Raw genomic sequence first — 144,179 nt, 5'->3', positions numbered from 1 at the left:
CACTCAGCATATATAGTGTGCTCGGCTCCAATGTAGAAAATGGTTAAGTGTGATGACACTCAAATGTCAAAACCATTTTGAGACTAACAGGATGAAGCTTTCAAAACTGAGTTTTTGTATCAAAAGTTGTCAATAACTCTACAAATACACTTTCTCTTGTAATGCAACTTTACTAGTAGGCTGATATGTCTAAATGAACCTCCATGGATGAAATTAGAATATCCTAATCTTGGATAACCAACTTATTAAAAATAATATGTTTCTAGAAAGAGCAACTCTACATTAAAACAACCCATATTGAAAAGAGGAAACATAAATATTTTTGGGTGATGCAAGATTTCCCTTACACCCAAGATGCTTATGCATAAGACACTTGGGGTATTTTGAGAAGTGACCCTAATGTCTCAAGTGTTCAAAGGGAAACCAAGTAGTTAACCTCCTCCTTTGCTAGCCATGATGAATCTTCTACAAGTCTTCCTTTCCATTTGACCATGTATTCTTCATATGGACTATTCCTTGTGCTTTTGCAAACATGATTGTCCAGTATATCTTCAATCTCCTTTGTAGATGACGTGGTTGTTGGAGTAATCCATTGTGCTTATATGACCTCATCTTCAACACTTTCTTCATGATATTTTATTAGATATGAAATATTAAATACTGGGGAAATATTCAATTCACTTGGCAATTCTACTTCATAAGTATTTCTTGAATCATTCTTTTTAGTATTCTGCGTGGTCCAAACTTCTCCATCTTCAACTTATTATATGTTCCTACTAGAAATTGTTCCTTTCTCAAATGAACCTTGACTTCATTTCAAAATTGGAATTATTTATGCCTCATTTTCTCATCTACCTTAACCTTGTACTATATATTAATTTTAGTAATGTGCTTCTTCACCTCCTTATGAATGTTCTTCAAGTGCTCTACAAAATCTTCGGCTTCAACACTACTTGTCCTCTTTTTATCCAACTTCCTTAATTTAGAAGAATTTCTAGACTACTTCCATATACTATCTAGAATGGTGATTTATTAGTGCTCCTATTGACATAATTATTGTATGCAAATTTTGCACGTGGTAATATCAAATCCCATCCCTTTGGTTTATCTCCAACCATACATCGCAACAAAATTCCTAAAATCCTATTCACCACTTCCATATATCCATCAATTTATGAATGATGCGATGAGTTGAATTTCAAATCTATCTTTAACTTCTTCCACAATTTCTACCAAAAGTATCCAACCAACTTGGTATCTCACTCTAAAACTATGCTCTTTGGTAGACCATGTAGTCTCACCACTTCTCTAAAAAATAATTCTGCCACATAAATAACATCATTAGTCTTCTTGCAGGGAATGAAATGTGCTATATTTGAAAACCTATATACCAACACAAAATAATGAGTCAAGCCCTCATTAAGTCCTTTGTAATCTAAGAAGTATTGCTAGTCATGTCTATTGCATCCCTTGATTTCAAAACTTTCCTTCTCACCCATCGAAGTCACCCAACCACTCCTTTGTATAACCTATAGTGGCATTTGGTCAACACTTGTGATAACTTTATTAGTCGTGACCTCACTTTGATTCTCCTGCATCCTTGTGATCCAATGACCATGTTGCCTAGTCACCCATTATCCTAAGCCAATAACTTTTAAATCATGCTTTGAAACTTTAGCAAGTAAGCATCCACCACCAATGAGCTCCCCAAGGAAAGGACATTATGGATTTTCTTTGCAATAAATGAGATGAACTGGAGGAAATCTTTAAAGGAAGATTATTTTTTGAAATTTTTAAAATTAAGTCTTTTCATGAGGTGGCATTGTACAAAAACTTAATTTCTTGTGCATTAACTGCATTAATGAGTTAATTGGGTATGTTATAAATGTAACCTTTGACCACCTTATTCTTTGAAAAAACATCTTGCAAATTCATCAACTCATAATCCCTCTCATGCTAAAATGGGAATTCTACCACCAAAAGACTACAATCATAATGATCTTTAGCCCATGCTTCAACCACACCTTTGTGAGACTGAGATAGAAGAGAAACACAATAATCTCTTCAACATGTACATTGTTGCTTAGGACTTGAGGACCACCATTGCTTGTTACCAGAGTGACATTTATGAGCTAGAACAAGAAAGAGATCACACAGAGTTTGGTTTCATTCTGGAAGATGTATATGGTGACGAAGCCCTAGACTTCTTGAAAGTGGCTAGCCACTTATTGAATGAATAGATAATTGCCCATAGCTTTAGATACAAGTAGTTGGGCGAGTGGGATAGATTTTTTAATATTTCATAGATAGATAGCTTTATTTATAGTTCATAGAACTTGGGTTATGCAATCCCAAATGACTTTTAAAGTGTGGTTAATACTTGTAGAAGATTATATATAGTTGATCTTGTGATTGACAAAAGCTTTTGATCTTTTACTTTTTGAACTTTCTAAAATACTTAGTTGATATACTGATATATTATGGTGGTGAATTTGGAGTTGAAACTTGATCTTCCAATGAAGTTAATGATATTGAAGACTTTCTTTTAGTTAGTATGTTAAGAACTAACATGATTGAATTTATGTATGAGTTTTTCCTATAAGTTAAAATATCTAGTTTCGAATATCATCCTAAAACACATTTTTTATATGTTCTTCTTTGATTAGAAAGTTGAAGTGTTTTTGTTTGTAAATCCTTTAAGAATTTGTTGGTTCTTATATGCATGCAATTATTCATCTTGTTCATATTCATGATATAGTTATATGATGAATATTGATAAATTCCTTTGTGGATTTCTAGTTAAAATCTTAAATAAGGATTAAAGTAGTTTAATAATATATTAAAAAATCATTGTGAGGGAACTGTATCTTGCCAAAATTCAAAGTGAAATTGATTGAGATTTTCCCTGTTGTTTTTTAAAGATTGATGTAATAGGATTATTTTCACTAGCCCTTGTATATGAGCAATGTTAGTATGCTAATAGAAACCAAATTTAAATAAAGCTTCTACAAACTAAACAAAATTCATAAACTTCAAGATAGACTAAGATGAGCTCTCAATTGAGAATATGAGCCATTAATGGACTCTCTCAATAAGAAGCTCTCTTGTTGAGTAGCTTTATCTAAATGGATAGGATGTATGCTCAATATGCTTCCAAAGGCTTCAATGGATGATTGTGGATTTTTGGTGTGGATAGATGGCTTTAGTATGGATTTGGCTCTCAAAATAGCATTATAACTTTACTTCATGGATTGTGTTATTTTGCAAAGGGGAAGGATCCAATTTATAGGCAAGAAGCTTGAGGGATTGAGGGCTAAGATGCAAGGATGGGAAAAAGCTCATGGAGGGCTTAGATTGCATGAGAGGAGAGCACATGGATTGTGCTTCCTTACAACCAATCAAGGAGTGACACATGTCACATGGTGAGAGGATGGAGGAAAGGGGAAGGATGAGTCAACAAAGGAGGCTCAAGGGATAAAATCTTCATAAAGACCCTTCATAAGTGCTTTGTAAGAAAATTTATGACTTTGTGGGCTTTATAAAGTTTTGTGGTTGAAGATATTTGTGAGAGATACCATGAAATTCGAATTTGAGGGTTTAGGGAGGTTTTAAGCTTGCTTAGGGTTGTAAAAATGATTAGAGGAAGGGTTAGAGATGGCTTAGGACTAGGCAAGTGGATGGCAAGTGGATTGCAATTAATGAGGGTGGGTGAAGGAGGAGATATTTGTTAACTTTGGCTTGAGTTAGCAAGTCTTAACCCATGTTTAGGGAATGTGACAAGGTTAGGAGGGGATTAGGATTAGGGTTAAAGACATCTTCTAGAAGAGTCTAGGCTTTGGATGAGGATGAAGACTTTCTAGAAGAGTCTAGAACTTCCTAGGATAAGATTTTATGAAATAAATAAAGTTTTATTTATTTCAAGGGTTTGGGTTGAGGAGATATTTATTAAAATATTTTTAATAAACATGAGGATTAATATTTAATCTTAATTAAATATTTTGAGTTGGGATTAGGGGTAGCAAATGATGGGATTAGCCTTTAATCAAAATTAAAGAAGGATTAGAAGATTTTGGAAGAGGTTAGTGGTCTCAAGAAGATTGGCCAAGTTTTGGGCAAAAAATAAATTTTTTATTTATTTTAGGATTTTTGGTCAATTTATTAATTAAATAATTAATAAATAAAGAAATAATGTTTAAATAAGATTTAAACATTTTTGGGAGGGATTCCTTAATTAAATATTTTTAATTAAGATAAAGGGATTTAATGGAATAAAAATTAATTAATTAATTAATAAATAAATGATGATGTCATTAGGAATTTTTTAGAAAATAAAAATCAGGAATTAATTAATTAATTTTTTAGGAATTTTCTAAAGGTTTTTTAGGTGTCTACAGCCCTTACCTTCACTAAGGGCCTCATAGGCTTCACTCGTAGCCTATTAGGGTTCTCTCTTGTCACCCTATTCTCAGAGGATTGCCTATTTATCCCCTACACCTCCCTATCCAATTACACCAATGAATTCTCTACTTGCATGCTCCAATGAGTCACTTCAACAAGCCTTCCAAACTCCCATTTTCACCAAAATTGATCCTTCCACCCTCTACTAGGAGTAAGGGATTCATCCTAAGGGTCTTGAACCTCACCTATACCCTTGGTCTCAAAATCCATAATCTTCTTTATCGATTTCACCAATTTAGACCAAACTGGCCTAGAAAGTCCTAATAGAATTAGGCCTCCAAAGTTAGTTTTTGGGATACAATCCCAAATTATGCTTAACAAAATGGATACCCTTTTGGAAGAGCTAAGATATTTTTTGGGTCTCAAATTCCCAATCTTTCCATACACTCCCTTATTGTTTTTGTGCCTAAAAACAAGGGTTTCTAACATTGTCAAACACCATTCACTAGGGTCGAATAAAACATGAGGAAAATATAGTCTTGTGGACTTATCCTCTTAAAAAAGGCTTCCTCACACATCCATCATCCTTCTCCAATACTTAGATTAACTACCTAATGCATCAAATCGACTCAAATCAACATGTTAGCTCTATGATCACCTAGCCATGCACTAAAGGCTTGCCTAGGGCATCACTTTAACATTGGTTGCCAAGATTTTTTAGGCCTCTCCTTTTCTATGTACATCGTACAAGGTCTCCACTCCCATTTCCCCAAAAACCATGATTATTCCATGGTGAGGATTCACGGAGGAGCCATTTTCCCAAAAACTGCCAATGCAAAAACAACAAACAATTTATGTACAAATCATTTCCTAACTATGCACAAATGAACTCTAAACATCTTGAAGTATAAAATGAAAAGTGATGTAACAACATGAGAAATAATAATCCAACACAAAAATGAGGCTTTCAATCCATTAGTTCGTAGATGCAACCGAGAAACTCAAAAATTGTCAAAACTAAATTGTATCTCATGGATCCACTTGCAAAACTTTTTTTATTACAACTTCTAACCCTTGGGATGGTCTCACTTCATGGTTTTATATGTTACTCAAGAGGTTTCAGCCAATTAGAATAATCATCAACCTCTTTCTTTCATTATGCAACTTTCCTATCAAAAAGTTCTCAAGCAACTTTTTAAAATTGCTGACAACTTTTTGCATTTTTGAGCAACTTTGATTTCCTTCATTTAGGAACTTCCAAATTTGTCCAGTATGACATATTTATGATGTGTAGGCATTATTTAACCTTTATAACATCAATTCACATGATTTAGACAATTTTTACCTATTTGGCAACTTTTCCACATTTGACATTCTTCCTCAACTTTTTCCAAATGACAAGGTATGATCTCCAACCTATGCACAAGGATGTAAAAAATCATAGAGTACAACATTACTCAAAACCAACCTTTCTCAAGTTGATAGGGTATAATACCCACAACCCCTAACTCAAAATACAAACAATCTAAAGCAAGAAAACTAAACCACCTAGAGTGGATTGAACCTAGTCAACTCCACCTAGGAACAAACTCAACCATGACCTTGAAAGGTCCAAACTCACACTCTTGACTTGGCTAGAGTCAGTACATGCCACAATCAAAACTATAAATCAAAAGAAGGAGCTTTGACTAGGTGCTCCTGCACTAAATATTAGTTCTCATATAAGGTATAAAGTTGAATCAATTAACCAATATTGAAGAGAACAAATTGTTAGCCAACACTTCTATTAAGGAATTTCTAGAGAGAAATATAAGTCACTCAAAAAAAATTTACAAGGTTATGGAAAGAAGAAATATGACAAAGATTGAACTCACTCTTTGGAGAGGGGTTTTCTCCCATATGTTCTTTCTCCCTTTCTATACTTTAAAAAATCTTGTTCATATTGGGTATCTCATTCAGACTTTTAGTTGTTAGGACACATTCTTTCATTTCATGCAATTAAAGGCTTTTACTTCTCCCCATGTTTTACCTGGTGGAGGAGGGGTGTTAGAGAATTCTATATGTACATATATTATTTTTAGCACAAGCTCACTTAGTTGAGCTTTAAATAAACTTCTTTATACTTTTTGGTTTTGTAATATTGGATTATGGCTTTTCTTGCTTTCTAAAGAGAAAGACATTATACAGTGTTTCATTAATTAAATATCTTTTCTTTTTCTATTTTTGGAGTGCAACACATCTTTCTTGGTACTCTCATTTGTGGAAGGCGTTCTTTGTTTATTATTTGATCTTCTAGGTGCTTGTGTTGTGGAATTGAACTCGGGTTCCATGTGTGATAAGTCCATGCTTAAAAAATGGTAGTGAAACTAGAATCTCCATGAACTTATAATTTAAGGCACGAATAGTGAAATAATTGACATCATTCTCCATGGTGTTAGGTCAATTCATAAGCACATGCATGTGTTTAATTATTTTTGGATAACCATTCACCTTTGAAGGTTAAAAACTTCCAATTTGAGAAGAGGTTTTCCCAATCACCGATGTTGTTCAACCCAAATTTAGAACTTTGATGAATGATTAGAGATAAGTTTCCCCACAATATAACATCCTAGAAGGGGAGATTATAACTCATTGAAGAACCTCCATGTAAGTTTTCCCAAATCTATATGAAATAAAAATCACAACTCAAGGAGCCCTATGTGTAAAGCTCAACCAACAAACCAACTTTTGCATCACACATAGGGAAAAAAAAACCACAAAAAAATAGAATATGTATGATGAATATAATAGGAAACCTAAACAAAGGTTGTCATTTTAGTGGAGTTTTAGGATGTGATCTAAAATAAGAGATTGGTGAAATGTGATTACCCTAAAGAAGAAGTCCATTGCTTGCAAATGCTTGTATAAGGATATATAATACAAACAAGGTGGGTTATGAAGGGGCATTTCCCTTTATGATAAAAGTAGTAACCTCTTGGTTAGAAATATTTATTGGTATTTAATTCTATTACAAATTTTATTTTAAAAAACCTTCCTAAATAAATATCTACCAAAAGAGGTCTATAGAGTGTATCCTTAAAGGTTTTAGATTCAAGGAAAATAATATTTGGTTTATAGGTTGCTTAAGTTTTTATATGAACTTAAGGCTCCTAGAATATGATGTATGCAGATTGAAATTGACTATCACATTTAAGATTCTAAAATGAGGAGTTGTTATGATTCAAATATCTACATAAAATCTAACATGATTCAAATATCTACATAAAATCTAACATGTCAATGTTGTGGTACTAGTTTTTTTAATGTTGGTGTAATGAATGCCCCTGCAAAGCCAATGCTACACCAACAATCTCAATAAAATGTGGAAGTCAAAGAGAGTCAAGGTCATTTGAATATTGAGTACTCAACATTAATTTCAATCATCATTAAATTTATTAAAAATAAATACATATAAATATATGCTCAAGCCTAAAAATACCCATAATTTTGTTACCATAATACCAAGATGTACCAAATATGTCAACCATTCTGACAGAGCCTATAGAACCTATCTAAGAACACAAGGGGAGAGAATATTGTAGGAGTGTTTTACCACCCTACCATGAAGCTATTAAACTTCCCTAGAATATTTCCTGACATGAAAGATACCCGGCTTGACAATGAGGAAAACTAACCAAGCAAAACTACAAGTAGTAATGGAATGTGTGTGACAAATAGTTTTAAGAATGCACATGAATCAAAAAACTTAGCTTGATGATATAACATGAATAAGTTTTCCTTAGTCATCATTCTATGTCATATTCTCATCTCCGACACTTTGAAATATAAAATGATTATTCAAATATGGAGTTAATAATGCTTCATGCATACCCCATCAATATAAAAAGGTAAAGTTCCAACAACCATTAACTTACATCAACCCAACACATAAGTAATAATTGAATACATGTTCTTTAATCCAACCTTAAATAATTCAATCAATTAAAGATGAATCATATGCACAACTTTGATCCTTATGCAATATGCTAACTATTTAAACGTAAAGTCATTATTCAATTCAATATTAAAACATCATAACACTCATTTTAGTGCAAGAAAGAGTGGTAAAATATAATAATAATTTCCACAAAAAATCCATAATTTCACACATTAAGACATACAAAAGGCTTGAAAATAATTCAATATAAAAAAATCTAGATACTATTCAATTTTTTCTATATCCATATTGATAACTTAAAATCAATATCTAATACAATGATTTTCTATCATGCATAGGACACTAAATAATTAACAACATTGCATACACTCTAGGGTATTGTCTATTGTTTCCAATTCAAGAATGAGTATTTAATTACCATGCCCATTGTTCTATGGTTAACATATTACATAAACTATTGTACATAACAAGGAAGGAAGAACTATATCAAATTTAGTTACATGGGATTCACATTTCCTTGTAAGTTAAGTGAGAAATATAATGGAAAAAGAGTAAAGGAGTTCCTCAGTATTAAAGATTTGCATCACTCTCTAATTTGGAGGACAATCTAAGATTAACTTGTGTTAGTGAACATATTGTCTTTTCCAATTAATCAATAATCTACTCTATGCCCAAAACTTGGAAAATCCAATATTATTCACAACAGTTGGGAAAAAATAATACTTATTGTTTCCCTATTCATTTATAGGTTCAACTCCCTTTACAAAGATTTATCAATAAGCTCAAAGAAAACAACGACTAAATATGCACTTTTACCAAAAAGTGCATAAGGATCACTCACTTACTCTTAGGTACTGAGGTAACAATTTACATATTCATTCACCAAACATAAATGAAAAACTCATAGTCCTTTCACCAGCAATAAGCCAACTAGAATCTAAACACCACCACAATTTTAAATAATCATGCAAGAAAATAAATGAGAATAGACCAGAAAGAAATAGCAATAGATATTATAAGCAGTTGATCATCATAGCCCACAAAGTAACCACAATCAAATTGCTTCAAACACCAAGTTTTAAAGCACAAATAAAGATGACAAATATATATTTAAAAACTTCATCACAAAGTCTTCTAAAAAGAATTGACATATATATTCTATCTGTCTATTGATATTTCTATCTATTTAACTTGAAATAGTACTAAATTTATCAAAGTGTATTTTTGGCTTCTAAAAATCTAACCCCTAACTAGTTAAATGCTCCAACATTTATAGTTTTTACATATATGAAAAGCCTCCATTAAAGCCCAACCTTTCGATTAAAAATAGTTACGAACAACAAAGACAATTTTTGAAATAGTTGCAAAAAGTATAAATAGAAAGTAATTGTTCTAACTAATCTTCTTCGCCAGTCTTCTCTCTATTAGCTATAGTTTTCTTTATCAACTTCCATCTCCTGAAGGCATTCATGAATTCTTGCATCACATGGGAGTGTGGGTTCTTTAGGCTCAACAATTTGGATCTGCAAGCATCTTTCTACCATTTGAGTTCTTTAATCTTTCGGCTTTGCCATGACATGAGGTTCTTATTTAGATACAACATTGATTTGATGTTTGCTAGTGTAGTCAAGTCACTAGGAGTAGGTGCATCATTATCTTTGATTTTTGTCACTGCATCATTGAAACTTTTTGTTAAGACCTCAGAGTCCATATTGCCATCTTCAAATTGTGGAATCCTTGTATGCTTAACAACATGCATATCTTTTAGGAGTTTTTTATGCATCCTAGCAATCTCAGTTTCCATTGGTCACATTTCCTCAATGGCTTCTCTGTATATTGACTCCTTCCAACCCATATTGCTCTTCAAGATGAATAACATACATGAGTCCACAATTTTCATGGGATTTTCACCAAGAAACTTTAGCACTTAGTATTTTTTGACCTCATTAACCTAAAATGATGGCTTGGCATCGATTCTAGTTAGCTTCCCATACTGGTATGAGGGTTTGAATCTCACCCAATAGTGTCTCTCCTTCTATGCATGTGGTAGTGAAATCCATGATGAATTTACTACCTTCTTTTATTATAGAGGTCACCCAGTCCTGTACTGTGTCTGAGAGTAGTTTTCCCTTTTGCATCAATTTGACCAACTGTTGGCTATCTAAGGAATTGGGATCAAAAGACTATGGGGTCTGAACCATTGGGAGAACACCTAAGTTCATCAATGAATCTATATAGGCGGTCATGGTAATTACCAGTGCCTTGAGCTCTTTCGTTTCTTTGCTATCTTTCTCTAATTGGTTTAGCATGTGATCTGCAAAGAATTTGAAAAAGCGGTTATCTGTGTCTCTATTAATGGTCCCTAACTCTAGAGTAGTGACTTTAAAGCCTTCAACATCAATTTCTCTAGATTCATTCTTCTATTTGTATGTGACCAATTTCGTTGTTACTTTTCCCATCACTAGATCTTTGATCAGATATGCATCACTTTTCAATTTCTTGCTCCTAGAGCTACGAGCTGCATATTTGGTAACGATATCCTTAATGGGTGTAGAAATAGGCTATAGGTTCCTTTTCTTGTTGACTGAGTTAGATAGCCAAGATGGGATAGCAGGAGTAGTGGAGACCCCTTGAGCTTCCTTGGTGGGAGTCATGAACTTGGGTTGGTCTAATTTACTAGCTTCAATTAGTTGTACATCACCATCGAGGTTATCCGAGAAATTGAGTTCTTCACCTGAACTTTGTTCTTGAGCCATCATCTTCTCCTTTTGAATTTCCTGCTGCATGAGTGCCTCAGACTTGGTCTTGGACCTAGTTCTAGGGGTCATGGTTTGTGCAAGAGACGACATTCTTTTCTACTTATTAGAAGATGGCGAACTACCTACAACATGAGATGAAACTAGAATGTCAGAAGCTAGTGGTTTAGAGAAAGAAACCACTTTCAAAGATTTTTCATTTTGATTTTCATTGATAGTTCTCATGTTTCTTCTCCTTAGCCAGTTATCCATGTGAGTGAGGATAGATTTGGTTCTTAGGTTTATATCATCCTCTTCTCCTTGGCTCCAATCTACTTTCAATTGTTTTAGCTCACTTGCCTCTTCCCATCCTAGTTTGATAATGTCTGAACCATCTTCAACCACCCCTTCTAGTTGGAATTTCAACTTGAGAGAACTAATTTGTGGAAGTGTTAACCTCGAGTGATCTCTTCTTAACACTTCTTCTTCATCATTGCAATCCTGCCATAAATCTTCCAAATGTGGAACCATAGGTGATTGACCTTTTAAACCAAGAACTTGGGTTGCAAAACCTTTGTTGTCAAAATCCCTCCTTCCTTGATAGGATCCAAGGTTAAAACTAAGTAAATTGCTTTTGATGATTGAGGCATTAATCACGCTGCTGCAAGTTAGATGGCCAAGTTTAATAGGAAAAAATGACTGCCAGTTTTCTTGAGGCAGGTTGTCCTTAATCATTGAAAACAACTGTCTACAGAGTTAAGCTAAGACAAAACAATCTAGTGCATAGAGAGGTAGTTTCACTGGTTCTTCTTCAAATCAGCCTACTCTCAAATAGGTGAATTTATGAAACTGAATAAAATAGCTCCCATAATTTTGAATCAACCTTTGGGCTTCTAAGGATAACCTCGACATTGGTGCCTTTTTAAAGCTCAAGTGTACACTCCTTTATTAGTACATCATGTGCTTTCCTAAAATCTTCTAAGATCCTATCTATTTGGAGTAGAGGGCAATACTAATAGACAGTTACATCTTCGCTCCAAATTTCATGTGGAAGAGAGGTAATATTACTGATGCAGGCAATGCAATAGATCAAATAAGAAGCCATATAAAAAAATTCCCTAGAATCCTTAGCATGTTTAAGTTGGCTTCTCAGTGAACTGGCAATTAATTCAGCCCAATCCAATAGTTGTTCCCCTTTCAGAATGATTTCTACATAGCAATACATCCAATCTTCAAAAAGAAAAACATCTACTAAACCTATAACTTGGTGTAACAAGACCATGAGGTCATGAATATGGGGTTTCATATGGTCTTTAGTGATTATCTTAGGCAACCTTGAACCACCTCTATAGTTTAAATCTGTCCATTTTTTGGCCATGGTGTTACGGTACTTGTCTAGACTTTCGTGATACTCTACTAAAGACTGGGTAGGGCTAAAGGTGGCAAAGGTACATTCAGACAAATGTAAGACTAAGGAAATGGTTTCCCTAGAAATAGATAACACAAACTCGCCATCTTTGTTCATAATGCTTTTGGTTCTTACATCATAGTGGTTGACACATAATTGAAGTAACCTAGAACTTAAAAGAGCAGGGGAAAAAGTCGCAGCTTCAACTAGGCCACTTGTCAAAATATTCATACAACCATTAACTTCATCTGCTTGCTCGAGGGAATTTGCTTGTAATTTCTAAACTTTGACACCTTCTAAATTAGTATCAGTAATAATAGGCTTCCTAGACTCCAAACTGGAAATATTTCTAAAGAAATGTAGAACAAACTTCATTATAAACAAGGAAATGAAAGCTCAACACTGACTTATTTCTTTGAAATGCAGAGGATAGGGCAAAGGGGAAGAGATTTCTTGAATTCTCACATGTAATTTACTGACAAAAATTAGATTTTTCCTTTTGTTGTCTATCGCTTGTCCTTCAATTCATCCTTTGCATGATAAATAATAAAATGGGAAACTTGCATTCTTTTAGAGGAAAAGGAGAACATACAGGTGGAAGTATGACCTCATAATGAGGCATTCATGGAAAATTAGTTGTGGCCTGATTCACACAATTGAAACCCATGACAACCTCTTTGTTTAATAATTCCCTTTTGCGACAGTCTTTGCAATGATTACCTTTTTCTGACAAATAATCTATCTTTCAGATGAAAGATTTCCTCCTGTCGAGTCATGATGACATCCAATCTCGTCTTTGAAATGAAATTAACTAAAATGCAACTTCTGATCATTATTTTTTGACACCATAATTAATGCCTTAGGAACCAGGAATCCTTTAGAGAATTGCAAGCACTTTTTGCCCAAAAACTTTCAGTAGTAGAACCACTTCGAACTACTACGAACTAGAGTTCAAAGGGGTTCAAAGCGGTTCAAAAGAATATCCTCCTAATGCTTAGCATGCGTTAGAGTAAATTATTTATTTTATTTATTTATCCTATTTACTTAAGCTTACTTAGGTTAATGCATTTATTTAATAGTTGTAGTGGTTAGTTGTTGACAACATGGGAGTTTGTTCCCTTCTAGCATGTTCCACCTTTTTGTGGAAGAGTGCTTAGTTGTCAACCTTATCTTCTACCACCTTCCAGCTTGTTCTGCAGGCTTCCATAAGGCCTTTATAAGCAGCCTCTCTCTCATTATAACTCATATCACATTCTTCATATTGTAAATACATATTTTCTTGTGTTGCAATATCTTTTTCTCTCTCATGTCCATTTAGGGTTTTTCCCTTGCTCCACGCTCTTCCTTCATTGGCTTCCCTTTGATAGGTTATTGCTTATAGGTGATCTTGGGTGTCTTTAGAGTTGGATTTCATCAACTCCAACATGGTATCAAAGCCTCCTTGTTGTTGCTTCATTGAAGGTTTTTTGAAGCCGTGATTCGGAGACACAAACTCTAGTTTATTTGTGCTTTTTTCTTTAAATCAGGGGGACAACAAATTTTTAGAGCACTTTGGACCCAAACGAATGCTGCCATTGGATTTGGAAGGTTGTTTTCAGTTAGAATCCATATAAAATTTTCCATTTTTGGAGACAGGGCTCTGGGAGGCAAAAAAAATTATTCAGAGTGCTTCCATACAGACCGTAGGGACGATTCGACGTAAAAAAAAAAAAAAAATTGCAGCATAGAGCATGCCACCACCTAGCGGCCACCATGGGGCCCCCCGTGCGCAAGCCCTGCCTCAGCCGGCTGCGCCTCCCTCCTTCACTGCTGAGCAGCCGCCACCGGCCGCCGTAGATGGGTGAAGCCCCCATCTTTCTTTGCTCCGTCGGCGGACTTTTGCAATTTTGCCGCCCCTACGGCCACTGTGCCTAATCAGAACCGCCTGTCTCATCACCAACATTTTTGCCACCCAGTCAGCAGCTGTGGGGGTGACACGTGGCACAGGTGCCACGTAGTACTTTGCCACATGGACTCTACCACATCACCTGCCACGTTCCTCTTCTTGCCACATGGCGTCCATGTGGCACTACCATGTGGCCTTTTTTTTGCGACGACAGCTGACTGGCCATCAATTTTAATGTTGTAGATTGCTGACATCATCCTGCATCAGCATCTTCTTGCACCTCTCCTAGGTCCTTTTTGACCTACCTTCAGTTTTTTGGCCATAACTTGAGCATACAAAGGTATTTTTCTGATTTGAAAGAAGTGCTAGAAAGCTAGTTCCAAGACAGAGATATTGGTGTGGGCATTTTTAGGTTTTGATGCACTTTTGTTACCCTTTTTTTAGTTGAATTCTAAAGTTCTATTTTTGACTTCGGTATGCATATCTTTTGCGTCCCATGTCAATTTTTGAAAACGTTATATTTTTGGAAAGCTGGTTCTGTCATCTTTTCATAAATGTAGTCCTTTCCCTTAGGTTTTGGCCCATGCTCTTTCTATCATATTTTTGACATTTTTTCTCTATGGTGGATATCTTGGGTGTTTTAGGTCTAAGGATCGTTTTCCTGGCATGGTTTCTTTTGTTTTAGGTTCTACTTTCTTTTGTGACAGCTTTTTTCTTATTCTGATCATTGTAGACATCATTTGTAAGCACTTTTGTATATGCACAAAGATAATATGTCACTTTTGCATTTTAGGTTCATGAACATTGTTTTTGAGTTAGTTGTACATGCATTATTTTATAAAGCACCATGGGGGGGATAGTTGTTTTCTATTTTAGGCCTTCTCCCTTTGTCAAGTGAGTGTCCCTTCCATGACATTAGCCCCATGCAACATCGTGTGATTGTGTCTTTATAGGTGTTTGTACCTCTTCCTCTCTTGTCATTCTTGGTTCGTTTGCAGGAGATCTTTGGCCCACCTTCTCAGTTGCCTGTCATCTCACCCCATTTGCATTAGGGAGGGTTATGTTGTTGTTCTAATACATTCGTGGTTTGATGGTTTGATAGTGTGAACTATGTATTCAGTGGTTGATCCTATATACGAGGTGATTGTAGTGGTTGGCTACCTATGCATTTCGGTGAGATGGATCATCTACCATATAGACACGCTCGGTTCGTGCCTTCTTCTTCCATGGAGGTTCTTCAGATCAGCAGTTTTCTTTCTGATGGCAGAATTTTGCGGCTTCGTCAAGCTTCAATGATGCTCTTCATGATCACTCCGTATTCTTGTTTTAGGGGACATTTCCCTAGTTGGAGGCTTCTTAAGTTCTTCACTAGGTTCTTACCTCTTTTTGGGGGAGGGTTTTTCCCACGTGGTTTTCTCTCTTTCCTCATTTTCAGAGGTTGCATCTCTTTGCATTGTACATGGGTACCTAACATGGCCTTGTTGCCGGGACCCATTTATGCATTTCTTAGTTTTGTGAGCTTAAGGCATTTCCCTAAGTTGCACTTAAGGGGGGGTGTTAAAGTAAATAATTAATAATTATTTATTTATTCTATTTACTTAAGCTTACTTAGGTTAATGCATTTAGTTAATAGTTGTAGTGGTTAGTTGTTGACAACACAGGAGTTTGTTCCCTTCTAGCATGTTCCACCTTTTTGTGGAAGAGTGCTTAGTTGTCAACCTTATCTTTGACCACCTTCCAGCTTGTTCTACAAGCTTCCATGAGGCCTTTATAATCAGCCTCTCTCTCATTGTAACTCATATCACATTCTTCATATTGTAAATACATATTTTCTTGTGTTGCAATATCTTTTTCTCTCTCATGTCCGTTTAGGATTTTTCCCTTGCTCCACACTCTTCCTTCCTTGGCTTCCCTTTGATAGGTTATTTCATGCAAGTGATCTTGGGTGTCTTCAGAGTTAGATTTCATCAACTCCAATAGCATGTCCCACCTGCAAGAAAAATGGTTAATATCAAATCCTTTGGTTGAACTTCTTTAAACTACTTTGAACCGAAGTTCAAAGGGGTTCAAAGAGGTTCAAGGCGTAAGAGATGTGATGGATAACACAAGGTAAATTCTCATATGCATGATTTGATGGTATTCAGGACATGGGAAACCAAAGAAGACTAGTTCAATAGTTAACTTGGGCATTTCGAAAGAAAACATAGAAAAACCAAAATAAGTGACAACTTAAAATAAGGTTAACAACATGCTATACATTTCTTTTGAGTCTCAAGGATAAAATATGTGCTCACAACACAATCATCGATTGAGAATAATGAGAAAGAATTAACTAACTATCATGGGGATATCTTAACTATAGTAGCACAACAAGAGCAATCACAAATGTACTAATTGATCATTGAAAGAGGATACTACCACAATTTCAATACCTAGTGGTGTTGACAAGGATTCAATAAAAAATGTCTACAATTGAAGCTCCAGAAACACAAGGACATATGATGCCCGTATTTGAATCATTCGATAAATTTTTCAAAAGGTTGCAAGACTGCATTCACATGAATTCTACTTAATCACACTTGTGAGAGTGAGGCTTTCAATTCTCCTAAACTACACTTGATACAAATATATATTAACATTTCCTTTATTTTCCACCTATATGTTACACACCAAGTTCATTTTATATGCAACATTGGTGGAAGATTTCAAAAAAGCAATCTACCAAACTATGGTTTCATGCCCTACATTTTTAGGAGTGGGTAATAATAAAGCATCTAAGTTTGCATGAATTTAGAACTAACGATGCCTCTGAATATAGATTTTCATTAATTACTAACAAGGATGTTGAATATAAGAAATGGGCCTTATTCAACCCAAAACATACACAATCATTTTTTAACAAGTTCAATGACAAAGGGTGTCCAAAATTCTACAGATAACTCAACTCATCATTAAATGATGCATCTTAATCTATGAAAGAACTATTTACAAACCATATTACTATATTTGAAATGGCAATTACCAACTAATCAAAGAACTAATTTGCATGCACATAATAGATTTTAGGAGAAGAGGAATTTGATCTTCTTAATATTGATCACGCAGAGAATCATTCTTTGGGACAAGATGCCAATCACAACTAATATAGCTCTAAAATTAAAGACAAGCATCTAGTAGTAGTTAAAACAACAAAAGAACTTGGGTTACATTGATTGTGTATGCTTTGTGCAACTTCCAAGCTCTGTCCTTTGCTCCTAGCTCTATGTCTTCTTTCCAGTCTTTAGTTCTCCCCCCTTTTTCATATTTCTTTTTTTATATTTTTATTAATCTTGGAATCATAACTGACCCAATCTAGTGTTCTAATCTACATGTGATCATTTTAGTTCAATTTTCTCTTTTCCTAAACCTTTCTTCTAGTCACCTCCCCAAAAAGAAAAACAACGCCTCTATGAAAATATCTCCCCTTTCCATTTAACAGTTCTCCACATTATCTACCCCTAACCCCCATTCTAAAAAAATACACAAGAAGATTCAAAATAATCGCCCATTCATCCCTATCGATAACAATTACGTCAATGATTAATTTAATTTCAATTTTTTCAACAATAAGAATTTTGAAAATAAAATCCACATGGCAATAAGACCATCGATCATTTTGTTGTGACATCCTAACCCCCTTAGAAAATGCATCATCTCGATGCAAGGATATATATAGAAATGATACATGAGAATCTCACAAAATAATATTATTCATCTAACTTCCATTTTTCAACATTCAACATGTACTCACATTGAGATGATTTCATTTGATTGACAAGATTAAAACTTCCTTTTCTTAAATGAGACCAAATTTTCATTTGAAATGCAGTCTAATAGCATTAACACACACTTTTAAAGATAGTACTAGCATAGATTTAAAAGATAGATAAACACATATCTAATATAAGCACATGCAATAATCATTTTAGAACTGTTTCTATGTGAGTGTGTGAACTCCATTAGAATTGTATAGTTTTACAAGGTTATACTACCCCTTGCTGAAAATATCCCCCCTTTCTTGTGATGTGTCGTTCCCTCTACTGCATTACATGAACAAAACCAAAATATCAGTCCATCATATATCATAAATTAAATCAAATATTCAAGGAAATGTCAAATCAAAGACTTCCTTATCTTAAGGATTCTCAAAATTAAGTAACATATTACCTTAATATCATGTGATATCATGCACATACCTTTTCTTACTTATCATACCTCGGTATCACATGGATTTGACCCAACGAGTACAAGTACTTCATATCCACTTCCTATCGTACTTATACATATACACTCACAATACTTTTAACTCATTCCTAATGTTAGTAGCTCAAGAAGATAAGTATTCAATTATAAATATAAAGATTCAATGTTTTCCCTTAAACTCAACTTTAATCACACCTTGATCACGAGTGACAAAAATAATCAACCATACGTACCATATGTACCATCTAACATGTGGTCCTCACTAAGTGAGAAAATGTCCACATTAATAGGCCAGTGTCCATAAACATAATTAGGTAATGCAATCATATTTCATTATCATTTAACTCATTATGATATATAATGACATACACATATAACATCATCAATGTACTCATTAACATTTAATCATCATTGTGCCTACAACGCTTGCAGAAATCAATATGCAATTTATTTACATTATAATGCATTATTTAGCTCACCATTAACAAAATATAGCTAACCAATATGTTAAGTAAAATGATTTCACAAATTCAAGTGTATCAAGAAACATTGACCAAAAGTCTAAGTTGAATACATAATGACTAAGCCTACATCGAACAACATATCAATTAAGAGTCCAAACAAACAACTCAAGATGACCAAATCACTAGTTGACATTTATCAACCAAGTTGACTGAGTTAGATGTATTAATGACTTTCTATCAAATAGGAGTCACACAAGGTGGATCATGACATATACATAGCACCAATACAAAAATTCTCAAAAATAGATAAAAGAAGGATCGATACATACCCTTTTGCATTCTTATTAGAATACCACATTTCCATACACTTGCCACATAGGCCAGAAACCATAAAGAGTAGAAGATTTGAGTCAAGTCAAAATGAATAGTTGACTACAGATAGTTGAATCAAGAAGTAAATAAAATATCTTCCAATTAATTATACAACTTCATTTTAGTTTTCGACCTACATGTTGAAATGATATATACAATAATAATTGCATTTCATAAGACCATTATCAAACAAACTGTCTAACACAACAAATCATCATATGAATATGCCATAAATGAATATACTCAAGAGGTTGACCTACACATCAAACTTAATTTCATCATATGTTTACATCAAGTATAATCTAAAGTTTCATACCTCAACGAGCATTATAGAAAATATTGACCGGCACGTCGAGCATGAAATAATAAGTACATCATACAAGTATAATACGATTTGTCACATGATCCACACAAATTAAGTAAATCATTTAGGTATGCTCACCAATCACGTCTAAAGATCAATTGACCCACTTTTCTCATTTCTGTGACCTAGGCCCTCAAGCCCATCTCATGACCACAATAATTGAAGCAAATTTTATGTTAGAAAATGTTACATCTTAACACTAATATGCATTCATAGTTTCCTTTATGTAAGTGTGCTTAACCAACATATAAGCACAAGTTGTGATGTATGACCTTCTTGTCATTCAATCATCACATAAAATATGGTTGAGGTACTTTCGTGCCCAACCATGAAGCCTTACACTTCCTTGGGATCCTACCTAACATGTAGAAGTCTGAACCCTGAAACATACTACTTTCCACATATGTCTAAGTAGCCTAATTAGGAGGTAGCTGGTGTATCCTTGAAACATACTACTTTCCACATATGTCTAAGTAGCCTAATCACAAAATATGCTAGGGAAATAAAGTAACAACATATCTATGCATATGCAATAAAATAAACAACTTTGGCTAAAGCACTTTGATCTAGATTTAACTGATAGAAAGAAATGAAACACACCATATCCATTTCTAATCAGAACTAGTAGATAGAAAGAAACAAAACATACTATATATATTTCTATCCTTCTTGAATAGCCACATTACACCCACACCAAAAGGTAAGCTTTCCAAAACTCATACAAAAAATGACAAAAAATTAGTCCAAGAGGAAGAATGGCATGTTCATCACAATCCACTCCCTTAAACATCCTATTAATGTTCTACACTAAACATGATAGATGACATGACTTTCAAATCACAAGACTAACATCAAAAAAATACACACACCCTAGCCACTTCAAGATCAAAGAAATCTTGAACTCAAGATTCACAATTTTAAAATCAAAGTCCAAAAAGAATGAACAAAAGCAATAAAATAAAAGTGAACAAGATTCATAGTAGATAGGTCACATATGAAATCACTGGCTAGGTGGTCACAAGGAAATTTTTTCAAGCTAGCCTTGAACATAATCAAATGAAAACCAATTCACTTAAAGGACAATGGATTTCATACGTCTTAATAATCACACCTTTCCTTTATAATCTCACATATTTCTCGATGCAAAATGCAACATGCAATACTTTTGCAACCAAAATCCATGTTCTTCCTACATATTATTCTAGGTTACTCAAAGAACCTCATCAATCTAGCATCAAATTTCTCACAACACATATGCATCACATGTCATTTACACAATAAAAGACATATTTTCATTGCTATCACAAGCAAAGTTTTGAATTTGTGGGCATTCATAGCCTAGTGCAAAAGTAAATCACCAATTAACTATCTCAACAGATAATAGAAATTCACATCCTTCTTCCATCACACATGCAAAGAAATAAGTACTTCAAGTATAATACAATAGTATGCATATTATATAATTACATAATTATAATCAAAATATAATCATAACCATCTGAGTTATGCAGATTATCAATCATTTCAATTCTCATTAATTGTGCTTGATACAAATATATATCTTAATATTTCCTCTGTTTCCCATCTACAAATTACACACCAAGTTCATTTTATATGCAACGCTAACAGAAGATTTCTGACAAGCAATCTACCAAACCATGGTTTCATGCCCTACATTTTTAGCAACAGGTCATAATAAAGCATCTAAGTTCGTATGAATTTAGAACTAATGGTGCCTCTGAATATGGTTTTTTATTAATTGCTAATAGGGACGTTGAATATAATAAATGTGCCTTGTTCGACTCAAAATGTACACAATCATTTTTTAACAACTTCAATGACAAAGGGTGTCCAAGATTATATGGGTAACTCAACTCATCATTAAGCGATGCTTCTTAATCTAGGAAAAAACTATTTACAAATTGAATTACTATATTTGAAATGGTGATTACTAGCTCATCAAAAAAATAATTGGCATGCACATAACAGATTTTAGGAGAAGAGGAAGTTTATCTTTTTAAGATTGATCATATAGAGAATCATTCTTTGAGACAAGATGCCAGTCATAACTAATATAACTCTGAAATTAAAGACAAGCATCTAGTAGTAGTTCAAACAACAAAAGAACCTAGGTTACATTGATTGCCAATGCTTTCTGCAACTTCCAAGCTTTGTTCTTTGCTCCCAACTCCATGTATTATTTCTTGTCTTAAGCTCTCCCCCACTTTTTATAATAGTTTGTCTTTTCATTAATCTTGGAATCATAACTAACCCAATTCAATGTTCCAATCTAAATGTGATTGTTTAGTTCAATTTTCTCTTTTCCCAAACCTTTCTTCCAACTGCCTCCCTAAAATGAAAAACAAAGCCTCCTTGAAAATATCTCCCCCTAGCATTTAATGGTTGTCCACATTATACCCCTAACCCCCATTCAAAAAAAATGCACAATAAGATTGAAAATAACTACCCATTCATCCCTATTGATAACAGTGACATCAATAAATAATTTAATATCAATTTTATCAATGATAATAATTTAAAAAATAAAATCCACATGACAATAATACCATCGATTATTTCGTTTAAGAGGAATGAGTTGTGACAGTTGACGACTTCACAATCATCCACAATGAAAATAAGTCAATTCAAAATTTAATTCTATATTGTTTGATGTAAAATTTTGTAAACTTGAGAATGCTATATTTATATAAAAAACTAAGTACGTTAACATTATTCTAAAAAAGTTCAAAACACATGAATACAATGTCCAAAAATGAATATAAAAAGAATTAATTTTTCACCAATTAAAAAGTTAATCATTTAATTAAATCAATGTTCTTTAAACTCATACTTGAAAGTTAATACCGTGTCACCACCATAATTATCAATATAAATATTGATCTTTATTAAAATATCTACATAAAAGATATCCATTCAACTAGCTTCTTTGATAAATAAATAAATAAATAATAATAATTATTAAATGGATAGGCTTATATGTGAGAACTTTGTTCTCAGTTTTTGCAATTTTGATCGTCAAATTGTCAGGCTCACCGGAAGCTTAAGATAATTTCCCATGCTAGTAAGAAGTGGTCAAATGGATATGCACATTTAAATAATTGGTTAAATCAAATCTGATACCAATTTTTCCATTAGGGCTGTTGTTGATGCCCTAGATGCAAGTGACAAAGTGATACAATGTCTTCTTTCAAACATTTTAATAGTGTTATTAGCCTTTTTTTTATTGTCCCAAAATTCTATTTGGGGATTTCACTTAGAGCCTTTTCCGTATGAATTTAGATTAGAAATCCTATGATCATTCCTTCAGATGTTTTTTTTTGTATGTTGGAGTGTATGGTTTTACTTTGTAGGTGTATTTCTTCTCAGGCACACAGGGGTTTTCTCTAGTTGGGTTTTTCCTTCACTCTATTTATGGTTTGTGTTACTTAGACCTTGAAATATTAGACAACTTCAATTTAATAATCATCAGCTATACATGAAGCCTAAAACACAAAGTTCCTCTTCCATAGGCATATACAGTTGCTCTATATTATGTCATTGTTGCATTCCATGAGTTTGTATATAGTTGAAAATATAGGATATAGTTGACATTTTAATTTATCACAATGTAGAGGATTCATTCCACAAAGATCGATGATTCCTCATTTCTGCTCCTTTACTCTACCATACCATATTATCTTTTTAGAGGCTTATCAATGCATCTTAGTCACTTTGTTCATACTTCAAAATGATTGTACTAAACTAACTTATCAATCAACTCTAAAATACATAAGTTGTTAGAGGTGTATAATTGAATTTCTAAATAAGAAAATAGACCTGCTCCAACTTCTTAAAACTTTTGATCTAAAAACTTTGACTTCAATCCAAGATCAAGCAAAATCTAAATTTGACCTTGGATTCAAGTATCGAATTTAAAATGAAAATGGATTGTGATTAGTGCATTAGCGCATCTCCAATTTTAAATTGGATTAGTGCATCACAATTGGATTAGTGCATCTCCAATTTTAACTTTTTTTTTTCAATTTATTTAGAAACTTAATTAGTTATTTTTTTTGATCGGTAAACGGTCAAAGCATTAATTGTTATTTACTATAATTAATTATTTTTATGTGTTAAGGGAATTCAAACCCAAGACTTCCCACATGAGAGGCTCACAAGTTACCATTGTGTCGTAGGCTCTTGCCTAAAACTAAATTAATTGTTATCTCTATTGTTAATGAGGTTTTTCTTCCTTTTATTTAACTTTTGATTTTTAAAATTGGTTGAAGTTTTAGTTTTTAAATTAATTTAATTTATTTTTAAAATTATTTTAGCTAATAATATATTATTTTTAAAATATCTTTTTTATATTTCTCATATTATTTTTCATAATAATTTTTTTGATGGAAATATATATATTTTTAAAATGATTATTTTATTTATATATTTAAGTAGACAACTTTAAATTAGTTTAATTTTTAAAGTATTTTAGTTTATTTTTTACCGTTCACTTCATAATTTTTAGATAATAATTTATTAGCTTGTTCAATAGCTGTTTATTAATATTTTTAAAACTATAATTTAATAAAATTTATTTTATTAAAATTAATTTTTAATTTAAATAAAATATGCATAAATTAAATTAAAATTAATTTTTAATTTAAATAAAATAAATTTTATTAAATTATAGTTTTAAAAATATTAATAAACAGCTATCGAACAAAAGCTTGGAACTGCTTGTTAACTGAATAGGGATGCCATAATAACTTTTAATTTTTAATTTTTTTCGGCCAATTCTTCCTTTTTCAATATCAATAATAATAAAACCCTATAAAACGATTGCTTAAAATACAAATACTAAATGGTTGGAACAAAGGGTGTTTTCTTTTTGATCTTTAATAATTCCACAAATCAGCTTTGCTTTTTCATCTAGTCCCACTAAATTGTCAGTGTGAACTGCAAAATTTTCAAGAACATCATTGTGTTCTCACTATCGTCGTCGTGTTTCTTAGGTCTTCTGAATAAAGTGCTGCGGCTCTGTGCTGCATCTCATCATATTTCTGTGCTTTTGCTTTTCTCTTAGAATTGTTGAGAAGGGAGGGCAGAAAAAAAATAGCGTGGTTCATATGATGTGATGTGATGTTGAGTTAATTAGGAAGCATCAAATGGACACAGAGGAAGCAGCTTCTTCTCTGTCGATGGGCATATCTCTCAAGGAAGGGGAGCGGATATTAGCACCAACAAGGAGGCCTGATGGCACTCTTAGAAAGCCCATCAGAATCAGAGCTGGTTATGTACCTCAGGATGAAGTGGCCATTTATCAGTCCAAAGGCGCCCTGGTATTGATCAACCATCATTTATTCTTTCCACTCGATTGCCTTAATCTCTTCTTGTGTCTTCCTTTTGCTCTGCTTGAATCTGATTTTAGTAGCTATTATAAATGCCCAGTTGAGAAAATCAATGCCTGAAGTACCACCTGGGTACGACCCAATAGCAGATACCAAACACAAGACGAAGTCTGCTAAGAGGAATGAGAGAAAGAAGGAGAAGAAGCATCAGGTACAATCTTATTTGCATCCACTTCTATTTTAGGAAAAGTTGAATTAGGGCACATAAGTTCAGCAACATCTAGTTTTATGCAACAGTTTAGGTCTGCTTTTCGTTGCATGATATTTGCCGCATATTTATATCTATGGAAAAATGGTTCTATCAACTTAATTTGAATTGCAACATTTGGACTTCGAGCTCTACCCCCCTCAATTGCCTTGTGCAGGACTACAGCAGATTCGTACTACAGTGGGGATGCATCCTATATGAAACAGATAGGGGGACCATTAAACGGACCAAATTTTTTATAATTATAGAATAGCTGGCAAATATTTTCATTTCAAAAAATCAATTATAGGTGTTAGAGGTCAATATTTCAAGAACAGCCTGGAGTCTGTCACAAATAATATAATTTGAATTGGAGTCCATTTTCAAATCCTTCTCGCTGCAGTTACGTGGCATAACTTCAACAGATTATACGGCTATACTATGGCGTAATGTGACAAGTTTACAAACTTTAAGAATGTGGGCCAAGCTTATCACACAATGTATTAAAGGGGACATTTAATATCATTGAAAATTACCTAGCCAAACAACATTAATGATTGATTCTGTGCAATTACAATCTGCTTATAGAACACAGTAGGCGTGAGTATATAGATGCCTAGAAGTCTTTGAAGAAGAGCAGATGATGCTCACTGGAGTGATAAACCTGATATCACTATGATAGCGAGGCTAGACTGGTGCAGGAAGTCATAGACAATCTACTTATGAGATTTTGTGAATGAACTACCTTGTTAATTGTAACCCATTTGAGCTACAGGACCATTGGCTGTGGTCACTTGCCCAAGGGAGGTGTATTAATGCTGAAGTTATTCAAAACCTGTAAAATATAGTTGTTAAGTATTAGCTCAAATTACATATTGAAAAGGGGAAATTCTTTCTACAATTTGAGAAATCATCTAAATTGGGGAGTGCTGAGCTTGATCCTTAGTGAGTGAGATTCTTTACCAAACTTTTTGTGCAGTCTTGTATTAGTGTACACAATATGATGTTGGGAAGTTCTCTCAGACTAGCAGACCTAAACGTATGAAAGCTAACTTATAATCTGAACTTTCTTACATTGGCAAACTACAGTACAATTGCCTATCTTCCTAGGGGTTAAATCATACGCTCAACTTTTTCTGTTTGATGATTAAACCTCATTCTTTATAGAATTTGAGAAGCCTTCTAAAATTAGGGAGTGCTAAACTTGATCCTTAGGTATTGAGATTCTCATGTTTTTTTTATAATCTACTGCTGGTTTAAACAGTGTCATGTTGGGATGTCCTCTCAGAATAGCAGATGTAAATGCATAAAAGATAACCTATAATCTGAGCCTCCATACATTACCAAACTACAGTGTAATTGACTGTCTTCTTAGGGATTGAATCTTACATTCAACCTCTTCTGTTTCATGAACAAACCTGCTTTGAATACCATGATTGTTCAGGATTATTTCTCCAGGCTTTCTTTATTCAGGAATAATGGCCATTCCGTTTGAGGATGGAAATGAACAAGATTTATTTGCAGGTAGATTTTATCCTGATTATTGTCCTGGAAATAGGCATTGTCTTCATGGGTCTATGGGGTATGGGGTTGATATGGTGCTCGTATTGAATAAATCCTATTCAAGCTACTAGATATCTTCAATGTCAGATGCAGTCTATGTGAATAGATGACATGGATCCAAGTACAATTGAACTGGATAAATCTCTTATACATCCTGATATCTTTAGTTGAACTCGGCTATATCTGGTCTCAGTCAGAAAAAAGTATGTAATATTGAGCCCACTTCCTCCAATCTGAGAAAACAGGGCTAAAGAAAATTACATATAGTATTTTGCTTTTTTGAATATTCTGGTTTTTGGTAATATTTTGGAAGACTTGTACAAAAATTGTATGAGAGATTTTAAAAAATTGCAATATCCCAACAAGTGTTATACCTGTATAGTGTGTTGCATACTACTCTGTACACATCTATGCAACTTCGATGTTCATGAATGCCCAGAATAAGCCAATGGGTTTCAGAGGCACATTTAACAAGTAGTATTTAAAAGAGCACTTACAGCATTTTCTATTTGAGACTGAAACTAAAGAGGGTTTACCAGAAAAGTGTAACTCCAAATATAGTAAAATATATAAATTCACATGACACTGACTGTAAGTAGACACAAAAGTCTGCGATGCATGTTAAAGTGAAATGAACTATTCCCATAAAAGAAAAACCAAACAATAAAAAGAAGAGGGGCTTAATATTAATTCCTTAGTAACATTTGCGGAAATATTTCTTACAATCTTGAAAATGATCACTAGGAACAAACCCAAGAAAATCATTCCGTGAAGTGGCTATTGATCAGAGTGCAACCTATGTCATCTATGAGCTACCTCTGTTAGCACCATTTGTGTGCTGGCATGCCACATATATCCACAGTACCACTGTGTACAGGAGCATTAGCGTATTGTACCTGCACATGCAATAGAAAAACAAAACAATAAAAAGATGAGGGGGATAATCCTCAGCAGCATTTCAGGAAAATAATTAAATACAATTTTTTTGGGTAGGTATGAAAAATGTCATAAAAAATGTTGTGAAATGTGATGCATGCTAACAACAAAAAGGATTAACAAACTTTACTTTCTTGCTATGAATTCCAATGGCAATATGGACCTATGTAACCCGGAATTTTATTGAAGGATTGCTTAAGTGAAGGGCAAGTCATTTGTTTGGGTGGTGGTTGATCATGCCCAAGTATGCTACTTTTGTTCAGTGGCTTATCCTTATCACACATTTATTGTTGCCCAATTCTTTCATGATAGTGTTGGTATGTTTGCCGTTGTGCTGGAAGCTCTAGCTATTAACGAACATCACAAACACCAGACTTGCCCAGATTTACGAGAGGCAGCTAAGCCATGTCGCGAATCCTGAAGGAGGTGCTGACCACCAAGTCAACAATCTCCCCCTCAACACCCACTGGGGGTTCCACACTGATGGAATGAAGGAGACCTCACATTTATTGTTACCCAATTCTTCCATGATAGAGTTGGTATGTTTGCCGTTGCACCAAAAACTCAAGCTATTGACGAACGTCACAAACACCAGACTTACCCAGATTTACGAGAGGCAGTTAAGCCATGTCGCGAATCCTAAAGGAGGTGCTGACCACCAAGTCAACAATCTCCCCCTCAGCACCGATTGGGGGTTCCACAATGACGGAATGAAGGAGACCTCTCAAGATTCGAATCCGTGACCCAAGGCTCTGATACCAATTGTTGGTATGTTTGCTATTGTGCCAAAAGCTCGAGCTATCAACGAACGTCACAAACAACAAACTTACCCAGATTTACAAGAGGCATTTAAGCCATGTCGCAAATCCTGAAGGAGGTGCTGACCACCAAGTCAACAAATAGAATCTTCAACCTCCATGGATTGCTTATTTCCATTGCCTTTGATCATGACCCTACTTTCACTGGTAACTTTTGGTCAGATCTATTCAAGTTGTAGGGAGTGCAACTAAAAATGACCTAGGTATATCACCTGCAAACCTATGTTAGTCCGAGTTTCTGGGAAGGGGGGATGGGTTCTGAGCCCCCAAAATTTTGAGTCATTTTGGGGATGGCTATATAAAAAATAGTGAAAATTTTAAATATTCATTTGATAATTTTAACATTGATATTTATTAAAGCGTGAATATAAACAATATAGAACCTTATTTGATAACATTTATGTTAACTTGAGAGTTCACATGAGAGCCATAATCAAACAAATCAGCAGAACTCAAATCTTAATTCAACTTAGCATGTGTGGAAGCTTCACTTCTAGTCCTCATTGATGATAGAATTGTAGCCACTTTGGTGTTCATGTGTTGATTTCAATTCTTGAAATCAGACCAGTTTCAATCTTGTTGTAAATCTTTGAAGGTTAGAAATCAGTTTCAATGCTCATTCATACGCTATTGAGGCTAGTTAAAGCACAATTCTTTTGAAGCATCACTAATAGCTCCTAGGAGCTAGTCACTTGTTCAAGGATCCTCTGTAACAATAAGTTGTCTGCAAATTTCTCTAGGATCAGAGCTGCAATTTTAGTCTCTGGTAATCTTTGAAATCAGAAATTTAATGCAGAAATTGAATCACATGAAAGACCATATTTCATGTTGCTGCTGTTAGGACTGGCATATGCAATTTAATGTGTATGACATTTATCAAACACTTCACACTATTGCTGAGGAGTGGGGACCCACAGAAAGAAACAAGAAAATGTTTTTTTAAAGCATTTGAGTGTTTCTTTTTAATTTTTCTGGGAAAAGCAGGACTGTGGGCAGTCCCCTTTGAGAATTGTTGTTGTCTCCGTGTTTATGGGACATGTCCTGCTGTTTACCACATTTTAGAAACTGCTAGAGGACACCGCCTGTCCTTGGGATGTCCTGGACATAGGGAAGTATCAGAAAGGGCTGGGGACACGTCCCCAGGTTTCCTTGCTCCAAACTGATGGTTAATCAAAGAAAATCAATAAATACTTATTTTTTAAAACAACAAATACAAATGGTTACCCCTTGTGGAATGACACTACAACATTTATATCATTTTACCACCAAGATGATGCCATATGATGTTGTATGACCAACTTTCACCATCTCTTGCTTCCTTCTTGCCAGGCAATTTCGAGGTGTAGGTTGTCAATTCCACTTTTTGCAGTTGAGATTATCTCCTTGGAAATGTTGTAAGAATTTGGCTTAGGCCAGAATTCACCCAAGAACTAAAGAACTCAACACAAGCACACAGTAGACCAAAATAGACAGAGTATGTTCAGAATGACGATATTCATTCAATAACTGCTTTAGAGTACACTAGGAGTGCCTGAATATAAAGGCCTCAGGAGAGCTAGAATGCATAGAAGTCAGCATCATGATATGTCATGCAACTAGGCACATGTCCACTAGATATGGGTTATCCTCCATTAAGCACGGGATTAAGTGCGATGATGTGAGGATAAGCCTACAATGGTGTAGCATGCAAATTAGTGGTATAGACAACATGTGCTAAATGAGGAGTGCGGATAACTGTGTTGTCATCATGATAACTCAGTGAATGATGCGGTATAGACAACATGTGCTAAATGAGGAGTGCGGATAACTGTGTTGTCATCATGATAACTCAGTGAATGATGCATACTCCTGTGTTGTAGACACCATGTGCATAATTAGAGTTGCGTAACTCAATGAGAGTTCACAAGCTCCTAAGTGTCTCACCTAAAATAATAATAAAATAATGCAAAATAATTAAATAATGCATTAACCTAAGTAAACTTAAGTAAGTGTAATAAGTAAATACTTATTTACACCAACAACCCCCCTTAAGTGCAACTTAGGGGAATGCCCTTAAGCTTACGAAATCTAAGATGCAATGCAGAATGGGTCCTGGCTATTAGGCCATATTAGGTACCCATGTACATAATGATATGCAATCTCCCATAAAGCGGGGAAAGAGGGAAAACCTCGTGGGAAAAACCCTCCCCCAAAAAGAGAGATAAACAGGGATGCATGGATGGATGGAGTAATCAAGACCCCCCCATTATGACATACATCCAGTATATACATAAGAGAATGATGAGAAGAGGAAGAGAGACAGGATAGGCTCCCCCCCCCAAAGAAGAATGCCGAACAGTGACTGCTCTAATGAAGAAGCGGATCCAAGACTGCAGAATGGTGTTCCTCCCCTTAGGAAGAAACAATGCCAAGGGTACAAATGAGACGCTTCCGCTGTGTGTGGAAAGAATCCCATGAATAAGTGATGTCTTTGAAACTTGCTCAACTGGCTGAAGAACTGGTCTCAAAGAACTGTCTGTCCCTGCAACTAATGAAGAACCCTGCTGCAATTGCTGATCATAAGTATTCACAATCACTTCAACCTGTGAGGATCGATCATGTAGAGAATGAACAAGAGAGTCTGATGTAACCCTCGTGACAACTGAAGAAGGTAATTCTGCATCAAGAAGAAGAGGTAGATCATGAATACTATCTCCCAAATTTGTCATTGAACCTGTATCTGGAAGACTGGATGTACCCTGCTATTCTGGACCTATCACTGTGGCTATGTATGCATGTGGACTGAACTGATGTAGTGACCTCTCATTGTAACTATCAATAGAACCCCATGTGTCTGAATCTGTTGAAGCACTATCGCTGAAATCACTATCAATATCCGCACTGTATGATGTGCAAAGAGGAGTAGAGGACAAACTGGGAGAACTTTCCTCAAAATGTACATCCTTCCCCACAAAAATCTGATGAGTCTCTGGATCTAGAAGTCTATATGCCTTCACACCGTCTTCATAACCAATGAAAGTACAAGGCCAAGATGACTGTGCCTTGCATCCCCTGGAAGATAGCTTTGCCCATGTTGGACAACCGAAGACCCTGAAGTGTGTCACAATAGGTTTTTTGCCGTACCATGCCTCAAAAGGAGTTTTGCCATCTAAGGCTGGATGAGGAGAACGATTAAGAATGTGAGTGGCACTTGAGATTGCTTCGACTTCTAATGATGGATCGAGAGACTTGGCATGAATCATGCAACTTAAGAGTTCGGATCCTCAATGCTGCAACATCTGTCTTATGCGGACTGAATGTTGGTGGAGTTTGAAGATCAATTCCCTCATGTCTGCAAAAGTACTTAAGTCTTTTGTTCACATCCATGCTTCCATTGTCCATTCTGAGTACTTTGATGGCCTTTTTGGATTTTTGTTCTACATGAGTCTTGAAGGCTAGAAATGTGTCCAACACTTCATTCTTATTATGAAGAAAGTATACCCAAGTGAACCTTGAAAAGTCATCAACTAAGGTGAGTATGTAGCGACCCTGGCTGAATGCAAAAGGACCTGCTAATACCATGTGAACCATCTGTAGAATACTTGTTGCTCTAGAAGATTTCCCTCTTTGTAACTTCCCTTCTGGATGCATATCCACTGAATCTGTTGAACATTCACCCTTAGAAAAGTTGATTTGAGGTAGACCTTTCACCATGTGGTATGTGCAAAGTTGCTAAAGATAGCAATAGTCAAGATGACCATACCGCTCATGCCATAATTGCATGTTTGAATTTAATTGAGATAACAAGGCCTTTGAAGGAGACTTGGGCACAAAATGAGAGAAAGAGTACAACCTCTTGTGATCATTCACTTTCCCCATTGCAACCAAGGAATCATCTCTGAGACTGTGCACTTTTACTGAGTTTGGAAGGAACTCAACTCTATGTCCATCTCCAAGGTGAGTGATTTGGTAGATTGATAGGAGATTTGAACTTAGGTTTGGAACATAGAGAACCTCTTGAAACTCTCCATTTTCCATCTCCACGTTTCCTTTCCCTTCAACTTCCATTTTACTATTATTCCCCATGAAGATGTGCGGTACCTTTGAGTGATTCAATGAAGAAAAAACCTCTCTTGAAGAACCCATGTGATATGAGGCACCTGAGTCAAATATCCATTCCTTTGAAGAGTTTGCATTTGCCATGAGTGCTTGCCCTTTGCCCTTTGAATCTGAAGGCGACCCTTTATCCTTGTAAGCATTAGGCAATGGAACATTATGTCTCTTCAAGATGTTAGTCAAATCATCAATCTTTTTAAGATAACACTCATGCTCTTCATGACCCAATTTCTTGCAATTTGCGCACTTCTTCTTTTCCTTATTGTTGTTGTCCCCCTTCTTGTTGGAATTTGAGGACTTGCCTTGTTGATTTGATTGTGGTGTTGTCTTTTTTGCATCCTCTGATTTATCTTTCTTCCACTTCTTCTTACCCTTTCCTTTATTTGAAGATTGTCCAGCTAAATTTCGAGAACCCTCATTGTTGGCCACCAATGGTTTGGATTGAGGTGATTTGAGAATCCCCATTGATTTCAACTTCTTTTCTTCATCATCCAACAATTTTGCATATTCATCAAAAGTGACTTTCTTGTAGGCAGACCCTAAGGTAGTCTTTGAGGTGTTAAAAAAAGATACAAATGTGGAATATTCTGATGGCAGCTTGTTATGGATGAGATAGATCAGTCTGTCATCTTTGATAAACTCCCACAATTAGTAAGCTTTGTCCTTAATTCATTTACCTTGATGATGAAATCTTGTATGGAGTCATATGACTTAGGATCTAAGGAGACAAGCTCATCTTCAATTTTGAACACATCCTCTTCAGACACTTTACCATATAGGCTTTCGAGGGTATCCCAAGCTTCCTTGGATGTAGTACATTTCTTGATTTGATACATGATCTTATCATCTACCCCCAAACATATATCACCTAGGGCTTTCCTATCCATGGCTACCCAATTTGAAATTTCACTTGTTGATACATTATCACTTGCTGGTTTAGAAAGAGTACCATCTACATATTGTGAAACTCTATTATGCATTAAGTGATACCACATTTTGATTGACCACGAAGCATAGTTATGAGGAGTTAATTTAGGAAACTCAAAGTTGCCCATAATGCAGAAAATGAAAGAAAAGTGCAGAAAAGAGAGAACACAACACCAAGAACACCCCCCCTTTTCACTAAATCAAGAAACCCCTCCAAAATAGATGCTTTGGGCACTTTATCAGTAGTGCGATTACAATGGGCCACTTGCCAATTTTGGCCTTCGTGGACTTCTGATTTTGCTTGTTACAACCTCTTAATAGAGTACAAATCTGAAACTTTACAATGTGCTACAATTCTGAAGCATTACAAAGCAAAGAAAGGCCCTATTACTGAAAGTAACAATTTGTCCACAAAATGCTACAATCTGATGCCAGATCTGGAAAGTAGACGAAAAAATACGCACTTTCAAAAAAAATAGAACCTGTTTTCGACTCTAGATGTGACCATACGGAGCATTTGAAGTTGCAAAATGCAAGATTATCCAGGTACAGTCGCCAAAAAATGCAAATTTTGAACAATCCGTGCACCAAAACCAGAAAATAGTTGGACCACTGAAAAATTTAGAAAATTCTACCCAATTCCAAAAAAAATTGCACCTGATTTGGAGTCCTGATGTTCGAGTTATGGCCTCCCGAAGTCGGACTGCAAAAACCAAAATTGATTTGGAGAGGGGTTGCATCAGTGAAATACGAGGTTAAATTTGACGGTCATACGGCCGTCGTAGGAGTTAAAAATTGCCTTGGAATGACGTCCAAACGGGCGTCAAATTTAGGATCAGAGATAGAATGACGTCAGCAGAAACAAACCCATTGGATGACGTGGTAGCACGGATGGTACACGTCATTGTCCGTATTGTACAGACATACGGAAAATTTAGATGTGGATGGCCGAGTCGGATGATGATTGTATTGTCTGAGCCTATGACATGGTCCGCAGAAGTGCGTTATCAGCTGCCGCGTGGAGTGAGGGCTATTGTGGTGGGTGCTGCGTGGCAACGTGCAGATCGCGCCGCGTGTAGATCGTGCCGCAGACCTGGATGAAGTGTGGAGGCCACGTGTCCATTGGTAGGTCTGACGAAGTGCAGGTGACCTTTTGCAGTGGCCAGACTGTTCAGAGGTCGTTGGAAGAAATTCTTTTTTTTGCCATTGTCGGAGATTGGGCGCCCTGTTGGATTTTGTTTTTGTTGCTGGAGGGACTTTTATATATGGTGGGAGTGGGAACTCCATTGAAGTTTAAAACCTGCCCTACGCACAAGCCAAACAAAGAAGCCGCCAGGATTTGTGCAGTGTGATTGCCGTGCTCTCTTTGCGGTTGCTGGAAAAATTAATACCCGCGCCCAATTATTGTATGGTACGGCTGAGCGCAGAGATGCTCACAGTGATTATGCCCGCGGATTATATACCTTGCGAATTAAATAAAATCCCACCAAAAATACAAAGCCGAGCCGGGGTGTCATTGCTCGGTTCCGCAAAATTTTTTTTTCTCTGCCTGGGAAGAATTTTGAAAAATAATTCTAAAAATACCAGATATGGAAATAAATTGCAAAGAAGAAATTGAATGCAGATCCGAAAATCTAACAATCAGATCAAATAAAATGACCATACCCAATTGCAAATCGAGGCCTTCGGGTTCCGATTTGCAAATTTTTTTTGCCTCACGATCAACTTTCACCCAATATAGGCAAATTTATAGTCGATCTTCACCGAATCGACACTCCGGACACAATGGTGAGGTTAGATCTGGTTTTAGACGCTTCCAATTTCTGCGGATCCCCCAGATTTGTGTCGAGGTGCTAAAGCATGAACGGTCTCAAACGGCTACGTGTAGAGAATCTCCCTCAGCTCTGATACCATGTAAGAATTTGGCTTAGGCCAGAATTCACCTAAGAACTAAAGAACTCAACACAAGCACACAGTAGACCAAAATAGACAGAGTATGATCAGAATGACGATATTCATTCAATAACTGCTTTAGACTACACTAGGAGTGCTTGAATATAATGCATAGAAGTCAACATCATGATATGTCATACAACCAGGCACATGTCCACCAGATATGGGTTATCCTCCATTAAGTATGGGATTAAGTGCGATGATGTGAAGATAAGCCTACAATGGTGTAGCACGCAAATCAGTGGTGTAGACAACATGTGCTAAATGAGGATTGCGGATAACTGTGTTGTCATCATGATAACTCAGTGAATGATGCATACTCTTGTGTTGTAGACACCATGTGTATAATTAGAGTTGCAGACAAACTCCTAAGTGTCTCACCTAAAATAATAATAAAATAATGCAAAATAATTAAATAATGCAATAACCTAAGTAAACTTAAGTAAGTGTAATAAGTAAATACTTATTTACACCAACAAATCTCATGGACAATTCGACCTTGACTTAGAACCCTATGAAATAGTAGGACATTTATTAAAGGGGACATGGTTTTCCTAGGTCGTCAACCATATAAGTGGACATCTCTCATGCTTAGGGGTAGAGGGAAGTTAGCACCCTGATTATATGCCCCCTTCTAGATACTATATTGGGTGGGCAAAGTGGCTTACAAATTGGATCTCCTTTCATCCTTGAAAATACATCATGTTTCCTATGTCTCATGTCTAAAAAGCTCCTTGGTAAACACATCCACATTTCTTCAGCACTTTGAGCCACAGGCTACTTTGGGTCAACGATTGTGGTTATTTCGTAATGGATCCCAAAGGTTTTGCTTTAGTGGCAAGGATTGCAATCAAAAGAACATTTGAGTACTTTTACACTAGCTTCAATGATAATTTGCATAATTCAAGCCTTGAGGACCATGCTTTAAAATGAGGAAGGATAAGTTAGGAGTGAGGACCATAGTTAGAAAATACAGATTTGATGCAGACTTGGCAAGTTGATTTTTGATCCAGCATTGAATCTGGTGTCCAGAGTCAGCTAAGATTTGGCAAATTAATAAAATAATGAAATATGGAAACTTTTTAAGAGTATGAAACTAATATCATTCACCCTTTACTAAATAAACTCAATATAACACTAGTACTGGGGTACGTTGGGACGACGGGATGTTCAAACGAGTTTCCGGGACGGGGGGAAAATGGTCCTCATTTTCAGGACGACGGGGGGATGACGGCAAGGGGAGGAAGGGATAGGGAGGGACGTTGTATAGTATACATATAGAACTTGAAATGCTTGTTATGAAATGATGTTTTAGTAGAACATACCAAATTAAAACACTTGAACATAGCAAAATATCAACATGAACTAGAACCATTGAACATTCAACATAGTAACATATCACATACCCAATAGTAACATTCAAAAATTAAAAATCAAATAGAAATCCCAAGTCCCCATTCCAGCGGCAACATGGTCGCAGAATGGCGGAGGTGGGGGTACTTGGGTACGCGAGTACCCGGTGTGGGGACGTATTGGGGATAGGTACTCCGAGGTTTGGGAGGGGGGTGCGAGTCCCGTGTAACATTGAATAAATTTTAAGACACAAAATTAATCAATTATAAGTTACTTTGAATCACATACACAACTGTACATTGATCACACGAGCATAAAAGCGAATTTACTAAAAGAAGCAACAATTTTAAACATGTAAATATTGTCAAGTATTTTAGGTGTATAAAAGTCATGGATTATGATTTTCACTTCATCAAAAACAAAAATAACAATATGGGGACAATATCTATGGTAGAAAGGAGGAGATATTGCTCAGCCCAACATTACTAGTTCTATTGGAGTCTTGTGCTTTTATCTCTAATATGTCTGCAAATGCTGTTGTAGCTTTAGGAGTATTGCTTAGGATAGGGTTTGACTCAACTACCTAGAAGTATAAACATAATTTTATTACTAGAAATTTAATTGAAAAAAAGTATAAAGAATAAAATCATGTTTTTCCACTCAACATGGCCCAAAAACATACTTTTGGTTTTTTAAACTGGAGTAAGGATTTGGAGGTAGTGCCCTTAGTGGGATCAATTGGCAATGCCTCTTTTGGGGCTCTGTAAACAATGCCACTAGCGGGGTGGAGGGACAGCTGCATTTTTCATAATTTTGTCATTTTTAATCATCCTGCAAAAGTCTGCCAAACCTTAAATTTTTTTTGACTTGCACACTATAACATTTAGCATTCTCAAATTTAATGCATTTTTTACTTTATTTTTCATAGACCTGGCGTGTCTAGGAATTGGGACTTGTTTGGAACCAGTTTGTGAGTCCGAGTCCTTGTGCCTCAATTTGGTTTACTTGGCTTAGGACTTGTCAAATTTGGGTAAGTCATGGTGTATTTTGTAACTCTGGTTAGGATGCTTATACCCTAACTCTTTACTATTCTCAGCATTGTAATAATTTTGCTACCCCTTTACTATTCTCAGCATTCTAATAATTTTATTATAGTCATTAGATTAATAATACATGTAGAATTATCGCACCGCATCACATAAGCTTGTGATAATGTCAAGCTCATTTTAAGTGGTCAGATTTATCTAACATCGGTTGCCCCTGAGGGTAGCATGGAAAGATCATCTACTAATTATATTTTGTTATAGAGCTTTTCTTTTAAGGAGGTTGCTCCCTCAAAGAGGTCTATGATACTTGTTCTCTCAATATATCAATATAAGTATAATTGCAGCAATTTTCTGAACAATTTTGGATTGCTTCACATGTTAATTTTCTGTTTGATAATATTTTGTAGGAGAGATCCCAACACAATAGTCATGCTTTGCAATGCACGTTAAACACTTATGCTGCCAACATTTGTAATTATTTTGCATATGAGATTTTATTGGTTTTGCGTGCAAAGGGAAAACACAAAATGACAGTGTAGTCAAAAGGGACAAATGCCAATCACTCATTGCATTGCCTCCTTTTGCTATAAATAGAAGCTCATCCCCTTTGTGGTGGATCTTTTTCCTCCATTGTCCATTGGAAATCATGAGAGTTAGTTCTTTATGGTCTTGCAGATCTATATTGTGAGGATAAGGCTGCCTGGATTAGTGAAACTTACAAGGAGATAGTACTAGTTACCTCTGGTTAGTTTGTTAATCATATACTGAATTGCATTTTTTCATTCAGCTTTAGAAGGTGGACCATGCAAAAGGTGTCTGAAGATTGTTGTCAAAATCATTTAATATCAATAAAATAACACATTTGGGTGTTAAGATTTGGCAAATTAAAAAAAACCATGAAATATAGAAACTCTTAAGAATTTAAAACTAATATCACGCACCCTTTAATAAATAAACTTTAACAAGTGGGGTGGAGGGGCAGCTGCATTTTTCATAATTTTGTCATTTTTAATCATCCTGCAAAATTCTGCCAAACCTTAAAAAAACATTTGACTTGCACACTATAACATTTAGCATTTTCAAATTTAAATTTTAATGCATTTTTTAACCTATATTTCATAGACCTGGCGAGTCTACCTATTGGGACTTGTTTGGAACCAGTTTGTGAGTCCAATTCCTCGGACCTCAGTTTGGTTTGCTTGGCTTAAGAAAAAGGAGGAACAGATGATGCAGATTCCACAAATGATTGAGGTGCAGGAAATGGAATTTTCTCTTCAGGATCGGGATCAGGATGGGAATCCATAAATTCTTTTGGTTTTATGATAATGGGATGAGATGCTCCTTCTACTATCTGTCCATATCCAAAATGCAATCCATTTACATCCATTGCATTCACCAGATATGTTGGATATCTTGTCATTTCTTTATTATTGATTGTCTCAGCTGATTCATCGTTGTTGAGCTTTAGGGGGTAATGATGATGGTAATGGATGATTGTTGGGTGGTGGTAGCAAAAGGCTTTGTTTGGATATGGAAAGTTGAGTATTCTTGTGGCCAAGATTGTTGACTACCCTGTATGGTTGTTGCTATTGTTGAATTTGTGATTGTTGATATTGGTTAGGCTATTGCTGATATTGATTAGGTCATGATTGTTGCCTCTCACTATTGACTATCCTTTTGGTTAAGGATAACATTCAAAAGAGTCCCCATTTGATTGTAATAAGAATTTGTATATTGAAAATCTCTTGGCATATCTTGAGGGTGTGGCCTTGATTTGCCTCTTGCTTAACAAAGGATAAGTTCGGCAAGTTTATATAGGGTAAAGTGTTAGGGAGAAAGAAGAAGTATCATCCTGAAGAGTTCAACCCCATGCGTGATTTATAAAAGAATTTTATATAGCAGCTTATATTGCATGGAGAACCAAGTCTTATTGCTCAATTAAGAATCAACTCTCATCAACTCTGATGTGAAACAGGGTAGTGGAAAAGACCTGAAGAAGCATGGGAATAAAGGGTTTGTATTTTTGTACTATTGTGTTGTGGAGTAACAAATCACTTTATTATGGAGTTTGATGACTTCAAGGACATTAGAGACAAGCATGCCAATATAACGACAGCTGTTTCTTGGCTCAATTTATTCAGAAAGCAGACTATTGAGAATAGGTATGCTCACTATCTCCTCCTATAGGAAAAGGATCAAAATTAGACCAAATGGCAAGGTTGGCTGTCTCATAAGCTGTTTATAGCCTCGTGGATGTTAAGTTCTTCTGCATCTTATCTGCTATTTCTTGCAGCAGCAACTCAAGTTTTATGATCTTGCTAGATTCTTGAAATCAAATGGGCAATTGCTGTTAGGGTGTTGGTTACAGTATATGGAGCAAAATATAACTAAGGATTTCTCAATTCTTTTTTGTTCTTTCCTCAAGAATATACTGCCAACCTGAGTTGCCATAGAATTCAAGAAATTAGTCTTGAGGTCCTCTAGTATGTCACCAATTTCCTTTCGTTTGAGAAACAATTCCCTGATTTTCTTGAATGTTCTGAGATAGCAAGACTAATATTGAAAAAGCTTGCAAATCTCTTAAAAAGGTAAACGAGACACGCTGCGAGCGGTATTAAAATAAGAGCCTCCCTGTAACCAGTACTAATGCACTGAAGAAAGATAATCTTCAAAGATTCCAAGTCTAGCATGTTTTCTTGAATGCTGCAAGCTAAACCAAAGTCCTTCCATATAATTTTCGAGTTCCTCTTCTTCCTTATGATTCATTTAAAACATGACCAAACAAGTGTGAATAGTGTACCACCAAGCTCCATGAACCAGCATAACACTACATCTTTTAAGATGCAAGATTTATTTAGCTTCTGTGCATTGCTTATATAATAATAGCTTGGACATAACACGTGAAATTGTTGAGAAACATATCAAGATTGTCACTAGCAAGGCCTTAGAAATTTGGCAGTGTTGAGCACGGAATAATTTTCATAGGCACTTCATCTTTTCAGTAGATCAGTGAAACTGGAGAGTGACTGGATTAATAGGAGTAGCAGCACAATTGGCGCCTACATCTTGATCTTGATTAGCCATACTAGCTGCCCATAAATTCTCAAGAGCTCTTCCCAATCCTGCTTAGCCAAATCAGATTCGTGAGTAGTATTCCTTTATCTTTCAATCAATTCTGTTGATCTCTCTGTGGCTTCAGCACTGTGTTTTGTTTTTTGACATTTGTTTGTGATCTTGTAGAAGTTTCTTTCCCTACTGTTGCACTTGCAGAAGTCCTAGCATCTAGGTAGTTTGGAAGGAATATGCCTGTGTTATCTCTTCTATGATTCATGCACATTAATGAGTTATTTTAAAACAACATGAACTAGAGTTAAACCAAGGCACTGCTGGCTATTCCTTGACAACCTTGGTGTGCTAATCCTAATGTATTCTAAGTGATCTTGATGTCAATTCCCTTACTAGACTGAGTTTGTAAGTGTGAAGAAGGGAATTTATCACCTTTGAGATTGATGAAATCCCAAGGAGCAAATTGGCCCTTGCGTGACCTTACTTCTATTAGTGCTCTGGTGAGGTAGGGTGATCAAGACAACTTAATTGATGGACATGTTTTGGAGCTTTAGTGAAATATTGTGCCAAATGTAAGAACTGAATTAACTACACTAGGCTTGCAGGTAACAATGTTTTGATTATTGGAAATAAAAGAGCGAACTGTTAGGATTAATTACTAGACTCTGCAAGCTTCTGCATCTGACACCTGCACAAGTTAACAATGCGGATGCAAAATGTCCATGCAATGCACTTTCATCTTGTACGGGCAGCACACAAAGGACAAGGTAGAAAGTCAAGACAATAACTAAACTAATAGAAAGTGAACTGAAGTAATAATAGAAGACAAGAAATGTGACCATATATTGGAAATGACAAAAATAAAAAGAATAACGAAAGAAAGATATTCTCACAATGAAGAATAGTGACGAATTTGATCAGTTGCTCCACTTCTTCCTCCTATGAAACCTGCATGGATGGAAACAACGAAAAATGTTGCGGGCTGTTTGGAGACTTGCCTTAATGAAGTCCTCGTTTTGGTGTTTCCACCTCCACAACAACTAGATAGACAGATAATTGGTGATACATAACCTTGAAATAATAGACAATGATAATAGAAATAACTAGAATATAAGAGTGAAAAAGGGACTATGATATGCTAAGCAAAACAAAATGCAATGAAGTGAGAAACTCCCCTTTGCAGCCACAGAAGCCAGAGCTTTATGGAGTGATGTTGCAGAGAAGGATGGAGGGATCTCAAAGAGATCACTCCAACCAAACAGCAAGAGTAGCACAGCGAGCAAGAACAAGGAAGATGAGAGAAATATGCAAGATCTACTTTATTGAACAAGATCAAACTGTCGGCAACATGCCTTTTTACATGCCAGAATAATCAGGCCTGCTTGGTTGAGGCCTTACAATCTTCAGTCAGAAATCTGATTCTATGTTATTCTGATTACTGAACTCTTAATCTACCTAAGATGGATCATGTTACAATATATAGGCATCATGAACACTATTTGGCATCAAGAAGAATTACATTCCTCAAGAACTGGAAACACATAATAACAGATAGGGCAGATCCCAAATCATAAGGAAATTGACCCGTAAGCTGTGTAATTCCAGTAATTTGAGATTAGTTCTACACATGGTCCAAGAACATATAATCATGCACCAAGAACATCACCAATTGTAGATTTCCATCGCAAGGTTGGGATTCACCAATGGGTTGTAAATAAGCAAGAACGCTACTGGAGAGAAGATGAATCACAACATGAGCTACAACGATCCAAATGAGCCGTGATATTGGGAACGTGATCGAAGATAGGTCTAGGATAAGATATGATCATTGCACAAGTTAACACGAACACATGAAGAATTGCCAATATGATCACTCAAACTGGAAATAAGAACGATATTGAACAAAACCATATTTTGGTTGATTGTGAACATCCATGTGCTTGGTTCGTTCATGGAAGACTGGATTCCATGCTAACTTGATAACACCTTCGTTATCAACAAACGAAGTAGTCGGTCATGCTGGTGACACCTACATATCCCCAAGCATCGAATGGAGCCAAACAACTTCACAATCTGCCTTAACCATCCCTTTGTATTCAGCCTTTGTCAACTTTTTATTGTCAATAGAACCTACTCAATCTGAATCTGTGAACCCACTTACTCTAGGATCAGAACTCCGAGAGTAAAGAAGTCCATAATCTGTAGTGCCCTTAACATAACGAAGCATACACTTTGCCGCTATCCAATGATTAGCCTTAGGAGCTGTCATAAAACATGAGATGTAGCTGATTGCAAAACTAATATCAAGTCTAGTAGTAGAGAGGTAGATGAGGCTGCCTACTAGTTGCTTGTATGTAGTATCATCAATTGGCGGAGAATCAAACTTGGTTGATAACTTCAAACCTTTCTCCATGGGTGTGGATGCAGGCTTGCAATCCTGCATACAAGATTTGTCTAACAAAGCCTCGACATATTTGGATTGAGAAATGAATATACTAGAAGATTGCTGTCAAACCTCAACGCCTAGGCAATAATGCATGAGCTTGAGATCAATCATATAAAGAGATTAGCATAAACTTGTTTGATTCCCTTAATCAAAGATGCTAAACTACCAGGATGATCAAATCATCTACATAAATGACCGGAAGGATGATGTTGCTATTAGTAGTCTTGATGTACAAATTTGAGCCTAAAGAACTCCTCTAGAAGCCTTGATCATTGAGGTACTTATCAATTTTCATGTACCATGCCCTAGCGGCCTATTTCAAACCATAGAGAGCTTTCACTAACTTGAGAACCTGATGTTCTTTACTAGCAACCTTGAAACCAGGAGGCTGCATCATGTAGACCTCTTCTTGTAGGTCACCATTTATGTCCATCTGATGGACCTTCCAACCAAACTGAGCTACCATGGCTAGGACTAATCTGATAGTGCTCATCTTTGCTATAGGAGTAAAGGTCTTCTCATAATCAATACCTTGACGTTGAGAAAAACCCTTTGCAACTAAACAAGCTTTGTACTCATCCAAAGTACCATCAGACTTGTATTTTATTTTGTGAACCTATTTACAGCCAATGGGTTTCTTCCTTGGTGGAAGATCAAAAAGGACCCAAGTGTGATTCTTTAGCAGGCTTTGGTGTTCAGATTGCATGGTTTGTTCCCATTTTGGAATTCCTTTAGCCGCTGAGTATGTTTGAGGTTCAAACAAACTAAGAACGTTGGCCATAAGAGCAAAATTAACTAACTCTGTAGGTTTGCTTTTTTCCGAACAGTTCTCCCATCAATGAGCTCATCATCTCGAAGATCAGCAAGTGTCTTACCCACCACTTATGCCAAGAGAAGGACCAACTTTAGCATCAGGGGATGCTCTATGATCCCCATCAGAAGAATCTAGATCAAGCTCAGGTGAAGCATCTACAAATTTGGGTGATCCGGCAGGAGAAGCCAAAGGTGTCTATACATAAATCACTAGTAGAACTGGAGCTGCAAGAGCTGCTGTAGCCCTCCCATCAGGTGGATCTAATGAAAGCCGAACTCCCAAATTATGAGCCTTCATAGGCTGATCTACTGGATCAGGAATAGGAGAAACAAACAAGAATGGTCCTCGTTGCTCATCAAAGACTACATCACGACTGTATAGGAGACGAGATGTCTCAGTGTCGATTAAGTGGTAGGCTTTGTGAAGACTACTATATCCAGCAAGCGTGAGTTTCTGACTCTTGGCATCCAAGTTGGTGCATGACGCATCAGGGATCCAAACATAGACAAGAGAGCCAAAAACCTTCAAGTGACGAATTTTTGGTTTGCGACCTGACCAGGCCTCTTCTAGAGTCTTACCTTTGACCGCTACAATGGGTGATTAGTTCAAAAGATAGATTGCAGTGTTAACTGCTTCTGCCCAAAACTTCTTCGGAACATGTCAGTGTTCGAGCATGGATCTGGCCATCTCGGTGATTGTTCTGTTCTAATGTTCAACTACACTATTTTGCTGTGGTGTGTGGGGTATGGTTAACTGGCGCTTGATGCCATAAATATCATAGAAGCTAGGGAATTTAGTAGAACAAAACTCCCCCTATTATCTGTCCTAAGAGCAATAATAGATTTCCTAGACGCTTCTTCAACTAGAGGTTTAAACTTCTGAAATATTGCAAACACATTTGATTTATTTTTAAGAAAATAAACCCACATCTTTTTACTAAAATCATCAACAGACAAAAGAAAATACTTGGACCCAAAAACATAAGGAGTAGCTATAGGGCCGCAGATATTAGCATGAACAAGTTGAAGTACTTGAGAAGCGCACCATGAATCGCCAACAGGAATAGGTGTCCGATGTTGCTTCTCGACCTGACATGCGTCACAAACTCCAAGCTGAGTTTGAATCTTTGGCAAACTGAAGACAAGCTCTTCCCGAGCAAGTTGAGAGAGGTAATGCACATTTAAGTACCCATACTGTTGATGCCAAAGTGAGCTGACGAAAGACCATTGAGCAGGCATAGCTAGGTCCAGAGAATCACTAGAATTAACAAGTCTGAAAAGACCACGATCCCTAAGGCTAATTGCAACAACAAACTGGGTATCCCTTTCAGTGATGGTGCACTGATGTGAACTGAAGGTAATATCCAACTGTGGAGAGTGTCGCGACATTTGATTGACTGAGAGTAGATTGAGTTCCATCCCTGGAACATAGTATACATTGAGGAAAATGATATTCCCCCCAGCACACTGAATCTGAATGTTGCCTTTGCCGACAATTGTGTACTCTTCCCCTTCACCAAAAATAACTGAATCTGAGAAAGGCTAGTATTCAGATAATGTCTCTGCGGTGGGTGAATGACGAGAGGCACCTGAATCAATGTACCAGGTAGACAACTTCACATAATCTGCAGGTCTTTTAGCCATGAAGGCATAAAAGGGAGATTTTATTTGCTCAGTGTGCTCTATGCTGTTTTCTTTTGGCTGTGAACGAGATTGCTTAGTTTAGGTAGCTAAACGTTTTCGACACTCAACCTTCATGTGGCCATACTTGTGGCGTAGTTGCATTGAATGTTTTTTCTTGGAGCCTTTTGATGCTGGAGCAGATGACTTCTGCTGAGAATCTGAGAAGATTACCATGAATGAGACTTGCCTTTATCCTTCTAAAAGGATTTGCAGCAAAGGCTTGCTTTGTGGAGGTGGAGTTGGAACTACTATCGAACTATTGTTTTCATCGATCTTGCTGAAGCAAAATTGTAAAGCTCTGTGAAATTTAGATCAACACCAGCAGAATTGATGTTGAGAGTCTCGATAAAATGCTCGTAGAACTTGGGTAAACTTTCAAGGGTTATTACGATAATGTCCTCTTCCTCCATTTTGCATATAATGGCAAGCGACTAATCCCTGATATCTTGAATCTTATTGAGGTGTTCCTAGAGCAATTTCTACTCATCCATGACAATAGAAAATAGAGAGTTCTTGAGAAAGAAGGCCTTGCTTTTGTTTGAAGTCCCATGAAGTTTCTTGAGATACTCCCATATCTCGGCAACTATCTTGCCGGATGGAATCTAAGGGAGTTGATCATCAACTATTGATAATTTGAGAAGTATCACCGCCTTCTGATTATTCTAATCCCATGTATCTTGATCAGTACCAGTTGTAGCCGGATGCTATGTAACACCCAAAACAATCTGATCGATATTCTGATATTCAAAGATTGTTAGCATCCGGTGCTTCCATGTGCCATAATTTCAACCATTGAACTTTCAATTTCCCTCGAGCAGAATATTTGGCAAAGAGGCCATGCCACGTTTTTCAATTTAAAAACGTGAAAATCTGTGAAGGCACGTACATTGAGGCAAAAAATTGGAAGACCCAGAAAAAATGAAGAGGTACCCATCAGAGAGCTCGAAAACCCAAAAAGAATATGTTGTCGGATTTTGGATCCACTAGCTCAAAAATTGAGGCACCCAAAAAAAACAAACAACCCAGTTGAGCTCTCACAAAACACATCAAGAATTTGTAAGTTTTTTAGATCTGGTACAGAAAATTAGGGTTTCGAACAAAAACAACCCTGGATGAAAAAACTTCCAAAATAATGGTGGACTTGGCAGAAAAAAATACAGTTACTGGGTGCGGATTTGAGATTTAGGGTTGTAAAGAACCTTAGATGCCTTTAATAGAGCAATAAATGACGAGGAAGAGGGTTGAAAATTAGAGTAAGAAGTCATGGTTTTGGAAAATTTTGGTTTGGGCAAGGTCCAAAAAATGCAGGCTGAACAGTTGCAGATCGTCGCCTAGCAATGACATCAATATAGACGCATACTGTAGACAAAAGGGGCCACAAAAAATGGAGTTGTCGTGTGTAAGAACCAGAGATAGAATGCACGAGCTAGCAAGAACTCCTCAAACGTGAACCAACAAAAATCAGCGCCCAGTCAAAAAGCCTATTCAGGTTAGGTTTTTTTCAAAAAAAACATAGCGCATAAACGATATAGAAAAAAATTGTTTTTAAAATTTCAAGGAAAAATTTGTCAAAAAAATGTTTTAAAAAAATTTGTTCTAATACCATATTATGAATTAATTGGTAAAATACCTGCTTGTTATTAATAGTGATCAATAGATCAATATATACAAATGAATAAACGATGTTTCCTTAAGAAATGATTGTAAAGAATATAAACTTTCTATTCTAGCTAACAACTAACTAAATATTAGAAACATTCTAATATTTACAACAAATTTTTATATTGAAATCGTTTACAAATCTTGTGCTTATTCAAGCAACAACATGATAATTACAAACTTATTCAAGCTCCTTTTGAGCAACCACAGTAGAAACAACATTTGGAAGACCAAGAGTCACAACTTCAAATTTCACAGAGATGTCCATCTTGGAATTTGAACCAGTGCCTCCACAATTAGAACCCACAACTTCAACCAACTAAGCTAAACCCTTTGGACTATTTACAACAAAATACAAAATATATAACCATTAAATAATAATAGACAATAATAGAAGCTATCTATTATCGTAATACATGGATATCAACCTTCTTTGTTGGTATAATAGATGTACTACACAGATAGAGGGTTGGGTCCATATCACATGCATGGAGAACTGATATGAAACTTACATTGTTTATGGGGACATCATTTCTTGGTAGATACTTTGAGGGCATAATCATTTCCAAATGCAATTTGTTTTCCTTGATTCAATGGAGTAATTGGAGTGCAAGCTCTTATGATTAGTCTTGTGATGACTTGCTCTAGAGTTAGCTATTTGTTCAGTGGATTTTTGGGAATGAGAACATGCATGCAAGGTGGCATGTTTGATAAAAACTTTTCACCATTTGTCTTCTTAGGATGCTTGTTGAGATTTCAAGTTTGTGCTTGACGTTCTTTCTTATTATTCCACAGCTTCCTACAATAGCCACAACTGTGCATCCTCCTAGAATGATCTATATTCTAGTTTTTGATCCTTTAGATGGTTTGACTACATGAGCCAAATTACTAGCAAATATCCTTTAAAAGTTTCACAAGGAGGCCTAAATTGACTGAGAGTCTTGTACATTTCTCAAAGGTGGATCCTTTGGCTTGTTAGTGAAGAGATGGCACTTGAAAGTTGCATACAAAGCTTTCATAACAAGATGATAAATTATTAAGAACAATACTTAATATTTTGACTACTGCTTAGTCTATCTTGTTGCCATGATTTTAGTATGGATCCTATTGAATTGTGAGAGAAAACTCTTACAATCAAAACCACAAAGCTTGAGAGTGCAAATTTTTATTGCCAAGTGATTAATTTAAGAAGTGTTTCTGGTACCAAATTAGCTCTGAAACATGTCCAACAAGTTTTTGAGGCGGCTCTATTCAATGTAGTAATAGCGAAGTCTATCATCCATGACAAGTGTAATGACTCCATGGATATGCTCCTTGCATTGCCTCCCCTCAATCTTCAACTTGGTTTCATCCTCAAGAGTATATTATCTCCAGAGATATACATCCATTGTGCTTGGCCTTTGAGATGAGCTTGCAACTATGTCTTCCATGATGCATAGCTTAACTCTTGAAGTTTGTCTAGATTGAAATTATACAACACTAACTATACTATTATTGGCATAAAATTTGTTGATAAAACCTACACTAATGCTTAGAGGAAGAAAGAGGAAGGAAAACTGTGTAGTTAAAAAGCATTTAACATGCTTCCCTTTGAAAGTTTTAGTGCAAAATGCTGTTTGTATTACGAAATAATTGGAAAATATTTGCTTGTTATTAACAGTGATCAAGAGATCAATTTATACAAGAGACTAAACGATGTTTCCTTAAAAAACAATTGTAAAGAGTAGAAGCATTCTATTTTAGAAACAAAAAACTAAATATTAGAAACATTTAATTTACATAAGATTACAATAGATAACCATTAGATACTAAACAGAGATAATAGAAACTATCTATTATGGTAACACCCTCCCTTAATGGTTAATCTATCCACAGCATGAAGTTGTCAAAAAATGTAAAAAGCAGATTTTGTCTGCTCAAGGGGCTCCGCACTATTTGTTGTGGGTTGCTAACCAAATTGTTTAGATAGGGAAGCTAAGCACTTCCGAGATTCAACCTTCATGTGACCAAACTCGTGGCAATAGTTGCATTGAATGTTCTTCCAAGAGCCTTCTAAATCTAGAGCAGAGGATATCTACTGATGGTTCTTTGGATAATGCCCTAGAACTTTGCAGATGAGCATAATGCTCCAAAACAAACCGCAATTAGCCATGATTTTAAGAGAAAATTGATAGAATCGAACACAATTTTTGGGGTGAAAAATCAATCAAAACCCGACATGATTTTTGAGGTGAAAAATCAATCAAAACCTGACATGATTTTTGAGGTGAAAAATGAATCAAAACCCAACATGAGTTTAGAGGTAAAAAATCAATCAAAACCCAACGTGATTTTTGAGGTGAAAAATCAATCAAAACCTGACATGATTATTGAGGTGAAAAATCAATCAAAACTTGACATTACAAAGCTTCGTTTTTTAGGAAAAACAGTGAAACCCAACAGATAATTTTTAAGATAAAAATTACAAACCCACAAAGGAATCCTACACAATTTTGCAAATTACAAAATCAAAAAAATTTAAGGGAAATTTTATAGAAACCCATAAAAAAAGTTTTTAGGGAAAAAAATATGAAAACCTATCAAATTTTTTTTGTTTGAGGGAAAAAATTATGAAAAACCACGAGAATTTTTAAGGGAGGCAAAACACGAGACTTTGCATGGTAATGCAACACATGCAAACAACATGCAAGTACATGCAACCCTAAAAATGTAGAGACCCAGAAATCTTGAATGGTGACCCTAAAGAGCTCAAAAACCTAGAAAGAATATGTTATTGGTTTCTAGATCGGCGAGCACAAAAATCGAGGCATCTAGAAAAGACAAACGACAACCCAATTGAGATCTCAAAAAATCCACCAAGAATTTGTAATTTTTAATTAATCAAATACAAAATATTAGGGTTTTGAACAAAAACAAACCTACTGCAAAAAGGCCACAAAAAATGGTAGAAAATTGCAAAAAAAAGCAGAGAGATCTGGAAAAAAAAATTGGTTGCAGAACTAAACTAGAAATCAGCGGATTCAGATCTCTCAAAACACAAACCCTAGTCGAATTATAGAGAGAGTTGGAAGCAAATATGCATATAAATAATTTCGAAAATAAAAGGTAGATAATTTCAACCAAGAAATTATAATTATTTTCGAAAAAATTTAGGGTATTGGCTCTAATACCATAATACAAAGTAATTGGAAAATATTTGCTTGTTATCAATAGTGATCAAGAGATCAATTTATACAAGAGACTAAACGATGTTTCCTTAAGAAACAATCGTAAAGAAGAGAAACATGCTATTCTAGAAACAAAAAACTAAATATTAGAAACATTCTAATATTTACAGAAGATTACAATAGATAACCATTAGATAATAAACAAAGATAATAGAAACTATCTATTATTGCAATAGTTTGAGCCAAACTAATCTGAAAGAGAATTGACACCACTTAAGTGCTATCTGACATTCTTTTATTCATTTCTAACATGGTGATTCTTGTTGACGTGGTGACTAGTAATAGGTCTATTATTGATGTGGCAAGTACCGAGATAGGTCTGCAAGTGGGATTTCAGGCGGCCTTGAGTGGTTTGGGAAGAGCTGATAATCTATAATTCCTACAAGTCGCTTAAAACCAGCAAAGGACAAAAATACCACTCAATTTTGGCAGAATAGCATCACTCTATTCAATCTCTTAAGCTTCACGGAGTCCCTATTCTTCATAATTTACAGAACATGTCTCCTCTTATATTTGTTCTTTATTGTGTACATGTCATGTTTAGCAATCACAAGTGCTACATAATTGACTAAGAGACCAAGAAGACTATTCATCTGTGTAGAAAATCATGGATTGCATAAATTGGTTGACACTTGATAGGTCAGGGAGCATGCATTGATGACCAAGAGTGCATTAGACATAATCACGCTTTGCTATTTGCAATGTGGGCAATTAATTTCATCCTACCTCTGTCGGTTTGAGCAAACTTGGTAGATGGATTTCTTGACATCCAACAATAAATACATTGTATTTGTTGAAGCTTGCTAGGTAAGTAAGCAACACAAACTATCCATTTAATGATAGACAAGCTTGGAGAGCCAAGAGACAACTGAACACATCTGTTGCTAGTGCCAAGTTTTTTCTTGTATTTGTTGATGATTTTAGTAGGAAAATGTGGGTGTATTTTTAAAATAAATATGAGATTCTTCAATGAATTTCAGAAGTTCAAAGGATTGGTAGACAAAAGAGTGAGGTTGTTAGATAACCACTCTCAGATTTGATAACAGGGGTGGATAATCTTTAAAATTATTTTTGTTTTAAACATAGTATCAAAAGAGAATACACTACAACCTACACTTAGCAATATAATGGAGTGTTTGAGAGGTAGATCTACACTTTATGGAGTTGCTTGATGTATGATGGAGAACAAGAGTGTTTGCAAGAGTTTTTAGGTTGAGGAAATATTTATAATAGTATATCTACTAAGCATGTCTCGAACATAGGTAGTGAAGTAGAAGACCTTAGAGAAAGCATGATTTAGAAGGAAGCCAAAAGTAAGTTATCTCAAGGTCTTTAGTTCCATTTCCTTTGTCCAGATTCTAGATGAGAAGAGGATCAAATTAGTTCCCAAGAGTAAGAAATTGATTATCACTGGGTACAAGAGCACCCATAAGGCTGTTATGGTAAGTCGATGTTGTTGTATTTGTATTAAACAAATGAAATGAAAGCTCCTTATCTAGATTTACAAAGACAATATTTCTAAAAGAAACAATCGTGAACTAAAGACGAAAATAGAAACTACCTAATAAACTAAAGACTAACTAAGATGACCATTAAAGATACATTTTAATATTCTAATACCCTCTCTTAATGGTCATTGTCTAACTGCAGTCTTTTGGTCACAAATTCTACAAAACATTTTGTTGTTGCTGAGACCCTCCCTGGATTTGCAAAATGTAAATGACCTAGAAGCCAAAATTCATCCATAAAAGAATAGAGAAGGGTGTCCCCTTCCTCAAAATACTTTGCAACAAGAGACAAGAGCCTGCCACTAACTCTACCACTGAGATAAGTCTACCACTAACCCTCCCAGAATCAGCAAAACACCTAACTAGAAATCATCACAAAACTCCAACCTGATGTTGGATAACAAAGCTGCTCTTCCCTGGAGACAGAGAGAAACACTAAGAACAACTAGCACGATTTTGAGGAAAAGTCGGTAAACCCTCCAAACATTGCAGATGAGGATGATGCCCTAAAACAAATAGCAAAAAGGTGCAAATTTTTAGGAGAAAAATTGGGAAAACTGAACACAATTTTTGAGGTGAAAAATCAATCAAAACCAAACAATACAAAGCTTCATTTTTAAAGGAAAAACGGTAAAACCCACCAGATAATTTTCGAGAGAGAAATTATAAACCCACAAAGGAATCTCACGCAACTTTGTGAATTACAGAATCAATAATTTTTTTGAGGGTAAAAATTATGAAAACCTAATTGATAATTTTTTTTAAAGAAAAAATTAAGAAAACCCATTAGAATTTTTTTAAAGGCGACAAAACATGAGACTTCGCATGATAAACCAGCACATGCAACAAGTATGCAAGTACATGCAACCTTAAAAAATTAGACTTTTGCTGCAACCAAGAATCGCGAATCAAAACCCTTAACTAGGCTTGCGATTTCTAGCAAAGATCCTCGAAGACGAACCACAAAAGTTTCATAAAATACTTCTAGTGATTTTTATTTCTAAAAATCGAAAAGCAAATTTCTGGAAAAAATTCTAGATCAAAGAGGCTCGAATTTTCCTTAAAAAAATCGCCAAATTTTATGAAATGGGCACCCTTGGATGTCCCAAAAAACTAAACCAAATTGCTGAAAGGAATTATGTCAAACAGTTTGCATTCAACTTCTTATTTCTCCGTTTAATGTTTTAAACCCCTTATAACTTAATTACTTCAGCAGTATTGACATAATACTCCAGCCCATGCTTTCAAACTTGCTGCTACAATACTTTGTCCTTCAATCAGTCCACTACCTTCGTAATACCATTCCCTCAAAGCGGCATAAGCGTCGGACAAGTAGTGAAGAAGATATGAGCAAAATACCAAATCTGCCTGTAGCCGGAAATGCAACTAAACTGCCTGATAATGAAGCCAATAACAAAGAATTCCAAAGGCCAAACCCCAAGGGAATGACGTCTAGAATGTTACAAGAGAGGATAGACGTCCTCAAATGCCAAGAACAGAGCTGCAACTCACACACCAATTTCTTCTCATATTCAACCTGCCTAATGAAGCCACAAATGCTTCCTTTTATTCTATTTCCAAGGGTCCGCTCAACTCATATGGGCAATGTGGGATAAAAGATATGTAATATATAAAACATATATTAAAATACCCCTTATGTCTCCCTTGGGTACACATCACCATAAAATAAATATTAAAGTAACACTTTAATATTTTACAATTAAATTAGACGTTACTTTAATAAAACTTCAGGCATTAAAATGTATTAGCAATCGGACTCCGAATAATGCGAGTGATAGCTCATCGGAAAGCTCTCACCGAGGAGTATCGAATCCAATCACCAAAATTGACCTGCACTGTGTCCTGCCGACTTACTAAAAATAGTATGCCTGAAACTAAGTAAATCAACTTCGTTTTGGCCCAAACTGGAAATGACTAGGCCAAAACACTCCAGGATCCCATTAAACCCTTCGTTAGCCCTCAAGACCATGTAGAACAAGGCTAACGCACACACACTTGGTCAACTGCTAAAAGAACGTGAAGGCCAAAAGATGGGATCATTACAAATCCGCCCTCCTTGAAATTGCTCGTCCTCAAGCAATTAAGTAACATAATGGACTCCAACCTCCACCTGGATCCCAATAGGTGATATCCATATGGAAGTTAAACCAACTGCAAATCCGCATCATCAGGACCAACCCCGGTAGCCTAGCATTCAAACCTTGTGCTGATGAAGTCAAAATGTCACCATAAGGCAACTCCATAGAAGATCTATGAAACGTCTTCTTCCCTTTATCCATCCACATAATATATATTGGATTGGAATGCATATTATCACCATCATGCATTGAAAAAGATGTAGTTGTAGGTGAACCATATTTACTCATGCTAACTGTATCAACAATAGGTGTTGCCGCATCGAAATATATGGACATAGGAACAACATTAACTGCTGCAACAGAAAACTGAACTGAATTTGTAGTTGATGAAAACTCATAATCATTAACATGTGTGGCTTCATTTGGAAATACATCAACCACTGCATTTATACCATTAAACTCCTCATTGGATGCTTCAACTGACATAGAAGTGGCTATTGATATGATAGTATCCTCGCATTCTCCTAATTCCACTATTGCTACATCATCATCCCCTGACAAGGCTTCATATGTGGTCTCTTGACTTCGCACGCATGTCTCTACTGACTCTATCGAAATGCCCACATCACCAACATCATAGCTGGTTGGCTCTATACGTGTCTCAATCCCACTTGAGAAATCGACTACCTTCTGCTCTGGAGCAACATACAAATCATCAATGTTGATGCCCATCTGTCTAGCCATACGCTGCAACATCATATCCATTCGCCTATTCTGCTCCTATTGCATATGTTGCCCCTTCTCTAATGTACCCAATAACTGTCTGAACATCACATCTTGATCTGAACTAATATACATCTTTATCTAGCTATCAATATGATCTCCACAGGATGGCAGGACTTATAGCTCTGATACCACTGTAATGGGCACCCCTGAATGTCCCAAAAACTAAACCAAATTGGAAATGCAACTAAACTGCCTGATAATGAAGCCAATAACAAAGAATTCCAAAGGCCAAACCCCAAGGGAATGACGTCTAGAATGTTACAAGAGAGGATAGACGTCCTCAAATGCCAAGAACGGAGCTGCAACTCACACACCAATTTCTTCTCATATTCAACCTCCACCCGGATCCCAATTGAAGTAGTATGCAACATCCTTGTAATGATCCCATCTTTTGGCCTTCACGTTCTTTTAGCAGTTGACCAAGTGTGTGTGCGTTAGCCTTGTTCTACATGGTCTTGAGGGCTAACGAAGGGTTTAATGGGATCCTAGAGTGTTTTGGCCTAGTCATTTCCAGTTTGGGCCAAAACGAAGTTGATTTACTTAGTTTCAGGCATACTATTTTTAGTAAGTCGGCAGGACACAGTGCAGGTCAATTTTGGTGATTGGATTCGATACTCCTCGGTGAGAGCTTTTCGATGAGCTATCACTCGCATTATTCGGAGTCCGATTGCTAATACATTTTAATGCCTGAAGTTTTATTAAAGTAACGTCTAATTTAATTGTAAAATATTAAAGTTTTACTTTAATATTTATTTTATGGTGATGTGTACCCAAGGGAGACATAAGGGGTATTTTAATATATGTTTTATATATTACATATCTTTTATCCCACATTGCCCATATGAGTTGAGCGGACCCTTGGAAATAAAATAAAAGGAAGCATTTGTGGCTTCATTAGGAGGTTGAATATGAGAAGAAATTGGTGTGTGAGTTGCAGCTCCGTTCTTGGCATTTGAGGACGTCTATCCTCTCTTGTAACATTCTAGACGTCATTCCCTTGGGGTTTGGCCTTTGGAATTCTTTGTTATTGGCTTCATTATCAGGCAGTTTAGTTGCATTTCCGGCTATAGGCAGATTTGGTATTTTGCTCATATCTTCTTCACTACTTGTCCGACGCTTATGCCACTTTGAGGGAATGGTATTACGAAGGTAGTGGACTGATTGAAGGACAAAGTATTGTAGCAGCAAGTTTGAAAGCATGGGCTGGAGTATTATGTCAATACTGCTGAAGTAATTAGTGAGTTGTTAAATTTGCCATGTATTTGGTTTTATGAATTCTGAAAATAACATTTTATTAGCAGCAGTTCATTTCCACTTTGCATATTATTGTAGTTTCTTTCTTGTTTATGTTGTATGATACCAATTCCATGCACAAAACACAACAAACAAATAAACGTTTGATTTTCGGAGTTATAAGGGGTTTAAAACATTAAACAGAGAAATAAGAGGTTGCATGCAAACTATTTGGCAAAATTCCTTTCAGCAAATTGGTTTAGTTTTTTGGGACATCCAGGGGTGCCCATTACAGTGGTATCAGAGCTATAAGTCCTGCCATCCTGTGGAGATCATATTGATAGCTAGATAAAGATGTATATTAGTCCAGATCAAGATGTGATGTTCAGACAGTTATTGGGTACATTAGAGAAGGGGCAACATATGCAACAGGAGCAGAATAGGCGAATGGATATGATGTTGCAGCTTATGGCTAGATAGATGGGCGTCAACATTGATGATTTGTATGTTGCTCCAAAGCAGAAGGTAGTCGATTTCTCAGGTGGGATCGAGACACGTATAGAGCCAGCCAGCTATGATGTTGGTGATATGGGTGTTTTAGTGAAATCAGTAGAAACATGTGCGCAAAGTCAGGAGACCACATACGAAGCTTTGTCGGGAAATGATGCTATAGTAATAGTGGGATTAGGAGAACATGAGGATACTACCATATCAGCAGCCACTTCTATGTCAGTTGAACCATCCAATGAGGAGTTTAATGGTATAAATGCAGTGGTTGATGTATTTTCTAATGAAGCCACACATGTTGATGATTATGAGTTTTCATCAACTACAAATTCAGTTTAGTTTTCTGTTGCAGCAGTTAATGTTGTTCCTATGTCCATATATTTCGATGCGGCAACACCTATTGTTGATACAATTAGCATGAGTACATATGGTTCACCTACAGGTACATCTTTTTCAATGCGTGATGGTGATAATATGCATTCCAGTCCAATATATATTATGTGGATGGATACAGGGAAGAAAATGTTTCATAGATCTTCTATGGAGTTTCCTTATGGTGACATTCTAACTTCGTCAGCACAAGTTTTGAATGCTAGGCTACAGGGGTTGGTCCTGATGATGCGGGTTTGCAGCTGGTTTAACTTCCATATGGATATCACACATTACTTCAATTGGGATCCAGGTGGAGGTTGGAGTTCATTATGTTACTTAATTGCTTGAGGACAAGCAATTTCAAGGAGGGCGGATTTGTAATGATCCCCATTTTAGCAGTTGACCAAGTGTGTGTGCGTTAGCCTTGTTCTACATGGTCCCGAGGGCTAACGAAGGGTTTAATGGGATCCTGGAGTGTTTTGGCCTAGTCATTTCCAGTTTGGGCCAAAACGAAGTTGATTTACTCAGTTTCAGGCATACCCCTGTAGCGTAGCATTCAAAACTTGTGCTGACGAAGTTAGAATGTCACCATAAGGAAACTCCATAGAAGATCTATGAAACATTTTCTTCCCTGTATCCATCCACATAATATATATTGGACTGGAATGCATATTATCACCATCACGCATTGAAAAAGATGTACCTGTAGGTGAACCATATGTACTCATGCTAATTGTATCAACAATAGGTGTTGCCGCATCGAAATATATGGACATAGGAACAACATTAACTGCTGCAACAGAAAACTGAACTGAATTTGTAGTTGATGAAAACTCATAATCATCAACATGTGTGGCTTCATTAGAAAATACATCAACCACTGCATTTATACCATTAAACTCCTCATTGGATGGTTCAACTGACATAGAAGTGGCTGCTGATATGGTAGTATCCTCATGTTCTCCTAATCCCACTATTACTGTAGCATCATTTCCCGACAAAGCTTCGTATGTGGTCTCCTGACTTTGCGCACATGTTTCTACTGATTTCACTGAAACACCCATATCACCAACATCATAGCTGGCTGGCTCTATACGTGTCTCGATCCCACCTGAGAAATCGACTACCTTCTGCTCTGGAGCAACATACAAATCATCAATGTTGACGCCCATCTGTCTAGCCATAAGCTGCAACATCATATCCATTCGCCTATTCTGCTCCTGTTGCATATGTTGCCCCTTCTCTAATGTACCCAATAACTGTCTGAACATCACATCTTGATCTGGACTAATATACATCTTTATCTAGCTATCAATATGATCTCCACAGGATGGCAGGACTTATAGCTCTGATACCACTGTAATGGGCACCCCTGGATGTCCCAAAAAACTAAACCAATTTGCTGAAAGGAATTTTGCCAAATAGTTTGCATGCAACCTCTTATTTCTCCGTTTAATGTTTTAAACCCCTTATAACTCCGGAAATCAAACGTTTATTTGTTTGTTGTGTTTTGTGCATGGAATTGGTATCATACAACATAAAAAAGAAAGAAACTACAATAATATGCAAAGTGGAAATGAACTGCTGCTAATAAAATGTTATTTTCAGAATTCATAAAACCAAATACATGGCAGATTTAACAACTCACTAATTACTTCAGCAGTATTGACATAATACTCCAGCCCATGCTTTCAAACTTGCTGCTACAATACTTTGTCCTTCAATCAGTCCACTACCTTCGTAATACCATTCCCTCAAAGCGGCATAAGCGTCGGACAAGTAGTGAAGAAGATATGAGCAAAATACCAAATCTGCCTGTAGCCGGAAATGCAACTAAACTGCCTGATAATGAAGCCAATAACAAAGAATTCCAAAGGCCAAACCCCAAGGGAATGACGTCTAGAATGTTACAAGAGAGGATAGACGTCCTCAAATGCCAAGAACGGAGCTGCAACTCACACACCAATTTCTTCTCATATTCAACCTCCTAATGAAGCCACAAATGCTTCCTTTTATTTTATTCCCAAGGGTCCGCTCAACTCATATGGGCAATGTGGGATAAAAGATGTGTAATATATAAAGCATATATTAAAATACCCCTTATGTCTCCCTTGGGTACACATCACCATAAAATAAATATTAAAGTAACATTTTAATATTTTACAATTAAATTAGACGTTACTTTAATAAAACTTCAGGCATTAAAATGTATTAGCAATCAGACTCCGAATAATGCGAGTGATAGCTCATCGGAAAGCTCTCACCGAGGAGTATCGAATCCAATCACCAAAATTGACTTGCACTGTGTCTTGCCGACTTACTAAAAATAGTAAGTATGCCTGAAACTGAGTAAATCAACTTCGTTTTGGCCCAAACTGGAAATGACTAGGCCAAAACACTCCAGGATCCCATTAAACCCTTCGTTAGCCCTCGGGACCATGTAGAACAAGGCTAACGCACACACACTTGGTCAACTGCTAAAATGCATATTATTGTAGTTTCTTTCTTGTTTATTAAATGTAGAACAAGGCTAACGCACACACACTTGGTCAACTGCTAAAATGCATATTATTGTACTTTAATATTTTACAATTAAATTAGACGTTATTTTAATAAAACTTCAGGCATTAAAATGTATTAGCAATCGGACTCCGAATAATGCGAGTGATAGCTCATCGGAAAGCTCTCACCGAGGAGTATCGAATCCAATCACCAAAATTGACCTGCACCGTGTCCTGCCGACTTACTAAAAATAGTATGCCTGAAACTAAGTAAATCAACTTCGTTTTGGCCCAAACTGGAAATGACTAGGCCAAAACACTCCAGGATCCCATTAAACCCTTCGTTAGCCCTCAAGACCATGTAGAACAAGGCTAATGCACACACACTTGGTCAACTGCTAAAAGAACGTGAAGGCCAAAAGATGGGATCATTACATTTTATGAAATCTCATCGACCCGCTTTGATACCATGTTATGGTAAATTGATGTTGTTATAGTTGTATTAAACAAAGGAGATGAAAGCTCCTTATATAGACTTACAAAGACGATGTTTCTAAAAGAAACAATTTGAACTAAAGACGAAAATAGAGACTACCTAATAAACTAAAGACTAACTAAGATGACCATTAAAGAAACATTCTAATATACTAATAAAGGCTTGTAGGTTTGTTGATGTTGACATCAACTAGTTAACCTTTAGTCGAGACATCATGGTGGGTGAAGAAGCTATAACTTTCCAGACTTCTTTAGAGTTCCAAATTAATGTTGAACACCATTTAATGGCTAAGGATCAGGTGGTTAGCTTCAGATAGCTCCACCAAAAGGGGGAATAGATTCCAGATTTTATAAGCATGACGAGTTTACAAGCAAGTAAAAGTCCTAGGGTCTGTTGATGACAGTTTGAATTAACATTCATATCACATAGTGACATGTATCCCAATTCATGGCAGCTTAGTTTGGCTCAACAATCCATCAAATGGACATAAAGAGTGCCTTCCTCAATGGAGATTCGGAGTAAGAAGTGAACATGTATCAAGGTTTTCCAAGTTACCAAGAAGAAGCATCTTGTATGCCAATTAAAGAGAGCTCTATATGGCCTGAAGAAGGCATCCATAGTATGGTACACAAATTGATAGGTACTTGGTTGAATAGGGATTCTAGCAAAGTCCTTTAGACTCCAATTTGCACAATAAGAGTATAGCTAATGATCTCATTCTGCTGTTCATATACGTAGATTATATCATTAATACAAGTAGTGAGATACATGCTATTGGATATATCAAAGCTAATAACAGTAAAGTTTTTGACATTATTGCCATGGGGTAGAAGTTTGGCAAATAAGTGGTAGCAGCTTTGTCACATAATCTCAATATGCTAGGAGTTTGCCTGGAAAATTCAAAATGATAGATTGCAAAATCTTGCCTACATCTATGGAGAAAAGGTGAAGCTTTTGCCATCACTCACTCTGAGACACTAAACAATCAGCTTATAGGCAACTAGTTAGTAGCCTTATATATCTTACAGCCGCAGACTTGATTATGCTGTACTATGAATTTCATTTCCAATCCATAACAGCACCAAAAATAGAAAATTGCCTTGTAGTGAGGAGGGTGTTGATACACATGAAAGGGACACTTTTCTTTAGGATTTTGTACTACAGAAGCAAATACCCTAGTTTGTATGGGTTTACAAAATCAAGTTTTGCAGGTTTTGTGGATGATAGAAAATCCTCTTTTGGATATTTTTTCATCTATAGTACAGTGCAATCATATGAATTGTGGTTCTTTCCTCAACTGAAGAAAAAGAGTGAAGTGCAGTAAAAGCAACATGTGAGGTAGTTTGGCTCAAAAGAATGCTTGCAAACTTGAAGATGCTACAAATTGACTTTCAGCCCTATCCGTTGACAATTAAGGGGCACTTTCCGGCCAAAATTCCAATCCTCTAGAAGTGTACTAAACATGTGGAAATCTATTGTACTTCATTAACTGAGTTGTAGAAGATGAATCTATTTGGCTGCAATATTGTCAAACAAAAGGCCACATTATACACATTCCTACCAAGTATTTGAGTCTTGACAAACTTGAAAAGTTCCAAGATAAAAGCTTGGTGTTGTTAGTAGAGTGACCATTAAGGGAGGGTGTTGAAGTAATTATTTTATTAGTAATTTTTGATTAGTTATTAGGTGGAGGATTTAATAAAGTCATTCAGATTTTAGGATATACTTTATGTTTTATTTCCTTTATGTATGTTCTTTTAATTTATCCAGCATTCATAATGTGGTTTATCATCCTTAACTGCAACCCTATAAAAGAAAGCTTTCACTTCTTATTTTATCAACAGATACCTTGGTAATGTTTATTTGCTTGATTTTCTTAAATAAATGAGAGGTTGGTGAAGACAGGAGTTAGAAAGATTGGTGAAGTGTGTTAATGTTTACTTCAGTTGGATAAAGTGTTATTGAAACTATATGTATATAATTTTTTTTATTGTTATTAGTGTGCAACAAATCAATTTATAATATATATTCATATATATATAGACACACACACATATAATTATTAAGTTTGAAAATTATGAATTTCATATATTGTACAGAAATCATAATCTTAAATATTAAGATTGATCGACTGCTCAAAGTCTAAACAAATGGACATTTCTAAATAAGTGTGAGTTGGAGTCCCATGCTCAATGGGACGTGACTCATGGTGGAGTCACTCCCATCGGGGATGTGACTCCCCCAACCTTTTATAAAACAAAGTACGTCAACCTGCAGTTACAACAATCAAACACATTTTGCATATTAAAAGGTCTTGAGTCCTCGGTTACTTATTGACAGAGCCTGCAAAAAGAAGTTTATGTAAAACAAATAAAAAGAAGACGCATAGAAGTAGGACTGAGAAGGACCGTTCTTTCCTTATATTATAAAGTGATTGGCAAAGATAAGGACCACCATATATAAAGGCAAGTACAATAAGGCAATCAAGAATTAGGATCAACTGAATTAATCAATAAGTCAAGTGAACTTAAATTTGAATTTATATAACTCTGCTCACAAATTTAACAAAGTGTCAGGCAAGCTATGGTGTAGCCAACAAAGGATGGGTAAGAAAGAAGCTTAGCAGTGGGTGATGGGGGCAAGTAAATGGTAGTAAAACCATTTCAAAGAGCAGGCTTGCAGGATACCATTGTGAAGGCCCTTGGGGAGTGCAAACAAGAGAAAGCTCTTAGAAATTACCTTAATGAATGGTCTATCAAGGTTATGGGGCTGCCTAGCTAGCCACTAGGGCAATAGAGAAAGGTGGTCACTAATCAATAAGAACTTAGAAGGCACCAAAACTTTCAAGCCACACACTGTTGACCCAAACTTTGACTGCAATTATGAGGAGCTCTGGATACAAAACTGACATAGTGCAAAAAGAAGAGTCCCCCTAAAATGTATGATGAATTTAGATCTTGAATTGGATTAGAAAAATTCCAAGCCATTTATCTAGAAGATCAAATTTATGAACATCTAGATTTGATAAGTTGGCAAAATATGACCTGGAGCAGTGATTATTCAGGCATAAACTTGTTTTGATATCCCAACCCTTTTGATACAAGCATGTAAAACAAAATCAATCTCCTTCAAAATGACTTTGAGGAGACCGCCAAGCTTGCTTGATAACACGTGGAAAATGCTTTAGGATCTTTTGTAGACATAAATACATGAGAGAATATTGAAATGCTTGTAGGAAATGGGTTGGTATATGCATAGTTTGCAAACTTTGCAAGTACTCTCGGAGTTGCCAAGTGCACTCTATTTATTTGCTGGGTCAGGGATGGGTGCGGGCATGAGAACCCCGTACTTGAATTTTTTTTATGGGGTTTGGGTACATGTGTGTGTGTCTGTGTGCGTATATATATACATATGCAAAAAAAAAGAGAAATATACATAAATCTTAAACTAAATCATTTCATAGTATGATACTTGATCATTGATCAATACGAGAACCGGGTACGAGAACCTGGTATGTGAATTTTTTTATGGGGTTTGGGTACGTAAGTGTATGTGTCTGTATATATATATATATATATATATATATATATATATATATATCTATATATATATATATATATATATATATATATATATATATGCATTATATACAAAAAATAAGAGAAACATACATAATTCTTAAACTAAATCATTTCAAAGTATGATACTTGATCATTGATCAATAGCAAATGCCAAAGATAAATAATAAATATTAAATGAGAGTGGGAAAGTATTCGAATAGGTCGTATCAACGATATCATATATGTCTATGTTCATAATTCCAAGAAAATCACCCAATTACTGAATTACAAAATGTAGTTCATGAAATATGATTCAATGTTCATCAATCATCAAAGGGATTATTAAAAAAATCATTGTCTATTGGATTTTGATGGGCTGCAAGAACAAGATCATCACCATCATCATTTGAAGCTAAAGAAGTTCCACTTGCACTAGATGTACCATGTGGTATGTTGTCGTCGTCATCATCATCTACCATAGAGGCTCTAGCACGATTGTAAATGGTTGCATCCAATTCGGCAGAGTTGGGTGCTACATCCCAAAGGCCTCGCTGCCCCCTTTTTTGTATTGGGGATCCTTACATGACATAAAACACAAATTGGAATGAATATATAGCAAGTATTAAGCTCTTTTTGTAGTCAATTGGTTACGCTTCATTGAGTGGATAAAAGAGTAGTACTCAAATTCCATTTTTGCGGCAGAAAAGTGTGCATCCTAGAGAGAAAACCAACAAAAAAAAATGCAAGATAAATTCAGGAATGTTTAAGTGTTAAATTCTGCAATATATGTGGCAAAAAATAAACACGGGGGAGGATCTTGATTGCAAGATATTGGAGGATCTTGACCATGGATGTACTGCCATGTAGTAGCTTCCATTTTAGATTGCTCTTTGACAACACGAGGGGTCTGACTTTTTCCTTAGAGAAATAATGCAAATTATTGCCTAATAGTTGACTCCACTTTTGGATCTTTTAGATCTTTGAAGAATCTACTAAATGCTTGCTTGTACCCAATGGTGGCACCCTCCCAAGGATAGAAAGCACAAAAGTGCTATAGTACCTTAGAGATAGGGTATTTGTAAGGAGGTGTAGTGGGGTGGCCATCTTGTTGCAATGATGAAGAAACAATTACTTCCACCCTCTCTGTAAAATGTGTCTTCAAGATCATTCTCTCCTTGATATTATTTGGGATATCAAATGATGTAAGTTAGCTTGATGTGAGTTTAGTTGATTTAGATATCTTTCAATAAACAAAGATAGAGGAAAGCATTATAACTTACCATTTTTATTTTCTCCAACATTGTGTCCATGCTATCATAGACATCTCCCAAGAATGGTGCATCTATATTAGCAAACTGAAGCATAGACATGATAGGTTTAGTGATTTTTAATACCTAATCCACACGAACCCTCCAATCATCATCCAAGATCAATGCCTTGATCTTTTGGGCCCTCTTTGAATTTGATTGCTTCCATATATCCCATTGGTTGCTAATAACCATTTTGACTTAGTGTTAGAGTTATCATATTGTGGTTAATAATTATTTATTTAATAATTACTCCATTATATTCTACGCTTAAGCTAAACTTAGGCATCTTATAATTCTTTAGGGTTTTCCCCTTTAAAGTTTCTAGTATCCTTTTATAAGGATTCTCTCTTTGTAATTGTGTAATTGTATTGCATTCTTTTTTGCACAATCAATATGACTCCTCTTTTCTGGATCATTAACTTCTGGCCTCTATAGCATTTTTGCTTCTCTCCTTCTCTGACAAGTTTGAATGTAGGGGTTCTTGGGTTTTGTGACGGATTTATCAACTTTTATATGGTTCAAAGCTTCAGACATATTGCTCCCTATTCATGTTTTGAAGATTGTTTGGAGCCTTGAGGGTTTGGGGTTTGCTTTTTTGATCCAGGGATTACTTCTATTATTTAGTTCATTTTGAGTGAAAACAGACCTTGTAGCGTTTGGGTTCTAGTTTCCTAGAATTTTGATATACAATTTGACCTATTTTGGTCACAAAAGCATATGGAGTAAAATTTTGCCCTCATGGTCTACAATGGTATAGACACAATTTTTCGAGAAAAAAATCTCATGAAAATTTTAAAAAACTTTTTTTTTTCTAAACACACTTTTTTGAAATTTTTTTTTTGAAAAATTATTAAATAAAACTTTAAAAGCTACGTACTAAGTATGCTGACATCCTATGTACAGGAGGCTGCAAGTGTAGGCTGTCATGTCAAAATACTTTAGCTTAAATTTGACTGCCTTCAAACTGTCACATACTTTGATTCTTTTCTCATAAAAGGTGGGTGTTAGTTTTTTGACCATAACTTGCTCATACGGACTCAAAATTGGGCAAACAAGATATCATTGGAAAGCTGATTTCAAGCCCGTTCCAATGGTGCTGCTATATTTTTGCTATCGAAGCCATAAGTTTCTTTTTGCACTATGGGAGACACAACTTGAGCATCCAAACTCCATTTTTCAAAAATGTTACATCGTTGGACTGCTGGTTCTGTGTACTTTCCAGTTAAATGGATCTTATTTCTAGATTCTGCTCTAGGTATATTTTATTCAATTTTTTGCAATTCTGCACTTTGGAAAATATCTTGGATGTTTAAGGTCTTGGGATTTCTTTCTTTGAGTGGGATGACTTGTCTTTAGTTGTTCTTTTTGTATTTCCAACCATTTGTCTCTTCTAATCATTATAGACATCTTTTTGTAACCATTTTCTTTATACAAACACTCTAAGATAAAATGCCACTATGCATTGTATACTTGGGATCTAGCACATCTTATGCTTGCACTAGATTATGAAGTACCATGGGGGGTTTGATGTTCAGCTTTATTTGTCATCTACCTTTGTCAAGTGAGTGTTCTTTCCATGACATTAACCTCATGATACATGTCAAAAGAGTGATCCTTCCACGACACTAGTATGTACTTTCTTTGCGCCTTTGATGTTTGTAGTCCTTCGTCATGTAGCTCTTGTTGGTCGTCTTTTTTAGTGTACCTGTCACCTCTCTTTGTCCACATTATGGGGGGGTTTCTCTTGTTGGTTCTAATGCTTCCTTGGTTCGATTTATCAGCTCTTAGGCTTTGGTATTTTATGCCATCTGTATCTTTGAGTTTAATTGTTTGCAATTGTTTGCTTTCTAATTCGAGTAGCGAGTAGTGTCATTTGAGGGCACTTATGTAGATTACAATCTTTTCTACCTTGTCATACTCTATTTCAATGGAGGTTCTTTAGATTAGTTGTTACTCTTAGACAGTGTTTGTAGCTTCTTCATGCTTCAAAGGTGTTCTTCATGATCCTTCTTTTGCTACTATTTTCTAGGATATTCTTTAGTTTGGAAGCTTCTTCTAGTCTTCATCTTCATTTGTACTTGGGTGCCTCATCAGGCCTAGTTGTTGGGACCCATTTGTTACTTTTATGCATTTTGTTTACATACATTTTTAGTTCTTAGTTGCTTCAGCTTCTCCCTAAGTTCATCTTAAGGGGGGTAGTTAGAGTTATCATATTGTGGATAAAATAATTTATCTAATTATTAGTCTATTATACTTTATGCTAAAGCTAAACTTAGGCATCTTATAATTATTTAGGGTTTCTAGTATCCTTTTATAAGGATTCTCTCTTTGTAATTGCGTAATTGTATTGCTTTCTTTTTTGCACAACCAATATGACTACTCTTTTTTGGATCATTAACTTTTGGCCTTCATAGCTTTTCTGCTTCTCTCATTTTGTGATAGGTTTGCATGTAGGTGTTCTTAGGTTCTGTGGAAGTTGGATTTATCATTCTTTCACCTTCACAAGTTGTCTCAAAACAATTGTGTGAGATGCGAACTGAGTCTCAAAACCTTACAACATGTTAATAGTAAGTTAATAACACATTTAAAATATGTAAATAACGCAAAGAGATATTTTATTCAATTATGTAAAACATGACAAATGAAAATTTGAAACTAAATAAATTAAATTTATCCTCAACATTTCCAATTTTGAATTTCTTTTGAAAATTGCTTGTGACAGTGTGATTTGTCACAAACATTTGGATCTCCTCGACCTCTTGGTATATTTCTTTTTGTAACTCTATTTGGGTGCCAATTGCTTGCAACACCAAATTGAGTGTATGGTGCACAATGTCCTCAAGATGTGCCCATATCTTACCTCTACCAAAGCATTTGTAGCCTTGCAAACTTTTGGATTGTCTGTAATTATTTGGACATCATTTTCATTATGCACCATCTCTATGGAGTCAATGAGAATCTTGGAAATGAACTTTACATCTTTTACTTTCCTTTCAAAGTCTATCACCCTAAACAACATTGCCCCCTTGGGAGTAGGGTGTTTTTTAGTGGTGAATATTCATAATTTTGCGAATTTTAGATTTTTTTTTGCTAGTAATTTGGCTAATAATTTAAGATATAATGCAACTTCAATCGCCACATTTTTATTAAATTTAGTTCTAAAATATTTAAAATCGCTCAATAATTTATTTTATTAAAAAATTTAAACTCAAAGATTTGCCACAATATTTGATATATGATTAGATTTGATTCACCTAAATATTATATATTATCAAAGAAATTAAAATTAATTCACCAATAATTATCATAATTATTAGTTACTTTAGGGATATATTACCAATATTTAGTTTTCACTATTGATTTAAAATATAATATAATTATCCTCATAATTTCCATGAGATAAAACATGTTTAATTTTGATTTGTAATATTCCATGACGATTAGTGAACTTCCTATTATTATTGAGATTCGCCAATATTTTCTACTAAAAAATTATGATTAAAAAATTATTGAGATTGCTTTTGCAATCTTTCCATCCACAAAAAAAACAAGGAAAAACCCGTTTCACTCCAAGATTCTCTAATTGTATTTAGTTGGGCCACAACATGTTTCCTCTTTTTTTGCAATAAGGTGGTACACACCTTTTCATACCTAGGACTTGTGTAACTAGGAGGTGCACTATTTATTGTTGACACGATGTCCAGCCAATATGGTGATCTCACCAAATTGAATGGATGACCATTGACATAGAGGCAATTTGCAATTTTTCATTTGTGATATCTCTTGCCTCTATTTTTAAATGTCTTCTCCAATTGACCTCTCTTGCAGGTGGAGATTGGTTGTTCTTCATCTTCATCTTCAGTAGAGGGTGTAGGCAAGAAGGGATGTCTAGAGGCTGTAATTGTTTAAAAGGGCAATGTCATTGTTTTCTTCTTTCCAAAATTATAACCATCTTGTTTTCCTTTTGCAATCAATTTATCAACATCTTCTTGTTCTTTTATAAATGTTGCTATTTGTATAACAGGCAACCCCTTCTTATCTTGGGCCCTGACATATATTAATCCCTTTACGACTAGGACCCATAAAATGAAGTTACACTTAGTAATAAGAGCTTTTATATTGTGCATTGCAAAAATTACACTTCCAAACAAAGCCCCCACTTTCAAGAGTTGGTGAATTTTTTGTGGTATGTCTCCATAAAGGTGATACTTTATCAATTTATTTATTTTTGACTTCCCTCCCCACCCACTGAACTTTAACTACTAGCTCTTGTAATCTATTAAAAAAATGGAAAAAAATACATAAAATCTTTTCTACAAACTTTAAAAATTCATCAAAAACTTGAAAAAAATCATCAAAAGACTAAAGATTAGGGTAATGCATACCTTAAACACTTAAATCTTCTTTGTGGAAGCTATTTGGAAATCCACAATCGATCTCCTTCGAATACAATCACCTTCCTTCAATATGCCAAGATGGAGAGAAAATATTGTGAGAGCAAAATCAGAGGAAAAAAGAAATGAAAGTGTGTTTAAAGGCCACATATAGGTTGTTTTAGGGTTAGGAAACAAAAATTACTTACTCAGCATTGTGGGTACGCACCTGGGCATACCCACAACATGCCAAGTGTGTACCCACAGAAGTATCTGGTACAGGATCTGTGGGTATGAACTTGGTAACATAGTTTACAAGCTTAACCCGCAAGCTTTGATAGACACAAGAAAACCATGGGTAAAAATCGTCACGTGGGTAAAACGCTGGTGAAAATATGTTTTCCACACATTTTTTTGCTGAAAACAATGCATATTCTCTTTTGAGATGTCAATTTTTAATCTAATACAATTTGTAATTGACCTTTCGATGAAATTTTAATGTGTTTATTGTATAGGGTAAACAGATGTTTATCACATCAATAGATTATAATATAACATAGAATAGATACTTTATTCATATATGCAGATATGCTATTCCAATTACAATGATTCTTCATAAATCCATTCGGACGATGTACATATACTTCCCGAAGGGGTGACTCAATTCTCACACAACTTTTTGAATGCCAACTCTACCCATCGCCTACAATGTAGTTTTTACTGACAACATCATCCCCCCCCCCCCCTCCCAAAAAAAAAAAGAAAGTAAAGTCGTCTTTGGAGGACAAAATAGAGACAACTTATACATCAAAATTCAAATTCAAAACATGACTCAAGCTACTAATTACATCAAGACTCATAACAAACTAGGAAGTAGAGGGTTGCATCCCTGATCTAGCTAGTTGTCCTCAACGCTCGAAGCTTGTTCAGTTGTGCCCACAACTCATGTACCTGTTGCGTCCTATTCCAAAGTAATTGGTAAATACTTGCTTGTTATTAATAGAGACCGAAGGGTCATTATATACAAACGAATAAAACTATGTTTCCTTAGGAAACAATCATAAAGAATATAAACATTCTATTCTAACAGAGAAAGCTAAAAAAGCGAAAGCAAACTAAAGCTAACTAGATATTTACACTAGATTACCATTAACTAATTATAAACGACTATCTATTATCATAATACCCTCCCTTAATGGTTAATTTGTCTAGAACACCAAGTTCTTCTTTGAATTTGACAAACTTATCAAGACCAAGAGGCTTGGTGAGAATGTCTGCAATCTGATCTGTGGTAGGAACATACTGCAAATCTATAGTCCCGTCTTCAACCAACTGTCGCATGTAATGACAGTGAACATCCACATGCTTGGTTCATTCATGGAAGACTGTATTTCGGCTAATTGGATAATGCCTTCGTTATAAACAAATAGAGTAGTTGGTCTTATTGGTGACATCTGCATATCCCCAAACATCTGACGAAGCCAAACAACTTCACATCCTGCCTTAACAGTCCCTTTGTATTCGGCCTCTGTAAAGGAGAGAGAAACTGCCTGCTGCTTCTTACTGGTCCATGTGACTACATCGGATCTCAAACTGAACACATATCCAGACGTTGACTTTTTATCAGCAACAAAGCCTACCCAATTTGAATTTGTGAACCCACTGAGTTTAGGATTAGAACTTCGAGAGTACAGAAGTCCATAATCTGAAGTGCCCTTAACATAACGAGGCACACACTTTGTTGCCATCCAATGATTAGCCTTAGGAGCTATCGTAAAGCGTGAAATATAGTTGACTACGAAGCTGATATTAGGCCTAGTAACAGAGAGGTAGATGAGGCTGCCTACTAGTTGCCTGTATGTAGTATCATCAATGAAAGGAGAATCTGACTTTGCAGATAACTTGAGACCTTTCTCCATAGGTGTAGATGCAGGCTTGCAATCCTGCATATGGAATTTGTCTAATAGGGCCTTGACATATTTGGATTTAGAGATGAATATACCAGAAGACTATTGCCAAACTTCAACACCTAGGCAATAATGCATGAGCCCAAGATCAGTCATATCAAAAGACTAGCATAAATTCTGTTTGATTCCCTGAATCAAAGATGTCAAACTGCCAATGATGATCAGATCATCCACATAAATAACTAGAAGGATGATGTCACAGTCAGTAGTCTTGATGTACAGATTTTGAGTCTGAAGAACTCCTCTTGAAGCCTTGATCACTGAGGTACTCATCAATTTTGATGTGCCATGCCCAAGGGGCCTGCTTCAAGCCATAGAGAGCTTTTACCAATCTGAGAACCTGACAGTCTTTACCAACAACCTTAAAACCAGGAGGTTGTATCATGTAGACTTCTTCATGGAGATCACCATTCAGGAAAGCACTCTTGACGTCCATCTGATGGACCTTCCAGCCAAACTGTGCTGCCATGGCTAGGACTAATTTGGTGGTGCTCATCTTTGCAGTACGAGCAAATGTCTTCTCATAATCAATGCCTTGATGCTGAGAAAAGCCCTTCGTCACTAAATGAGCTTTTTACTTATCCAAAGTACCATCCGATTTGTATTTGATTTTGTAAACCCATTTGAAGCCAATGGGTTTCTTCCCTGGTGGAAGATCAGAAAGGACCTAGGTGTTGTTCTTCAGTAGGCTTTGGTGTTCAAATGTCATTGCCTGTTCCCACTCTGGAATTCTTTGAGCCTCGGATTATGTTTGAGGTTCAAATACACTGTGAATGTTGGCCATGAGAGCAAAATTAATAGACTCTGTAGTTTTGCTCTTTTCCAAGTTCTCCCATCAATGAGCTCATCATCATGAAGATCAACAAGTGTCTTAGCCCACCACTTAGGCCGGATAGGAGAATGACCAACATTAGTATCAAGAGATGCTTGGTGATCAGGGTCCTCATTAGAAGAATCAGGATCAAACTCAGGTGAAGCATCTACAAAATCGAGGTGATCTTGCAGGAGAAGTTAGAGGTGTCTGTACAGGTATCAGTGGTATAACTGGAACTGCAGGAACTACCGGAGCCCTCCCATCAGGTGGACCTAATGGAAGCCAACTCCCAAATCATGAGCCTTCATAGGCTGATCTGCTGGATTAGGAACAAGAGAAACAAGCATGAAAGGTCCTCGTTGCTCATTAAAGACTACTCACGATTGTAGATGAGACAACATGTCTCAACATTGATGAGGCAATAGGCTTTGTGAAGACTGCTGTATCTAGCAAGCATGAGTTTCTGACTCTTGGCATCCAACTTGGTGCATGACGCATCAGGGATCAAAAACAAAAAGCAAGGGAGCCAAAAACCTTTAGGTGATTGATTTTGGGCTTGCGACTTGACAAGCCTCTTTCGGAGTTTTACCTTTGACTACCACTGTGGGTGATTGGTTCAACAGATAAATTGTAGTGTTAACTACTTTTGCCCAAAACTTCTTCGGAATATGTCTGTGTTCAAGCATGGATTGAGCCATCTTGGTGATTGTCCTGTTTTGACATTCAACTACGCTGTTCCGTTGTGGCGTGTGGGGTGTGGTTAACTAGTGTTTGATGCCATGTGTATCCAAGAAATTGGAGAAAACATTAAAACAAAATTCCTCCCCATTGTCTGATCTAAGAGTAATAATAGATTTCCTAGACCCTTTTTCAACTAAAGGTTTAAACTTCTAAAATACAGGAAATGCATCTGATTTCTTTTTAAGGAAATACACCCACATTTTTCTACTGAAATCAATAACAAACAATAAAAAATACTTGGACTCGAGAATAGGAGTGGCAATAAGGCCGCAGATATCGGCATGAACAAGCTGAAGTACTTGAGAAGCGTGCCATGAATTGCCACTAGTGAAAGGTGTGCGATGTTGCTTCCCAGCGTGGCATGCATCACAAACTCCAAGCTATTAAGTCTAAATCTCTAGCAATCCAAGAACAAGCTCATCTCGAGCAAGCTGTGAGAGATAATGCACATTTAAGTGCCCATTTCGTTGATGCCAACGTGTGCTGACAGAAGACTACCGAGCAGCCATAGCTAAGTCCCGAGAATCACCAGATTCAGTAAATTTGAAAAGACCATGATCCTCAAGACCCACTGCAACAGTAGACTAAGTTGCTCGATCAATGATGGTGCATTGATGTGAAGTGAAGGTGACATCCAAGTGTGGAGAATGTCGCAACAACTGATTGACTGAGAGAAGATTTAGTTCCATCCCCGGAACATAGTACACGTCAAGGAATATGAGATTCCTCCCAACAGACTGAATTTGAATGGTGCCTTTGTCGACAATCGTGTACTTTTCTCGCCACCAAAAATAACAGTCTGAATAGTGAGTAAACCGGTCTCTATGGTGAGTGAAATGACGAGAAGCACCTGAATCAATGTACAAGGCAGACAACTTCACATGATTTGAAGGTCTTTTAGCCATGAAGGCGTAAAAGGCAGACTCGGTCTGCTTAGTGTGCTCTGCATTGTTTGCTTTGGGCTGTGAACTTGATTGCTTAGATTGTATAGCTAAGCGTTTCTGACATTCAACCTTCATATGTCCAAACTTGTGGCAGTAGTTGCATTGAATGTTCTTTCGGGAACCATCTAATGCTGGAGCAAAAGACTTTTGCTGAGATGGTTGTTGAAACTTGCCTTTATCCTTCTGAAAGGATTTCACAGCAAAGGCTTGCTCTGTGGAGGTGGAACTGGAGCTGCTACTGAATTGTTGTTTCCACCGATCTTGCTAAAGCAGCAGTGTGCAGAGATTAGTGAACTTCAAATCAACACCAGAAGACGTGATGTTGAGAGGCTCGATAAAATGCTCATAGGACTTTGGTTAACTCCGAAGAGTGCTAACCACAATATCCTCTTCCTTCATCTTGCAACCGATGGCAAGTAACTGATCACGGATTTCCTGAATCCGATTTAGGTTTGCTTGGAACGAGGTGCACTCATCCATGACAAATAGAAAATAGAGTGTTCTTTAGAAGGAAAGCTTTGCCTTTGTCGGAAGTCTCATGAAGACCTTTGAGATCTGTGTAGATCTCGGTAGCTGTCTTGCCAGATGGAATCTGAGAAAGTTGATCATTAGCCACGGATAATTTGAGAAGCATCACTGCCTCTCGATTATTCAGATCCCATGTATCCTGATTAGAACTAGGAGTAGTTTGATGCTTCATAACACTAGTACAAGTTGATTGATGTTTCGATATTCAAAAATGGCAATGACCTGCTGCTTCCAAGTGCCATAATTCTGACCATTGAATTTGGAGTCGTGCTCGAGCAGAATGTTTGTTAGAGATGCCATGGTACATTTTTCAATGAAAAACCGTAAAAATTGATGAAAGCATGTTCTTCGAGGCAAAAAAATTGAAGACCCAAAAAATTTGGATTGACCTAGAAGAGAGCTCAAAAAACCTAGAAGGAATATGTTGTCATTTTTTGGATCCGCTGGCTCAAAAATCAAGGCACAAAAAATGAGGCACCCAAAAAAATCGGACAACCCAATTGAGCTCTCAAAAAACCTATCAAGAATCTGTGATCAAAATATTTTTTTGAGCTCAGGATTTGGGTTTCGAAAAAAATAGAGCCGGCAGCCATGAATGGTCGAAATGGCAAAAACAATTGGTGTTTGCATGCCAAAAAAGTAATGATTTTGAAGGCAAAGACTATTGGTTTGAATTCCAGACCATAGCTATAGAGATGAACGCAAATAATGGTGCTTTCTTCATTAGGAACATAACCAAAATGGCGACTTGAAGAAACAAGGGCACTAGTTATGCCGTGAGTTGCAGTCACAGATTGAGCAGGAAATCGTGCGGGTTGCAGTGTGGAAATGAACTTGTTCTAGTTGCGATTTGTAGAGGGCAAAACACCAAACACAAAAACACCAAACCCTGTTCCAGTTGCGATTTGCAGTTCCGAGCTTGAAACACGTTTTTCAAGCACAAAAAAACCAGACCAAAAAATGTGCTGCTAGAAACCTAGTCTCGGAAACCCTAGCCGAAACTAGGTATGAGGAAGCACATAAAAGAACATGAAAGGCTTAAGAAAAAAATTCGATTTTTTTTTTGGAGCAAATAATTTCGAAAGAAATTATAAAAAAATCGAAAAATTTAAGTCTACGCTCTGATACCATATTATGAAGTAATTGGTAAATACTTGCTTGTTATTAACAGAGACTGAAAGGTCATTATATACGAAAGAATAAAACAATGTTTTCTTAGGAAACTATCGTAAAGAATAGAAACATTCTATTCTAGTAAAGAAAGGTAAAAAAGCGAAAGCAAACTAAAGATAACTAGATATTTACAATAGATTACCATTAACTAATAATAAACAACTATCTATTATTCTAATACATCCGAGCGTCCAAATTCAATTTAGCCTGCATTTAGAGTTCTAGTTCTCTCTTCATCATGTCAGCTATCCTTTGGAGCTCCACTTCCTTTGTATTTGATTCTTTCTTCGCATCCCCCAACTGAGATACAACTGCTGCCTTCTCAAACAATGAGTGTTGTGCGCTCCTTTTCCCACGCCGCCTACTGGGTGGCCAAACTTGCTTGTATTGAGGCTAGTTTGGTAGCTGTCTCCTCCCGAGCCCTTACCGCTATTAACTGATCCGCCTCACTCCCGCGCAGGGTATAATACGCCTCCTGATACACCTGTACCATCCCTCGCGTGAGCTGCTCGACCCTGTTCTCCCCCATAGGCTCCTGAGTATTCCAGTCCTCCCGCATCTTTGGGGTCTCAATGCTCGGCCATCCTCTCACCTCTAAACATACAAAGAAAGCTATTGGACAAACCCTCATAAATGCCAAGACCTACTCCAACTCCCATACTACCGACTCCATGGTGCATCTCTATGCCGAGACTACTACTCATCTACCTCGAGTCAGTACATTTGCTAAGTATGTCTCCATATCCTCCTCTTTAGCTGGCGAAGGGTTAGATGGCGTGGTGGGCTCTGTGGCCATTATTGTCTCTACTGCTTCCAACATCCTCTCAGCTACGCTCCTTGTTGGAGGGGGTGGTGGTGGCTCCACCATAGGATGACTCTCTGCGGGGGCCAGGGGATCTGTCACCTCGGGTACCTCTCGCATGGGTGAGATAGTGACAAGTGTCAGTACTTCCGATCTAATATTGAATCTCCTACCTAAGTACCCACTCATCTCCTGCTCACTCAAGTCCTTGGTTGCAACGTCCTCACCGGTCAATAATGCATCGTCTATCGTCACCATTGCATCAGATCCCACTACCTCTAGTCTGACCTGTGGTGCCTCGAAGTCTCAGGAACGTCCTGCACAGGTACCCCCATCATTCCCTCCTGTGCCTCTACCTCATCATCGTGTATAAGCACGACTATATGTGTCTCAGCTCCTATCTCTGGTAAAACTACTGCTGTAGTTGGCAAAGTCTCTCAGTCAACTAAAGGCTCAGCAACCCCTGGAGGTGCTAATGTTGGTCGGAATGATGGCCAGGGTGCTAGCCACGCTGCTGGTCTAGCTGCTATGATGATTGGGGTCATAACCACAAGTTGCCTAAACTGTCCAAATCTCGGAACGTGAACGCTTGTTGGGACTAAGTGAGAGTGAGATGTAGCTGCGAGGGACCTCGAAAATAATAGTGGTGGTGCTATTATAACCTTGACATCCTCATTATCCTCCTCGTCCTCCACCTCCTCCAAGTTGTTAGTGTCTTCGGAGGATGTGCCCTGACTCCCACTATCAATGTTCCTATGCTCTGAGTTCTCTACCTCCTGTTGTAGCCTCTTCTGTCCAATGGTCATCTGCCCTTCTAGAGTATCAAGGTGCTTCTACTGCATGATCGGAGGTTCCCCGAGTTCTATCGGACCTGGTTTGTCCAGTCTATCATTAGGTGTCATCCGTGCTGTGTCGTTAATAAATAGATTGATGGCGTAGTGTGGCATATAGAATGTTATGTGCTGTAGTGTCATAAACTCATTCATTCGCTAATCCAATAGAGATGCCCAGTCATATACTCTGCCATTCATGATGTCATTCATCATGGTCACCTATAGGAATGAAATATCCGATGCCCTACTCGATCCAGTGAGTCTACTTTTTACTAGGTCCATCAGACAATGCCAGTGCCCTTCCTATACATCGGATTTCTTTAACCCTCTTCCCTTTCCTGAAACTTGCTAGGCCGTACGGTGGGCATTTAAGCTTCTCTGTCTTTAATGCCGTACAAGGTTTATGCTTTGATCCCGCGTTCTGTTTTCCATGACCGTATGGTAGTCAGCATTCAGTTCTACCTTCTGGCTCTCCATGGTTGTACAGTGAGCCTACACTACTGTCTACTAAGTTTGTACGCCATACGGTATAACTTTGTTCTCCTTGTGATGTCCGTACACTGTGCAATATAACCCTTCACTTTGCAAAGTCTGTACCGTACGGTATAACTCCCTTCTTATGCAAGATCTTGTGAAGTTCGTATGGTAAGCAGTGAGCTTTCTCCTTCAATCCGTACAGTGTGCTTGGCTACACTGGCCATGTGGTATATTGCATATGTTGTTAAGCTTTCGGGCCATACGATATCTCCACACAGTCTTCTTCTTTGTACAGTGAGTTCCCCTGCAATTCGTACGGTGTGCTTATCATAGCTTGCGATTATGTATCCGTACAGTAAATCCACACATTCTTCCTATTAGCCGTACGGTGGGTAATTATTGTTTCCTTAGTGGGTTGGTCCTATAGATCCTTAATCCTTCCGTACAGTAATCTTTTCCTTTCCATATAGTGAGTTGTTTCACTTTTTATCCCTTTCCTCTTGTTCTTTTCTTGTGATGATCTGCTCGTAGATGAATCTTGCCGTGCTCACTGAAGAGTTTTCTGGTAGGGCCCGTGGCTCTACCCACTTGGTAAGGTACTTTGTTGCTACAACAATGTACCTGCATCTCTGGGTTTTTCTCACCTTGAGGGGTCCAACAAAGTCCAATCCTTAGTGTTCAAATAATTCTTGCGCATGTGAAGGGTTTAGAGGCATGAAATCCATCTTGAGTGGCTTCCCAACCCTCTGACATGTATCACATGCAACGACCCACTCCTTGGCATCGTTGTGAATGGTTGACCACCATAACCCTGCTAGAAGTATCTTCCATGCTATTGTATCTGGCTCCATATGTCCTCTTGCGGGTCCTTCGTGTGCTTCCTTCAATACCTTTAGTATTTCTTCCTCTAGAACACATCGCCGTAAGATTTGGTCAGGTCCTATCTTATATTGCAACCCGTTAATTAATTGGAATGTTCGACTTCTCAGCACCAGTTTCCTCCTCTCGCTTGGTGGCATTTCCCTACTGAATTGCCCCGTCGAAAGATATTCCTCGATACTCGCGTACCAGGATGGTAGTATGACAATTTGGACTAGTTGTGCATTGGGAAAATCGTCGTTGACTCCCCTCGGTGGTTCTCTCGATTCGATCCTCAATAAATGATCCGTGCTTACATGGCTTTTCCCAAGCCGTACCACAATTTTAAATGTAAACTCCTGCAAGAATAATAGCCATCTACTTATTTGTCCTTGGATGATTTGTTCATGAGATATAGTAGGGCTTGATGATCTACATAGAATATGAATGGAGTTGCCAATAGGTAATGTCTAAACTTTTGCACAGCATACACCATTCCAGGAGCCTCCCATTCTGTTGTACTATAATTCTTTTCTGCCTAAGACAATAGTCTAGTCGCGAAGTATATCGGATGGTCCAATTTGTGATCACTTGTCTGTGCCAATGTTGCTCCAATTTCGTAGTTCGATGCGTCGATAGGTACATGGAACTCCTTGTCCTAGTTCGGATAAGCCAGAATAGGTGTTGTGGCTAAGTGTGTTTTTAATGCCTCATAGGCTTCATTCTGCTTTGTATCCCATTTGTAGGGTTCTCCCTTGGAGGTTAGTTTGTCAAGTGAGTAAGATATTGTCGCAAAGCTCTTAATGAACCTTCGATAATATCCTATGTGTCCCAGGAATGATTTTACCTCAGTCACATCTATTGAAGGTGGGATTTCTAGGATTACTCAAACTTTGTTAGGATCCGTCTTTAATCTTGCTTTTCCTATGATGTGCCCCAATAGTTTCCCTTGTGGTACCATAAATCTGCACTTCTTCAGATTTAGTGCTAGTCTTGCTCGTCTACATCTTTCCATGCATTCTCTGAGTGCGTTTAGATGCTTGTCTTTCGCACTGAAAACTGACCAATCATCCAAAAATGCTTTGAAGTTTCCGACTGACATCTTGTCGAAGATGTGCAGGATATTCTTTGAAACATTGTCGGGGCATTGCATAGAGCGAACGACATTCTGTTGTAGGTGTATACCCCATCTACTATGAAGGTTGTTTTAAGCTTCTCTTCTTCTGCGATGGATATTTGGTTGTATCCAGAAAATCCATCCATGAATGAATAGATTTCATGCCCCATAACTTCCAAAATACTGTCAGTGAGTAGTATCGGAAACGGATCCTTAATCGTTACTGCATTCAAGCATCGAAAGTCCACACGTATTCTTAGCTGTGGTATCTTTCGTCAAAGATATCACAATTGGGGATACCCACTCGCTCATTTGTACCCTAAAAATAATGCCTACTTCAAGCATTTGATTGATTTCACCTGTAACCCGTGTGACATAATTTTTGTTCTTCCGGTACAGTTGCTTCCGTACGGGTACTTCTCCTTCCATCAGTGGGATACGATGGACGCATAATTCCAACGGTAACCCTTTCAGGTCTTTATACTTCCACGCAAAAACGTCCTTATATTCCATAAATATTTTAAACGTTGCCGCTTTTAGAACCGAATTCCAGTCATCTCCCACAAATACATTTTTCAGGTTAGCCTCGTCCCCTAAGTTCATTGTCTTTACTGTGGGTTCTTCATATTTAATAAGCTTATCTTCACTAAATGTACGTGCAGGTGTTTCATCTATCTGCACCTATTGTTCCTTCACTTCTCTATATTCCTTTGGAAATTCATTTTCCTATCCTTTATTTCCATCCTCGACCCCTAACATGCGGCAGCTCGGAAAGAGCTCATAGTTCTCCATTTGCCAATGGAGTAGACCATTTATCAAATCCAGGTTGTCATCACTGGACCCTCCTTCCAGTCTCAGGATTCCTTCTTCGTTGGGTTCCATTCGTTTCTTCCCTTCGTCATCTCCTTCGCCTTCGGAATTTGACGATGCTGCCTCTTCTTCTACCATTTGTGTATGTAGGTCAATTACAAATCTCTGACCTCTGCCTTCCATGGACAAAGTATTCCTTTTCCAGTCATCTTTTACTTTCACCTGTACTAGCCAGCCCCGTTCGAGGATGGTGTCGTACCCTTTTCTTTTCAACAGTATGACCACGAAGTCCAATAAGAATGGTTGTGCCTCGATCGTTACAGGTTGTGCCATCAGGGTCCCTAGGGGTTTAATCCCATGATGATCGACAATGAGCAGTTGGAATGTAGGTGGCCATAACATAGGTTGCCCCAATTACTTCCATGTTTCTTTCAACAGTACATTCACTCTTGACCCTTCATCTATGATGGTGTCCGTGAGGATGGTTCCGAGAATTCCCATCTTCACTATCGTGGGGTGTCTTCTTGTGGTGAGCGCAACTAGCATTGGGTCTGCCGCGGTCGTTCTTCCACCTTGTGCATCTTTTCTTGGCTCTTCCATCACCTTTGGAGATGGTGTCATGTTCAATATTGCAGTTTGTAATTGAGGCATTGTAAGGTCATTTAGCTTCATGGGAACCTCCGCTTGCATTACCTGCCCTATGATATTTTGTTCTGCCTGGTTCCTCCTTGAGGTGTCGGTAGTGTCCTTTGTTTGCAATTTTTCGACCTCCATTTCTTTTTCTAATTCTGCTTGTGCTTGCTACAACCTTTTCTTTTCCTCTTTCGGATCTGGATACGTTTTCGCTCGTGCACAAGTGATGGCTAATGTCTCCTCATCACATGTTTCTATACTTAACAAGTTCACCTCGGGATTAGGGCATTTTGAATCCTCATGGTCTCTAGGGCCACACCATCTGCACAACAGCTGCGGTGTTCCCTTCGTAGTACAGTGTCTGGCAAAGTGGCCCCAGAGGTTGCACACACGATATTGTATCATTGGTCGTCCACTCGGATCGTAGTGTATCTGGCTTTAGCCCCCATTATTGTTGTTGCGTCCTTGTCTGTGTCGGTTGTTGCTTCAGTACCCTCTTGAAGTTGTTGTGTCATTGTTCGTATTCATTCCCTCTCTCGAGGTGGACACTTCTTGCATTAGTAGTACCTGTTGGTGTCCCTTCGTTTTCATATTGAACGAGCATTCCTTGGTGGAATGTCCTACAATTTGGTAGATTTCGCAAAATTGGTTCTTAGGACAGGAGCCCTTTGTGTGGCCCTCCTTACAATCAGTACACCACAATTCCTCTTCTCTCATTTGGCCAGGATCCTTTTTCATGTTTTTGAACTCCTTCGTCATAGGTAACATGTCCTTCTGTAGTGCCCGATCCTTTTTACTCGATTCCTTGTCGCTATTGCTTTCCGAGGATGAATCTTTTGAGTTTGACAATCTGTTTTTCTTGTTTTTACTCATTTTTTGTTCACTTTCCAGGTCCATCACGTGGTTATATGCATCCATGTATGATGCTGGAGGTACAATTTTCATCCTTTTCTGCAGTGATGGTCGTAACCCTTCAATGAACCACCTTTTCTTCAACCCGTCTGTTGGTTGGCTTTCCATCTTTCCTACCAACTCCTTCAGCCTCCTCACGTATACGCAGACTATTTTGTTCTTGCCTTGTTTGGTACTATAGATTTCTGCTACTATCTCGTTATCATCCCTAAGTAGTCAAAATTCTACTATGAATTCTTTCTTGACGTCCGGCCATTGTTAATTTCTTTCGTATTTGCGGTACGTTGTAATATCCCTTTTCGGATATTAACTAAAACCCTCGATTAAAACTTACAAATTTTAAATCCGAACAGTAATCCAGTATTTGATACAAATTTCAGAACTTAAACTGATATATATATATATAGCCAGCAACTTTACAAACGAGAAAACCCAGAAAAATGTGTTTATTTCCTCCAATATCCAGAAACTTATACATAAACCAACAGATTAATGCAAATAACTCAAAATGCGTTACTGTATTATACGACAACAATACAATAACGTGCAACAATTCAAAATATCCAATCTTACAAACAGAAATAACAGTCAGATTGGCAATATAGATAGAACCTGAAAGAAGGCTAGGTTTGCATCCAACCTTCAAAGTTTCTTCAAGGGTTTGCGTCCTCAAAGAAATAACCAGCAACTGTTTCCAGCTTCCAGATTAATATTTGTTTTCAATAATATAATCTTCGCATGTCTGCCCATGTAGAGTCTATTGCCTTTATCACTTTTCCCAATGTGATGCACGCATCTTTTAGCAATGTGGGATAAAACACCTTTTTGTCGTTTAGTCACTTAAATGAACATAGTACTTTTTAAATAAAGTGACAAGTTAAATAAACTTTTAAAGTCATTTAGCCAGTAAACCATATAATCGTCAGGCATTAAAATAATTGACCAAACGAACTCAGATAAGCACGTGCAATAGCTCATTGGAAAGCTCTCGTTGAGACACTTCCAAACCAACACTGAGATATCCATAATATTGAGCTCTGTTCACTTACTAAAAATAGTAAGTATCCGGACAACCTGCCAAAATTGCTCCAATGGGTCTGAAACTGGAAACTTCTAGGCCAAATCTCGATTTGAACCCCGAAAAGAACCTTCTCGCCCTGGAAACCTAGGCAAAGAGAGTTGGCAACACTGAATTATAATGTCCCAAAAAAAGGGGACATTACATACGTGTTGTGTACTTGCACTGTTCTGCTACATACTTGCATTGTTCTGTTGTGCACCCACGCTGTTCTGAACACCCACGTTGCTCTGAGCACGTACGATGTTCTGCACAACCGCGCTACTTCGGACAGCCATGTTACTCTGTGGTGTGAAGAGGTCTTCTTCAACTTGTACCCCTTTGTTAGGTGTATCGGGAACGAAGAGTTCACCCCGTGCTCATGCTCCTTCGGCACCTCAAGTCGTGCAGGTTCGTTCCCTTCCATTTGGATTCTCTACCCTTGGCGTATACAAGTTTAGGAACTCCTCCCTTGTCTCTTCTACCAAATTCAATCTTTGACATGTTTCTTCAAGTAAGTCCTCGACACTTCTCGGTTTGCTAGGTGAATGCACTCTCTCTGTCCGTGGTCCTTCACCACTTTGGTGCCCATCAGTGAGCTGCTGAAACTTCTGCCTGTTGTGTGAGTATTAATGCTTCCTTTGCTGTGCATATCTCATCCTTGTCTTTTATCTTATTCCTATCCTTATTAAGAAAATTTGGCATTAATCTTCATAACACCTCTTTTGTACCAGGTTTGACTGGCAACGGTGCTAGATGTTTACCGTACAGGGTAAACGGATGTTTATCGCATTAGTAGATAAGAATGTAACACAAAACAGATACTTTATTCGTATAAGCAGATATGCAATTCCATTTGCAATTATTCTCCATAAATCCATTCGGACGATGTACATATACTTTCCGAAGGGGTGACTCAAGTGTCATGCAACCTTATGGATGCCAACTCTACCCGTCAGCTACAATATAGGTTTTACCGACAACACAATGTAGTATTTTTAAGTTGCCAATTTTAAAATTCTGGGGTTGCCGCCAATTTTAAAAGTCTGGGGTTGCCGAGAACTCTCCAAGTTTGGGTCTGCGAACTATGGGTATATGCATGTACACACATTCAAGTCATTGATAATTTGATGGAACCAGCTTGACCCAAAGTAATAATATGCATTATTTAAGTGGCCTTGACACTGACTACAAGTACAGATTGAAAAGTGAAATTCAGGATTACACAATCCAACATAGGTATGCCTAAATTGTTCATGTCTTTTTAATATGGTTTAATTGCATTAGGCATAAGGTAGTTCTCATTGCCCAATCACAGCATAGCGCAATGGATGGAAATGTTTTAAACATGGTTAAGAAATCATTTCTTTCGTGTTAAATATTAATTCTGTTGATGATTACAGTCTCAAATTTCTTTTGGCAACTGCTTGCTGTAATCGACCTTCATAAACTTAAATAGTATTATAAAAAATGGAGAAAGAACAAGAAAAAAGTATTAACAAATGCAGACATGTCAAATCTGAAATTTTAATAATTATAATTTATAACTAAGTTGAATAAATGTACCCAACCAAAATACAAATTGTTTTTGAGTTGATTGCCAGTTAGTGCAACGACAAGGCTGATATTATAAATTTAAGAGAATGAGTTACTTCTCCCAACAAGTCTTTGAATTGACTTTGGGATTTTTTTTCCATTGTGTGTGATGAGATACCATAGGTCAGCATGCATGCATAAACCATAATTCATAGATTGCGATCTGCCTTAAAGGAATCTTATCATAAGTTAGTTAGCATTTTCGTTTATTTTTTGCAAGACAACACAAACCAGAACAGTATATGAGGAAAAACCTCTCTTGGAATTATAAAGGGAAGCTCCCTAGAATATATGTATAGTTAAATTCTAGGGACTTTAAGATTATCATCAAGCTTTTACAGTTAAACAAAGAAAGGAATATATGTGATTTGCCTTTTAAGCTTTTACATGCTAATTTTGGGGTCTTTAAGACTATCATTAATTAATCCCAAGAATCAGTGTCTAAAAGCTTAAAAGGCAAATCACAAAGGATAAATAAAAATGTTGGAAAGTTATCCAAAGAAATAATCTAATTTAAACAAAAGTGCAGCTGATTCAATTGTGCTTCTATAAAACACTGACAATACCTCTTTTTCTGAACCTACCAAATCCCATTCTTGGTAATATTAGGTGAATTGATGCAGTGTCATCCAATGTTTTATCTTCTTCTGACTTCATAGTCAATGCAGAGTTTGCCAAGTAGTCTTCAAGATCATCCATTTAGGCTAAGTTAGAGCCAAATCTATTAAACATGGAGCCTCTGGTGGCATACACTCTACTTTTATCACAAAATTTGAAGTTATAAATAGACATTAATTCAACATATAATGTTATAGAGCACATGTACAAATCAATCGAAACTGGAATAACTGGAGTATTAATTCCTTGATTATGCTTACCTCCTAAGTTACTGAGTTTGCTGGTCTTAGGCCCTGGTACTGGTCCGGTTTGAACTCGGTACTGGTCCTGGTCTGCTCCAACTTTGAGTTAGGCCATGCTTTGCACCTGGGCAGGCTGTTTGTCTGAGATGAATCCGGGATGAACCTGTGACATACCCAGGCGTATCTACGGAAAACCCGGGCGGATAGGCATGGGAAACTAGGTTTTTTTTGCCCAAATTTAACTGTTGGTGATAAACCCTCTTTGCTTTTCCTAAATTCTGTTTTGGTGGAACTCGTGAATATAGGCCATTCAAATGAGTTTTTAAATATAAGTAGTTGTTGGTAGAACTAGATCTACTTGAGCTTTACACCAGGGCTTTATATCCTCATTATTTTCAGCAAACAATGAATTATGTAGGAGACCACACCTCATCCACTTTAATCATGAAATGTTTTAACATTGCCAAAGAAAAATCATTTCTGATATATTTTTACCATTTTCTTTGCTTCGTCCTTCACAAGAGTCGTTGATTTTAAGTTATTAGTTTCTGATAAAGTTCACCCTATCTAAGAACCATGAAGTATAGATGTTCAGATAACTAGTATATGCTATAAATTATAGATGTCTTGAATATATCTATCTGAAAAACACTGGGAGATATCAATGTGGACTATCTCACTTATCTAGAGTTTGCCCATGTGTGATGAATAATCCCCATTACGTAATCCTTCTCCAATACCCTTGCTCAAACAATGGACCTAATATCAACTGCACTCTGCCTCTTGCTAAATGGTTCAATATTTGAAGTATATGATGGTATGATCATAATGCTATGATTACAAATTTACAAGCATAGTTGGAAAACATGCCAAAGCCAAAAACTCGCCATGGCCTGAAAAACTTTCGGGAAAAACTCTGCAAAAAAAATTGGGAACTTAGAAAATTGCTTAAATCTAATTAGAAATGCATTTTTTTTTGGCAAAATTTAATGAGAAGATGCATCCAATGAGTCAATAAATAAGAACATAAAAGAAACAAGCTTAGTCTAGATATATTTAAATACAAAGCAAGTGCAAAATCACATTCTCATGAGAAATGCTGATGGCTGGAAGCAAAATGGTAAATAATTTATCTAAAACTAAAAGTAAATACATAGCTGCAATTACATCGTCCTCTTTCTAGCTCTAGTAAAAACTAAGGGAGAGATAGAACTAGCGGGTCTAGTCCTAGAGTCTGCACTGGGTATTGATTGTGCCTCCTCGCTTAGTATGTCTGACTCAGTCTGTGGCTTGTCCTCCATCTTGGATGCAGCTCTATCTCTGGCTTCTCCTGGCACTAGCAATGACTACTCACTCAACTCAATGTCATCCAGTGTGAAACTAAATCCACCCCTCTCCTCCATAGCCTACCTCTCCAAATCATTGTTGTCATCCTCTTCAAAAACCACCTCAAATCCACATCAAATTGATAAAGATATTTCTTCCTGTCAGCAAAATACAAGTGAAGAAATGAGAAATGAAATTAATTTGGGCCGTTTTTTGCCTTTAAGTGCTGTTACAAAACCACGACCGAGTTTTTAACAAAACCTCTCTTAGTTTTTGGCACAAACTCAGCTAGTACTTGGCGGCGATTTTTGCCAAAAATTTGCTGAGTATTTGGTGCCAATAAAGGTGGTAAGAACTCTCTAGGCCAGATAACATGGCCAGTTTTTGCAACTGGGTGAGTACTATGCCAGTAGTAAATCAATGATGACAAGTTATGGTGTTTTTGTTGTATATATGATATTATGTGACATTCTAATCTTAATTCATGCTTCTAGGCTGATATATACACATAATTTTTACATTCTTTTGTACTAACGAACCCAAACCCGATTTCAAATTTTGGTGTACCAGTAAACTGGTTCCTCAAACCTGAACCTGAACTGGCAACTTAGCCTACCTCTACAAATATAATGTACCCTCATCAATTGCCAACAATATTCCTTCACAATCACAATCACTAAGGTACAATGCAAGTTTTAAGGTTGTGTGTTGAATCTACATACTCGAATATAGGTGTATGCAAGAAATTGGATAAACCAACCAGCCCACCATGAAACGACAGCCCTAGCAGAATATGTTATCTTGATGTAACTCCTACTCTTTAAGTTCCTCAATATCAACATCTAAAAAATGTCATTTACCATTTTGAAGTGTTTCATGCCCTTCCTATACTCCAATTGCACATACTGCATGTAAAATAGTCATTTTTCCTTTCTTTGATTAACTGTGAACTCTATTAATTGTACCAAAATGGACATCAAATATGAAACTATGTGAGAGCTGCATGTTTGGAAGAAACTAAAAGACTATCAATGGGCAGGTTGTCACTTATGTGTTACCCCCATCAATGAAAGCCTTACCATCATAAATAATATTGATAGTATAGAACATTTAACTCTTGAATGTTCTTTTTTCAAGCTACCCAGTTACTTTGTTCAATAAGGCAGTCATTTTGCTCAGCTTATCTTTGAAATCATTTCACAACAAAACCTTGGGTAACCTTTTCAGTCTTTTTGGTTAGGAAAACCATTCTTTTCTTATGTTTCCTAACCAAACACTTAGGTCTCCTTCTAGGATTGCAACCTCAAAGTCTCTTCAAAAGAATTTAGGTCAAAACCTAACCATCAAATTTTTAGATTTCACTTCTATCTTTGTCACATGCGAATGCCAAACTAGCCCCATTCTTTACTCTATTGTCTCTTAGTCTTTGCAACTGGCTGCTCTCTTTTATCCTATCACCAAGCTTCAAATGGTGGATATTTGCATGCCCAAGCAAAGTGTTTCTGATGTAAGGGCTTTCATTCACTGAGAAGGATCTGTTCTGCATGACATGCTCTTGAAATGACATCTCTGAATGAACCACTCACTGCCCTACATTGGTTGAAAATGAAAGTGTTGCTTTAAGGTTTGAAGAAGGGTTGGATACCATTTGTTAACTGAGAATACTGGTGAAAAATGAAATCTTATTACTGAAAACTTGAATAATTCTCTTCAAGCCCTAGGCTTTGATAAACAAAACTGCTGGAGCATGTTCTTAGGACAGCAAACTGTAGCATCAACTGGAAAAACTCTAAATGTTTATCACAGGCAGTATAAAACCATCCTTGAATCTCTAGGTTTTACCAGCTATGATCAGAATGATTTTGCATAATCTGTTTCCAAAATATGTATGTAGTATGATAAACTTATTTGCTAGGGGTCAGTCGGTCAGTCACATTTTGGAAGTACTATTAACTACTATTCTAATATTTATTGTCGGTGTTAAGTCTAGTTATTTATTTCCAAAAATGCTTATCAAAGAAGTAAATGCTCTTTAAAACAGAGTCATTTGGACACTGATTACTTTTGTTCCACTGGTTGAATACTTATGAATCTACAGGCTAGTATTGCTATATCAGTTTCTGAGAAGGGCAAAACAACTGAGAATACAGTAAATGGAGAGACAACAGCGGCTGAAAATAGGGCACATAGAGATCAAGATATACAGGGTGTAGTCCAGCAAATGGGCTCATTAACTGTCTCCTCAGAGGTCTCTGTTACTGCTTCATTAGAGGAAACACATCTTGAAAGCATAGAACTGGATAAACGAATTCGAGCACTGAAGAAGAAGGTACTAAACACTCTACTTATCATGTTTCTTTAGTTTCAAAGATGAGCTAATCTATATATTGTGGCATTATGAGTTGGGAACTAGGTTTTTCTCTTTTACAGTTGAGATTTTGATCCTACAAAACTGAAACTTGGTTTGATGTGATTGGAATAATGAGACAATGTGAACTACTTTTAGGAAATATATATGTTTTTGCCACAGGAAAAATATATTAAAACTTTTCTGTTGCTATATATTCAATGTCCAGAAAGGATAATGGTTTGTAATCACATTGAATATAATATAGGCTCATAGGATACTGAAATTATGCTTAACCTGTCAACAGATCCGACTGACTGAGTCACAGCAGGCGTCTTTAGCTGGAAAAGAGACATTAAATCCTGAGCAAAGAGAAAAGCTAACTAAGTTGGATACATGGCGAAAAGAGTTGATGGATCTGGAGGAGAAAAGAATGCGATTGGATTCTTAAGGATTGAATTTATTTAATATTGTACATTAGTACAAACTTGTTATGTGTCTGATCCCTAAAGTGTTATAGGTTAATGACACTTTCTGTTTGAATTTCATAACTTCAGTACAGACACAAAATGCAGTGCTCTATGCAACAAGCTCTAGCTTGACCTCTAACTAGCATAAATTAACAAAGGAATTCGAAGGTTGCAGCAATCCTTGTTGCCTTGAGCATCTTTTTCTCCTATTTTTGTTACCTGTGAAGTGCAAACAGTTGTATGAGTGATGTTTATTATACAATATCTAACAGAGAAACTTAAACTGACTTAATAGATGAGAAACCATTTACTTGTAAACTAAATTAAATCTAGGTTCATTCTATCTCCAGCACTGGCAGCAATTACTGCAACAAATGCACTGAAGGGCTTTCTTGGTTGAATAAGTTATGAGCTTATGATGTATGCATTATATCCTTGCTTATCCTTGTTTAAGTAATACATTTTTCTTTTACCCTCTGAAATAATACACCTTATAACATCATATAGAATGATCAGGTTAGATAATGTGTCTGTATTGGATCCCTCCTAACAAATATTGGGAGAGAATTTAAGCATTTTGACCACTGCGAGAGTTGAATTCTTTCTGTAAACATATTATTTTATATACTATAAGCTGTTAAGTCTGGCCTGAAGGACTGAAAGGAAGCCTCTACTTGAATTTTTTTATCCATGTCTCCACTCACATGTTTTTAGGTCAACCTGACATTCAATTGTTTCACTTTCTCCTAATGAAGCATTTTCATCTTAAACAACAAAAATAAACCTACATAGCTTTTACTACCTATACCAACATTTCTTTCTATTTTTCCATTGCTAGAGCCTGGTTTCAATTTTCCAGGCATGAAACAAGGTAGAGTCTGTAACTTGCCATCCACACCAACTGTTTCTATTTGTTGGAGGATGAAACTTGCATGTATTCTTGTTGTGGAGAACCCTGGATCTTCTAGTTCAGTTTTAAATGTGCACTCTGATGGGACGAATTTCAGAGAGTACGGTAAATGGGTTTTTCTATTGGTCCTTGTTTCTCAAGCCTTTCCATGTCACCTCTTCTATCCTAAGTTGGACTTGTCCGAATTCATTTTTTCCCTAGGTATGTTAAGATAAGCCCTACAGACAACCTTGCACTTTAAGGCCCTTATTTTTAATTGCAGTTGACCAGGGACATTTGTGATTGAATTGTGATAATTGAGCCACTTATACTGAATGAGCTAGCTCTCGAAGAACATCATACAGGTTGAAGAAACCTTTTATACCTACATGTCATCTAGGTGTGAGCCCCTGTCTGGCAAAGGATTTTCCCAGAGATTTTTGTCTTCATCTATCCTTGTTTGTGTTGCTTCGTGCACTTCACCAATATTTATCCCTTTCTTGTGAAGAGGTTCTATAGTTTCCAAGATTCCAAGTACAGTGTTGACTACATAAAGCATTTTCCTAAAAGAAGTTTCGAAACATATACAAAGGATGATAGTTGGTTAAAATTAGACTTACCAGATAAGGCAACAAAGGTTATCAGCTTGTCAACAATTGTGAACTCAACACTCTCTTCTGTATAGACTTATCTCAAGCGTTGGTTATTGACCAATATGCTTAGTTACTTAAGCATGTGTCTTCACGGTAATTAGAATTGTCAATTGAAGTCTAGTAATCAAATATGTATTTTCCACACTGCTTGAACTATCTTGCAATTTAGATGTCGTGTCATCCTCTCATTACCAACTGTTGCAGGATCAACCAAGTCCTTTCATATAATCCCATTGATGGCTGTTCTAAAGATCATTTAGGGTATTTGTATTGTTTTTTTGTTATCATTCATTTTGAATTATCTTTTCTATTATTTGGTTTTATTCTAGAAGAAAGTCTATTTTTATATTACAAGAAGATTCAGATCTTTGAAGATTATTTGTTCTTTTTTGTTTCTAATAAAATAGAAGTTTGTTTATTATAATCTAGCTTACCCAAGTTTTTAGTTTCATGCATGTATTTTCTTGCAACTAAAGTAGATATTAGAAACATCGATCTACTTTGAACACAAGTTCTTCCCATTTCCTTCCCAGATTTGCATAATTTTTGCCCAACTCATCACTTGATTAGATATTAGGTTTCAACCTATCTTTCAAAGTCCTTGTTGAATGATGCTCTTGGGGCAAGATTAGCTGGCAACGTCTAAACAGAGAACTAAAACATATAACTTACCAAGAGGGACGCTGTATTTTTTTACCATCTCTCTTTGTATATTTTACTGTTTAGTTTGTTGGATAGCCACTACGAAGCTCCTTGAACACATAAGAGTGAAGTTGACTTTCAGCTGCATTGATTAATTTTTGGGGGTCTTGTCTTCTTATGAAAAGAACATGTAGAAACAAAAACAAAAACAGCACAGCTCCTAATCAACCTCGTTGATAAAGTAGTATTCATCTTTTAAAGCATCGTTTTTTCCCATCTCACTCTAATCTTTAGTAAGTGGAGCATGTTTGAATGTCATGGTTAATTAAAAGACCAATTGACCTTCATTTTAGGAGTTGAACACAACTTAGAAGACACATGAAGCAAGTTTCAAGCATCAAAAGCTATAAATTTGGAAAGAAAAGGAGTATTTTGGGCTTTTATGTGAACTTCCAATTTTTTTACATGTGGCGGTTTTGTAATTGTTTGGGGTTTTGTCCAAGAAGTGATGGTTTTATGACTATTGGAAGAGGTAATTTCATACTCACTAGGTGGTTTCATGATTGTTGAAAGTGAGTTTTCTCATGTGATATAAATGGTGGACAATACCTATGAATACTTTAAATTGTAGTTGTAGTTGTAGTTGATTTCTATAGAATTTTGTGACTCTTAGCACATTTGTTTTGGCTTAAATCATGTGTAAATGACCATAGAGTTGAATTATTGGATGTTAGTTAGAGTTCATGTTTTTTATTAAGTCAAATTGAGAATTGAAGGGATCTTAGACCCTAAAACAAAGTAGGTTTTAAACAGAGGGACCTGAGAAATATGCAATGAAATCGACAAAGAGAAATGAGACAAGGACAAAACATGACACATACAAAGAAAGGGGAGCCAAACTATAACCTTCCCCCATAAAAACAAATGTGGTAGTCAAGAAACAATATGGCATTCAATCAACGAATTGGCCAACAATGAAAAAACACCAAAAGTTAAGATTTCCCCTTTGATCCCTTCTTGTGGGATCTAAGCATCATGTCAAAAGAAAGAGAGGACTTAAAAGCTCCTCCTATGGTAGAAAGTAAGTGAATGCAAATTTAGGTCATAGGGGAACATAAAGGGGTTTGTGGGACTGTAACTAAGATCTATAAAGGACTAATTGGATTGCTTGCTACATGATCTTATGATGGGCACGAACATGCCTAGGTCTAGTTAATATTTATGATCATAGTATAGTCCAACTCTGTATAGTATACTATGGTTACTACTACCAACTGACCTAGCCTCTTGTTGCTCCTGTTGGCCACTAATGTGGTTGTATGTAAGCCACTTGTACTACTATGTACACAAGACCCTTCCTTTTCCTTTTCTCTTTCTTCCTTCTCCACTGAAAAAGATTACTATAGAGACATAGATCACAAGGGCACAACAAGAGAAAAAATAAAAATTCACTGTTGAATCCTAAATGAATTAATGAATGGAAAATCTAGGTGGGGGCATAAGTTATAACACAATCTCAACACAATAATGGAATATATCAAGCTATAACTCGATATCAATACATACATAATGTTTACTATGTGTGACAAGATAATCAATGGAGTGCAAATGATTGTAGCTAGCTATGGATCTAGAATCCATATATGTTTGTGTTGAGGCTTTCTTCAAGTGATGAATAAATCCTAGTATGCAGGAGTAGACTGTATCCATGAGAAGTTGTGCCATGTTATGTTATGGGGGAAGAAATCTCTTGGATGCCCTTTCCCGTGCTTTTCTATGCTCTCTAGAAGGTGCATACATCTATCTAAAAAAACCTTGTTTATCCATGCAAGTGTTATAAAATTGTTTGATATAGAAGAATCAACAACAATATGACTGTGTTTTCTCCCAACCATTATAAGATGCTTGACCATTACAAAACAAATTATTGTTGAACTAGAATGAGGAGAAAATGTTGTTAGGCAAACTCAATGTTGTGTTGTTTGACATCAGGACAATTATGCAATGAGATGTTGAGATTTTCAAACCTGAGTGTCATTATTGGCACCAAAATGTGTTAGCACTGTAGCACTTTTGGGACACATTTTTCATTGACCAATTTCTTTAAGGACCATGAAATGGACCTCTTTGTTTACATGTTTTCAGAACAAGCTCCCAAGAAACTAGAACTAATTTCTCCAAAGGCACCACATGATCAAACGTAATCCCCTAATCTTACTCATGGAAATGAATAGTGATTTTTTGAAGGAGGGTGGCCATGAATGATGATGTTACTGGCACAAAACATAGAATGGTCTCTCATTGCATGGTCTAGTTCTAGTAACACCACAACGTGGTCTACCAACTACTTGAATGTCACCTTGGAAATAAAATGTTCTTTGATACTTTAAGATGATTCAACTGTAATATTTGAATTGAAATTCTTATCAAGCCATGAAAGTACCTTTCTTGATGGAATATTTCTTTGATGTGTGCAAGTTTGATGTAGGGCCTTGGTGAGAGCATGTTTTGACTTATAACCACCCAGTTCTGATCATCCCTTTGAAACATCATTGTAGGAATTAACACAGAAAATCAGGAAGAGCTTAATCAAGATGAAGAGCCCACTTAGATGCTAACCCTCCTGATGAAGTTCAAATGTTTCTTACAGACCCATATAACTTGGAGATGTTAGAAAAATCCATTAAGGCACACAAAACTAAGGTATTCCCAAACCTTATCAAAGATGGTGTTAATGTCCCTACAAACTTTTATGAGAGTACTTTGTTTAGAGAAATCACCAAAGATGGTGCCCTAATGTTGCCAAATCCCATTGAGGCACAAACATCTAACAGAGGAAAGGAACCCGTCATAGAAATAGATTTTGAACTTACATTAGCTCCAAAGCAACCTACTTTCCAATTAAGTGCAAAATACATTCAACATATGATTAGTGCTATGCCCAATACAACTACACATGCTAGTTTTCCACTGTCTACCTTAATAGGTCTAACTGTAGGATGTTTTTACATTGAGCAAGACCTATCTAATAGATGGTAGTCATGACTCAATCAATGTATTCTTCATATCTATACATGCCAACGAATTTGTTGAAAATGTCCATTTCAATTTTCACATCAGCATACCAATACATGGTCATAGTGGAGCACCACTGCCTCCACCACCTTACAATCCATTTGGAAACTCATACAACTTTGGAGGAGGGTACAACATCAATCCACAGTCATCAGAGACACAACAAAATCAGGATTTAGCTCGGAAGTTACATGAACTCAAGAAGTTTTTCAACAATATGAGAAACAAAGGGATGAAGGATTTCTCTTTTGAGGAAATTAGCCTTCCACTTTGATAGATCTATCAACATAATACCGTTTCCACCAAACTTTGAGAACCCTAAATTTGACAAATACACAAGTGAAACATGTCCTGTCACACATCTCAAAGAATTTTATGTCCTATGTCAAGAGGTCTCCTACAGTGAGGATTACCTTAAGGGACTATGAACATAACACAAGGATTTGTTACATCCTTTAATGACTTGACAACCAAATTTGTGGCACAATACTCATACAACATTGAACATCATGCATCCTTGAGTGGGTTGTGTAACACAAAACAACCAAATAGTGAAACATTTTCTCATTTTCTACAAAGGTGGCAGCACCTTGCGAATCACATGTCGTATAGAATTGAAGACTCGCACCTTGTAGACATGCTCATCAAAAATTTGATTCCTGATATGTCTTTCAAGATGAAAATGGATAGTCAAGAGGATTTTGCAACCTTGTTCAAAAAAGGAAAGAACATTGAGAATGGACTCTTGGAAAAGGGTTCCATTAAACATTATAACTATTCATCATCAAACAATGAATCCAATAACAATGGCAAGCCCAAGTTTTGGTCCAAAACCAAGGGCATTACACACCATGGTGTCACCGATGTTAAAGAGTGTACAAAATCTCCAAGGTGGAAGCAATAACAACAACTATCACAATCAAAATAACAACAATATGAATGGCAACAATCAGAATCAAAATTAGAATTAGAACCAAAACAAAAATCAGAGTGATCAACAATCACACAGTCAAAAATAGTTCTTACCCCTCAAAAACAACAATAATAACTACAATCAGAATATAGATCAAAATAGAAAGTTCACTAACTTTGGTGATCCTTTGGATGTCATATTCAAGCAGTTGGTGGACCACAACTTAATGGTCTTCCCAAATACGAGACCGTATGAGGAAAACCAACCTAAGCCACCATGGTACAAAGACAATGAGTATTGTAATTATCATCACATCAAGGAACATGATACTAATTAATGCATCAAGCTGAAAATTTATGTAAAGAACCTTGGCGATGATGGTGAAATAGAGCCTAATAGGGGACCACCCTCTAACAATGCAAAGCTTAAGATCTTCTTGAAACCATTCCCCGATCACAACAACAATGGAAGCAACAATACAAACAACATCAATCAAACTTTCACATCTAATGTGCTACACTATAAATATTCTACTAACCACATATCAGGCTTTAACTCCTTGTGTGGCCAAATACAAACAAACAATATATACGGCTTTGACTCCATGTGTGGCCTTAGTGAAGAATTTGATACCAATGTCACACACTCACATTACAAACGATTGATTGTGGTGCAGCTACATGATAGAGAAGAGTTACTTTGCTAGCTTCCATTTCCAACCTCCCTAATCCATTAGTTCCAAATGCGCATACTATGTCATCGACTTCACAAAGACCCTCTTCCTGCTACAATGTCCTTTCACTGTTAGGGAAAACTCCTACATAGATACCTATTCTTGAGCTTCTCACTACATCACCTATCCACAAAGAGATCCTTGAGACTGCTCTCTTAGAGTCTTGTGTTCCTGAAAATATCAATGCATCCCAATGCACTTCCATGATCAGAAATCTTGTTGCACAACAACACCTTATCTTCATAGATAAGGAATTCTGAGGTTCTGATCACCACCACAACTTGTTGTTCCACGTTGAGGTTCTTACACAATGACACAATTAAAACCATTCCTTTTAGATAATGGATTTGGTTTAAAATTGTGCACCTTGAAGATGATCCGTTTCTTGGGACTTCTAGAAGATCTCCTTGATATCAACAACAGGATAACGATGAAGGCATATGATGAGCGAGAGAAAGAATCAAGGGGGGCCATCATGCTAACACTACAGGCAGTACCCGTTGTAATCAACATAGAATGCCATGTACTTGACTTGGACTTACCATACAATATCTTGCTTGGTAGACCCTGGATACATACATTGAAGGCTATCTCATCTACTTATCATCAATGCTTGAAGTTTCCCCACCAGGGAAGAGAGGTCACAATTCTAGGTGATTCCCAAACCTTCACCTTTTCTAAAAGGTTAAAAGTTGCTTTGATTTTTTTTTGTCCAATCAATGAGTTCACGAAGGTGGTAACCAAACCTCTCAAAATAACCAAAGCACATTTTTCTACAACTACAAACACACCCAACGTGAATACTAGTTATAATAAAGGAAAGGAGAAGGTTGAAGACAACAATACTACATAAAAGGTCACTTTTACTAATCAAGGCATGGGAGAGTATAGATTTGAAGATGTCGTGTGCATTGGACAACTACCCCTCTCTCCTTGATCTTTTGGTAAACCTTCCCAAATACCTCCTCCTATAGACAAGGAAACCATGTGTGTGAATAAAACAACCTTTGAACATTGGGGTTCCCTTAGTGATGAATACATGGACTCTAATATCCTAGATTGGCTCTATTATGATGGTAAAAATGGTTTGGTGGAACTCCCCAAAGATAAACATGTAAAGGCCCCACCTATTGTTGAAAACATGAGCTATAATGGCATAGGCCTTGAATCTAATGAAGATGGAATTGGAAAACCCCTTAAGGCTACTAGCTATCCTAAAGGATGGGGATTGGGTTCCCTCAAACCCAAGGTATCCTTTGCTAACAACTATTGTATGATTGAACTTGATTTTGAGACTGAAGAGGAGGAATTCTTTGAAGTACCCTTCCAATACATTGAAGACAACCTAGATTACTATGTCCATGCCATCACCATAACCGACCTTTCATCCCCCGACCTTCCCCTCACTAACCACGACATGATAGATTGGAACCTTCAAGACACACCACAACTCTCAATATCTATAACTCTGACAAAGTAGTGATGACCCTCTTTGGCCTCAAGAATCTCCAAGACTACGAGCACAAGATCCAATACAATGATGAAGTCTACTTTGGTAGCCAAGTCAATTCTCTTAGTCATAAAAGTGAAAAATAAATAAAAATAAAAAATTTGCAAAAACCTCCTTTGGTGCAAACCCTTCTATGACACTTTTGGATGAAGAAAAAGACAAAATACATGACACATTTTCTGGTGAAAACCTCCTTGTGGTGCCAAAAAGGGAGAAGTTGACTTACCATTCAGAACTCTACCACTAGAAAAGTCATCTATACTGATTGAAGACACCATTCCAGTTAACTTTAGTACCATAGAAAACCCATAAATCACCTACATTGTTTCTACCCAAGTCCTGGAGAACAAGTAGTGATGACTAAATTCCTTGAGAGAGGCAAAGTCAAATTTGCATGGACTTACAAAAATGTGCATGGATTAGATAGACTTGGTTGTACATCACTTAGTAGTTGATCCAAAGGCTAGCCCCGTTAAACAAAAGTTACACAAGATGCATCCAAAAGTGGTACTCTTGGTAAAAGAAAAATTGTAGAATATGTTAGAGACAAAGTTCATCCAACCTATTGATTACCCTGAATGGGTCTCCAATATTGTTTCCATAGGCAAGGCCTTTGGGGGTATATGTATTTGGCTTGAAGAATGTTGATGCCACTTATCAACTTGCAATGACCACAATTTTTCATGATCATTTACATGTGATTATGGAGGACTATGTTGATGACATCCTAGGAAAATAAAAAACAAGTGATTCACACATTACTATTCTTACCACAATCTTTGATAGGTTCAAGAAATACAAAGTATGGCTTAATCCTAAGAAGTATTTCTTCATTGTACAATAAAGCAAGCTATAGGGTTAGATTGTGTCATGACAAGGAATTGAGGTAGATCCTATGAAAGTGAAAGATATCCTAGAAATGCCTCCATCTACAACATTGAGACAACTTGCAGTTTCAAGGCTGACTACAGTCTATCAAGCGATTTTTGTCTCAGTTAGCCAATAAAGTCCATCCACTTCAATATTTTCTCAAGAAAGAAAAAAAGTTCAGATGGGATTGTCTTTATTAGAAAGCATTTGAACAAGTCAAAGCATATCAAACTAATCCACTGGTGCCTGTTCCTCTTGTCGCAAGCTAACCATTGATTCTATACATCTTTGCTAGCACATTTGCACTGGGTGCTCTCCTAGTGCAACTAGATGACAATGGAAATGAGAAGTCTATTTACTATCTGAGTCAAACACTAGTTGGTTATGAGTTGAACTACACCCGTATTGAGAGAGCTTACTTGCAAATTCCAAAGTCTACCGAGCGTTCCTAAAAGTTACTCTATGGAAACAGTTTTTACCGAGCTCACTTGGGCGTTGAAGGATTTTGTGGCAGAAGTCAGTGGTAACCAAGCTCACAAGGTTAGCAAAGGAAATTCAGTGTTTACCAAGTTCACTCACTCTCCAAAGGAGTTCGCAGAGTTTGCAGTGTTCATCGAGCTTCAGTTGGTTAACACTGGAAATTAGTTTTGGAGCAGTGTTTACCAAGCAGGATTGGCCAATGAAGGATTTCATTGTTTTGGGAAATAAAGTTTAATTGTTTCATGTAATGATTGTAGCCGACTGATGTAATGATTATTAGTAATTGTAACTTGTCAATGAGCTGACTTGACAATTTGTAAGGTATAAATAAAAGGTCAAGTTGTGAATTCTAAAGTGTAATGAGTGAGCATGCAAGTGTGTTGATTATATGAAGAGGAAGGTGTAAGCGAATTTTGAAGAAGGATCAGATATCCTTGAGGAGCAACAAAGTTGTATTCGATCAGAAGAGGATCTGGTAAAGCAGAACATAAATATGTATCAACAAATTCAGTTGCCTCTTATTCAGGTCAATTCATTGTTACTTTCTCACCATTGTAGCAGTCATTTCTAAATCTCTTAACAGAGTTGGTTTAACAACCATTTTGTAAATCCTCTAACAAGGTGACAGTTTTATTGAATTGTTCTAAAGTCCTCTAGCAAGGCCACTCCTAGCAGGGTGATTAAATCCTTTAACAAGGTCACACCTAACAGTGTGTTTTGTAACCTTTAACAGGGTTGGCTCCTAACAGGGCTCACTTCAGGAGAGTGAAAATTAGTAGCTAGTTACTTGGTGGTTTTTCCCATATTGGGTTTCGACATTAAATCTAGTGTCTCATGTGTTCATGTTATTTTCTTTATGGTTGCATGTTAATCACCGTGAATGTTTAAGTTCTGTTAAAGATAACATATACTGCATCTACCGAGTTACATCATTTTTTTTGTATAGCTACCGAGTGACAACAATAACTAGTTTTATAAGACATCTAAGGGATATGTGGATTTTTTTTTGTGGTAACTGATTAACCCCCCCCTCTGTTACTCCATCTATGTTTCCAACATATACAACTCATCGCCAAGGTGGATCCTCTTAAAATACTTTCTATCAAAAGCTTCCCTCACTAGTCATGTTGCAAAATGGTTCCTGATTCTCAACGAATTTGACATTGTCTATGTAGACTGTAAGGCTATAAAAGGACATGCCATTGTCGACCAACTTGTCGAAGGTCCTCTTCAAGGAGAGCATCCTATCATAGCTAATTTTCCTGATGAGGCGATTATGATTGTAACCCCTAGTACATAGTGGAAGCTCTGTTTTGACAACTCTTTCACACAAAAAGGATCGACAACATGAATCTTGTTTTTTACATCACAAGGAGACCTCATTCCACAATCTTACAAAATTTCATTCCCTTTCACAAACAACATAGTTGAGTACAAAGGATTGGTAATAGGACTTCGTCAAGCTATCATCTAGAACATCAAGGGCTTACTTGTCTTTGGTGACTCCCAATTGGTCATCAAGCAGGTTACAAATGAATATCAAATGAAGGATAAAAAGTTATTATCATATCGTAGAATTGTAGAGGATCTTAAGAAACATTACACTACGATAATCTTCCAACAACTACCAAGGAAAGACAAAAAAGAAGCAGATGCCATGACTACCATTGCCTCCATGATCGCAATGCTAGAGTACAATCCCAAGTGTGAGTTCCTTGTTGAGAATATTTTATTTCCTGTTTATGAGCAACCTGAAGCACAACTAGTGTGTGAAATTGTTAGCATTGAGTCTCCATGGTACTTTGATATTTTTTCTTACCTCTATAACTAAATAATCATTATCACCCTTTCACCCAATCAAAGCAAAACCTTCATCTATCACACTTCCCAATATACTATCTTAGGTGACACACTTTTGTGGAAATACTTCGATGGAGCCCTCCTCTGATGTCTCAATTGAGATGAAGCCAGAAAGGAGTTGGAAGAAGTACAATAAGACATTTGTGGGGCCCATTCTGGTAGCCTTACATTGGTAAAGAAGCTTATCATAACGGGTTATTACTGGCTTACTATGGAGGCTGATGTATATCACTTTGTGAAATGATGTATTCCTTGTCAATACCATGGCAATTTGATACATGCTTCCACCCAAAACCTTCAACCCACCATCACATCATGGCCTTTTTCCCATTGGGGTTTTGACCTTGTTGGCCAAATATATCCAAATTCTACAAAAGGCCACAAGTACATTATTGCCTCCACTAAGTACCTCACCAAGTGGGTCAAGGCTATTCCACTAATCTACATTATAAGAAAGTAAATTTTGAAGTTCATCTTGAGTTACATTATCTGTCACTTGGGCATTCCCTATGATATAATCAAGGATAATGGGACTCCCTTCAAGAACCAAGAAGTCACTACATTGTGTAGAAAAATTGAAATTACCCATCATTTCTTGACCAAATACTTCCCACAGGACAACAGTCAAGCTAAAACAACCAATAAAACCATTTTGAAAATCCTCAAGAAAACTGTTGATGTCCCTAGTCATGACCGACACCTCTAGATTGCTCCTTCCCTATGGGCCTATCACACTCCATCCACACTCCCATGGGAGTCACTCAATTTCCCCTTATTTATGGATCTATGGTTGTCTTACCCATTGAAATTGAGCTCCCTTCCCTCAGAATATATCTCAAGGATTTAATATCCAAAGAAGAATATTGAGTTTCTTGCTTGCAAGAGTTGCAACTCCTCAATGAGAGATGCCTTGCTGCCTTAAACCACTTCCACTTATCAACATCACCTTTGAATTCAATTTCTCAAGAAGGTCAAACCTTAGGAATTTGATGTTGGTGACTTAGTGTTGCAAAATAAAATGAAAAAATCTCCATAACTGAGAAAAGAAAGGAAAGTTTTAACCTAATTGGCTTGGGCCTTTTACCATCACTGCAAAGTATGGTTCTGGGGCATATCATATTGCAACTTGAGAGGGAAATCTACTCCCTGAACCTATAAATATTCAACATCTCAAGAAGTTTTATGTTTGAGTCCAATAGTTCTTGTAAAATGTATATAATTTTTGCAAAACTCCTAAAAAAGTGAGAATATTGACAAAAATCAAAAAATAACAAAAAACATCAAAATTCAAAAAGATTTGCAAAAAGATCCTAGAAAAAAAAAAAAACTAAAATGAAGAAAAGGTTCCTAAAAAAATCATTGGTGTGGTGAAAACCTAGTAAATAGGTGCTTCAATAATACCAAAAACATTCCAAAAGAGAAATAGAAAATAGACAAAAAAAGAGAGAAAATAATCCGTTTAGTAGTGAAAGCTTGGTAATTCAAGCACTATGAATATGTACCATGGTCAAAACCTGTTTCAAGAGCCATTGTTAGAAATGCTTTAGAATAACTGAGAGGAGGGGTGAATCAGTTATTCAGGGTCCAAATGTCCAATTCAAACCTTTTATCATCTAAAGTGTCCCCATAAAATTGTTCATTCATCCAAGCTTTGAACTTTCCTACTTAGCAAGTTATTGTAAATCAACATGCAACCATAACACATGAAAAATTAACACATAACACAATGATTTATGTGGAAACCCAATTTGGGAAAAACCACTAGTAACATGCTACTCAATTCTCACCCTTCTGAAGTGATGCCCTGTGAAAGGCTACATCGCAATGTTAAATGTGACCTTGTTAGAGGATTTATTCACCCTATTAGAAGTGGACCTGGTTAGAGGACTTTAGAACATTCACTTGGAATGCCACCCTATTAAAGCATTTACAAATGGCTATTAAACCAACCTAAGTCCATAGGATTTTCCTTTACCCTAATTGATATAATTTCTAGAGAGTAACAATAAGGGGTTTTGACTTGATTGCAACATACAACTTAACTTGTAGATCTCAGATCACTCTTCAGCTCATAACACTTTGCCTGGCTTTCAATCTCTGCAGCTTTGACAACTTGTCCTCCTCTTCAAGTTTTGTCTCCTTGAGAATTCATGCTCAATGTACCAGTGCAATCATCTCTCTCTGACCACTCATCGAAGCAGAGTCTCTATGTTTTGTTCTTCCTTTTCCTAGATGCCTTCTCTTTGACACCCTTCAACCACTTCGCAATTTGGTAATCTAGCAGCTCTTGCTTCTTGGTCTATGACTCCTTAAATAGAAGTTTGGAATTTCTTTTCTTGCTCGATTCTTCCCTCCTTTGATTTTGGTTCGAATGGGTTAGGTAGGATTCATTGAATCTAACCCACATTTTGTTTCTTCTAGAAACATCATGAAGAATCCTCTTGAATTCGCTAAAAAATTGTTTACATAGAATTCTGTGCTACCAGCTCATCATCATCATCTTCCAACTAGTTCACAAAATTCTAGGCAACAACTCTGTCAGCCTAGATCTGGAAAATCTTCGACTTTTAAAATAATGCAGTAGCTCAACACTATTGAAATTCTAGTGCTCGATACACACTGTGTTACTCGGCATCAACTACATTTTACTGATGCTCGACACCTATTGTGGATTCACTCGACATCCACTAAGCTTTATCTTTGCTTGACTTCTTCTATATCACTCGACACTTGAACTTCACTCGACACCTGAAGTTCACTCGGCACCTGAAGTCTACTCGACTGATTTTGCATTTGCTTGACTCCTATTAAAAATTTGCTCAGCTTGAACTAGCTTTCTTGGCACCAACTAATGAACTTAGTTCAAGCTCTGCAATCAACCTTGTTCCAACTTACACTTCTAGTGTTTCTAAGTGTGGCCAACCTCTGTATCTTTGAGTATGTTATCAATACATCATTTAACCATTGTCTTAGATGATCCTTGCACTTCATTACAAAACCATAACTCAACCTTTCCCTTAGGTGCTCTTGTTACATCTTGTTGATCAAATCCACTTCATCAATCAACTAAGTGATAGTACTTGGATCTTATAAGTAGTTGTCATTCCAACAAATAGCAAGTTTGACATCAATGACAAAACAATGATTGAAAACATTCTTTATCAATCAACTTCCTTCTTTACAACAATCTCCCTCTTTGATCTTCAACAATGATCTTTTCAATCAGATTTCCAACAATCTCCCTCTTTGGCATTGATGGCAAGCCAAACTGATCCACCATCAGACCAAACTATTCAACCATATTATCAAAATGCTAACTAGGTTAAAAAAGAAAATGTGTTACCATAATTTTTCACTTCTTCCTCTGTGATTTTTATCTTGATTACTTTACTTCTGCTTCTCCCTCTTAGCTATTGTATCCTTTTTCTTTTCTTTTTGCCTTCTTAAATTCTCTCCCTCTATATGCATTGCTCATCTTCTTCTTTATTCTTTGCCTAGCTGAATGCTGTTGATATCTCTCTTTGTCTGATGATTAGTTTCTACTATTTGACAATCTCCCTCTTTCTCTGGATTTGATCAATTTGTTGACAATCTCTCCATCTTTCTCTAGTTTGGGTCAGTTTGTTTGACAATATCTCCCTCTTTGACAACAATGCCAAAAACACATTACTTCAACATTTTATCATGCAAGTATAGCATTTGTAGGTTCCTTCAATTTTTCCCTCTGTCACCTTGCTTGTGACTAATTTTGTAGCTTCTGAACTTTGATTACTTCATGCATGAATCCTAAAGTAAGTATCCTCTGCATCAATTTACAATATTTCACCTATTAACTCATTTGATGTAGGGCAATCTTTGCTATTGCTTAAGTAGCCTTGGCTAGGGGTATCACCCCTAACTTACCTCTAAGATATTCAAAAGCATCTTTAGGTAGTGCTTTTATGAAGATGTTAGCAATCTATTCTTTTGAGCTAACATATTCCATCTTCACTTGCTTATCTTCCACCAATTCTCTTACATAGTGATACTTAATTGCAATATGCTTGTTTTTGACATGCACTATAGGGTTCTTTGATATGTTGATGACACTTGTATTATCACAATAGAGTATCACAGGCTCATTTACCTCTTCTTTCATGCCTTGCAACAAATGTTTGATCCATACAATATTAGTGCAATTGATAACAACTGTAACATATTCAACTTCTGCTGTAGACTGTGAGGTACAACTTTGCTTTTTACTTGTCCATGTAATCAGTCTTTTCCCTAAGAAAAGTGTTCCTCCATTGGTACTTTTTCTATCATCAATGTTGCCTCCCCAATCTGCATCAGTGTAGGCTCTTAGCTCAAACTTTTCACTCCTCTTGTAGTACAAACCAAAGTCATTAGTTCCTTTTAGGTACCTCAATATTCTCTTTACTGCTATCAGATAATTTTCTCTAGGATTAACAAAAAATCTTGCCACTATTCCAACTGCTAATGCAATGTTTGGTCTACTTTGTACAACATACTGCAACTTTCCAATCACTGATCTATACATTGTCTGGTTCACTTCAGCAGACTCATCACTCTTTGATAACTTGTGTCCTGTTACCATTGGTGTGCTGACTGGTTTTGAATCTTGTAATCCAAATGTCTTGAATATATCCTTGACATATTTTGATTGGGTCACAAATATGCCATGCTTTAGTTGATGTACTTGCAATCTAACAAAGAATTTGATTTCTACAAACATTGACATTTCAAACTTATGTTTCATTTGATCAGCAAAATCTTTGCATAGAACATCTTTTCCTCCAAATATTATATCATCAAAAAAGATTTCAAATATCAAAATGTCTTTATCTTTTTCTGCTTTGATGTACATGTTGCTATTGTCATCTGTTTTCTCAAATTCAATCTTCACAAGATATTTGTCCAGTCTCTCATGTCATGCTCTAGGTGCTTGCTTTAGACCATAGAGTTCATTGTACAATTTGCAAACCATATCCTTGTTCTTGTCATCAACAAATCCCTTTAGTTGGTCTATGTAGACTTTCTCTTCCAGTATACCATTCAGAAAAGAAAACTTTACATCCATTTGGTAGACTTTGAAACCTTTATAAGAAGCATATGAAAGCAGTGTTCTGACTTCTTCCATTCTTGCAACAAGGGAAAATGTTTCCCCATAATCCAATCCTTCTTCTTGTGCATAATCTTTGTAGACTAGTCTAGCCTTGTTTCTTGTTATCTCACCATTCTCATCAAGTTTGTTTCTAAAAACCCATTTGGTACCAATTACATTCTTATTCGCTGGTCTAGGGACTAGGGTCCAAATTTTGTTATTTTCAATCTGATCTATCTCCTCTTTCATAGCTTTATACCAGTCATCATCTTGTAGTGCATCTTTCACTGTTTTGGGTTCAATCTTACTCCTTAGACATGACTCATTTCTTAGTCTATTCCTTGTCATTGGTCTGGCATCCTTGTCACCAATGATTTGATCTGTAGGGTGGTGTCTCCTTACATACTTGGCTAATCTTGGTTCTATCCTTCTTCCCATGTTTGGTCCTTCAACTTCAGAGTCATTTTTCTCTTCACCCTCTGGTATTTCATCATCTCTTCCATGTGTACTAATTTTAGAGTTAGAATGTGCATTTTCTTCATTCTGGAACTCGAGTTCTAAATGCAACTTGGCATTCACTGGCTATGACTCGGCTAATACTGAGATTTGTTGCTGATTTTCAACTTGATTGGCAACACCATCTTCAACAGTTTTTCCTTTATAGAAATATACAAAGGATTTGTAATCTTCTCTTTTTCTAGCTTCATCAATTTGGACTTCTACATGCTCATCAAAATTTACATTTTCACTCTCCACAATCTTGTTAGTGTTAGTATTCAAACACTTATATGCTTTGCTTCTAGTGGAGTATCCAAGGAATATGCCTTCATCATTCTTTGCATCAAACTTTCCATTTCTAGTATCTTTAAGAATATAACATTTACAACCAAATACTTTGAAATGTTTAACATTGGGTGAGTGACCATACCATAATTCAAAAGTTATTGCATTTGTTCCTTTCTTGACTTGAAATCTATTCAGGGTGTAAACAACGGTGCTTACAACTTCTCTCCAATACTTCAGAGCAACATTTTTCTCCATAATAAAAGTTTTGGCACAATCTATTACTGATCTATTCCTTCTTTCAACAATACCATTCTGAGGTGGAGTTCCTGGTGCTGATGTTTTCCTTTTGATACCTTTGTCATTGTAGAATATTTCAAATTCTTTTGATATAAACTCTCCTCCTTTGTTTGACCTTAGGCACTTCAGACTCTTTCTTGTTTCCTTCTCAACTTTGGCCAAATACCACTTAAACATTTGAAATGCATCAGATTTTTGCTTCAAAAATATGGCAGTCATCACCCTAGAATAGTCATCTACAAATAGCATTATGTATCTATCTCCTAGGTAGCTTTGTACTTCTATTGGACCACATAAATCTGTATGGACTAGTTCTAGTACTTATTTGAAAGTGTATATTTTTCTTTTCAAACTAGACTTAGTCATCTCCTAGTTGACATTGTTTGCACATTGTGTTTTCAGGTTTCTTTAGTTTAGGCAAACCTCTAACTGTCTTCTTTTTGTTGATGCTAATCAGATTATCATAGTTAACATGACAGTCTTTTATGCCATAACCACACATCATCAAGTCTAACAACAAGACAGGTTACATCCTGCATATCTAGGTAAAACAAGTTACTCCTAGGTTTTTCACTTTTTCCTATTAGATTTACATCAATGTCATAGATTTTGGCAGTTTTTGTTTCCAAATTCTACTTTGTAGCCTACATTGGTTTACTATGATACACTCAACAAGTTGTAGTTTAATCCTTCAACATAGTATGCATTATCACATAAAATCTTCTTTGTAAGTTTAATAGAACCTTTTCCTTTGATTTGTCATGGAGCATCATTTCCAAATCTAACACTGTTTCCATCACACTAAGTAAAGGTAATAAACTTACTTTTGTCTCCTATCATGTGATGTGAGCATCCACTTGTTATTCTTGTTCACACAAGTCACCAGTGTTGTTGCTTTATCTTTATCTGATTCATCCTTCATGGCCACATAGACTACATCATCATTCTCATCAGAATCTTCTTCAACAATGTAGCATCTTTTGCCTTTGTCTTTTCAATCTCTGCTTTCACCTTCTCTCTTATTCGTGTACTTGTTTCCTTCTTTGTAGTTCTTCTTTTGTGTACACCTGGCAACAATATGACCTACTTCATTGCAATTGAAACAAATGATAGGGAGCTTACCTTTGAATTTACCTTTGCCTCTATGGAATCTTCTAGCCAATAGTGCTTCCAACTATTCCACATCTTCCTCATCTGTGGTACTATCACTGGATACATGTTTTCCTTTTCTACTGTTCTTCTTCGATGTCATCTCCTTAGTGTCTTTCAATGTTACCTTGGCCTTGAAAGAAGATTCAAGGTTCTCAAGTCTGTAGTTGTCAAAGTTGGACAATTCAAATGCAGTGAGGCCTCCCACTATACCTTCAAAGGTTAGTGTGTTTCCTTGTAGACACCTTAGCTCTTGGATGGCTGAAACTCTAATAGCATAGATGGGGAGCAGAGTTCTCACGTATTTGCTATTGATAGTCTCTTCTTCCAATTGATCACCCAAACTTCTTATTGCACTTACCACTGTGTTGCATAAAAATGTAACTAAGGAAATAACACTAAGCAACTAATGCACATTCCTACATTATCATGCAAAATTTCAAATTATGAAAGAAGACATGTAAATGAACAACAAAATAGCACTATGCAAACCTCATGAAACCATCAAGTGTAGATGATTTCATTGCTCATGGGATGTGGTTGCTCACAAATCTAGCAACATAACAATGAGGTAGAAGGTGCTTCTTGGAAATGAGGAGAGAGCTCTCCTTTTATAGGAAAATGGATGCAATGGACGGCTAAGATTCAATGCAAGATGGATGGCTAGGATCTCTCAGGATCAATGAGGTGTCCATGAGGTGGAGGCCAAGTAGACTCCATGTGGATTAGGGTTTTGACCATGCAAAGGGGGCAAGATGCTCACACATGTGTGAGCAACTTGTGATGTGACATGTCTATGACAGGTGTAAGAGGGTTGAAGGCTCAAGGTTTCTCACACATGTGTGAGACACCTTTGAAAGTGACATGTCTATGATAGGTGTAAGAGGTGTGGAAGATCATGTTTCCTCACACATGTGTGAGACACATTGATTCACATGTGAAGGGGGCCAAGGTTGTAAGTGTGTAAGAGTCACATGTCACATGTGACTAGGGTTTGCTAATCCTTTGATTAGGATTGTGCAAATGATTAAGGATGTGATTAGAAGGGAAACTAAGATTAATTAATGGGAAAGTGGATTGACCTAAGTTAGAAGGATGGGTTAGGTTAGGGAAGGGTTAAATGTAGGAGCCATGTGCTCAAATAGGATTAAATTTAATATTTAATTTCAAGAGAGATTAGGCAAGGATTAATTAAGTAAACAAAGTACTTGATTAAAGGGGATGGAAAAGGATTTAAATAAACCTTAGTTTGTTTAAATCAAGAAAAGGTGAACATAATTAAATAAATGCAAAATTTATTTTATTAAAGGTAAAGGAATTAAATAAATAATAAATATTTATTTAATTGGTCAAGACATGTGATTTGGACAATTTTAGGTGTCTACATTTTGCCCCTCTTTGATATAGCATTAGTAATGTTATATCAGAGAAGAATAAAATATAGTGGCTAGAAGGATAAGACTAGTAGCATGATGCCCCAGTCATGGAAGGATGAGGAAGGATGACGAGGGTGGAAGGGTATGCTTAGTTTGTTTAAATCAAGAAAAGGTGAACATAATTAAATAAATGTAAAATTTATTTAATTAAAGATAAGGGAATTAAATAAATAATAAATATTTATTTAATTGGTCAAGACATGTGATTTGGACAATTTTAGGTGTCTACAACCACCTCTTTCATTCTGAACCATATTGAGCAACATTTTCTCCTTCCTCCATTTTCACATCATCAAACTTTCCTCTCAGGCTTTCTCTTTTTTCTCTCTAAACATTCTGATCTCCTCCATAGATATCTGTTAAGGCTTTCCACATCTTCAATGCAGTATCACATCCTTTGATGTTGTCAAATTCAGTATAGCTGAGTGCAAAGACAATCTCCAACATTGCTTGATTGTGCTCCTTCCTTTTGTTCAAATCATCTGTAGAAATGGGTCCAGCTAGGTATACATGCTCCACTCCAATTGAGATTTTTGCATAGTCACATATTCATCCAAGGTGCAATTTCATTAGACTTTGCCATGCAATGAAGTTGTCTTTGTTGATCTTGGGAACTTCTCTCTTGGACATCCCGATCTTCCTGCCTCTAGTACCTTGAAACTAAATCAACAAATGGCTCTGATACCAATTGTTAGAAATGTTTTAGAATAACTGGGGGGGGGTTATTCAGGGTCCAAATGTCCAATTCAAACCTTTTATCATCTAAAGTGTCCCCATAAAATTGTTCATTCATCCAAGCTTTGAACTTTCCTACTTAGCAAGTTATTGTAAATCAAAATGCAAGCATAACACATGAAAAATTAACACATAACACAATGATTTATGTGGAAACCCAATTTGGAAAAAACCACTAGTAACATGCTACTCAATTCTCACCCTTTTGAGGTGATGTCCTATGAAAGGTCTGCCCTGTTAAAGGCTACAACACACTGTTAAACGTGACCTTGTTAGAGGATTTATCCATCCTATTAGAAGTGGGCCTAGTTAGAGGACTTTAGAACATTCACTTGGAATGCCACCCTATTAAAAGATTTACAAATGGCTATTAAACCAACCTAAGTCCATAGGATTTTCCCAATTGCTAGAGAGTAACAATAAGGGGTTTTGACTTGATTGCAGCATACAACTTAACTTGTAGATCTCAGGTCACTCTTCAGCTCATAACACTTTGCCTGGCTTTCAATCTCTACAACTCTGACATCTTGTGCTCCTCTTCAAGCTTTGCCTCCTTGAGTCTTCATGCTCAATGTACCAATGCAATCATCTCTCTCTAACCACTCATCGAAGTAGAGGTTTTGTTCTATGTTCTTCCTTCTTCTAGATGGCTTCTCCCTGACACCCTTCAACCACTTTGCAATTTGACACTCCAACAGCTCTTGCTTCTTGGTCTATAACTCCTTAAATAGAAGTCTGAAATTTCTTTTCCTACTCGATTCTTCCCTCCTTTGATTTTGGTTCAAATGGGTTAGGTAGGATTCATTGAATCTAACCCACATTTTGTTTCTTCTAGAAATATCATGAAGAATCCTCTTGAATTCACTCAAAAATAGTTTACATAGAATTCTGTGCCACCAGCTCATCATCTTTATCTTCCAACTAGTTCAAAAAATTCAAGGTAACAACTTTGTCAACCCAGATATGATGAATCTTCAACTTTTAAAATAATGCAGTAGCTCGACACTATTGAAATTTTGGTGCTTGGCACACACTGTGTTACTTAGCATCAACTATATTTTACTAATGCTCGACACCTACTGTGGATTCACTCAGCATCCACTAACCTTTTTGTTTTCTCAGCTCCTTCTACATCACTCGACACTTGAACTTCACTCGGAAGCTGAAGTTCACTCGACACTTGAAGTTTACTTGGCACACACTAGGTTTTGCATTTTCTCGGCTCCTACTGATAATTTGCTTCACTTAAACTAGCTTTCTTGACACCCATTAATGAACTTAGTTCAAGCTCTACAATCAACCTTATTCCAATTTACACTTCTAGTGTTTCTAAGTGTGGCCAACCTTTGTATCTTTGAGTATGTTATCAATACATCATTTAACCATTGTCTTAGCTGATCCTTGCACTTCATTACAAAACCATAACTCAACCTTTCCCTTAGGTGCTCTTGTTACATCTTGATGATCAAATCCACTTCATCAATCAACTAAGTGATAGTACTTGGATCTTATAAGTAGTTGTCATTCCAACAAATAGCAAGTTTGGCATCAATGACAAAACAATGATTGAAAACATTCTTTATCAATCAACTTTCTTCTTTGCAACAATCTCCCTCTTTCATCTTCAACAATGATCTTTTCAATCAGATTTCCAACAATGTTGTAAATCAAATCCATTATCTATCAGGCTCACCTCACTTCTATGAATCTCCCCCATTCAACCCATGTTTGTACAGGAGTCCTATATGACTCCATCTTTGTCATGCATCGAATAAAAGACCTCTAGTTTGTGAGGCATTCATTTACTTTCATATCCATCAAAGACCTCTAGTCTACGAGGCACTTTCCCATCATATGATCCCAATGAGGACCCATTTTGATCACATCACACTGAGTGTTTCCCAAACAGTGGCTGCAACAAAACCTACACAACTTGACACTGAGACTAAATGATTCATGAAACTTGTTCTTTTCACAACAATTTCCAGTCATCTTCCACACTAAATACACATGAAAAACCTAGCAAAATGAAACCTTACAAGATGAATCCTTCCTACAATGACACAATAAATTTCACCATCGAAATAAAGTTCATGGCAAGAACTGTGGACTGATTGACTGCTTGGTCAAGAGGTTTTTTTGTTGATTTCATCTTTGTGTGTCAGTGGCTGCCTCCTCGAGTTTTCCTTAATCTTCAATATCTTGGTACTACCCAAATGGCTCACATTGCCTACACATGTAGTTTGTGGTATGATATGTTTTCCTGATTCTTTAGGACATCTATGTCAATTTTTGAGTTATGATTATGCGTTTCTCACTAGGGGCAATAGGCTAGCACACTTTCCACCAATATATCCCTGAAAAGAATTTGGGTGTGCCCATACCTCTCCTGTGTGTACATGTCATTTGTTCCATCATAGCTATGAAATCTACATCTATGTTCCTAAAGTATCTATTGTGTTTGAGAGTCTAGTCTATGCAAATGAACCTTGTCATTTGTGCTACTATAGCACTTGATGCATAACTCCTTTTTTAAAATCAAACTAGGGTGTGATCTCCTATATGAACATAATTGAACTCCTAAGTGTCATTTAGCTATGATTCATGTAGTTGAGGATTCATTTGCACTCCGCTTGAGACAAGGGTTTTGTTTCTCCACCCTTCCTTATGTCAACTACTTGATTCCTACAAGCTATAGTTTGATACAGTCCATTAGGGTCTCATGGTTACAATTGCATTTTCATGTTCCAACTTTGCATATTAGTTGTCATCATTCATTAAGTTGCATTATCATACATGTCATTCATTTTAGCATGTCTTGATATGTCGTTGATATTTTATAGTCCATTATTTTGCATTCATTTCACATTTTGCATTCATTGCATCTATTATTTATTAGCCAAATATCTATTTGTAGTTTATATCATTTTCATTAACCATTATACCATCTTATTTTTTCATTACATTAATCTATTTATCATTTTAATCCATCATTCATCATTATACCATCTTATTAATTCATTGTGATTGAACTCAAAATTGCATTCCCATTTTGAGTACCATTCTAAACTTTTGAATCCATTTGAGCTCTATAAGTGCATTTAATGCTTATGTACTTGACTATCCTTTTGAGGCCTAGGAGGTGTCTAATGTTTCTAACACCTTTCATTCAACATATACATGTGTCCTATAATGATAAATTGTCATTCCGAGTCATTCTGTGAAGTTTCATTTTGAGCAATGTCCAATTCTGCATCAACGACAAGAAGCCTAGTTTACATTTGGATATCTTGCACCCAGTTATGTTTCCCGACTTGCCACTTTGGGATTATTTAGTATTCCTATCAAAGAACCTATATTTTAATTTTCAAGTCATTTTGATATGTTTTGATTAGGTTTTGAATCCCTTAAAGTTGGTTACTTATCTCTGTCATGCTAATGCAAATTGCCTTGAATTCCAAGAGGCCTTGTTTGAGTAGATATATCTTTGACCTAGTTGATCATATTGAGAAAATACCTTTTGCATTGTATTCTAATAGATCAGACACTTGCTATGTTCTAGATTTGAGCTTATGTCGAATCTATTTGATCAGTTTTCAAACATGATTCTAAATACAAATTATAAAGATTTACTGGTGTCAAGAAATGAAGATTGATTAGTACCCCTGTTTGGGATGTCATAACTCTAGATCCATGAATTATGAGGCCAAATGGATTGCACCATTGTGTTCTACTCCAAAAATACTTCAAGTGTGTTAGTTTTCAAGTCTTGACCAATCCATCTACACACTTTTCCAAGTCTGTTCCATTTACGAAAACCATATTTATGTTGATGTTTCAAGTTCTACAATTCTGAGTACCTCACTTTGCATACTTTCCCAATGCGCCTTGTTATTTATCATGATCCCAAATCACATAATTATATTCCCCTCATGGTAGTGAACTAATGCCCTAGTTTTCAATTCCCCAAGTATATATTTTCCCTAATTTTGAAGCCAAAACCGAATGTATTTTGTTGTTTTCTAACATGTTTATTTGTAGACAGTTTTAACTAGGAAACTTTGATGATCAATATCTTTTGACGTAGAATTATTCATGAGATGAGATCTAATAGGGTAAAGGAACACAAAATGAAGAACCAACATGTTAATTTTTAGAGTCCAATTATCTATTTTGGTCAGTTTTTAAAGCTGACCTATAGGCCTTCCTATCAACAAATCACAATTTGCAAATAACAAGGTAAACTCAATTTAAATGATATTTTAGTGGTCAAATTTGTTTCTAGTTAGTACCAAATTCTTAGTGGATCAATTCGAGATATCAGGTGTTTCAGTTCAAATTTTTTTTAAGCCAAACCCTTTTAGGGGCCTGACTAACTTCACCAGACTGATAGAGTTTGAGGGAATAGAAAATGTAAAATGAGTTGAGATATGGACTTGACACATTGGTGGAGATGCTAGACATTATTTTTTGCAAGTGTTCTTTGTTGCAAAGTGTTCTAAGGCATGTAGCTATTGTTGATCCATTCATAAACATCAATGCTATCTCATTTGGAGAATCATTACTATATTTACAAGAGGTGTAATAGGTGGGAGCAAAGGAGAATCCTACACTGTGACCAAATCTGATGACAACCTAAAAAATCAAAAACCAGACACTTTGTGCTATGGTATCAATCTTTCCTTTTCAAACTCGCCAGGAGTATGGATCACTTTCTCACATGATATAATAATCACCTTAGAAATAATGTTGCTTGTAGATAGCCACACAACCATAGATGATAGAGGAGTCAAAGTTTTTATTAGTGGTTATGGATTTGGTTTGAACAAAGTGGTGAATAACATAATGAAAATAGGGGCGAACCCCAACGTCTCATTGACAAACAAAGATAGCCGCCCCCTTAATGTTTCTATGTCTCTCCAAAAAAGATTTGGAACAATGTCAAACTACGAGTTGGAATTTTGAATTCTATCCAAGAGATGATCCATTATGAATTTCATATTGGGTTGACCAAACCTTGTCTTTCTACATTTTTATTTTCAAGTCTCTTAGTTTGCACTAAGTTCTTCCTACGACACCAAAATCACACTTATGCAAAGTCTAAGTTGGAGATTAGCGAGGAAGAGGAACTCGATGTACAAGAATAAGGGAGAAAATTGCAGAACAACAATCCATGGTGTGTAAGCATCCACGACATGTGAGCCCACGGTGTTGAAAAAGAATGCAGGGCATTCCACAATAGAGGCAAGGAGTAGAACATCCGTGTAAGAGAGGCAATGGAGTAGGTACAATAGGGGAGGCATGAACTAGAATAGCAATCCATGTTAGAGCTCCATGGCACAACAACGAAGGAAGAGCTCCATAGCAAGTGGTTAAATGTCTGGTTAAACGTGAGATTCTGTGTAGCAAGAAGAGCATTTTAACTTTATCTTCCATCCCCATTTTCTTCACCGATTCAAGACATTCACTCTTCAACTATTGAAAGCATCCACAATGAGAGGTTTTCTCTTGCTTAAGGGTTATGATCTCATGGCTCATCAATTTTTGGGAGAGGGCCCGTAGTCAAAGTCTCCCATTTCAGAATGTTGGGAGCATCATCAACCAAGTCTTCCTGGAGTAGCCACAACATTTTTTTTCTGTCCCACATTCATAAGGTGGGTGAAGGTTTTACTCTTTAAATAAATAGGCTTACAGCTAAAAGGATTCTTTAAGGCAACCACTTGAGGACAAGCATAGCTCGCGCATGGTGGGGTCGTGGCCAGCCTAGCAGATACGGAGAAGTATTTTGACCTTTCAAGAGCAGGAAGAAGTGCCAAGTGGCATCTGCTAGGAGTCTCATTGTAAGTTCTGAGAGCACAGTATGAAGACATACGATACTATGAGGATGATATAAGATTAAACTTTGAGAGATAAGATGTTACTTCAATATTGAAGTGGTATTATGTTATGCCATCGTCGGTGTGATCGGGGAGGTGAAAAATGGGAGTTAAGATGCCCACAATTTTGGGAGATTGATCATAAGATCATTATGTCGAGAGATTGTGAGAGAAAAGTTGATGCCTTAAGATATTATGAGGTTGTTGAGAATCATAAGATCAAGGAGGTAAAGTATTAATGTTAAGATGATACAATTTGATTATAATATCGTATAGGCGTAATATTGTAAGGAAGAATTTCAAATATTGTGTCAGGTTGTGTGGGTCCTGCTTGGGTGAACTAACCAATGTGCATTCACCATGTGGCAAGAGGAAAAGATAAAAATAAAAATAAATTGAATATGAATGCTCATCTAGGATGAATTTTGAAATATTTAAATGAAGGGGATTTATTATATAGTTCAACGTATTTTTAATTTTTCAAATTTAATGTCCAGTTCATGGTCCGGGGTCTAGTTTTTCAACTACACTTTAGAGGCACTATTTTCATCTAAAACATGCAGTATAATATATCACCAAAATTGAGAGAACCTAAATTTTTCATTTCCGAGGTCATATTTTGCACAAGTGTCCATCAGAAGAATCTACAAGCAGATTTATGATTTCGGGGCATTCTTAGCATTAATGTAGTTTTGCTATTGTAGAAGGAATAAGATCAGATTGGGATCATATTGAGATAGGATCAAATTCACTGAGCAACTATAAAAAAAAGAATTGAATGTTTTAAAGGTATATGTAGAGGATAAGGTTTTTGTCGACAAAGGCAGTTAGAGTTTCAGGGCAAGGGGCAAATAAGGACAGACTATTAGACTATTTTTCCCTCCTGCCAAAATTCATATTTTATATTTGTAAAAATGTCTAACAGTCATTCAAATATTTGAATAGTCAAAAATTAGGGCATGCAAAAGTTATATTTATCAAACTTAGGTTATCACCTAAGTTTCCTAAGTCTTTGTGTGACTTAATATCTTTGCAGGTCCGTATTTCACCCACCATCAGATCTTTTCGTGATCCACGACCATCACTTTGTCACTTTGTAGAAGTGCTCATTCTTTATTTCATGCAACAAAGTGACATCACGTCGTGTGTATGTGTGGGTCTAAGTTTCTTTGGTGGGCTGTCTTTTGACTATGTTGACATGTCAGATGAGTTGGCATACAAAAGGCTTTTAGTTGGTCAAAGTATTGACAGTTGTAAAAGGTGGACCACATGTTTCATCCACCATCAAATCCTTCTGGATCAAAGATGATCTATGGTCATTTTTATGTCACTATGCAAAGATGTGAGGGAGTTATTTCATGTGACATAGCGACAGATTGAATTTTATTTTGGTGGACCCTTTCCTGTCACAACAGTCAGGCAGTTGTCAGAATGAGTTGGCATTTTGTTGGTTTCTCATTGGATGAGGTGTTGATTGTGCAAGGTGGGTCCTTTCCTTTTGTGGGCTACGGTGTGGTGGATCAGTGTCAGACAAGTTGGAAAAAGCCCATGTTTCTATTGGTTGGTGCACTGACAGGTTAGGTGTACCTTCGAGGCTGTCAAATGGTGGTAGATCAACATCTCTCATTATGTCGCTATGGAAAAATGACTAGCCTTTAGTTATAAAGACATAGCGAGGATTGGACACATGACCTTGCAAGCCTGGGTGGAGAGTAGCAATTTGCAATGATGGTTAGGTTGATGATTTCATAAAGCAGTCACGGTTAGGGTTTTAAAAGGTGATACAATTATGCTAATTAAATGGTCAAACCCATTAGGACTTTGTAGGGTGGAAGAAAGATAAAAGGCTATTGGTCCATGTGGCTTATCATGGTTGCATAACTCAGTTGACCTGTTGACTTTTACTGATTTGTCAGGCCAACTATGAGAAAGAGATGGTTTTCTTGCACAATTTGATCTTCTTGATCAATTCCATCCAATCCCAAATGAATGCAAGGCTAGAAACAATAAATGACATCTCTCCACTATCTAGGTTATCCATCTACTTGGTTAGAATGATTAATGACATCATTTCTGTCTTCTTTGGGCTTTGTTCTTTGTGTAAAATATTGGATTTTCTCACATCTAAATGTGTTCCAAGATCAAATTTTCTCCAAATCTATATGATCATTCTTTGCAACTTTAATTTTGGTGGTTGAACTTGGCTTCTTTCTAAAGTTATCTACGTTATGCTTGAACTATAAAAGAAAGGTTGTAATTCTTTCTTGGGGTTGATCTTTCTCTAATTCTCTAGTATTCCTTTCTCTGCATACTACTACAATTTCTTATGCCTCTAGGCCATTGTAATGCTCTACTGAGTCTCTTTTAGCCATTAACACACTATGCAAGATTTATTTGCCTCTAGTTAATGTTCTTGTCTATATTGTACAATTTGCATGATTATATCTACTTTTGGCATTTGAATGATATTAAGTGAACTTTCTTCCTATAGCATTTTTTTTTTCTAATCTACATGTGGTTGTTGAATTAAGAAAAGTTTGAATCTGTATTCTTTGAGGTTATAACTGGTTGACTATGCATTTATGGGCAAAGACAAGATCAAACACTCTATTTTGTTGCATCACCCCTTAGGTTAGAGTAGGTAGATTTGCTTTCATGTATTCCTCCTACCTTTTTCTCTCCAAGTGTAGTTAGGTGCATCCTGATAGCAAAGGAAGTCGGCCTTCTCTAGAGACTCAACCTCATAGTTCAAGTCCCACAACTTGGAGGTTGTTTCCATGTTTCACAAGGTTGTCCTTAGGTAAAAACTTTGGACAAGGGTGCAAACTTTTGTGACAACAATTTTTGGCATGCCTGGTGGGACTATCATTTCAACTACATAAGTCTACTAGTTAGCCTATTGATCTAAATCCATTGAAAAATTGGGTGTTATTCTCAACGAAATTAGCCTTTAGAGGCATTCAATCAAACACCATGGCAAATATAGTGTACATCTTCTAGTTTCACACAGACATAGTGCTGGTATGTAAAGATCATCCATGATCTTTGGGATTTTTCAATTTTTTTATGAAATTGTAGTTTTTTATGAAGCTCCAATCATGAATCCATTTCATATAAATAGTCAATGGGTCTCTTTAACCTTGCATATATGTAAATTTCATGTATATAGTTAGGTTAGTTTCCTTCTTGTGGTTTTTGGTTTTCCAAGAAGTGCACAAGCACAAGTTGTCTCTCTATGGGATGGCCAAGTTTTGAAGTTTTAAGGTTGTACATAGTTTTGGTTGTTGGTTTCAGTTGAAAATTTTCTTGTTTTTCTATTGCAAAGCTAGGGTTAGGGTTTCATGATGTAGAGATCCCACTTTTTATGACTCTATATCCCAATGGATTCTTTAGGTCATTGGTCTTATGCACATCAGGCTAGCATCCCCTCTAAGTCTCTAGAATTGTTAGACTATTTTGCCTTCCTACCAAAATTCATATTTCATATTTGGAAAAATGTCTAATAGTCATTCAAATATTTCAATAGTAAAAAATTAGGGCATGCATAAGTAATATTTATTAAACTTAAGTTATCACCTAAGTTTCCTAAGTTTCTGCGTGATTTAATATCTTTGCGGGCCCGTATTTCACCCATCGTCAGATCTTTTTGTGATCCATGACCATTGCTTTGTCACTTTGTAGAAGTACTCATTCTTTATTTCATGTGACAAAGAAACATTGTACCATGTGTATGTGTGGGTCCAAGATTCTTCAATGGGTTTTCTTTTGACTATGCTAACATGTCAGCCAAGTTGGCATATAGAAGGCTTTTTGTTGGTTAAAGTACTGACATTTTTAAAAGGTGGACCGCATGTTTCATCCACCATCAAATCCTCTTGGATTGAAGATGACCTATGGTCATTGTTATGTCACTATGTAGAAATGCGAGGGAGTTATTTCATGCGACACAGTGACATATTAACTTTGATTTTGGTGGACCCTTTCTTGTCAGAGTAGTTAGCCAGTTGTTAAAATGAGTTGGCATTTTCATGGTTTCTCATTGGATAAGGTGCTGACTATGCAAGGTGGGTCCTTTCCTTTTGTGGGTTGTGGTGTGGTGGATCAATGTTAGATAGGTTGGCAAAAGGCCATGTTTCTATTGGTTGGTGCACTAACAGGTTGGGTGTACCTTTGGGGCTGTCAAATGGTAGTAGATCAATGTCTCTCATTATGTCACTATGGGAAAATGATTGACCTTTAGTTATAGCAACATAGCGAGGATTGGACACGTGTCCTTGTACGCCCGAGTGGAGAGTAGAAATTTGTAATGGTAGTTAGGTTGGTGGTTTCATAAGATAGTCATGATCAAGGTTTTAAAAGGTGGCACAATTATGCTGATTAAATGGTCAAACCCATTAAGACTTTGCAGGGTGGCAGAAAGATAAAAGGCTATTGGTCCACATGGCCAACTATGTGAAAGAGATGGTATTCCTGCACAATCTAATCTTCTTGATCAATTCCAACCTCTTCCGAATGAATGCAGGGCTAGAAACAATGAAGGACATCTCTCCACCATCTAGGTTTTCCATCTACTTGGTTAGAACGATTAATGGCATCATTCATGTCTTCTCAGGGCTCTGTTCTTTATGCAAAATATTGGATTTTCTCACATCTAAATGTGTGCCAAGATTAAATTTTATTTAGATCTGTATGATCATTCTTTGCAACTTTAATTTTGGTGGTTGAACTTGGCTTCTTTCCAAAGTTATCTCAGTTATGCTTGAACTATAAAAGTAAGGTTGTAATTCTTTCTTGGTGTTGATCTTTCTCTTATTCTCTAGTATTGCTTTCTCTACATGCTACTGTAATTTCTCATGCCTCTGAGCCATTGTAATCCTCTGTTGAGTCTCCTTTAGCCATTAACAAATTGTGCAAGATTTCTTTGCCTCTAGTTAATGTTCTTTTCTATATTCTACAATTTGCATGATTGTATCTACTTTTGGCATTTGAATGGTATTAAGTGAAGTTTCTTCCTATATCTTTCTTTTGTTGTCTGATTTGCATGTGGTTGTTGAATTAAGAAAAGTTTGAATCTATATTCTTTGAGGTTATAACTAATTGATTGTGCATTTATGGAAAGAGACAAGATCAAACACTCTATTTTGGTGCATCATCCCTTAGGTTAGAGTAGGTAAATTTTCTTTCATGCATTCCTTCTTCCTTTTCCTCTCCAAGTGTAGTTAGGTGCATCCTGATAGCAAAGGAAGCCGACCTTCTTCGGAGACTCAACCTCATAGTTCAAATCCCAAAGCTTGGAGGTTGTTTCCATGTTTCACAAAGTTTTCCTTAGGTAAAAAATTTGGACAAGGGTGAAAAATTTTGTGATAAAATGAACCAAGATCAAATTTGAAACTTATGCACATCTTATTAGATATCTGATATTCCTTCAGAAGGGGGGTTTCCTCATAACTCTTTAAGGAAGATATTTTTAGACATTCTGTTACAGTATTGATGGGATTTGATTTTTTAGTAGGGGAGAAGGGAGATGAGTTCAACAACAACAGAAAGAGGAGTTTTCAGTAGGACACTTAGTAGTATCAGATTATGATCTAGGGGCCTTCTTCTTCTCTATATATCTCTCCTTTTTTCTCTTTGTAAGGGTTCCAGTTCTGGAGAATTTTCCCTGTTATTGTGAGACCATAGTTGGTTCTAGTTTTATGACTATGACACCATATTTTAGTTTTTCTATGTTATGAACAACACCAGTGTGGTTTCTTGAAGCATTCAAATTATAGAATCATATGTTGTGTATCCTTTCAATTTTTCCATATACTTAATGTATTGATTTTAAGGAAATGAATACAGAGTTTCATTGAAAGCTTCATTCTCAATTTATCTCCTTTGTTGTGGGTTTGTAATTTTTTGTTGATATATGCTCAAAGTGTGTATTGTCCATTTGTAGCTTTTTCTTGAAGTTGTATACCATTGTATATCTTGATGTTGGGTCAAGGACCTAACTAAAATTTCTTGATATGCATTTAAAAAATTATAGGGATCATAGGAGGATAAGTACAAATTTTGTTTGAAAACAAATGTCTATTTGCAAGGTAGATAGATAGATTTTATATCTAGATATATGAGTATATTTTGGGTATCCATGTGTATGTTTTGACCTAGTTTATGCCCAATGTATAAGGGACAAATCAGCTTAGAGATTACATGTTCTTGTTGTTGCATACCTCGATTATGTTGATTCAATCATTAATAAAATATCATTTCCCTTTGTGTTTAGTAGTTGAAAAGATTTAGCTTCACTTAGTTTATTAGATTCATGTGCCATCTTATTAGTTATTTCATTTCCATGAATATTTGCATAAACATAGAAGATTCAGGGATTTTTATATGTTTAATAGATTCATTTATATGCCTTTACACTGGTACCATATTAAGAATATGAGGTCCACCTGCCTAGGTTTTGCAGAGCCAAAAGAAGAAGGAGAGTATAGCCTTATAGTTGGCCCTGGTGTCTATATAGGTGCATTGACCATGGGAGTTAGCTGCCCCTAGGTGTATGTGTTCTTATCACTAGGTTATTCAAAAGTTGTTAATTCAGAAGCCAACACATTGCATTAATCCATTTATCATTATTATATAGCATTACTCATTAATCAAATATCCATATTCAAGTACATCATCACATCATCTCATATAGTTTTCAAATACATCCATACATCATAAAACCACATATCATAAATTATCATATATACATTGCACAATTTCCTATATCTAGGTCCTGCATCATACAAATGTAGACATCATATATGCATAATCAAGTATCACATAACATAACACACATCTTGCATAAAAAATGTTAGTAACATCATTATAAAATTACCATATGCATAACCATATAGAACTCATATCTGTCACATGCATAAACATCAGTAAACCCATCATGCATACACATATAAGCCTATTGAATCATGTCAACATTTATATTTAACTAAAAATAATGTCCATGTATAGTCCATCTAAAGTCCAAAAGAATCGATCATATAGTACATCATATATAGGGTACATCATCATACATCAAAAAATACAACAATTCTACATTTGCATATGTGCATATGTCTATCCTCTATCAAAATGTTAGCTCTAAGGATCAACTACCTGGCTGGGAAGGATCTATCACTCCTATGTTGCCTCTAGGTGGAAGCTTAGACTACCCCACAGACTACTCTGACCTTCATCAACCCCCAGTGGTCAAGGAACTAGATGCCTCTTTCAAATCTAGCCGACGCTAATCTGTTGTCATGATCTCATAGTACAAGGCACGATAGTAACTATCCTTCTACATCATGGTTGTTAAATCCCCATCCTAAGTATCCTACATGGCTAAATTGTGTTGTCTACAATGTTCATCTACCCATTGTTGTAGTCTGTCTCTCTTGGCACTTCGGGTCATTGTCTCTTGGCAAAGGGCACCCAATTGTACAAGTTGCTTGGCCCTGATATACATTGTGATGTCAATGAAATCTCCCGCATCCATTTGTGCTCACTTAGCCTGAGCCTCTACCTACGACTTGATAGTATCTATCTGTAATCTATCTATCTCTGCCTATGTACTCATAGATTTGATGACTTCTATTGCTAGGTGCCCCTGTATCCATGCAACCTCTATCTGTAGATTATCTCATTCTATCCTCATAGTGTCATAATCCTCTAGTTAGCTAGGAGGTGGTTCCTGTCATCCTAGAGGGGCATGAGTTGGTGGTGTTATCAATGGTCCCTTTACTTGATGACCTAGGGGAGGTCTTTGTTGTTGGTAGTGGACCAGGTGTACTTATGTTTCTCTATGGTGAAATTATCAATACTTTCCCCTACCTACTCTAGCCCCTCTCCATCCCCTCCATATCTCTCATCTCCTCCTACTACCCCATTTCTGCCACCCTTTTCCTACTCTACTAGAGGTGGTGGTTCTCGAATGGTAAGTCTGACTGGTCGATGGGTTGCCCACCACTATGCATATGTGGACATAACCACTACATCCCCTTGGTCATGTCCCCTAATACATGGCACCGGCTACATCTCCCACCATGATGCTCTCGCTATCTAGATGGTAGTTCCCCATTCCAATACTCTGCTAACCTCGTGGGATACAATTGGATATGCAAATCTTTTTGACACCACATCCATAATCTATCCAAACTATTGTTACACTGTAGAGGGCATGCATCAAACCAAATATGAACTATCTAACCTATCAACAAATAGTTTGACTATACCCTCTAAACGTAGAGCTATTCCTTTGAGTCCTTAGCAAAAGACAACTTCATCATCTTGTAGAAAATTTCTTAGCACTCGAGTCTAGCTAATGGGAAAATCATGTCCTACATGGTCTAGTACCATCCTCCACTTGAGCTTGGCTAGGTATAATGCCAGTTGTGGTAATCCCTAATCCATCACCTCCCTGCCAGATAGCCAAGTCCACTAGATTGACAACCTGTGTCTTTGTCTCCTGAAGCACTCTTGTAGGTAAGGATCCGCACCCTCTTAGATATACTCTAGAAACATCCCCCAGATAGGGACCCACATTAGCTAGACATCCAATAGAGTTACCTTCACCTCTCTTGTAGACATATGCAAGCTCAAGGTGTTAGATTATTGATATAGAAATAAAAATTACATGTAAATATAATTAATATTAGAAAAATAATAAATCACACAAAAGAGAACACAAGACACAAAGATTTAAGGTGGCTCACCCAATCCTAGGGCTATGCCCACTAAACAATGAGTCAAATATTCTTATAATATAGTGATTACAACTTGATTGTAATATATAATCCCTTACAACTCAATACCTTCGCAAGAACCTAAAATCAAATCATATACTATGAAATCCCCGAACCCTAAGACATTTTATACAATATTTTTGCCACTTACAAAATTAAGGCTAGAATAAGTCATCCAATAGAAAAAAAAAAGTAGCTGACACCATTTACAATAATAAATTGGTTGATATTTTAGGTGTGTTGCCTCTGAAAAACCCTATGGGGGTGTTACCTATTGAACCCTCCTTATACTGTGATAGGGAGTGCAACTGGAGATTTTCCCCAAGACCCTACAAGGGGTGTTGCCCCTTGACCCTGTCTTGGGAGTGCTACCTCCAAGACCCTCATCGTAAAATATGGGGAGAAACTATGCCAAATAAAGTGGGAAAAAATTAACCTCTGAATCTGTTTAGGCTCCACATTACAACACAAGGTTGGCATGTTTCACCTCTTGATTAGTGTTGATAGTTGTGTTCAGTGTGCCTATGGATCTAGCCACTCATGGAAAAGCTTGAGCCTGCAAAGTCAAACATGCCCCCACTCAACTTCATTTAATCCATCCCCTAGCGCCATTTTCATTGGATAATCTCTCGTGACAAAAGATCATTGTTGGCTCCTACAACATAGACATGCAGTGGATAGTCCATTATCAGTTTGTACCCTTAGTTTTACCCTCCTAGTCTGGGGTATCATAGGCCACTCGTCTCTTAGTCTAGGACATATTTTCCCCATTGCACCTATTAGTTCCAGGCATAAGTCTATTGCTATTTGGTCCAAATCAGCAATATGTGAATTGATAGAGACATCGATCTACATAAATACCAATTTACACCCCTTGGCAGCTGCACATATGCTAGTCATTTGCACATACATTTTTCCCTTATCTTGCACAAAGATGACAATATGTAAATTGTCATCTATGAGGACGACAACATTAGATTTTTTGTTCATGCAGATCTATGCGAAGGATGGTCTAGTGTATGTCATCTATGAAAAGGATGGTGATCTATATTATCATTTGACATGATGTTTTCTTTGTAGATGATAGTCTAGAAAATTGTCATCTTTGACCTAACCCTATTTTGGCCAATTTCTAGGCCCCTGGCATACAATTTTTGAAATGTAAATCAAAATTTGACAAGTTAGGATAATTGTGTTAGCATGAATGTTGATGGTATTCCTTTGGGGGAGTATCCTAACCATTGAAGAGAATGTGGAAGTATTGACATGTTGCATTCATGATTATGTTTGTCATTGATGTCAACATAGCAAAAATTCTATAAATACTAGCAAAATATCAAATAGATATCATGGTTGTACGAACAAAGTTTTGATGATTAGGTGATGTGAAGTTAAGGAGATGTTCCACATTGTGTCCTAATAATGAGGTTAAGTTCATGTAACATAAGTCAAAGACATACGATAGTTATAAGTGATTTACAAAGAGTAATGCGAAAATAGAGTACCTGTGAAATAGTTTCTAATAATTGTATTATATCTTATAATAGAGATATAATTTGGATATGAAAAGTTATATAGTGATAGAGGAAAATCTAATGATGATGTTAGTATATACACAAGTCTTAAAATTGCTGTGTGAGAAGTTGTGTAGACTATGAGCCGACGGTGCTATTGTAATTATGAAATAATTAATTATCTTATTGTGGTCCTATTATAATTAATTGGGAAGGCATCAAGGGTGGCTCAAGGAATTTTTTGAGGATGTGATATAAAGGAAAGTATTTCCCTTGATTGTAAAGTGTGCGTGGAATGCAAAGTGATCGAGGAAGTGTGAATAAGAGTAGAGTATTTTGAAAATGCGAGTAAGCGATCCAAGGGATTATTGGATGTGAAGTTTGCAATCTAGTATCAAGATTAGAAGATTTAGAAGTTTGGTTGATAGGATAGAGAAAGAGGAAGGAGCAGTACAATTCAATTCTATTATTCTACAAGTGGGTTCATTGGATCTTTCCCCTGAAGCTATTTGGATAGTGGGTCCATCTGCCTTCTACAACTCCTAACAGGGTTGGAATCTCCTAACAAAGATTCAAAGTCTCCTAACAGGTACTGATATGTATTGAATGTCTTCATAGACTCCTAACAGGGTCCATCCTCTAACAAAGAATATTTATATTAGTACATCATCTTGTGGGTACCATCCCCACTAGGGTTTTTCCCTCTGATCAAGGGTTTCCCTAGTTAACATATATGGTGTTGTTGTGAATGAGTACCTTCTTGTGGTTTTTTATTATATTACTCATATGGTTATATTGGTGGACTATATATTCTAACAATTTGACTTTTCGATGGTCCCAAGTCAATTGGTCTCTGGTGCACCAGGATGAACTCACCAAGATGCAATTGGTCAATAAGGTCCATCCTTCGCTATGGATCTCTACTCTCTAAGTGTCCAAATGACCTTCTTTGGGCCCTTCAAGGGATTATATATGCCCCTTGGGGTCCCTTTTTGTTCTAGCCCCCATTTTTCATCTTGTTGAATCCTATCTATTCCAAAAGTCATGCAAAAATTCTAAATTATGTCTTTTACCCCTTTTTTCCTACCATGCTTTTTTTTGAGGAAATAGGGCAAAAGGGCCCATTTTGCATCTTTTTTCCTATTTTCTTAAGGAGGCACCCTCTCCCCTATTATCACTACGACATGACTCTTAGGACTTCTATCCTCTTTGGGGGAACCTATATTTTATTTTCTTTGATGTAATGCCATTTCAACACTACATTAAAGAGGGGCAAAATGTAGACACTTAAAATAGTCCCAAATGCTATATTAATTTATTTAATATTTTCTTTGACATTATAATTAATTATTTTGGTCATATTCTTCTACCTATTTAATTAAATATGTTCACCTTCCTAAAGTAATTGAATTGAATTCAAATATATCTGCTTGAAGTATTAAATTTATTTAATACAAAGTGCTCCATATACTCCCCTATTTTAATAAATTTTATTTATTTAAATCCCTCCACATGATTAAATTTCTTAAACCCAACATTAAATTAAATCATATTTAATTTAATCCTAAATTGTACCTAAAGCCTTGTCTACCACCCATCACTCTCATCCTTCTAAGCTTATCCACTAATTAATCCCACTTATCTATCCTAAGTACCCTTTTAATACCTTTTTAGCCCCTAAGTGGTTTCTCACACATGTTTGAACAACTCAATCCTAGGGATCCCCCCTTGCATTAACTTCTCCAAAAGGTACTCTTACACATTTGTCTCCCACTCCTTTCCCCAAAGTTTCTGACACGTGTCGTGAGCACACCTTGAACCACTCAAACCTCAAAGAATATTTTTTAATTTTTGCATGGCTTATCCTATAGCCCGTGTATCTCCTTTGTGGCACCTACGTGGATTCCACATAGATGCAACCTCCTCAAGGTCTCCCTCAAGCCTATACATAAAGCCCTTATCTCAAGCATTTCTCATCCCCCTCCATTGTATCGTTAGTATGTTATTTTGAGTTTAGAGATTTTAGAGTTTTTATGCCTAGAGATAACCTTTGGTAGTTGTTTGAATATTGTTCTTAGTTTCTTGCATTTCCATGTTATTTTTGCATTGATAGTTTACTTGCATTATGTCCATATTCATATCCTTTGAGTGCTCCCAAGAATGGTTTCTTCCATAGCCATCTCTTGAAGCATTCTTGATCATTTAGCTTAGTTTCAAACTCATTTGCATCTTCATTTAATCTTGGGATTCAATAGTTGTGTTTACGGAGAGCGCATCCACTGTAGACACCTAAATTTGTCCAAAACCCATTCCTAGCCAATTAAATAAATATTCATTATTTATTTAATTCCCCTACCTTAATTAAATAAATTTGCATTTATTTAATTACATTTGCTTTACCATAATTTAAATAAACTAAGGTTTATTTAAATCTTTTGCCTTTCCTTGATTTAAATAAACTAAGGTTTATTTAAATCTTAACCCATTCCTTTTAATTAAGTACTTCATTTACTTAATTAATTCCTTGCCTAAACCCCCTTGGAATTAAATATTACATTTAATCCTATTTGAAGAACATGGATCCTACATTTAACCCTCACCTAACCTCACTAGCCTAACTAACACATCATGCTAAACCAACCCACTTCCTTAATCATGCTTGCTTTGCATAATCATCCTAGCTAATCACCTCTTAATCCCAAGTGTGTTCTCACACACGTGTGAGGAATCCTCACACATGTTTGAGAGATGTTCACACTTTTCTCATTCCTCATGTCTTGCATGTCTCTTGCACACTTGTCCTCTTGCATGAGAGTCAAGGTGTCTCACACATGTGTGAGAAGCCATGCCTTCTCACACCTCTTGCACACTTGTCCTCTTGCATGAGAGTCAAGGTGTCTCACACATGTGTGAGAAGCCATGCTTCTCACACCTCATTGATCATGTCACCATCAAAGGTTTCTCACACATGTGTGAGCATATTTCCCCCTTTGAATGGTCAAAACCCTAACCCATGTGGAGTCTACTTGGCCTCCACCTCATGGACACCTCATCGATCCCGAGAGATCCTAGCCCTCCATCTTGCATTCAATCTCAATCGTCCATTGCATCCATTTTCCTATAAATGGAGAGCCGTCTCCTCATTTTCAAAAGCACTATCTACCTCATTGTTATGCTGCAGGAATAGCGAGCAACCACATCCCATGAGCAAGGAAATCATCAACTACTTGATGGTTTCATGAGGTTTGCATATGTGTTATTTTGATTTCATTAATACTCTTGTTTGTTTCATGTTGTTCATTTACATGTCTTCTTTCATATTTTGAGATTTTGCATGATAATGTAGGAATGTACATTAGTTGCTTGATGTTTATTCCCTTAGTTACATTTTTATGCAACACATTTTGGCACGCCCGGTGGGACCCACTTCATGGGTTTGAACTAACTATCTAATGTGTTTTTGAGTGTTTTGTGAGTTTTCAAGATCATAGGTTGAAGGCTTGCATTTGGAAATCAAGTTTCATGGGGAGCCTTTAATCGAGCTATAAAGCCCATCATTGCATTTGGAGGACCTAAGGGAAGTTTTTTGACATAAAACACTTTATATTTTGCTTATTGCTTTGTTTTCAAGTTCTAGAGTACATATGCATTAAATATTCATTATTAGAAAAAATTAAAAAAAAAAAAAATAATTACTCCTTCTTTGTTAATAGATAAATAGGTTAAAAAGAAAAGAAAAGGGGGGTTGCTTTATTTTATTAATACTTTGATTTTACATAGATTGTTTTTCAAAAAAAAAAATAGGGTTAGCTTAAAAATCAAAAATCAAAAAAAAAAGAAAAAAAGAAAGGGGGGTTTTGTTAGCATTTTTATATATATTTAAAAATTCAAAAAAAAAAAAATCAAAAATCAAAAAATTTAAAAACTACAAAAAAAAAAAATATATATATATATATATAAATCAAAAATCAAAAACAAAAAGAAAATTTTAACTCTTTTTTTTTGTTAGTGTAGGCCACCATCGCGGCGCCACCCGTGAGCGGCACAACCGCCGCCCCGGCCCCACACCCTGCACCTCCCGACAGCTCCTCTCAGCTGCTTCACCACGGCCGAGGTCCCTTCTACCTGCGCCTCCTCCAACAACCCGCCTCCTAACACCTCTCTTGCGCTCGGCCACATCCCACCTCCCGTGGCTGCGACGACCGCCACCACCTCCACTTGCTATTCCAAACTCTCCACCGCCGCCTGTAAACCCTGCCTGCCGCGTGGCCTGTAACCCCCACCACTATCGCCTACCTCCTCCCCGCGGCCTTTGCCGCTATTCCAACCTCCGCTGTGAATCTCCACTGCCCGTGGCGGCCGCTTTTTCCCCTACAGCCCACTTATTGCCTCCTGTGGCTTACCCTGCGAACACCACCTCCTCTATCTCGCGGCTACGATTCACCCTGCACCGACCGCTGCTTCGACTCCCCTCCGCCTCCGCCCACTACTAACCCTGCAGCACTTTGTTGTTGCAACTAACCTTGCGCCTTGCAACCTCTTGCCTCCCTGCTCGACCGTCAAAACCCTCGCCGCCTCCGCTTCAACCTGCCGTCACCGCCTCCAAAAACCCTTTCTCCATCCCCTGCTATGTTGTGGCCTCCATTCCACCACCACCTTGTGTCCATATAAAGTAACCCGCCTCTCCACCTTTGTGCCCCCACACCCCGCGGCCTCATCGTCGCCTCCCACTGTGAAAACCACCATCGCTCTGCCCGCTCACAGCTGAGCCACGCCGCCTGCGACCAACACCCCAAAACCCTCCCCTTTGCACTATTCATTTTATTATGTTTTTTTTTTAATAGTCTTTCTCATTTTAAAAACGTAAAGCAAAAAACAAAAAAATTATTGTCTTTTCATTTTTCATTTTAAAAAAAAAAAATTCTTTTAAAAAAAAATAAAAATAAAATTTCAATCTTTTTAATGCATTAATCAGATATCTTTTTTCCAAAAATGTTCAAAAAAACAAAAAAAAATTTGCTTGACTTTCTCCAAACTGTCAAATTTTTGGTCACAGGTTGCTGATGTCAGCACTGCATCAGTAGTCCACATGTCCCTCTAGGCCATAAGGAGCAGCCTTTGGTTTTTTGTTCATAACTTGAGCATACAAGCTCCATTTTTGCAAAACAAAATATCGCCGAAAAGCTAATTTTGAGCCCGTCATCATGATTCTAGTTTGATGAGATTTTGATGCTATTTAGATCTCTATTTTTTCTGTCAAAGTCCAAAATTTGTGCTAACCTTTTCATTGCAGGGTTGTTTCACGTTTGTCCTACATTTTCGCTACATTAACTTGTGGTTTTGCAGGGATATTTTCTCACTAACCATATTGCTTGGAGATTTTTGCTTTAATTTTGTTTTGGGAATGAGCTTGTATGCTTAAACACTTGTCTTTGAATGCATGGTTAAACACTAAAACAATCAAATTCAATCTTGAATGCCCTAAGGGAATTGACATGCATGTTTAGGGTAGCAAACATTTGGGCTTGGTGTTTAAAATAAATTCATACACTCTTGAATGCCTTAAGGAAATGGACATGTATGCCTAGGCTAGATCACATTTGGATTTGGTGCTTAAAATGAACAATCACACACTCTTGAATGCCTTAAGGAAAATTGATTTAATTTTTAACAATCTTGCTTATGCACACGCTCGATTTACTTTCTTGTTCACAAATCCATGCTTTTCATTTATGTTGATGATGATTTCAAGTTGGAAAGAACATTGTATGGTTTAATCATGTGTGTCTTCAACATAGATAGAAAACCTAAAGTTTCATTGGAAAAGAACACGCGTCTTTTAAACTCCAAGGCCACTTACGTATTCTCTCCCCTCGCGCCTTCGGGTGATCTTGGGTGCACAAGAAATAAGTGGTCTTGTTTTTCTTTTTTTTAGGAGGCCTGCTTGGGGATTTCATCACCCCTTGGGACGACCTCAACTCCAGCATTCTGGTGGAGTATAAAAATCGGGAGGTGAATCGAAAGACACCTCTCTTGGAAGCATAATATTGTCACTCTTGGCTAAGCCCCAAAGAACTTTGTACCTTTGGGAAGTGAAGGAAGAGATTTGGGTTACCATCTCCCCCTGACTGTGTGGTAGTATTTTCTTTCATCTACAGATTTGGGCCTCACGTACCTTGTGTATATCAAGGACACCCTCTAGTTGATCCTTGTACATCGTAGTTGCAACCTTATAGGTTTGTTGGTGTGTTCTACATGCTTGAATGTTCAAAAACCTCCCCATTCGAAGGGGAAAAACACCATCTAAGCTTTTCTTGTATATAATTCCTTGTTTGATTTTGCATCTAAAACCTAAAAATCCAAAAACATTATAAAACACAAAAACCCAAAAAAATCATAAAACTTCAAAAATCCAAAAAAATAAAAAACAATTTGAAAAACAACAAAAACAAGTCTTGGTTTAAGACCTCTTAGTCAAGTTGTCCACATCACTTCCACGTCACATCTTCTTTCCATCCAAGTCATCACACTCATACATCTCTTGTCTTCATCATTCACAACATTCCTTGACGTCTTCATCATCTCTATTCGTCCACATCAAATCCTTGTCATTCAATCTAATTCCATAATCTTCATCCTAGCCATGCTTCATCATCATCTAGATCCAATTTCCTTCACCAATCTCATAATGCATTCATAATTCAATCCTCCACCTCATCATCCTTCTAATCTAATCCCTTGTCAAATTTAGTCATTTCTAATCAATTTCTAATTCAATCCATTTACATATTCCTCCACAATCAATCTTCCTAAATTCATTCACATCTTCTTCTAATTCAATCTTTCACCAATCTTCTACTTTGGACATAGGAGCATTGTCACGAACATTAGACTTTAATTCAAATCCCACATTCACTTGTTTGCAATATCATAGGGTTTTTATCAAATCAAATCAAACCCTAATCCAATCAAATCAAATCATATCCAATCAAATCAAATCTAATATCAAATCAAATTCAATCCAATCAATATCAAATTCAATTCAAATCAAGTCAAAGTCCAAACCTGCTCCTAGTCCTAAGTTCATATTTCCTTCATCATCCATCTTTCTTCTTCTAACATCTATGGATCTGAGTTTGCTTAATCAAATGGTTGACAATCTTCAAAGACAATATGGAGTTATACCTCCCATTCAACCTACATATCAAATCCATCCTCAACATTTCATATCCAACTCTAATCCATCTCATGTTCATTATTCTTCTACGTTTGACAAGGGAAATCCACCTCCTTATCCTTCAACTCCATACAATTCCATTCCTAGCTCATACACTTCCTCAGACACAAATGGCCTTGCCAAGGAAATAGAGCAATTAAAGAATTATCTTTTAGCAAGTCAACAGAAAGAGGCCACCTTTCATGCCATGTGTCCTCTTCCTCCATGTTTCGAAGATCCTAGTCCTCATGTCCCATCCAACCCCAATCCTCCATGCAATCAAGTACCCATAGTTCAACCTTCACATAATCCTAATCCTCCAAAATCCACATCATCCCCACCTCATAATGGGTTTTTCTCACGTAAATTCTTGGCTAAATGTACAATAAAAAATGAAGAGAGCCAATCACCCAAAGTTATACCCCCAATTACATCTTCAGATCTTCCTCCAAAGCATGACATTATAGGTTCATCTTCTCCTCTAGATCTGAGCATTTCTTCATCCCATCATTCCCCTATCCCTCAAGATTCATTTATCCCCTCTAGTCCATCTCATGATTCCCTTCCTAATCAAGATCAAGACATTCCATGTACCATTACTAATTCCACTCCATCTCATGACGAAGTTCCTCCCAACCCATCCACTAATATTCCTCCATGTGAAAATCAAATCACCCCATCTCATGGTTCCATTCCCTCCACTCCATCTCATGATCCACTCGTTCCACTCCATGATCCTCTTCTAAGTCAAGATCAAAGCACCCCTTCATTTTCCTTTCATGATCCCACTCCATCCCACGATCCTATTAGCCCTCATAATCCTAATCCTCCACATGACCCTATCATACCTATCCAATCCACTCATGTATCCCATCTACCTAGACTCGCATCCTGTGTTGAAAATGATAAGTATCCCATTGCAGAAATACAGTCTCAAGATGTTGGTACACCTTCCACAATTCCTCCATCCAAACCTAAAGCTTTTCATCATTCCTCTTCCAAGTCCATTTTGGGACCTTATATCCATATTCCCATTCCTTCCTCACTTCCATCCATTCTAGGTCCTTATGTTCCATCATCAAACCCTTCATCCCTTCCATCCATTTTGAGCCCTTACATACATCCATCTACCATATCCATGTTTTCCACTTCATCTGCTCATGCTCATACTAAAGATCAACAAAGGCACACATCCTTGAATTCCTTAAAATGTTCACCATCCATACACTCTCCTTCATGCACCCATAATATGGCCAATGGAAGCAAATTGGATGCTACAGAAAAAGAAAATGAAGCAAAAAATCCAAAAAAATCAAAGGATCAACATGTCCCCTCTAAAAGACATGTCCAAGAAAAAAAAAATCTAATGCAAAGCAAAATCACAAGGCCACAAAGGCTGAAAATAAAAAATGCAAAGATTATGTGGATTCCAAAGCTACTTAATGTAGACACCTAAATTTGATTACACTACTTTGGTAATCTAATTTAGCCATCTCTAAAGGCATCATTAATTAAATTCTTATTTAATTAATCCTTTGTCATCCCCTAGTTGATTAATTTAATTAATCATCTATAGTCCTAATTGATAAATCAAATAATCTATTATTTATCAATTAAATCCTTTTCTCCTATCTAATTCCAAAAATCCCCATTTATTAAATAAATCTATTTGATAAATGAAATCCTCAAATTCAAAAACCCCTAACCTATCTCTAATCCTCCATTTAGCCTAATCCACCCCATCCACCCATACTAACCAAGCTTAGCCACTAACTCACCCACCCTCATTAATGACATCTACTTGCACATCTCTAACATCCCTAATCTAATCCTAAACCCAAGCCTAATCCACCCCCTAATGTTGTCACATTCCTTAAACAAGTTTAAGACTTTCCTAATCCAACCAAAGTCTCCCCTCAAAAAAACCCAACCACTAAGTCATGAGTGCTCTTACAAAACATAAAGACTCTTACAAGCCCACTCATGACTCTTACACCCATCTTCCACACTCTTCCCTCTTCCACACTCATTCCTCTTACATCCCTCTTACATACTCAACCCCACTCATCATGACTTTAACCAACCCTTAACCCTACCCTCTCACACTCATCCTCCTTGTGACAAGTGTCACCTTCCCATTGGTGCTAAACAAACACAATCCATGTGCTCTCCTTTGAGTGCATCCTAGCCCTCCTTAAGCCTTCATCCATCCTTGCATCTAAGCCCTCCATCCCTCTACCCCTTAGCCTATAAATTGAATCCCATCCCAAGCCATTTCATCAACAATCTTTGAGCTAAAGTTACCATGCTATTTTGAGAACCAAAGCCATCAACCATACCCTTATAATGCCAAATTGAGAGCTCACAAAGCTACCAATTTTCCATTACCCATCTCCATTGAAGCAGCTTTTGAGCATCTTGAGCATACATCCACAGCAAAAGGACACATCTACAGAATCAAGAAAGCATGGAGTGTTTTCTCTCGTGAGGTTTGCACTTCTTATTTTCTTTCTTAGTCTAAGCATATATGTGAATTTAGTTTTTGGTTTGTGAATGTTTACTTTATTTGTTAATGTTCTTTGCATACTGATATTGGTTCTACATTTTGGCATGCCCGGTGGGACCCCACTATGGGTCATTTAATCATCTATTTTCATCTATATGTCATTTTTCTAACCATCTAATGTTTGCTGTTGTTTGAGTGTGTTGTGAGGGTGTTTTGCTTGTTTTTGGAGGTTAAAGAACACACTTAGGAAGAAGAAATACCATCTAAAAAATAAATTAAAAAATTCGCATTTTCAGCTTTTTTTTGGCGCAGTTTTGGCGTCTGCAACCTGTTCTGTCTGCGAAAATCGACTTCTGCGAAAATCCGCGTCTGTGAAAATCGACATCTGCAAAAATCCGCGTCTGCGCAAATCGACATCTGCGAAAATTCGCGTCTGCGAAAATCGACGTCTGCAAAAATCTGCGTCTGCAAAAATCGACATCTCTGTTTTGTCCTCTTCGTATTTTGGCACCTCTGTAGTTCAGCGTCTTTGTATTTTGGCAGACTGTGTTCTCTGCTTGCTTATGTTCTGTAGGATTTAGACCATTTTAAGCATTTTTACGCGTAGAAAAAACAACAAAAAAAGTTAAAATTTTTTTTCCCATAGTTAAGCTCTCATTTTTGAAGATTTTGGCTAACTAACTAAATTGCTTTTTTTTGTCTCATTGCAGGTTGGCGCACATATGGAACCACTAACCATGTTTCTTGCAGGTTTTCATGTTGCTAAAAAATGAACTTGAATGGTTAAACACATTTTTCATTGAATGAATGTTGCTCAAAAACACACTCTTGAATGTCATGGATTAAAATCAACTTTCTTTGGAATGCATGTTTAAAACAAAAAAATCCAATCTTGAATGCCAAGGATCAATTAACCATTACAAATCTCTTTTTCACATGCAATCTAGGTAAAGTTGGATTTTTGGACATTTAAGAAACTTTGTTAAGTTAAAATACAAATTTACAAAAATCAATTTGAGTAGTTCCTTGGACTCACCTCTTTTTTAATCACCCATCAAATATTAACCATTGGTTGCAATCTCAGCGCCATTTATGGGGATGGGTCTACTTGAAAAAGGTGTTAAATGTTCCACAATCTAACTCACTCACTTGGTCTTTGAATGTTTGCTTTAACTTTATCAAAATTCTTAAATGGTCAAAACTCTAGATTAAATCGATCACACTTTGAGTTTGGGCACTAAAATTGAACAACAACTGACGTGGAGAGCCTCCGGGCGCGCGCTTGAAATCGAATCTCACACACTTTTGTTTTGGGCTTAAAACAAACTCACACTCAAATCTTGAATGCCTTAAAGAAAATTAATCGATACTTGACGTGGAGGGCCTCCGGGCGCGCGAGTTTGCTTTTGTTGACCCTAACTCTTCTTATTGTGTGCATTCTTCGATCGATTTACTTTTGTTGGCACTTCAAGTTGGAATTGAACATTGTCTCTTAAACATGAGTGCTTGCAAAGTCTAGATTAGCACACATAAGAGTCAGTTGGTAAAAGAACAAGCGTGTTTTTTAGCCCAAGGTCATCCGAGTCTTCTCTCCCCTTGTCGTCTTTCGAGGCCATCTTGGGTGCATAAGATTAGGATCCAAAACCTTGTTTCTTTTTTAGGAGGCCTGCTTGGGGATTTCATCACCCCTTGGATGACCTCAACTCCAGCGTTCCGATGGAGTATAAGAATCGGGAGGTGAATCAAAAGACACCTCTCTTGGGATCAAGATTTTGTCATTCGGGCTAAGCCTCAAGGAACTTTATACCCTTGAGAAGTGAAAGAGGAGAAGTGGGTTACCGCTCCTCTCGGCTATGTGACATCCTTTTGGTCTCATCTACGGATTTGGGCCTCACGTACCTTGCGTATATCGAGGACTCCCTAGCTAAACCAATTGTCTACCTTGCAGAAAACCATCTAGGATGTTAATGTGTTTGGAGTGACTGATCGAAACATTTGTAGAACATACACACTCCTTGGCGCAAGTACCACATTCTGAGAACCACAAACTTCTATCTGGGTGTTCCTATCTATTGCTTGTTTTTATTTTACTTGTTGAATGAATGTTTGCCAAACTTGGTCAATCCTAGCTTAGGGCACACTTAGCGTAGTCACTGCCTATTTTGGAAGTTGAACAAGTTGAAGCAAAACAACTGAGATTTTTCCCAAAGCCAAGCAGATTCAGGAATTTATGTCGGAACAACCCAAACCCAAACAGAAGTTTCACAAGGTCAAACTCAAGCCATCTCTAGCATACCAAGAACTTTCAGCCAAGAGAAAAGCAATAACACCAAGCCCACGAATTTCCAAACTCCACAAAGCAGAGGACAAAGCTACCGACGAAGCACTTCAAGAGGCCTGGTTAGAGCGCACCATCAAATTTAGCCAACATCCAGGAGTTAATCCTGCTTATGCCTTACCAACTAGGCATGATTTCTATGATTAGACACCCTTGTTTCTCCACATCTTCTTGGATAAGCTTCACTCTAGAGTCATCTTTGTAGAAAAGCCAGCCATCTTAGGTTATCCCCTTAAGCATTATTAGCTCATCCATCTCATTTAGAATCATACCATCTAGCCAGTAATCAAAATTCTGCATATCTAAGCTTTCAAAATTGTTGTCACCTTGCTAAAAGTTTGTCATTCCTAAAATCTTCCAAATCCACCAATCTCACCAAGGTTATCCCTTTGACATAGCTTTGTCTAGGGTAATCTAGCTTTGTCACTTGTTATCCCTCATCACCTTGAGCTAAAGGTTGGGATTCACAAGTGGTCAATCTCGTGTTCTTCCTAAAGGATCATCAGTCTATCCTTAAGTTGACACAATCACCACCAAGCTTCCACATAGGAAAGCAGACCTTTTGTACTTTGACAACATATCTTTGAAGTTAGAATCCCCAACCCAATCCTCCTTAGGTTTTGTCATATAGCTTTGCCTCAACCTAGGAAATCATTTGCATAGAAAAGCCTTCCCCCTTTTTGCATCCATCAGCATTATTGCATCTCATCCCTAGGAGCATTTTTTCATGCCACCCGTCACTCGCTTAGCCAAGAAGAAAGAAACAATGGAGCCCTATCATTTAGATCGAACAGCCTCACCCCCCTTGAGCACTCAGCCATCCTTCAGCCCAGAGCTAGCTATGCCATCACCTACTGACATTGAAGCTTTCATGAACCAACCAGGAAATGCAGTATTGGTAAACGCCATTATAGACAAAAACAAAGAGACAATCATGGCTAATTTTCGAAGGGACAATGTAGGAACCTTTGACTTTGGAAGACCCCCTCCATTATCAGATCCATCTCACCCATTGTTTGGGCAGCTACCACCACCCATAGGCTCTTATGATCCAAATTATCCTCAATATATTCCAAAAGAAGAGCCTCCAGCCAATCCATATGACCCAACAGACCCAAACATACCACCATCCACCCAAGTTGAAATCTCCATGCCGCAAGCCAACCCAGCCACCACCACTCCATCCTTGGTTCATACCTCTCCACTCCAAACCCCCTTTACCCAAAACATCTCACCGTTCACCCCCTTCACTATTGCTACTACTCCCACACCTAGCCTTCCAAATCCACCCATCTCCCAAATCAGTGCTAGCATCTTTGGCCAACCTCAACAATATACAACAGGGATTCCACCCATGGGGCCAAGTAATCAACCTTTTATCGCCCCCAGCTTGTTCACCACAGCCCAAAGCACAATCCCATCATTTCCATTAGGTCTCGGGAGCTCAATACCACCAGCCACAAATCCACAAGCTACTACCTTCACTCCACAAAGCTATCAAATCCCACAAGCTACTGCCAATCTTCTACCAAGCTCCCAAGTGACCCTAGCTCCCACCACCACTCTACCAAGCTTCCAAATCCAGCCACAAAGCTATCAAACCCCATCAGTTCCATTCCCAAGCTTTCAATTCCCACCACCTCCACCACCAACTAATCCATTACCTCCACTTACCAACTACTTTTCAATGCCACTTCTAGGAGGTAATCCACCACCCCAGCCAACCACCAATTATTTGCAGATGCCATCCCAAATGGGGGCACAACCCACATTTATTGGTCAAACCCCACAAGCCCTCCGATCCTTTCCCCAAGCCTCACAACCATCTTATACCTTACCTCCACAAAGCAATCCATTTAACCCACAGCCAGCTTATGTTCCTCAATCCCAACCTCAAATCCCATATCAACAGCAAGCCTCACAGCACATGCAGCAATATGCGCCACCTCCCCCTCAACAACCCATCATCCACCATGCAGCTGCCCAAACAATGTACAATCCCTATCAGCAAATCCCTCATAACCATCCATATTCAATGGCCCCATCCAGCACATACCTACCTCAAGGCACTCCTACATTGGGGGCACCCCAACCATCACCTATCAATTCAGAGTGGGAGCAAATGAAGACAGCCCTAAAAGCCATCCAAGAAGGGAATGATCCAAAGACATTCAAGTTTGAGAATGTGTGTCCTTACCCATTTGACAGAGCCATTACCACAACACCATTTCCCAAACACTTTGAGGTACCTAAATTTGACAAATTTAGAGGAAAAGGAGACCCTGTCACACATATCAAAGAATTTTACATGCATTGCCAGGACGTGGCATACAATGATGTCTTCCTCTTGCGCCTTTTTCCCAAAAGCTTGGCTGGACCAGATCTTGAATGGTTTTATAGAATCCCCTATGGCACAATTAAGAACTTTGCTGAATTATCTGAGGCATTTGTAGCCCAATATGCCCATCTTGTTGAAACAGAGCTATCAATAGTTGATCTTGTCCACACCAAGGAAAAAGGTGGAGAAAGCCTTGCCGAACACCTGCAAAGATGGCAAAACCTTACCACCCGCATATCTTGCACCTTGCCAGAACGCCATGTGGTGAAAATGTTTATTGATAATGCACATCCCAGCTTGGCTCACCACATGACCATGAACTGTTTGCAGACCTATAAGGATATCAAAGAGAAAGGAATGATCCTTGAGCAAGGACTCATCAAAGATGGTGTGGTAAAGATTTACAAAGAGGCCAACCAAAATCAATCACATTCCAATGACAAGTCTAGGTATTGGAACAAAAACAAGCATGTTGCAACAGATGGGGTTACTGACACCAGACATGTGAATATCATTGGTCCTTCTCGAAACCAGTCTAACCCACCATATCAAACAAACAACCAACAAGCTACCAATTACCAACAACGAAATAACCAAAGCTATCAAAACCACAATACAAGACCCAACTTTCAAGGGTCTAACAATCAAGCTAATGCCATCAATGTAGCTGCAGGGCAAAAGCCCAGATTCCAACCTGCACCTAGAAACTATACACCCCTTGGTGAGCCATTGGATGTTATTTTTGAGAAATTGGCTAAGGAAAACCTTATCAAATTTCCTCCTACCCAGCAAATTGATCCAAGCCAATCCAAAGCTGCATGGTACAAGGACAATGAGTATTGCAAGTTCCATAGGGTAAATGGTCACACCACCCTCAGATGCATGAAACTGAAAGACTATGTGCAAGACCTCATTGATCAGAAGGAAATCACTGTTGGTGCCCAAAACTCTCCCAATGCAGGCTTACAAATTTATCAAAATGCTTTTCCTCCACACAACAACCAAAATCTTGGAAAAGCACCTATCCAAAACAACACCAACAACCGCCAGCCAAACCAACAGCATGGGAAGAACAATGACCACACTTCATCCTATATAGACTATGGTAGCCTTATAGGTTGTATATCTGAGAAAGAGCCTTCAGTCAATGTTATCAATATCTGAGGACCAGACAATGAGTGTGCGGTCACCACTCGAAGAGCGCGATTTAACATCGCAGGCCCACCAGTTTCATCAACACCATCAGCTCCATCAAAAAGCCGGTACAATATCTTGGAACACCTTGGGAACATGTCAGCCCAAATATCCATTTTAGACCTCCGCACTAGTCCTGTGTACAAAGACATCCTTGACAGTGCTCTCATAGAATCCCGTGTCCCTTCTGATATCAATGCTACTGATTTTCGTAATCTTGTTGGAAACCTTTCATCCTCATGTGCCCTATCTTTCAAACCCACTGACATACCCACGGTTGAGCCAGATCACACCCTTCCACTTCGCATAGCCATCATGGTATCCAATTTTGCCGTGAAAAGAGTAATGATAGATAATGGATCAGCCTTGAACATTTGCACCCTAAAATTCATAAAACAAGCTAGGTATATTGAGGCAGATATGATCAGTGAGGTTATCACCATCAAAGCTTATGACAACTTGGAAAGGACCACAGAAGGGACTATTTTGCTACCAATCAAGGTTGGGCCAGTCATTCAAGAGACAGTTTGCCATGTTGTTGATCTAAACCTACCATTTAACATCCTCCTCGGTCGCCCATGGATTCATGCTATGAAGGCCGTTCCATCCACCTACCATCAGTGCATCAAATTTCCACATCAAGGCACTGAGGTAACCATCCATGCCGATCCAGAACCCTTTGCTTACTGCAATGCAGTTGAAGCTTCATATACAAACCATTGCCCTGGAATAGACATCGACACAGCCATCGCCAGCTCATCCCACACTTGTAATGAAACAGAAACCATCCTTGTCTCTACCCTATCTACTGTAAAGATCAACAACAAAGGATGTGGAGAATATAGTCTATCAGATGCATTTGCTGTTGGAGTAATCCCACTTGATCCACATACCCATGGACGGCCAACATATCACAAAGCTAAGGAGATTCCACCTCCTCGATACAAACAGTTTGGCCCAACCACCTTTGTGTCCTCAAAAACCCCTCTTCATGAGGAGCTCACTCCAGATATCAACAATTGGCTACATAAGGATGCACCTCCAAGAAATCAAGCACGCCTTGATCACTTCAGCCAAAAGTATCCCCAACAACATAAGCTCGTCACTGAAAAATGGAACTATCAAGGAGGTGGACTAGGACCAGAAGAAAGGGGCATGCAATGTCCCATCGAAGCACATGATTGGGAAATAAAGTCAGGTCTTGGCTTTGGCATACCCACAACTGGGGGCACCAACGAGAATGGTCACGCTTTTTCAAACATCCATCGCAACCTTGTTGAAATCGAAGACATTCTT

General features: G+C 36.9%; 1 protein-coding gene across 1 annotated transcript; it reads left to right on the top strand.

The window, feature by feature from the left end:
• Positions 1 to 24,856: 24,856 nt before the first annotated feature.
• Positions 24,857 to 90,344, top strand: PYM (partner of Y14-MAGO). The gene is made up of 4 exons (XM_089803396.1): positions 24,857 to 25,144; positions 25,254 to 25,364; positions 89,277 to 89,507; positions 89,833 to 90,344. The coding sequence occupies exons 1-4, from the start codon at positions 24,971 to 24,973 to the stop codon at positions 89,974 to 89,976; spliced, it is 660 nt and encodes a 219-aa protein (XP_089659522.1). The 5' UTR covers positions 24,857 to 24,970; the 3' UTR covers positions 89,977 to 90,344.
• The last annotated feature ends 53,835 nt before the right edge of the window (positions 90,345 to 144,179 follow it).

This window comes from Cupressus sempervirens, chromosome 10 (genome assembly GCF_028749045.1).
Source record: "Cupressus sempervirens isolate cs-2001-9-10 chromosome 10, ASM2874904v1, whole genome shotgun sequence".
In the NCBI taxonomy this organism is placed as follows: Eukaryota; Viridiplantae; Streptophyta; class Pinopsida; order Cupressales; family Cupressaceae; genus Cupressus; species Cupressus sempervirens.
Note: the sequence above shows the minus strand (reverse complement) of the source record. Positions and strands in the feature narration are given on the sequence as shown.

Bases quoted from the DNA above. Each gene is read 5' to 3' on its own strand.
- PYM (XM_089803396.1), top strand. From the start codon at position 24,971: ATGGACACAGAGGAAGCAGCTTCTTCTCTGTCGATGGGCATATCTCTC. The intron at 25,145-25,253 runs GTATTGATCAAC...ATAAATGCCCAG, and splicing joins ATCAGTCCAAAGGCGCCCTG to TTGAGAAAATCAATGCCTGA. The intron at 25,365-89,276 runs GTACAATCTTAT...ATGAATCTACAG, and splicing joins AGAAGGAGAAGAAGCATCAG to GCTAGTATTGCTATATCAGT.